Here is a 140694-nt window from a genome sequence, read left to right as displayed (position 1 = left end):
CTATCTATGTATCTATTGAGGCAGTCTCCCTGTGTAGTTCAGGCTGACTCTAAACTTACTATGTAGCTTAGGTTGGCTTTGAACTCACAGTGATCCTCGCCTCAGCCTTCTGGGATGGCTGAGTGCTGGGATTACAGGTGTGTGCCACCATGCCTATAACTTACTTTCATATGGTTTAGTGCTGGCATGGTGGCACAGCCCTCCAATCCCAACACTCCAGGAAGCTGAGGCAGGAAGATCACAGTGAGTTCAATCCCAGCTTGGGCTCCATAGTATGCCATATCTCAAAACAAAACCCCAGAAAAATCAAATGATAAAAAAAAAGTAGGGGCAGGGGGATTGACTAGAGACAAAACCAGAATTCTTTGTGGTAGTGTTTGTACAAGTCTGAAATTACTTCAAAAGAAATTGTTACAATAATCAAGGATAAAAAAAAATAAGGATTTGTGCTCAGCAAAGGACGCTGGAGAAGGTTTATAGCTGGCACCGTAAGAGAAGGTATTTCCACACACATTCTTTTCCCACTGTACGTCTCTGTGTGATTCCAGGTAGGGTTTGCAAGGTTGCATATGAGACTGGCAGCAGGGGAAGGGACTAGCATAGAGGAAAGGAACAATAGCCTGCTCGCTTTTTTTCCTTTTGTGACAGGGTCTTGCTATGTAGTCCAGGATGGCCTGGTCTTGAGCTCACTATGTAGTACAGGCTGGTGATCCTCCTGCCTCAGCCTCCCCAGTGCTGGTATTCCCGGGGAGTGCCACCATGCCTGCCACATAAGCTTTCTTTGTTGCGCTGTCTTCTCTTGTTACACTACTTTGTATTTTGAAAATGGAAACAATGGTAAACATCCTGAAACACTGGGACACAGAACAAACTTCTTTCTTGGGAGCCACTTACAGCTAAGTGGGCAGTCTGCCTCTTATCACCCCAGTGACCCCAGCATGACTGCAACAAAAAGGGTGTCATCCATGTTACCACCACACCAGTGAGGACAGCGACAATGAAGCATCTTTATTGCCAATCCCAAGCCCTCCAGTTTTTCTTAGTACTTCAATAAAGCCCTTTATTTTATTTAGTTTGTGACAACCAGGGTTGACCCCAGGGCCTTTGCACTGACCTACACTCCCAGACACTTTTATTTTTTATTTCTGAAATAGGGTCTCCGTGAATTTCTCAGCCTTGGATCAAACTTATGACCCTCCTGTCTCAGCCTCCAGAGTAGCTGAGACTACAAGTGTGTACCAGTGTGCCTGACTCAATAATGTTTTATAAACTAAAAAAAAAAATGCTGGGTATGGTGGTGCAAGCCTGTAATCGAAGTACTAGGAAGGTTAAGGTAGGAGAATTTAAAGCCAACCTGGGCTATATAGTGAGACCATTTAAAAACAAAATAACAATGACAAGGAACCAACAAACACATAATTTGATAACCTATATCCGTATCTCCAGTACAGATTACATTGTGCCTTTTCTGGGGTCAGGGAGCAGCTCAGTGATACAGCACCTAGACAGCATGTGAAAAGCCCTGTATTCAATCCCCAGAACTGGCAAAAGCAACAACAACAACAACAACAACAACAACAAAAAACCCAAACAATAAATTGTTCTATCTCTTTAATCGATTTTTCCGCTGGGAACAGTTAATCAGTCTTTTCTTGACTTTTGTGACCTTTTTTCTCTCTTTTTTATTTTATTTATTTTTTGAAATAGGGTTACACTATGTAGTCCAGGCTGGCCTCAAACTGGTGGTGACCTTCCTGCCTCAGCCTCCCCAGTGCTGGGATTATAGATGTGCACCATCTCACCCGGTACAACCTTGACTTTTAGAGAGAGCACAGGATGTTTATTTTGTGGGCTGCCCCTCAGCTGGGCTTGTCTTGTCTGATTTTTCGCCACGATTAGAGCCTGGGTCTGCATCTTTGGCAGGAATACTGCAGACAGGGTGCTGTATTCTGAGCGGCTGCATCGGGTAGACAAGATGTCCCTGCATTCCATTTCTGGCGATGTCCTTGCTGATTAAGGTGGTGTCTGCCAGGCCCCTGCACTTTGCCTGTTCCCTCTTTGAGATCAGTATCTGGGGTGAAGGGCTTTCAAACTTGAATGCATTCCCACAGCGTGGAGGCGTGTGGCTTATTACAGCCAAGGGTTGTCAACCTTGTCCCCCACGGATGCTCAGGCTGGCCCTGACCTGCGGAGTGGAAGCACTTCCAGCCAACCTCCCTGTCTTTCCTGTCTCCATCATCCTGTCCTTCAGTACCTCTGTGCTTTCTCTTGCTCATTGGTTTCTTCTGTGGTTCTGAGGATTGAACCCAGGGCTTTTTGCTGAGCTACAGCCCCAACCATTTATTTTTGGTGGAGCTGGGGATCGAACCTAGGGCCTTGTGTATGCAAGGCAAGGGCTCTACCACTGAGCCACATTCCCAGCACAGAGCCCCAGCCTTTTAAAATGTATTGTATTTGTTTTTCTTTTGAGGCAGGATTGTACTAAGTGGTTAAGTTGCCCAGGCTGGGTTTAAACTTGCAATTGCCCTGCCTCAGCCTCCCAGAGTGCTGGGATTACAGGTGTGCACCACTGCACTCAGCTATCTTTTTTTTTTTTTTTTTGTCTTTTTTGTTTTTATCAGTACCAGGGATCGAACTCATGATGGCTTGCTTGCAAGGCAGGTACTTATGCCGCTGAGCTAAAACCCCAGCCCCACTCAGCTATTTTTTTTTGTTATCTACTAGAAGATTCTGGGTCCAGGGCTGAGGATATAGCTCAGCAGTACAGCATCTGCCTGGCAAGCACAAGGTTTGGAATTTGATTCCTGGTACTAGAAAAAAAAATTCTGAGTCCATCTTGCAATTTCTTTCCACCAGCTTTAGAACCAGCCCTTCCACACAGCACCCTGAACCTTAGACAACAGTTTTGAAATTGAGATTTGGGGACTGGCTTATCACTCTTGGGGGGGTCACTTCTTCAGGCCTGAGACAGAGCTGTATTTGCTCTTAAATTTGTAATTCTATATTTGTCTCTTTACAGCTTTTTGAGATAGAGTCTTGCTTTGTAGTCCAGGCTGGACTTGAACTTGTGGCGATCCTCCTGCCTCAGCCTCCTGAGTGGGGATTCAGGTGTGGCCACCACAGCCCACAATTCCTGTATCATCTGTTTATACTGAAAGCCAAGATTCACATCAGCATCCCAGATTTTCATCTGGCACCATGGACATCTAGCTTTCTCCCTTTCTGTTTTTGTTTCTTCCCTTCTTCAACTGTGAGTCCTGGCTATCATTCTTCTGTCACCGCCACCCTCTTCCACACTCACAGCAGGAAAGGCCTTACTTTCTCCTGATACTTCCTGTCCCTGCTGGGGCTATCTTTGTCCTCAGGGGCCATGCCTTTCCCATTCCCCTGCTGCAGGCTCACCCTGTGGTCCAGGGTCCTGCACCAGGCCACACATGACTTGCAGTCCTCCTGTCTCAGCCTCGGAGAGTGCTGAGATTGCAGGCTGTGATCACCATTTGTTTTGTATCTACTGTATATGGAGCTTTTACCAATGTCTTATGTACATTGTCTCACTTAATCATTGTCAGTCTCAATCGAAAACTCAAGAGTCAGTAAATAACTCACAAAAGGTTGTGGAATGTTTTGACTCTAGTTGAAGATTTATCTCTGGACAACATTATGTGATGGGGGCCAGGGATTAGCTCAGTGGGGCAGTGCCTGCCTGGCGAGTGTGAGGTCCCGCAGTCCAGCCCCAGTACCAAACCAAACCAAAAAACAAAGACATTACATGATAGTATCAGAAAAGACAGGGAACAGGGGACTGGCAAACCCATTTTATAGAGGGAAAGCTAAGCTTCAAGATGGACATGTAGAAGATGTCAAATCAAACCAGCTGTGGGAAGCTGAAGCAGGAGGGTCCCATGGTTTTGAGGCTAGCCTGGGCTCCACAGTGAGATCAGGGCCAGCCTGAACTACATAGCAAGACCCTGTCTCAAGAAATCAAAACCAATATGTCAAGTCAGATGGAATGCTGCTCTTTCCACAGACACCCAGCTGTCCTGGACCAAACCTTCTTGCTGTTACCCCTCATGAGTGCCCCCACAGAGGAGCAGCGTCCTCACCTTCTGGGCTCCACAGTTCTGGACAAGGTGGCTGCTGTTAGGAGCAGCAGCCCTCTCACGTTTCCAGAGGGACATGGGGTTCCAAAGGGTGCTGTCCCTGTCCCTGTGCCTGCAGCCCCCTCTACAGCCCTGTGGTGTCACCAGGTTGGCTTGAACTCCTGGTGAGTCCCTACCTAAGTGTTTCAATTCCCAGGCCTGGATCCACCTGCAGTTTTCACAGGAAGATGCCAGGTGAGCCAATGAGGCAGGTGGTAGAAAGGCGGAGACCCGGTTCTTGAAGCCTTCTGAGCATGGGGTCTCCCTGTGCTTTAGGGGTGCTTCCTGCCGCTGGCAGTGACCACAGGACCGACCCCAGCTCAGTCTTAGGATCCGGGGGACTGGGGCAAGTGTTTAGCTTCTCTGGGCCTCCACTTACAAGCTGGCTGCCACAGATCTTGATCTGCTCACTGATTCCTGTAAATGCTAAGGAGGCCAACTTCGGAGGACCCAAGAATTATTAACCACTGCTCAGACCTAGGTGAAACTCAGAATAAACTGCTGTACTGACCAATGTCGGTTAATTAACTCAGCATTAGAAATGCAGCTGAGGGGCTGGGGATTTAGCTCAGTGGCATAAGTGCCTGCCTTGCAAGCAGGCAGTCTCGAGTTCGATCCCCGATACCGATAAAAAGGAGAAAGACAAAAAAAAAAAAAAAAAAAAAAAAAAAGAAATGCAGCTGACCTGAAAATCTGTCCTGGCTGGTGCATCCTCTCAGGCCAAGAAAGGCCACCTAAGGAGCCAGGCCTACGTAGTAGTCCTCTCCCAGTACTCAGGAGGCTGAGGCAGGAGGATCACAATGAGTTCTGGACTCCAGAGTGAGACCTTGTCTCAGAAAAATAAAAAATAAAAACCCACTTCTTAAGGAAGCAAGAGGCATTATGGTTAACCATTGTTGATAACCTTGTACTCTGTTTTTACACCATGTGCTATGTCTATCCTTGGTTTTGACTGACAGCTTTTTTTTATCATGTTTGATTTTATTCTCTTATAAAAAAGTGATAAGATCTATGGGAGCAATAAAACCCAAAATGTATAAATTTTGTTGTAATAAAGAGAGGGGAAAAAAAAGGTGTCCTAAAGGATGCAACAGCAAGCGTGTTTAGGTGTGTTAAATAGATGACCATATTAATATTTTTGTTTGGATCATTGAACACAACTATTTGCAGTCTCACGGTTTGAATGGTCACTTTGTATGCTTTGGTCCTGGACCTGAATAACCGTTTCAAAAATGATAGTGTGTAATCTATTAAGTGGTGATATCTTACTGTTTTTTTTTTTTTTTTTTTTTTTGTATTCTGTATTACTTGTACCCTTACACTGTTTTGTTTCTGTTTTTTTCTTTTTCCTTTTAAATAAAAACCCAGGCATGGGTTGACAAGCATTCGTTCTGATTTAGGGTTTCAAAGGCCTATGTACAGCAAAGCAAAACATACATCACTTCCACTGATCTAACATAAAGAAGCCAGCAGCTAGAATTACTTACAGCACGTGGCCTATGTGGGTGATTAGAAGGGGTGTGCACCGCAGGCTTCCTGCTGCACCCCACACACCTCACTTCTCAGGATGGTCAGCATGCCTGTGCTTGCTGGGGGCTCACTGATGTGGTGGTGGTGTTGAAGTGGCCCCGGGGGCAGGGCGACCACTGGAAGTGCCTTGGGGGTGTCTGCATCAGGCTGCTGCAACCCACTGGATCCCTGAATCCTTGAGGCTCACAATGCTTTGTCATTTTGCACACAACCTTGTCTAATGAATCCTTCCAACTACCCAAAGAAACAGACAAGACAACCCTGTGTGAGCCGGGCATGGTAACACACACCTGTGATCCCAGCACTTGGGAGGCTAAGGCAGGAGAATCACCACGAATTTGAGGCTAGCCTGGGATTCAGTGAGATGCTTTCTCAAAAAACAAAAGACAAAAAAGTGTTTCATGGACGCAGACAGTTTACTGAGGAGAGGCAGACGTGCCAAGGCCCATCGGCAAGGATAACCCTAGAGAGGCTCTCACTAGACTGGGAATTCTGCACTATTTATTCACAGGCACCTGGCAAGTATCAGCTGCTGTTCTCCCAGCTGCCCTCCCCTGGTGAGCTGTCCCAAGTCCCTGCCTGTGCAGCTCGTAATGAGGTTGAAGAGGTTCACAAGCTAAGGCTACTCAGCACAGCACTGTCACATGGAACACCGTAGCCTGCTGTGGTGACAGAGGGATACTCCAGAGCTACACCAGGGGCCTTCAGTCCCAGTCTGCCACATCAAATGCCAGCGTTCCTCTTCTATATACAATGGGGATCGGCCAGGCACGGGTGTCGCAGGCCTGGGATCCCAAGGCTCAGGAGGCTGAAAGCCAGCCTGACACACGTGGTCAGTTTAGCGGCAGCTTGAACTGCAGAGTGCCATCTTGAAAAAGCCAAACCACAAGGAACAACACAAACAAAACAAACTGGCTCCCCGTTTGGCAGCTCCACAGGTGGCTAGGGCAGGCCTTCAGGAAGCTGGCACGGATGACCTAGAGCAGCTACAGGTGACACCAGGGTCCCGGGGACGAGACTGGCAGGACAGGGCGGTCCTGCGGGCCGGGGGCCGGGAGTAGCCTGGCACCAAGGGGACGACGGGGATCCCGGCGGCTGCGGGCGCGGCTGTGAAGCAGTGGTCACGCAGCTGCTCCCCGCGCCGCAAGGTCAATCGGGAGCTGCCCGCAGCTAGGATGCACCCCCCCCCCCGCGGCTTCCGGAAGCCCCGGCCGCCCCCTGCCGGCCCGCGCAGCTTGCAGGCCGGTTCCGGGCAGGCGGCAGCCGAGCCGCTGAGCCCTGTGTCGCCATTGCCGGTTGGGAAGTCGGTGACCACACGTGCTCCTCGGCCCCCGGGTGCACTGCGAGTCCTGCTGGCCGCAAGGCGCCCTGCCTGACCCTGAGGCTCCCGGACCGCCAGGGCGGCTTGGAGGAGAGGGCGGGGCGAGGTGCAAGCTGCCGGACTTTCACAGCCTGACCCAAGCTTTCCTGTGCCTCCTCCTCTCGGTCCCACCCCTCCAGCTCAGCTTCCATTCCACTTTTTATTCCTTTATAAAGTGCAGAGCACCTGAGATTACAGCTCCGGCCAGGCACACACCTGTAATCTCAGCTCCTCAGGAAGCTGAAGCAGGAGGATCTCAAGTTGGAGGCCAGCCTGAGAAATTGAGATCCTGTTTTTTTTTTTTTTTTGAAATGCTGGCCATGTAGCTCAGCAGTAGAGCACTTGCCTAGCATGGGTCTAATCCTCACCACTCCAGGAACAAAACTTGACTGCACTTCTGCTTTGCTGCGTGACGCTGTAAGTCAGACTCGCATGCCTGTCTGTCCATCTTCGTTTTGTCGAGGTGAAGTCTCCAGGAGTCCCTCTGGGACAGCCTGCAGATTAGCACCCAGGGCAGGAAATGGCTGAACGCCAGGCCAGGGTAGGCCAGAGAGGCCCCTGGAGCCCCCCTGGTGGAGCTGGGCCAGCCCTACAGTCCTAAGGCTAGGGTCTGGTACCTGCTCTTTGCCTCCAATGTCACTCTACCATTTTTCAAATTAGGCTTCTAGAGCCAGGCCTGTCGCACACAGCTAGAACCCCAGGACCCCAAAAGGCTGAGGCAGGCCACACCGGGCCAGAAGCCCATCAGATGCTGCCTTGTATCCCCGAGTGCACTTGAGCAGGAGGAAGCTGGCTCTCCAAGCACTCAGGAAAGGCTGCTCTTCTCATTCACAGCCGCAGCTGTCTCATGCAGGAGTCACTTCCTCAATGCTTAGCGTACTATGCTCTGCCAGAAAATCCTCACAACAGTCCCAGAAAGAGACCGAGAAGTGGGATGGGGTGGTGGTGATGCAGTTTTAACCTCAGCTCTTGGGAGACTGAGGCAGGAGGATCACTGGGGATTTGAGGCCAAATTCACATAGTACAACCCACTCAGCACAAAACAAAAACAGGAATGGGGATGTAGGTCTGCCATAACAAAAACCTGAGGTGTTCCACAAGGGTCCACGATGTGCTATGGTCACCCCCACTGTGTTGGTGGCTCCTCCTTTAATCAAGAAAAGCTTAGTTTCCTTTATGCCCAGCTCCAGCACTCTTTTTTTTTGTCTTTTTCTTTTTTATCGGTACCAGGGATCGAACTCACGACTGCCTGCTTGCAAGGCAGGTGCTTATGCCACTGAGCTAAATCCCCAGCCCCAACTCCAGCACTCTTGATACACGAAGCCAGATTGGGAAAACTGCAGGGGTCCAGGAGCAGAGACAGGCACAGGGCCTACAGTAGAGAGGGAGCAGGCTGAGCACCCTCAGGACTGTGGAGGAGAGACAAGACAGCCACAGCAGCACCTCCTCTAGGCTGGGCAGGAGGCTAACGGGCAGGTGCATCAGCAGACCACTAGACCTGCACTGTGGCCAACGGGGCCCCCATCTTTACTGCCACCCCTACCAGGCTTCTCCTCATCAGCTCAGTGAGCCTCTTCAGTTGAGCTTTGTGACCACAGTCTCCAAGTGGCTGGCAAGTTGCTTCTGCTGACTTTGATTCCTCTACTGTTAGTGAGAGGAAGGTTTCCGTTGTAGTCATTTTCTATGTACTACATTCGGCAACTAAATCCTTGACAGGTAACACTTATAAATCAAATTTTTTTTTTTTTTTTTTTTTTTTTTTTGCGACAGGGTCTCACTGTTGCCCAGGCTGGCCCCAAATTCCTGCACTCAAGCAACCACTCTGCTTCAGCCTCCCAAGCAACTAGGACTACATATCTGTGCCACTGCTCCTGGCTTCCCTTCTTTAAGGTTGCTTAACCTAAAACAGTGTCCTATTTCTTCCCTTTACACTGCTCTTGATTCCCTACCTCTCTTGACTTATAAGCTTAAAGGAAACGTAAATAGGAAACTGTTCAAGCAAAACAGAAAAAGATGATTTTTCTTGAGCCCTGAGGGTCCAGAGAAAAGCAAGGAGTCTGGGCTGGAGACCCCTAGAGAAAATGGGGAGCTGTGTACAAGGCCAGATCCCAAAATCAGTTCAAACTCAGAAGCAGCAGGGCCCATCCCAGGGCAGTGGTGGCAAATCTCCGGCACACAGTTTGTATCGCTAAAAACTCCATGGATAAAGCATCACATGACGTTGCCCCTTCCCCTGCCAGCTCTGCCCCTCACAGCTGCAGCCTCGCAAGGAGGTGCAGAGTGTAGCAGGGAGCAGTGGGAGAGCTGGGCTGGGAGAAGTTTAATTTACATAGCAGCCAGGCGGGGTCCAGCAGGCTGGGCAGGGTATGGGACCCCAGAGGGTCCCTCAGCCCCTTCCCCTACACAGTCCTCACACGCCCTTGGGTGGGGCCCCACAATTGTGCACAGGATGCTCCAGTCAGGAGAGATTTGGGCAGAGGCTGTCCCCACGTGGGGCCTGTAAGGCAGTCCAGTCCTGGGCGCCTCCTCTGGTGGTAGCAAGGCCCTAGAGAAAGCCCTCCCGGCGGAACTGCTCCTGCAGGAGGGCACGGTACTGGTCAAAGCCGCCCTCCACGCGGGTGACGCCACCTGCTTCACACACCCACAGCTCTCGGCACACCAGGCGGATGAAGCGCTCGTCGTGGGACACCAAGATCACGCCGCCCTGCAGGGAAAGCAGGGGCTATGCTGCCAGCTGGGGCGCCTCGGCAGGAGAAGGGCAGGCATCGTATGTGCATGCACACTCACCCTGAAACTGTTGAGTGCGCGGCCCAGCGCCTCAATGGTCTCCATGTCCAGGTGGTTTGTGGGCTCATCCAGAATGTAGAAGTTGGGGCTGGAAGGCAGCAGGGTGTGGGCATGGAAGGGAGGTGGCGGAGAGGAACATAGGCTTCTGGTACTAAGACAACCCAGAGGGGGGTGGGGTCAGGGCTTTAGAAGATGGGGACTCACCAGGGCATAGTCATCTGAGCAAAGGCCACCCGACTCTTCTGGCCACCAGACAAGCTGGCGACAGGGCGCATGGCCAGCTCCCCGGATACACCGTAGCGGCCCAGCTGATGACGATATTCCTCCTCCGGCCGCCCTGTGAAGGCCCAATGTCAGTGCACCCCACCCTGGCCGGGCTGCTCCCCCTGCCCCTACCCACCCCGAGCGGCCCTGCCTAGGCTGCAGTGTCCACACCTGGGAACTTGCGTGCCAGCAGCTCCACAGCACTGACATTCAGGTCCAACTGCTCCACATGGTGCTGGCTGAAGTAGCCAATCTTGAGATTCCTGCAGAGGGGAAAGGGGGCGAAGGGAGGCTGTGCAGGAGGCCGGGGTGCGGGAAGGTGTGGTGGTAGCCTGCGGGGCAGCTTACCTGTGGGCGTGCCTGATGCCACGGACTGGTGCCAGGTCTCCCAAGAGCAGCTTCAGCATGGTAGACTTCCCGGCCCCATTCTCCCCAACCTGCAAGTGGCCACAGTGGTGAGGGTGCAGGGTGCAGAGGGAACACAGTCCTGGGCAACTGTGTGCACAGGCGTACCAGACACACCCTGGGGACCCCACCCAGCACTATGACTGACATCTGCCCCTGGGAGAGATGGTTGCTTCCTCCTTTAAGGGAGAGCAAAGTGCTTGGTAACCCAGCCGGCCGATGGTACAGCCCAGACCTGAAATGTCACCCTGAAACCCAGGCTCCAGCCCCAACCTAGCTGAGATAACTCGGAACCAAGCTTGGCAAGGTGAAGTGCTGCTCTAGGACCTGTGAGGTACCCACACCAGCGTTCCCATCCTGAGAGTGGTGCTGTGGGCCTAGGACAGGTGGGGATGGACCCTACACATGCGGTCCCGGGGGCCTGTCCCCTGTGGCTCCAGCAGCAACCCTAACCATCGCCAGGACACAGCAACCATACCACGCATATGCGTGATTCCAGGTCAGCAGAAACTGACAGGCGACTGAAGATGATGTGCTGGGGTTCGTAGTAGAAGTCCACCTCATCCAGCTGCAGGACCGGCGGGGAGAACTTCTCAAACCCATCTGGGAACCTGAGAAGGTGTGGGTGAGGAGTGGGGCAGGCACCAGCTGGGTAAGAGCTCGCCCGCCTGGCCCAGCACTTACTTCATCACCACCTCCAGCTCCTTGTCCACCGGCTTCAGCTCTGGTCTGAGGGGAGAGACCGGCGGACTAGATTAGGGCTTCAGAAAAACATGGCAACTGGGTGACGGCTCCGTGGTGGAGCCCTTGTCTAGCATATATGAGGCCCTGGATTCCGCCCCCAGCTCCCCAAAAAATAGTAAGAACCTTAAAATGCTGTTATGCCAGTAATATATGCTCAAAGAGCAAGGCTGTTTCCTGTTATCATCATCCTGAGAGTCCACAGTTTGAGTTTTTTTTTTTTTCTTTTTCTCTTTCTCATTGGCACCGGAGATCGAACTCATGACCTCCTGCTTGCAAGGCAGGTGCATATGCCGCTGAGCTAAATCCCCAGCCCCGAGAGTCCACAGTTTGAGTTCACTAACTGCTGAAAAAAGTCACCTTTCTTGTAACTTTTAAAGAACTTTTATTCATTTCTGTGGGCAGTGCTGGGGATGAAGCCCAGGTCCGCAGGCATGACAGGCAGATACGGTCCTACTGAGTGGCACCCTGGCTCTCTGTGAGCTTTTCACCTTTAGCTAATGAATACACTGCAATGTCCCCATCACTAGCCATAGGGAATGCTAATTAAAGCCAGAGAACCTCCCTGTAAGCCGGACATGCTGGCACATGCCTGTCATTCCAGTACTTGGGAGGCTGAGGCAGGAGAACTGACAAGCATTTGAGACCAGCCTGGGCTCCATAAGGAGCTCAAGACATAGAAAATCTCAAAAAAAAAAAAAAAAAAGATCTCACAATGACCACTTCACACCCAAACAGGACAGCTAAAACTTTAGATAAAGCGTTAACACTTAGTGTTGGCAAAGATGTGGAAAAATCGCAACTCTCTATAACACTCCAAGGAATATAAAAATAGTGTCTTTACTTTGGGGATTGAACTCATAACCTCGCACTTGTCAAGCAGGTACTTATGCCACTGAGCTAAATCCTCAGCCCTAGAATCTATTCTTATACACACACCTAGGTAAAATGAAAACATATGGCCACCCTAAAACTTGTACACAAGTAATGTGTGTGTGTGTGTGTGTGTGTGTGACCATGAATTGTAAGCACTTGTGCTGCTGAGCTACATCCCCAGCACACAAGTAGCTTTTCTTTTTTTTTTTTTTTTTGGCTTTTTTCGACAGTCTCACTATGCAGTTCAGGCTGGCCTTGAACTCACTTTGTAGCCCAGGGTGGTGTCAAACTTGCACTGATCCTCCTGTCTCAGCCTCTGAGTGCTGGGATCACAGAAGTGCGTCACCACGCCCGGCAAGAGCATTTTTTGGATAAAAATGAGGACAACAGTTGATGAATCAATAAACTAAATGTCGTACAGCCACACATCCAAGTACTCATGCATGCCACAAGGACGATTCTGGAGAACACCCGGTGAAAAAAGCCAGACAGGGCCAGGTATTTAGTTCAGCAGCATAGCGCCTGCCTGACAAGTGCAACATTGTGAGTTTGATTCCTGATACCAAAAAACCCCAGTCAGATACCAAAGATCAGACTGCAGGGTTAACCCTCCAGGAACAGTGCAGAACACTGCTTTCCAAGGAAGGGGAGGGCATCAATCAAAGTAGGCTCTGGCCAAGTGAGGGCCTGGAATGGGGGCAGGGGTAAGAAGTAGCCTGCAAAATCAAAGAAGAAATGGCTGGTGTGGTAGTGCACACCTATAATCCCAGCACTCTGGGAGGCAGAGGCAGGAGGATCACAAGTTTGAGCCCAGTCTGGGCAAGTTAGTGAGATCCTCTCCTATAAAAAAAGGGCTGGGGATATAGTTCAGTGCAAAGACCCTGGGTTCAGTCCCCAGTACTGCCAATAAAAAACCCTACCAAAACAAAAACAAACAAAGAGGAAGAAATGAAGGGCCAGGAGGGGTCAGAGCCTGGCCATGCACTGTACTCACAGCTTCTCCAGCATCTTGAGTTTACTCTGCACCTGAGAGGCCCTGTTGGCATTATAGCGGAAGCGGTCAATGAAAACCTGTGGGAGGAGGGTGACGCTGCTCAGGCTACCACCCTACCTGCTCCATCACCCATGGACGCCCCCAGCCCGGCCTGCCCCGCACCTGGATGTGCTGGCGATACTGCTGCTGCGCCTCGTACTCGCGCTGCTGATTGAGCAGTCGCTCCTGCTTGCTCTTGATGAAGGTCTCAAAGTCTCCCCGGTAGCCATCCAGCCGCTGGCTGTGCAGGTGGATGATGTCTGTAGCGATGGCATTCAGGAAGTTCCGGTTGTGAGAGACGACTAGGATTGTGGAGGGCCATGTCTGAAGGTTATAGGATGGCAGTCAGCTCCCAGGCCCCCAAGGATCCTGGAAGCTGACTTTCCTCCAACCCACTCCAGAACCTTTCCTTAAACTCACCTGCAGGTAATTCTCCAGCCACAGGATGGCCCTGACATCCAGCATGTTGGTGGGTTCTGAAGGAAGTAGGGGAACACACATTTGGGATTGAAGAGCTGGAGAATCAGAAATGAAGGTGCTCTCAACCCTCCCCACCTCAGAGCCAAGGCACCCCATTTCACACTCACCATCCAACAGCAGAAGGTCTGGCCTACAAAAGGGAACATACAACATGGGTTTTAGGCCAGTGGCTCACTGTCACATTCTAAGGCCTACCCTCTACAGGGCTCCCAACATGGCCCAGGAAACTCACCTAGCAAACAAGGCTCGGGCCAAGGCCAATCTCATCCTCCAGCCACCTGAGAACTCCCTGCAGACAGACAGACAGACTACATTAGGGGTGGGTGTTCACTGGGGCAAGCAACAGCAGAGTAACAATGTTCAGAGCTGAGATTCCCAAAGGTCACTCACCGGGTGGGCTGCTGCTGCATTTTAGGGGTAAAGCCAAGCCCAGCGAGAATGACCGATGCCCTAGGTGGGAAGAATTGAAAGATCTGGTTGGGACAGTTTATAGGATGGAAAAGGGGAAATAGGACAAAGATGGGGTAATCTGAAATACCTGGCAGGTGCCTTGTCTGCCTCAATCTCCTCCAACTTGGCATAGATTTCAGCCAGCTGTGCAGCTTCTGAACCCTCTGCCCTGAGGAAGAGAAATAGTAACCAGGTTAAGTTGGAGCTATCTAAGAGAATGTCCTGTGCCCTGCACCAATGGAAAGCAGTCCACTGGCTGCTCATTGCCAGAACAGGAATAGAACACAGGAAGGACTTGCCAAAAGGAGCCAGGAGGAGCTGATTACTAGGATGACCACGTGAATTGAGGCTGTACCAGCATGGTGGCCACTCTGTAAAGGATACTACTAGATATTCCCACCCGGGAACCCTGAGCCCGGAGCCCACACCTGCCCGCAGCTATCTGGGCACTGAGCTCCCGCTCCCGCCGCAGTAGGTCCTCTCGCACACTGTCACTCTCCAGGACGCTCTGCAAGGCCAGAGTGTCATCCCCAGCAACTTCCTGCTCCACGTGCAGCAGGGAGATGTGGGCTGGAACCCGCAGGCTCCGGGTGGCCAGCATCTTCAGCAGTGTCGTCTTCCCCAGCCCGTTCCGTCCCACCAGCCCATAGCGGCGGCCCCACGCCAGGTTCACATCTGCTCCAGCCAGCAGCACCCTGCAAAGGTGGCAGAAAGGAGTCCACTGGCATCACGGCAAGCTTAGCAGAAGTTTCCTGACATTGGCTTCAGCCCATTTTATGTTCCAGATTCTCCCTTAATTGGAAAAAGCACCCCCTCAGAGTATACCCTCACCTATCACCAAAAGAAACATCAAAGTTCTCAATTCGCACGTCATAGGACTTGTTCTTGCCAGATGACTCCAACCGACTCTCCTTTCTGCTACCTGCCTGGCTGGCTGATGCCTCTTCCAGGATGCTTAAAAGGACAAAGGGACACTTTAGGTGCTCCCATGCCCTTCTCTTCTGGCAGTGAGTGCTCTGCTGTCTTCTGAGTGCTTTTCCCTGAACTTACAGAGGGTTGCTGGTCTTCAGTGTGTCTTTCTCTGAGCGCTTCTCCTGTTTGGCTTTCAGTCGAGCTTCGGCCTTCTCTAGCTTCTTGGCATTCACTGTCTAAATTAATTCCAACACAACTGTTTTATTCTAGGATGCAGGCTCAGAAAAAACACCACAAGTAAATTCTCACCACTTACCCATGCTGATAGGTGCAAAAGTCCAGGGAAAGACAAAAGACAAAACTAGCAATCCCCTCCTCCCCAAAGATACTCTAACAGTCAGGCGCCCCACAGATAACATGCTCTTCTCTCTCTCCCTTCTCCTCACCGAGGACTGTTCCCTCTTTAGTGGTCCTGGCAGTTTCATGTCACAGTCTGCAAGTGATTTAAAAAAAAAGTCACCTTTTACCTGAGGAAAAGGAAACAAACATTTGGACTAACAAGGAACAGGCACACAAAGAGGACTCTAAAGAAACTGTTGGAGCAGGGGGTTTAGCTCAGGGGCTGGGGGTTTAGCTCAGCGGCATAAGTGCCTGCCTTGCAAGTGTGCAGTCCTGAGTTCGATCCCTGGTACCAATAAAAACGAAAAACATTTAAAAAAACAAAAAAACCTGTTACAATCCTGAGGATTATAACAAAAACAAAAAAAATTCCCTTCACTTATAAAGCTACAGAAGTTGAGGCACATAACTAACTCTTGAAAGTTGCAAAATCGGGGACTGGGGAGTCAAACCAAGTTTGGCCAACACAGAGCCCAAATGCTTCCTCCTCCCATAAAACCTTCCACCTCCTTCCCCTCATCATAGGCTTTTCGGCTCGCATAAACACCTCAACTGACTTTCACAACCTCTGTCCTGCGTTGCAGGGGCAGGGGACGAGGGTTGGAGGCTGAGGCAAGGCCAGAGTGCAGCTCGTTCGACCTCTGCTCACCCTTACCATAGTTCTCTGCTATCTTTGACAACTGGATGGGCGCGTCCAGAAGCACCTGGTTGTGTCCCTGGCTCTGTGGCTCAGCCCTACGTGGGTAGGGACAGAAGGCGCAGTTAGGACCCGAGGGAAATTCTCCTTGTGTATCATCCTATCTTTCCCAGTCCGGCTCTAAACCCTTTGCCCCCATCGGTCCCCACTCCCGGCACGTACAGGCGCAGGGTGTTGTACATGCGCTGACACACGGCCCTGATGCCCGCGTCATCTTTGCTGTCCCCGGACACCTCCTGCAACAGTTCCCCCACGGCTTCCACCAGGTCATCCACAGACTCGAAGTCCGCGCTGCCGCTGTGCAAGACGCCTAGGCCGGGTGTGGCAGGGCGAGGGAGATACCGGGAAGGGCGGACAAACAGCCACTCTCAGCGCCCAAATCGCGGCCCCTGATCTGGCACCAGACGCAACGGCCCCTCAGAACGAACGGTCACGCAGAAGAGAGGCCCGGCCGCGGTCCCCAGCACCGCCCCCTCCTGAATCTTCCACCCGACCTCCACTTCAGCCTCCGTAGCCTATTGGTTCGGTTTGGCTCACCGGTCACGTAGTCGAAGACTTGTCCGTCAATTTCGGGGAACTCGCTCCGCAAGATTTCAGCGCAAGTCGCCATGTTCCAGTCAGGACCCTGTCCGCGCAGTCGCCGTGAAACGACGGCCGAGACCCGCCCCCTACTCCGCTCCTCGAAGCTCGCCCTTCCTTCCAAAGCGCATGCGTATCGGTGACGTAAGAAAAGCCCGGAACCCGCTGGGCGGGGCGAACGAGGTCGGCCGAGCTATGCGCAAGCGCCCATCAGTCTAACCCGAGCCGCCTTTTCTGCGCCTGCGCGACCCCACTGCCCAGGAAAAACGAGCTGCGGGCGCGGTTCTCAGGGCCTCCTCGGAGGCGGAGATCCCGAGGCGAAGGGTGGGGAGTGGAGTGGGCACGCGAGGTTTATCAGGGCGGGGAGCCTTAGTGGTCCCGCGGATGGGGCCAACCCGGTGACCGGCGACTGATAAAGCACATTGGCTTTGCTAGGTTTTAAAAGTTGCCTCGAGGCGCGTCTGCTGCAGTACGTCCAGCCAGGCCCATTGTGCAGCCCGCGGAGGGCTGTGCTGACTCACTGCAGCCCCGGCTCACAGCTGGAGCACCCAGGGCTCAGCCCTGTGCTTCCGCGGGTTTCCTTCAGACCTCACCCACCCCCCCTCCCCGCGCGCCAAGTGGGCGGTCCTTTCCCACTTAGTGACAGCCAGCCAGAGCCATGCAGGCCATTCAGTTCTTCCACCCCCGCAGGTTACAGGCTCTCCCACTGCCGAAGGCCACAAACCCAGACAGATAGACGTCTCGGCCTGTGTGTACTCTCTCTGCCCCTAAAGCTGCATCCCGATTTCAGTAAAAGGCCTTTCCCCCAAGGAATGACGCTACTGTGTTATGTATTACACAAAGATCCTAACAGTTGGCATCTAAAATTACATCATTATCCACACATCCTTTTGGATTAAGCATTAGCACAGCAAAGACCAGTCCTGGATTTATAATTGATTGACTGCTTTTTTTGATACAGGGTCTTGCTGTTTTAGTTCCTGGTGGCCTGGAATTGTGATCCTGCTGCCCCACCTCCCCAGTGCTGGGAGTACAAGTATGCACCAGCGCACCCAGCTGCTAATGTTTAAAGTTTAAAAACCTATTGACTTTCTACATCTAATAACCATTTTACAGGAAATACAGGTACGGAGGATGGTGTTACGTGGACCTCAGAGGGAAGCGACAGGCAAATTCTGATAGGGAAACTGCAACTCTAGGAACAAAAAGTATCGGTTCTGAGGTGAGAAGAAAAGTACTTTTTAGTATATTTTAACAAATATACTAACTACTCGCAAAAGATCCTATTTGGACACAGGTCAGGGAGAACTTCGAATGATTCCTGAATTAAGGGAATACACATTGGATGTGATGTTAAGGAACTGGTCCTAAGGTGGAACTGCTAAAGGTGGAGGACAGGACTGGGGGTTCATTATATTATTCTACTTCTGTTTATGTTTGAAATTTTCTCCTCCTAGATCTGTCTTAAAGAGCTGAAACCAAGCAAGGGGAAACTGGAGAGGGCAAATCTGCTCTTTTATCTGTTCCAACACATTCCCCTCAGGGACTAGCTCCCTACCATATTTTTCTTGGGAGAGGCATATCTGTGGGAGGTTTTCTAACATGGGGAAAATAAAATCCCCCTCTTGCCAAGACTAGAGGAAGGCTGGCTAAGTGGGGAAATAAACAGATGAAAAGCCTAAAGCAGACTTTGATTTATGCTCATTAAAAAGTACATCCAAAGAGCAGGAAGGAGAAAGAATCTGCCCGCAGGAACCTGGGCTGGGGCTGCTTGCCCCTCGGGCTGTTTTCTTGTTGGAGCCAGGAGACCTGGGTCAACACTTCTGAGAAGGGTCTGGATGGCTCAAGACAAGGGAAGAACTTGGACAGCATTAGTGGTGGAGAATTCCACTCAAAGCAGGCCCCTAGAGAAAGTTCTGGAAAGCCATCCCATTAGTTCCTTGCCCCTGTGGCTCCCATATGGACACTTAGCCAACAATTCAGCTCTACAGAGTTTATTGGGTTTATAACTGGACGAAATCACACGTGTACAAAATGAAGCTCACACTATCCCAAAGCAGAGTAGGGATTGAAGACTGGGGATCTGTTACTGGCCTTAGGGGGGCTCTGAGGTGAGGGGCAGCCAACCCTCCCACGCCAGAGGTGTGGCCACAGGATTGGGGAGGACAGGGGGCCCATCTGGCTTTGGTCACAGAACTCAGAGCCTGGCACTGGGCCAGGACAGACGGATGGACGGAAGAGCAGGAGCCCCAGAAACCGCCCTGCCAGGGGAGCCCAGGGACGGCTCTGCCAGTCCCGCTTGCGATGTGGGTGGTCCAGACCTAGACTCAGGGGCTGGTGCAAAGGGAAGGCAGCAAAGCGGGAGGGAAGAGACATGGATGCGTTGTGACCCAGGGCACCCAGACCCGTGGAAGAGGCTGGGTGGAAGGTGGGCTAGCTGTCACTAGGCAGCTAGCAGCGTGTTTCGTAAATGCCACTACGGCCAATGTAGCGCACCCATTTGATGACATCGTGGTCGCTGTAGTTCAGCTTCGGTTCAAACACCTTCAAGTAGCGTACCTTGAGGCCAGAGGGCGCAAATGGCACCTGGGCAGGGGACAGCTCCGGTTAGGGATGTGACTTTCCTCTCACAGCTGCTTTCTTCTGGCCTACCTCAATCTACTGCATGGGTTTGATTATCTAGGGTCCTGAACGAAGCTAGGGAAGCTGGCCGGGATGGCAGGGAGCTCTCTAAAAGGATACTAGAAAAATAAGCATACCCAAGAGTAACTAGCAATCATCTGGGGTTTGAAGTCAGGCCTGCCTTTGGATAATTTGAATCAATTCCTTTAATCAGCAGGATGCCTTAGAACATACTTATTCTGCTCAATATTATGGACTTGAAAAGTAAGGTAGAGAAAATTATATGTCTAAATGCACAAGGCAAAGTCAGCTTACTGTCCTGTCTGAAACTTGCTATTTTACCTGGCATTCAATCTAAATTTTTCCAAAGAACTGTTTTGTGACAAGTCAAGAGAAGTCAAAGTGTTTCTCAGGGTGTTCAGTAATTTCTCGTAAGACTTAAAGGGAAAAGAAAGGGCCTATGAATTAGTCACAGTCCTACTGTAGGCCTCAGTTTCCTTTTCTCTAAGGTGCACAGCTGATCTGAGTGCTCACTCAGACCTTTCCTAGCATACCCTGTGCTAGTGCTAAGCCCCTCTTCTGCCATACCTCAAAGTTCATGGAAATGGGGGGTCGAGCCCATTTCTTCTTGTCGTTAGTGGGCAGAAGCTCAATCTCTGCGCTGATCTGCGATTCCTTCATGCCTGCCATGCGCTTGATCCTGGAAAGACAGGCAATGGGCAGCAAGTTCCTGTGAAAGCTTGGAGGAATTTCTGTGGGGTAGTGGACGGGTCCCCATTTCAAGCAAGGAGAGAGCCAAGGCACTTAAGGGAGGTGCTAGCATGAGGAAAATTGGTCAGGACCCTGAAAACCAGCTGCTGTGAGGCTGTAGGTCTGTCCCTTGCCCCTTTGGCACCTGAGGGCTGCAGTTTCTGGTTAGACAGATGCATAAGCTACCTCTTGCACTTTGTCTGTTTTGCAGATTGCCAATGATGCATGTGTGAGCCTCATTGCAGGTATGTGTACACACGTGCACATACATGTGAAGGCTGACACAAGCAGGGGCACACTCCTGCCTACCAACCCACACTAGGGGACAGCAGGTGAATGTGGTACACTATGAGCCTGGCCACGGCCCCACAGGAAAACTCACTTCCACACGATGGCGTTCTCGCTGGCCTTGTACTTGGCCTTCCCCTTCATGCAGATCACCTGCACGCCACTTGTGTTCAGAGGGGTTGGGATCCTCACCTAGGAGTGACACAAGCCGCCTTAATTCCTGGAGACAAATTCTCCCTCCTCCCCAATCCCCTTAACCTCACCTCAATCTTCTGGGCCAGCAGTGAAGGCTTGAAGTTGGACTTGATCACGACCTTGACCTCCAGTTTGGTGCGTCCTACTTCCCGCACAAGTGGGATCACCCGGAAAGGGAGGATGATGTCCTTGGTGGTGCGATACCTTTGGGAATGGAAAGCATAGTTAGCAACACATAGCAGGTCCCACTTCCTGCCCCTGTAGCACCCCTACATCCACACAGCATCCTGGCACCTCATTAGCTCAAATTCTCCATCTGGTGGGATGAAGCTGATGCTGCGTTCCGAGTCGAACTTGCTGAGTCGCACACACTGGTGGAAGGTGCAATCATCAATGGCGATTGATTGCTTCCCGCTGTGGGCAGAAGCAGCATTAGATCAATCTTGGTCAACATGGGAATGGCAAGGGTCAAGCTGGGGGTCTGCCCCGCACCAAGCTAGCACTGTGGGCTATGGAAAAATGCCAGAATGCAGCTATCTAACTTGGAGATCGCTGCCCCAGAGTTCAAGGTGAGGAAGCTTTACAAGGCTCATCATTTCTTGAGATTCAGCCTGCACAGGACTCAGAGGTTTCAGGCTCAGGAGGTAAAAGGTCATCAGGATGCTCTCTGAGAATAAGCTAATGACAGTCCCTTCATCTCTCTCGTCACTGATTTCAAATGTAACCAGCCAAGCACACAGTTAGAAAAAGAATCTGCAGTTACAGTGGAAATCCAGAAGGCACCTGCAAGTCACCAGCCCCAGTGAACACTCCAAGGCCTACCCACTCTTGCAGCTCCCCTGTGTCAGGTACCTCTTGCTTGTTTCATCAGCTGTGCCTTTGCCCTGCTTTTCAATGACAATCTTGTCATTCATCCCGAACTTGCACTCGGGCATGCCACTTAGGTAGCTCTTCATTACCACCCGGCCTGAAACATGGGCGCTCAGCACCTGCCCTGGTGACAGAAGAGATGAACAGGGAGCAGCTGGGTTAAGCATGCAGGCTGGGGTCCCCGTCCCCTCTTCGGCTTCACCAGAGGGCCCTCACCCTGTGGGGACATGAGCAGGTTCACACTCTCCAGCACGTCCAAGAAGAGCTCATTCCGGCGATACTTGATGCCCTCCCGCCGCCAGCCAATCTGCCCGGTCACCTGGCTGGTGATCTGGGACTGCTCCTCTTTTGTCTACATGGCAGATGGAACAAATGGCAAATGGTTTCACTCTTCTGCCTTCAATCATCCCATCTCTCCCACTCCACCCTTCTCCCCTCTCCCTTCTAGTCCTCACTAGTGGCCCCTCTTTCCCCTCCGGCCCCAGGGGGCAGGGCCTATAGAAAACGCAATGCTGCAAGGCTCGAAGCAAAGAGAACAACTTACCTGATGCTGTAGAGCAAAGGACCAGTGAGGTTCCCACAGCAAACAGCAGGGAGGCAAAAAACAAGAAGGCTGTGAGGCTTGGATTACAAAGGGGAGCCCAAGTACTCTTCTCCTGAGACACAGGCAGGGCAATCCACAATCCCTGCCCCCAGGGAGAGGAAACTGCCTAAGCTACATTCCCAGTAAGAGATGCTGAATCGGCTGCTCCTGGGATGGGAGGGCCGCAGGAGGGGAACGGGCCTGCTATCATGGCAGGAGGCTGGCAGGAGGCGCAAGCCAGCACTTCCTGTCAAGGGAGGGCCCATGAGTCAGCCTGGGTAAGGCTGGGGGCCAGCTGGGATGAAGGGAGGTCAGGCTGCAGCCTGCACACAGCCTGTAAAATCCAGGTACCTGGCTCTTGATGCCTTGTTGGGTGATGAAGGTTTTCAGTGCACCTGTCTCTGAATTCTGGGGGTAGCCAAAGTCCAGGATCTCTGCAAAAGACAGAGAATCATCAGCCCCTGAACCAACTGAAAGCTCTCCCATCCTAATCCTCCCTGGCCTGCTTGTGTCTCGCCACACAGCTCCTGAAGGCTGTGGATCTGTACCCAGGGCCTTCTATCCAGCTTTGCAGCATTTTCTCCATGATTTATACTCCAGAGGGAAAATTTTTCTCTCTCAAATAGAGAAATCACAACTACATGGAAAGTGAGTGAGGTCAAGAGTTCCTGGGTCCTTTCACTAGAAAACAGATGTTTGGCCTGTGGAAGGATTCACACATTATAGAACAGTAAGAAAACTGCACCAAAGGGCTTGGAAGCCACTTCCCCCAGGCTCTGAAGTAGCTGCTAAGATGGAAAGCCAGAGTACAGCAAATGCATCATAGCCCAAAGCACAAGAGTGTGAGAATGAGTACTAGAGGTTCAGTCACTAACCTGCAAGAGGCAGGTTCCCCGGGAAAGGCAAAAGCATCTCCACCCCCGTTGGCTGGCCTATTTACACTCTGCTCCACTTCAGAGCAGCTCTGAGCCCTGGATGAGAACAGGGCTTCTCAGGAGCATAAGTTCCTTGCCCAAAGACAGGAACAAAGCTCAGGGCACACTGGAGCCACCTTGGCTAAGTTCATCCCACCCACTCCAGTCCCACTACTCCACCGGCCTCACCATCCAGCAGCTCATATATGAGCACGAAATTGTTCTTGATGTTTTCTTCACTGATCTTGCCAAAGTAGGCAGCCATTACGTCACACATCTTGTAGAGGAATTCGAAGACCATCGCAGCATTGACATTCTGCTTGGTGACAGCTGCCAGCCAGATGTTGGACCGCTTAACATGGAAGAAGCTGGTGCGAGCAATGTTGGTGACAGGGCTGCGCACCTGCTGCCGCGCGTGGATAACATTGACCCGAAATGCGTCCACTGCATTCCTCCTGGGGGAAGAGAGTGCAGAGGTCACTCGGCATCCGTGCAAACCTTACCCCTAGGATGAGTCACAGATGCTGACAGCCCTACCCTCCACACTGCTGACATCTGACCTAAGCTCTAAAGCCAAGGCCTAAACCGCTAGGGTGGGTCTCTTCTTCTGGTTCCACTAGGGGCATAGGAGGGCCTGAGCCATGGGAAATAGGGAAGTCAAGTGGCAGTGACGGGTAGCAAATAAAACCTCAATAAAGTGAAACTCATCAGGTTTGGAGAGGCCTCACCCGGATTTCCCAGCTACCACCACCCTGCCTTCCCAGTAAACTCCAGGCCAGGGAGGGAGGAAGGGTAAGACTGAGAGACAGGGGAACAGGGAGAGAGCAGAAAGAGAGTGTGAGCGAGCTAGCTTGCTTCTTCTCCAGTCCTCCCACTAGTGAGCCCACTTGTTAGGGAAGGCTGACTAAAAGCACTCATCTACCAGGTAAAAAGTGCCAAGGGTCCTGGAGCTGAGCCACCTATTCTTCTCAAGGCTCCAACTCTCCAAGGTAAGTTCAAGGCAGGAAGAAGGATGAAGGAAAACGCCAACTAGGAGGGCAGGGCCCCCCACCCGCCTGTACCTGGTCAGCAGCTTGATAGGCCGCTTACCTATTGCTACGGCAGCCAATGAGATGGGATGAGAGAAATGACGCCAGCAAGAAGAGGAGAGTGACAGCAAGGAGAAAGAGGGTTAGACACACAACACACCAGGAAGGGCAGCCACACACTGTGAGGTGGAAGCAGACAAGCAGGGCAAGGGGTGACGAGCTTATTAGCAACACACGCCAAGTGGTGGGTCCCTGCACTGGCTCAATCAGGCCCACCTAGGGGACAGGAACCCTGGAGGATGTAGCCAGCAAGCCAAACAGGCCAAGACCTGCCACAAGTTTAGCTCAGCCATGGACCAAGCCTGCCCATCAGGCAGAGAGCCACAAAGCCAGGGGCACTATAATAGACCCACACTATTTATCTTAAGCGCTTCCAGGAAGAAAAACAGAGCAGCAGAGCCTGTGGAGCATAATCTCATTAGAGCTGCTGAGGCAAGGATGGGTCTCTCCGTCAGCAAAGAAAGCAGGCATGCACAGTGGGGCAGAATGAGAAGGCTATGTGGCCCCTTATCAAAATCCAAGGGACCCAGGACATGCAGTTGTCTGGATCTACTCAGAGGGCTGCACAGTGTCCCTGCCTTTCCATCTGTGGCCTAGAGAGCGCCTCAAGCTTGCATACAACCTCTCCTCCAAGAGTGACCCAGAGGAACTGAAAAAAGCTGAGTTAAGAGCCTGCCTCCTGAGAAGTGGGCGAGGGTCTGGCAGCATGGGTAGGCTTTCCAGAGAACCCAGCAAAGCCCCAATATGAAAGGGCTCTGAGAACAGGACGCAGACAGATGAGTGCCTCCAGCCTGGCACCAACTCTGTCCAGAGACAGATCTTTCTCCTGAAAGGAGTACTCAACCTGTCTGGCAAAAGTGGTCATCTCCAGCAGCCATGCCTACACCTAAGGGACACAAGAGACAGGAAGGACAGGAGTTCCTAAAGCTATGGGGGCCCTGCCATTCCAGAGGTCCTGTAAGCAGCCAGCACCTGACTGCCAGGCCAATGCTGCCAAACCTAAAAGGAACCAGGCTATATACTAGCTGAATTTCCAAGATGCAGCAAGGGGTGTAGCCCAAGTCAAGTCCCTGATGAAATAAAACCTGGTCCTGCATGCTGAGGCCGGGATGATGGGCACAGCTGGCTCGGCCAAGGGACTTACCCGATGTCATCTCGGTAGACCCGGGAGATGAGCACCTCTCCCTTGTGATTATAGATGAATAAGCCTCCGATCATGGCGGCAGCTCAGTCTCCACGGCCCATTGCTCTGAGAAGAGACCTAAGACAGTCGGAGGGAAGGAAAGACTTCACAGGTCCTGCCAGTGTCCCCCGTAGGGCAGTGCAGGTCACTGGCTCTTTCTTCCCAGACCCAACCCTTTAGCAAGTGACCCTACAAGCCTCTGGGGAAAGCCCCTCCCCTCAGTGGCTCCAGTTCCTGTTTATCCCACACTAGATGGGCGCAAAGAAACAGGACTTGGGCCCAGAATCCTAAGGCACTTTGACCCTCCTCCCTTTTCCGGGACTGAGCCAGAGACTAACTCCCCTCCCACCCTCCTCTGCACAGCGCTGAGCTAAGCAAGGATTCTTTTCAGCCCCCTCCTGTGCAGACTCTGGGCTCCAGCCTGTGAGTCACTGACAAGGCCCGCCTGAGGCTGCAGGAATGGCGGTAGGAATTACTCCAGCTGGCTCAGGCCTGGGGCCCCTGGGCACAACCTTCAGACCATCCAGTCTCCCTCTCCAGCTGCACTTCCCTTCTCCGAAGGCAAGCAGGGCCTGAATCTCCAGAAGTCTACACATTCCAAGAATGGGTGTGCAGCTTTCAGGACTGGAGGAAAAGAACAGAGGCTTTGGGTCCAGACAGACCCAGGACCTTAGCAGGTATCTATCTTCCAGGCAAGGAAGATAGCAGAGGAGAAAGGTCCCAGTGCAGATAAATTACATGTTAGTGACCCAAACTGCTTCCTATGGTTATTTCCCAGCACTCCCTTTCAAAAAGCTTTGGCATGTAATAAAATAAGGAAGGGTGTGTGTGGAGGTCTGAAAAGTTACTAGATCCTTCTGGATGAAATTCTGATTCCAGACCCATCAAATAACTCACTTCTGGTCTGAGTACCTACAAGCAAGGGGTAGGAGTATCTGATGGCCTTAAATACCCCAATTATTTGGGTTAAACTAAGACTATTTGAGAAAAGGGGGTTAATTTGATTCTAGATTTCCTGGATTAGCCCTAGTATTAATTTCACAGAGGGCAATTCAGTGGACTCCTAAATTTAAAAGATTAAGCCTTTCCCTATGGCTGTTACTATCACCTAAACCAGCATAAGGTCCCTCCAGAGATGGAAACATTCTCATTCTCTATTCCCAAAGAAACTGGGAGAGAACATGTAAAATGGAGGTAAGAGTCCTGGGCAAAGAACCAAGTCCATGGGTATCAAGTGGTGGTGGCTCAGGGCCCCAAGCGAACCAGAAGTGGAGCCCTTGTCAGGAATGGAGCATTTTGCTAAGGGAAAAGACAAGAGGTCACTACCAGCAAGCAGCACCCTCAGTGAGCCCACAGCAACGAACAGAGTTGGCACAAAACCCTAAGGAAAGAGGTTCCGGTGTAGCAGAGGTCAGGGTTTGGACAAGGGGAAACGGGAGAGACTGGGGGGGGGGTGTAAATAAGAGAAAGCGAGGGCGGTGGGGCCTGCTTTAGGGTTCAGGTGCACAGGCTTGACGTGGGGGAGGTCTCCTTGCCTGGGGGAGAAGATAGTGTCACAAGGTACCGAGGCTGTCACAGGTCACAGGAGAGCCGCGGGGGGTCGCTGAGCTGGGGGAAGGGGGTGCCGCAAGGAGAGGCCTGTCACCGTCCAAGGAGGTGGCACGGGGGCTGTCGCCGTCTCGGGGGATGGGGGATTGTCTCTGCGCTGAGGAGGACGCGCGCCGATGGCTGGGGGTTGTCACGATCCCAGGGAGGGGGCGCTAGGGGGGGGGGCGCCGCGCGGGGCCAGGGTTCCGAGAGGATCCTGCCGGTCTCGCCCTCATAGGAGGAGCTCGGCAGGTCAGGCGGAGGGCACCGCTCCCAGCCCGTCCCGCGACCGCGCCCCGGGTGCCCCCACCCCGCCGGCAGCTCTCTCCAGTCTGGAGGCTGAGGCCACTCCCGGGTGTGGGCAGCTTTTCGCCCAGCAGCGCAGAGCGAAGGACTGAGCGGCGGGGCCGACAACCCTACGCATTCTCCCCTACCCGGTGAGGTCGACTCCCCAGCTCACCTGGTGCCCGCGTCCGCGGCCCCCTACTCAGACGGCCAGGCCACTCTCCAGATCCCAAGATGTCCGCCCGCCCCCAGCTCGCCGGCCCGCTGTCTCGGCTTTGACTGCAGTGCCGCGGCCCCGCCCCGGCCCCGGCTGCGCTTGCGCACCCGCCTCTCGAGCCTGACTACAATTCCCGTCAGGCCCTGCGGCCCTTTCGCTGACAATTGAGGGCGCCAGGCTTATAAAACTACAACTACAAAAAAAAAAAAAAAAAACTACAACTGCGAATGGCCCTAGAGAGACTGCCCCCAACTTCCGGAGATAGGGAACTTCCGCGCCTCGCCAGAAATCCCTGCACCCGTCGCTGGACACCTTCCGTTTCGTCAAGCAGCATCCCGGGAATTGTAGTCTTTTTGCTTTTGTTGAAGCCCTTCTGTTAACTTTGCATCGCTGTAGGCCTTTCCTGTCCCGTCTGGAAAGTGGCTTCTTCACCCTTCACCTTCTCTCTTTCATTCTCGGTCCATTTCTGTCTCTCTGTCTCTCTGTCTCTGTCTCTCTCTCTCTCTCTCTCTCACACACACACACACACACACACACACACATGCATGCATGCATAACAGGGTATGATTCTCGAGTTTTTCTTATATTTCTTTCAATACAAGCTTTTTCCATAGGATCAAGGCCCAAGGAGGGGGCCGGAAGAAAGGAACTACTTTTTTTTTTTTTTTTTTTCGTTTTTATCGGTACTGGGGATCGAACTCATGACCGCACACTTGCAAGGCAGGTGCTTATGCCACTGAACTAAATCCCCAGCCCGTTTTGTTTTTTTGAGACAATCTCTTTATGCAGTTTAGACTGACCTTGAACTGTGTAGCCCAGGGTGGCCTTAAACTCATGGTGATCCTCCTACCTCAGCCTCCTGAGTGCTGGAAGTACAGGCGTGAGACACCACACTCAGTGGGGATACATTCTTGGAAGAAACTAGCTAAAACCTTTCACGACTCAAGTGTTCTCAGCAATACCAGTGACCGTGTGTATCTTCTACAGGAACATATTTCTTAGAAAATAGTGAGTTTGGGTCGGGTGTGGTGGCTCACTCCTGTAATTCCAGCACTCTGGAGGCTTAGGCAGGAGGATTGTTGCAAGATGGAGTCCTGCGTGGGCTACTAAGTGAGCTCAAGGCCAGCTTGAACTGCCTAGCGAGACTCTGTCTGAAAAAGACAAAAAAAAAAAAAGGCCAAGTTGAATTTTGTTGGATATGAGATTCAAAATCCTTTCTCTGATAAACAGAATTAATCTTTACTTTGGCATCTAAGAAGAGGCATATTAAACCCATGAACATGAAGGACAACCTGGTTCTTGAAGGATCTGAATATGTTGGCTTTTCTCTTTCTGCATGCAGCTGCCTTCTGTATAATCCTGCTGCTTTCACTCAATAGGCTTAATTAAGACTGTCATGCCAGGAAGGGAAAATCTGTTCACGAACCTATGGTACTTAGCAGGCTCCTATCAGAAGCCAGGATGCAGCAGGAAGACAATCTGGCCTTCTTCAATCGGTTATCATCCTGATACCATAGTGACTGAAAATATGCACTTCTAAACCTTGAACCAGCATTTGAGGACTCAACACTATCTTTGTAAGAAGTTTTATCTTCTAGATAGATACCTTAAATGACTATGACTTAGAATAAATAGTAATAATTATTAGAATAAATAGTAATAATGGCTACCATTTATTGAGCACCTACTCTATTGTGCCAGGCACTGTGCTAGGCACTTTTCGTACAATATCTAATTTAAATCCTCACAACAACCCTGTGAGGTAGGTATTATTATCATCATTTTACATACAAGAGGACTGAGGCTCAGAGAGGTTAAATAACTCTCCTATCACGCAAACAAAAAGTAGTACAGCTGGAATTCAAACCCAGACCAACCTGACCCCAGATCTCATGCTCTGGCACATTAAAGGCAAAGAGGATAGAAGGGCCAAATTTAAGAAAGGCTCTTGGAGTGGAAAGGATAAAATATGCCAGTAAGATATAGAAACAAAGGATTTAAGTCCTAAGTGTCTCTAGCTGGTGAGCCTACATAGATTGTGTTGAAGGTCACCAGGACAGGGATTCAGGAGGAATGCTGGTCAGGGGCCCGAGTGGTGTCCACACCAGTGAGTAATACAAGTCCAGATGTAAAGACTGGAGGATGTTGGGACTGGAGCTGTATATGGCAATCAGCAGCTTATCAGCAGTAATTGAGGACATCAGGATGGGTGACAATTTTTTAGGAGCAGAGAGGAAAGAGAAGTGGATCAAAGATGCAACAACGGAAATACAAACCCCCAAGGTGTGAATGCAGTGGAGGAATTCTCAAGATCAGACAAGGCAGAGTCAGAAAAGTACAGGAGGTGGCCCAGGAGTGGAGGCTGGAAGAAACCATGGCCTGGGCTGGCAGGCAGGACTGAGTCATGCTTCCAACACAGCCCCTTGTTCACTAAAACCTCAGGAAATATTTGTTGAATGAATGAATGCTGAAACGCTCCTACTTCAGTTTGCCCCAAAACCTGGGCTAAGGACTTCATGTTACTCTCAGTATCTTAACCCTGAAAATACGGGTGTTTAGAGTGGAGGCTTAGAGAGAATATCATGATTTGTTTAAAGTGGAGAATGAAGTTAAAAAAGAAAAAACAAAAACAAAAAACAAAAAACAGACTAGAATTCGGGAAATCCCAGAAGTCCTTTTGCCTGACTGCAACTGGCCCGTGGCTCCTGTCCTTCCTCTGGGCAGGGTGAGAAAGACCTGCAGCTGCCTGCTGCGTTCTCTGCTGAGCAGCCTGAGATCCAGCTCCCGGGCTTAACCAGGTGGGGGAGGCGCAAGGGCTCTAAAGAAAGGGCCAGGGTAGTAGGGGGACCAGCCCCATTGTCTGGAGAGGGCCCAGCCCTCAGCAGGGACCAGCCCTGAGGCTTAAGTGAACTTGCATAGGCACATGCGTGTGCATGTGTGCACACGTGTGTGTATGAGTGATTTTTTTCTGGGAAGAAACACGGTCTCTTGTGCCTGGGTGAAGCTGGAGCTCCCGCCCCCCAACTTAGTGACGCTGAGGTGTGGGTATGGGTGTGGGTGTGGGGCTGCACATCCTTGGGAAGCCCCGAGGACTGCTGAAGCAGGGTTCTTGGTCTCCGGAGGCTGAGCCTCCCATTGCTGGGGACTCACAGAAAGTCAAACAGCCCGAAATTCTTGGCTGCTCCAGGCCCAGGGAAAATTGAGGGAGGAAAAAAAGAAAGAGAAGAAACGTTTCAGGCTCAAGGTAAGATGAGCCTGCTGGTTAGTAGGGTTAGGCTCTGATGGAACCAACACACAGGCAGGCACAGGGGCAGGGGGTTGAGCAGAGCTGCTCCCTGAAAGGCAGGAGCCGCCCAAGCACCCAAGGGGGCTGAGACCGACAGCACAGATGGCCACAGGAGGGGTTTCCGGCCCTGGGGTGCAGGACCGAGGCAGCAGGCAGGACATGGGGAGGGGGGATGCAGGGACTTATTCTGGCATCAGTACTGTAGGGGCAACAAAGAGGTTTGCACTCATGCATGGGGTGGGATTAATGTAGGGATGACGCAGCAGAATGAAGAGCGGAAACGGTCCTGAGGGGCGAGCACCCCAAGGCCAGGCCCTGCGGTGTGTGAGGACGGGCAAATGGACAGAGTAAGCACCAGCCCGACCCGGTGAGCCCTGCGCAGCGTTAGTGGGCCGGGGGAAGCTGGGCCAGAGGCGGTTAGGGGCTGCAGGGCCCGTCAGGAGGTGCCTGGCTCCCTCGCTGTTTATTTCCCTTTCAGGTACCAAAGTGAAAAAGGCAGACGGACGGACGGCGCGGCTGGTCGGGGTGGGCGGCAGTCGGGGGAGGGGGCCCTGCTCACATCACATCCACAAAGAACTCACTGGGGTTTCCCATGGCCATGCGGAAGGACTGTCTGCTGGCGGTCAGTTCCGGGGGCACGGAAGCCAGGTCACGGCCCGGCGGGGCTCCCGGGGGCCCCATGGCCGCGGGCGGCGGTGGCATCATCAGCACTGGGGGGCCGTAGAGTGGGGGCACGCCGGGCGGGCCGTAGCTGGGGTGCGTGTGGTGGCTGCGCAGGCTGCCGGCCAGCGAGTGCTGGCTGCGGTGGCTGTGCTCACTGGCGGCCGGGCCCGAGCGCTCGCTGGGGGCGCGCTCCCGAGGCCCCCGAAGGCTGCTGCGAGTAGTGTGGTCAGACTCGCTGCCGCTGCCACCCGACTTTGAGTCTCCCGCCTTCGGGTCCTTTTCCTTGCGCCGGTCGCTGCCGCTGCGGTTGGAGCCGCTGCTCCGACTGCCTGCGGGGGATACGCAGGACCCAAGTGGGGTGCTTAACCAGGCAGGAAGCCAAGGTTGGCCCGGAGCTCCCTCTGGGCTGGGCCCTCCTTACCTTCACTGTGCTGACTGCTGGCACTGCCCCCGCCGTAGCTGTAGCCCAGCTCCGGGAAGCCAGGGTGCGGGTTGTAGGGGTGCGGGGGCGGTGGGTATTGGTAAGGGAAAGCCATGGGCCAAGGAGCGGCCCCCGGGTGAGGCAGAGGGGCCAACGTGTCCTGGTCAGAAGCACCACTGGAGCCGTCGTGGTCGTGCAGGGACAGGTTGGCCATGTCTGCGGAGGAGTGCTGGGTGAGTCGGGCTGCCACCCCTCACCCTAACCCTAAGCCTAGAGAGGGCATCCAGTGTGGGTCGGGGGGTGTGCAATTGGGGTAGTTTACAGCCAAAAGGGGAGGAGGCATAGCACCCATCTGCCACAGAGCTCAGCACTTCTGCAGAGCCCCTCAGACACCACCAGAGATGGGAGACCTGGGGAGCCCCTCCAGGAAGGTGGAGCACCATTTCAGACTCTCAGCCAATCTCCACACCCAGCGCCCAGGCCCCCAGGCTTCGGTGGGCTGGAGGAAGGGGCAAAGCTCCTACTGTGCCGCCATCTCTAGCCCTCCCAGAGGGTGCCAGGCCAGCAAGTGGGGAAGGCTCAGCTGAAGGCCAGGGGGCCTCCAGGCATTGCACACTGGGACTCAGGAAGTCACTACAGAGTACCTGGGCTGCTGCAGAAGTGCCCCAATCCTCTCACTTTCCCAAGTGAGGAAAGTCCAGTCTGGAGGGCTTAAGTGAGCAGCCTGAAGTCAATGTAAAGTGCTAGCAGAATAGCAGCTGAGCGCTGCTTTCTCTCCTCATCTTTCCAGATAGTCATTAGACACAGGCAGAAGTCTGAAGAAATTTAGGTGAAATTTTGTCCTCCCCCCTCCTCTGGGACTGAAAAGCGTATCCAAGAGAAGGCCAGCACGAGCACACATCTTTCAGGACCTACTTAGAGAAGGTCCTGTCCTGATCACATCTCCTGGTGCTGCTGGGGAGGGTGAGGCTGAGACAGGAAGAGCTGGGGAATGAACAGTGCCTCCTCTGTGCCCTGCACCCATTCTAAGCAGCCCTGGCACCGACTCAGTCTGTCAATGTTACTTACTTCATGACTGTGACGTCCCCAGAAATTCTAACTCTTTAAGAGCAAGGCTGCTGGGCTGGGGATTTAGCTCAGCGGCATAAAGCGCATGCCTTGCAAGCAGGCAGTCGTGAGTTTGATCCTTGGTACCGATAAAAAGGAAAAAGACAAAAAAAAAAAAAAAAAAAAAGAGCAAGGCTGCCCCTGCATTGGCTTGGGACCACCTGGCAGGGACTATAAGAGGCCACCGGGTCTCTGTACCTGCCTGGGGTGGCCCCTGTATACACATCACCTGTACCAGGCCCCAGGGCTCTGAGAGCTGCAACTACCCCAGAGTGGAGGGAGAGAGGCGGCAGCCTGCCTGGCTCAGGCCTGAACAGCTGGTGCTGACTTTGGCCTGCAGGCTGTGGCCCTTCTTCCATGTGAACCTGCCACACACCCAGCTGAGGACTGGCCAATGAGAAGGATGAGATCACTCTGATCTGGGTCTTGGGTGGCCTGGGGTCATGGTCCAAGACCCAGGTGGACCCACGGAAGAAACAATATTTTTTGAACAAAGATCATAGCCGCCTTGGAAGCTTTAGGTGTCCCTGGCAGTCAGGGACCAGGGCTGACTTGTGCTAATGATGACATTCATACACCCTGCATTGAGTCTGAGAAGCTACTGACTGTAACGTGTACCCAATTTCACCAAGATTGAAATGTGAAAAAAGTGAGTATCTCATTAATACACGAACAGGCAGTTTTTATAGAGCACTCACTTACTATGGCTCATGTACTGTCCTAAGCATTCTGTATCCTTAAAACAGCCTTGTGAGGTAGGTTCTGCTCTGACCTCTATCTCACAGACCAAGAAGTAGAGCACCAAGAGGCCACATCACTCACTGGTCTTTGCTCAGTAAGGGCAGAGCTAGGATTTGAACTTGGAACTATCAACCTTCACAGTCCTATGCACGTATCATGCAGAGTTTGCCAAGGGCCAGGACCTGCCTTCACCCAGGGACTGTGACCTGCGGAATCAGCCATTCTAGGCCCTGTAACCCAGGCTGGGGCACTTTAGGAGCCCCTCAGCAGAGACCAGACAGCAGGACCACACTGGGAGAAGTCTCCCTCAGGCTGTGGCTTGGATAGACACCTGCCGTTACACTATGACTTCACATCCCGTGGTTGTTCTCAGGCTCAGGAAGAGCAGGGAGGTTCCCTGAAGACCTCTCGTGCTTAACCACCCTCACTGGCACTTCCCAGACTCGCTGACATAGCCCACAGAGTCTTCTCTCAGTCTTCTGTGCCCTGACCCTGGCAGCTTCCCTGGCTTCATCCTGTGACATGGATAGCCCACCTTCAGGGGTCTGAGGAGGACCTGGAGTAGCTGGCCAGTCCCAGGTGCTGCCCTGGAGGGGCCTGCTTGGTTTAAGGACCAAAGCAGGTGCTCTGTCTGGCTTTGCCAAGAGGTGGGTTCTGTAGCACCATGTATCCAGGGCAGCCCCAGGCACTGAAAAGAGCAAGAGCTCTGGAGCCAGAGCTGGATCCAAGGCACGACTCCTCTGCTTCCTGAAGAGACCTGGGCAGACTGTCTCATACCTATCCATCTGCCTCCTCATCTCAGAACCCAGAGAGCCCTACCCCCTGGGGGGATCTGAGGATCAAGTAAGGTGATCACGTGGGGCACAGCGGGCACGCCGAGAGAACGTCAGGCTCAAAGGGGAGACGTGGGCAGGAGGAGTCTAGGCTGGACTCTGTTTCCACCATGGAACTCAAGGCTAAGCCAGGCCCAGCTCCGCTGTGCCTCACCTGGCCACGTCCCCAGGCATCTCCCCACACCCCATCAGCAGACCGGGTGAGAAGATGGAGGAGACACGTACTGCCACAGAGGTCACCAAAGATGTAGTAGCACTGCTCAGAGAAGGTGATCTTGTTGACAGTGTGGCGGATGAAGCCGGCTTTCAGCAGGTTGCTGGCATACTTGCGGGCCTCCCGCCGGTCGGTGAAGCCTTCTACGTTGTGGTAGAGCCAGTCCACCACGTCCGAGCCTGGGGAGAAGGCTGCCAGGTGACTGGGAGGCCCACCTGCTCTGGGTTCTTCACAGAAGCTCACAAGACTGGTCCAAGGGAGTTCCTGGGGCCCCCAGGCCAGCAAGCTGTCCCCTCACTCCCCACTCCGTCCTTCCTCCCACCATGGGGCTGTCTCACCGATGAAAGCGTTGGGAATGGTAATCTTGAGCCACATGCGGTCTCGGACCTCCAACCCCGATTCAGGGGAGGCCATGGCTTTCACAATGGCGGCCATGTCACTGTGGATGGATAGGTGGAAGTCGTCTAGGCCTGCGGGTGGGAGGCAGAATGGTGAGACCCGAAGGGGCTTTAGAGTTTGGTACACAAGAGTTTACATTCCAGCTCTACCGCCCCATAGTGACAGACCCAATGTGGACAAATCACTGACTTCTTGGACACTCAGTTTTCCTCTCTGTAAAAATGGGCATTTTAATATCTACAAGGGTATTTGAAGAAAGAACTAGTAACATAAATGAAAGTGCCCGGCACAGTGTATGTGTGCAGGTTATGAGTATAAAAATGGCAGCCATTTACTGAGTGCTTACTGGGTGCCACACACTGATGTGTGCCACTGGCACCCTCTTACTGAGCCCGCCAGAACCTGGTAAAGTATGTATTGACAGTCCCATTTTACAAGAGGAAACTGAGGCTCCCTGGATGCTCGATACCATGTGAGCAGCAAATGATGCACAGTGGGGACCAAGTGTGCGCTGGGGGGAGTGCAGTGTGAGGTGGCTGCAATGAGAGCAGTTCCCTCTCCGGCCCTCCTGTGGGCTTAAGACCCCAGCCTAGCCCTGTCTGCTGGGCCCGGGGACCAGGGTTGGTCACTCACGCTCTGTGTCAGGGATGGAGCTGGTGATGGAGGAGCTGGTGGAGGTGATGGTGCTCAGGGAGGGGCTCATGCCGTAGGCAGGGAAGGTGCCCGTCATGGCTGCAGTGTGGGAGACCCAGGCCGCGGGGTCAATGGGCCGGATGGGCTCGCCTACAGGGAGGATGCAGAGTCAGGGGCTGCCCACACCAATAGGTATGAGGTGTGAGGGCTCAAGGGGACAGGAGAGGAAGGAGGCCCAGGGCTCACATATGCAAGCACCCACTTCAGGAATAAATGCCCCACCCACTTACTCCTAGGCAACGTGAAGCAGCCACGTGGACTTGGGTCCCAGCACTTGGCTACGGTCAGGGTGATGGGCCTAAGAACAAGGTTGTTGTGGTGAGGAAAGGATGGGGCCAAACGTGGCCCCTTGCCTGACAGCTAGTACACCTGCCCCAGCCTCCGCCAGGTCCTGTGCCCGCCATACCCCGGTTTGTGCACAATCTCCCGCAGGACCCGGACGGCATCGTCATTACTCATGTTCTCAAAGTTGATCTCGTTTACCTGAGAGAGGATTGGGTGTGGGGTAACAGGCTGTGCAGTGCAGAGGGGCATGGAAGCCAGGCTAGGGGCCAAGAAGCCCCCAGAGGGCAGGGATCCCTCCCCGCTGCCCAGCTGTGCCACAGCTGGGCAGGTGATGCTACCTGCAAGAGCATGTCCCCAGGCTCGATGCGCCCATCTGCAGCCACAGCCCCGCCCTTCATGATTGAGCCGATGTAGATCCCTCCGTCGCCACGCTCGTTGCTCTGGCCCACGATGGAGATGCCCAAGAAGTTATACTTTTCTGCAGGGAGTAATTTAACACCCTGAGTGGGCCGAGTCCCTACCGAGATTCCCATCCCCTTATTAGAAAAGGGTGGAGAGGGAAAAGAGCTGACATTTACTGAACGCAAGCCGGGTACTGTGCACTTTGCTTTCCTGTCTCCCTATTGGCTGTGAGGTAGTGACACTTGGTCCCATTTTAGACTGACAACAGGCAAGTGCAGGTGAGTGATTCGTCTTTTTCTTTTGGTTTTTTTGAGACAAGGTCTCACCATATGGTTTAGACTGATTTTTTTTGTCTTTTTCCTTTTTATCGGTACCGGGGATCGAACTCACCACTGCCTGCTTGCAAGGCAGGCGCTTATGCCGCTGAGCTAAATCCCCAGCCCTGGTTTAGACTAATTTTGAACTGAATATTTAGCCCAGGTGACCTTGAACTCATAGTGATCCTCCTGCCTCGTCCTGCTGAGTGCTACCGTGCCCGGCTTTGAAGTTTAGTGAATTTAAATGATTCTTCAGGCCAGTAAGAGGCAGAGCCAGGATTCAAAATCAGATTTAATTTCCCAAATTGGGTTCTTCTTACCAACATCCATCTGTCTCCTAAAAAGAGCCCCTAGGGCAGTAGTGGTGAACCTATGGCACATGTGTTTTTCTTTTTTTAAGAGGAAAAAATGTTAATTGAGTTGGACTCATGTTTAACTGCAATGTTGGCGCTTTGCCGGAAATACGTGGGTTCTGGATTGCAGTTTGGGCACTGGTTTCTGAAAGGTTCGCCATCCCTGGGGAGGGGGTCCCCCAGAATCCGAGTGCAAGGACGCAAGGGCTGAAGAAGGTGATGGGCGGAGCGCCCAAAACCTTCCTCCAGGAAGCCTGCCTTGCTGCACCTTCGGCTTCCACAGCACCCAGGACTTGAGTGTCACAGCCCTGACCATGAGTTTGTCAGTTGTTTATTCAACAAGCCCTTTGAAGGCAGGAAACACACTGCAGTTTGGCCTCTTGGGACCCCACTTGCCTGCCGGTGGCATCGCCTAGGTGCCCACTTACCCATGTTGAGAGTGACAGTGATGATGTTGAGCGACATAGTGGAGTCCGTGATGCTGCTGAAGGACGAGGACTGGAAGAGATGGTGCCCTGAGCAGCGGGGACTCACTGCTGCCAAGTGGCATCTCCCCAGCACCCTGCCCTTACCCGCTGCTACGGTTCTAGATGCCAACCAGAAGAACTGGCTCTGTGCAGAGACAGGCTGCGGTGGCCCATGGGGGAGGGGAGCTCCTGATCCATCCCCCCATGCCCGGGCAGGCGGCCCCTTACCCGCTCTATCCGTGACACCTTCTGCTTCCGCCGCCGCCGCTTGTGCCGTCTCATCAGGCGCGAGGCGCTGCTCTGCTCTGTGGAGCTGCTGAACCTGTGGGGCCCACAGTCGGTCCCCACCAGGCTGCCCCCCCCTCCCAGAGGTACTGCAAGGCCCCAGTCACCAACCCCAGCCCACATCCTTCTCCGAATCATTCCTTGGCTGTCCCACAGGACCAGGGAGGCAGAAGCCCCACCTGCTGGTGGAATCGTCCTCGTCGGAGTCAAAGAAGCTGGTGGTCTCCAGCTCACTGCTCATGAGGGTGGAGGAGCTGTCGTAGCCTCCAGGCTCTCGCCGCCGCTCCGCCTTTGTGGTTCCATTTAACCGGGTTGCTGTGGCAGACAGAGGCAGCTGGGGTCACGCTGTGTCCAGTGCGAGGACAAGGGAGAAGAGAGGGCCAGGGACATCCAGAGCTCAGGAATTGGGGATGCAGGGAACTGGCTGGAGGCATTGGAGCAGGCAAGACACACCATGCTCTGGGGCGTCCCTCCGTCGTGGCCGCTCCCGCTGGGTGGACACCAAGGAGTCCGTCTCTGTGTCATTGTCCAGGTTCTCCTGGCTGCCCCCGCTGGCATGAGGGCTGTGAGGAAGAGAGGACTTGGCAGGGGAGGGGGCAGGCTGGGGGCTCCCTCCCCCAGCCTTGGGCTGAGAGGACGCCACCCTCCCCCGCAGGCCTCCTGACCCTCAGGTCACACTCACTGAAAGGATGGGGGTCGTGAGTCCCCAATGCCCCCCGTGCGTTCCATAGGTGGTGGCAGTTCTGAGGGGTTGTCAGCGCAGAAGGGGGCCGGCTCTGGATGCGAGCCTTCTGCTGACACCAGCTGGAGGGGAGAAAATGAGTGGCCGCTGTCATCACCCAGGTGTGGGAACTGGGAGGCATGATTCCCTGAAACAGGTGGGGTCAGTAGCCCTACACAAAAGTCACCAGGTGACAGCAGGTGTCTAGATGAGGTGGGGAGGGTTTGTCTCTATTGTATGTTTCAGTCGCTCTCTTCCCACTATGATGTTACTTTTCATTAAAGATTTAAAAATCTGGAGTAAGAAATAGTGCAGTCAGAAAACTAAAGGAAGATCCAGACAGTGAAAGCTCAAAGCCCAGGTCACAATCTCAGCAATGCCTTTCTGGCTTCGGCAGCAGAGCACAGGCGAATGGGGCCCGAGGGCTCCTTACCCAGGACACCACGCGGCCATTGAAGCAGGGTAGCTTGGCATTGTCGTCAGAGATCTCCTCCTTCACCACTCTGCAGGAAAGGGGGTGTCAGAGAACTTTCTGGTGTGGATCTGGAGGGGCCTCAGAGCCCCCATTGTCCTCCACCCTCAACGGGGGACCAAGTAACCATCAGGAGAACATTCAAATGGTATCAGAGGAGTAGGGACGCCAGGACAGCCCTGACCACCAGCCCTGCACATGAGCCAGGCAACTACCTGGGGTCCTCCCCATCATCAGGTGATGGAAAATTCCAAGGGGCAGGTCCCTGCCCCTAGCGCCCCCTAGGCCTTCCAGAGTGTTTTACCCAGCTCCAACATGGCTTTCCCAGGCTGGACTCTCTCCTTTCCTCAGAACACCAAGTTGGGAAAAAGTGCATAAATATTAATCTTCCTTGCTTGCAGGAAATTAGGAAAGACTACATTTACTGAACATCTTCCCGATGCCGGAAGATAGCAGTGACAACTGCTTTTATTTATTGAACAAGCATAATGGGTCGAGTGCTATGCTGCCCTGTCTGTGGTATCATTTCATTTCGTGGTCCCAACAGGGCTACAAGGTAGAGATGGACGGGGAAAACAGGCTTAACAGGTTCAGTAATTCATCCAAGCTCATACCACTAGCAAGGGAAGAGCCAGCATCTGAACCCTGGAGAGCCTGACACCATCACAGTGTGCATTCTTACCTATTACACCACCCCGCTGGTTTGCACATACACTCTTCACACTAGCCTCCTGGAGTGGATAAATGAGGCTACATTTCCCGAATGAGGAAACTGACAAGCATTTAGTAACCTGTCCTGGGTCACGAAGTTCGGAGATGGCAGAGCTAGAATTCAACTCCAGGCTTGTCTGACTCCAAACCCCATACCCTTTCCACTGTACATCACATTCTTTCCTGTGTGCTGACAGAGGGATACCGCGCAGGCCAGGAGCTGGGGGGACAGGGATGTGGGGCAAGAAGGGTGTGGAGTGTGGTTACGGCACGTAGTTTGGTCGTTGGGGGAATGCAGTAAGGCAAGAAGCCTGACAGGGACTATGGTTTTGGGGCCAGGGAAGGGCATGGAAAAGTTTGAGGCCTGTCAGGCTGTCAGATACCCCAGGAGCTTGGCGCTGGGAAGACAGAAGGAAAAGAATGACACAAGTCAAGTCGAGAGCTCTGATCAGAGGGCGACAGCAAGGGGGCAGGCTGGGAAGCCCAGGCGGCCTTATTCTGACAGCAGCTTCTGCCCAGAGTCAAGAACGTGCTTGGCTCCTTGTGATGCTCACATTTTTGGACGCGCAGCCAACTCTGCAGGCCGAGCCTGCCCTCCTCCTCCCCATCCAGCTCCCAACCCCACAGTGACCCTGAGAACATAGCCCAAGTCATCTTCCCTGGGCTTGTGATGGCACATGGCCTGGAGGCAGATTCAAGAGAAGTGGCTCAGACGCACCAGCCGGTCTGTCAGTAGGGTACCCTGGGCCTGCAGCCCTGCACGGGAGCTGGGGTTCAGAGGCAAAAAGACGCGTGGGCCACCTGGCATAGACTACATGCTCTGGTTTGGACAGTGTGTCTCTGTGGTGGGAAACTGCTGCCGGGTCCCCTCCCCACCCCTAGCAGGCCCCACCACTCTATTCCACACTACAGATGTTTCCTCTCTTTCTGTGGGTCACCAACAGGTCACCCAGATTCTGCTAACTCACAACGATCCGCTGATCTTCAGCAGTCCTGGAGGACCTCAGCCAGGCCATCCCCCCCACCCGCCCCTCCCCTGCCTCCGTGGTAAAGCTGAATGGCTCAGGGTTCCACAGCATGCTCCCCTGCCCTCCTCTCTCTCTCTCTTCCTCCTCCCCTCTGGCCCTCTCTCTCCTGTCTCACAGAAGCCTTGTAACTTCTCCAAGCCTTTGTCACATTCTGGTAAATGAATTCTTAAAAGCTTGCCATAGTCTAGGCATACTCCACCAACTTTTGCTGAACCTATGCTTTTCTTTGTTTTTATTTTTTTATTTTTACTTTTTGAGACATAGACTCACTATGCAGTTCAAGCTGGACTTGAGCTCACTTTGTAGATTAGGCTTGTCTCAAACTTGCAACCATTACAGGCGTGTACCACCACACCCGGCTCTTCTTTGTCATTGTTTTTGTCTTTTGAGACAGGGTTTCACTATGAAGTCCACCATGGCCTTGAACCCATTTTGTAGCCTAGACTGGCCTCAAACTCCTACTTCAGCTTCCCGAGTTCTGGACCATGCTCTTCTTTTAACTAGGGTCTACCTTTCTAAGATCCGGACCAAGCATACTTGCTCATTACTCATCATTTGTCCCACTTAAAAGCTTTTTTCATAGCCCAGTGGGTCTGGGTTTTGAGCTTGCCATGGCATAGACTCACAAAGCGTCAGGCCTAGAACCTGCTGCGCATGCTGAGAGAACATGTCAGTGTGCTGCAGGCGGGGAGGGACTCAAGCCACAAGAGCCATGGCTATGGAGAGGCATCTGCTGCGTGTACTAAGGTGTCAGAGTCTCCTTAGCACTACTTCAGGATGTGACGACAGAGGGATAAAACGCATGGGGATTCTCACAGCAAAGTTTGAGCTGGAGAAGAGGAAACTTTGGACCTGGAGGAGACAAGAAGAAGCCTGCTCCAAGTAGGAGGCCCAGGGATAGGACAGTATATGACATGGAGAGGGAACAGCAGTGACCTAACTTGTCACACTGCACTCTTGGTTAGCTCAAGGCTTTCCCTTCTCAGTTTTACCCTTTCCTAATGCTGACAGTGTTTACCCTTTCTGTTACCCAAAGCTTACCACAGGAGAACAACCCACACACTCTGCAGCACCCTTGGGTCGCAGCAAGTGAGGCTGAGAGACTGGAGACAGCAGCCTCCTCCCACCAGCTGTCATCCCTGCCACCTCCCCAGTTTGCCAAGAGTTACTATCTCCCTGGACAGGAGCTCTGTAAGAGGCTGGTAACAATCACACCTCTGACTGTGTGATTAAGGATTTAGGCTTTGCAGCCAGATTCCTGAAGTGGAACCAAGCTCCATCACTTACTAGCTAGGTGATTTGGGGCAAGTAATTCAAGCTTTCTGCATCCCAGTTCTCTCACTTGGAAAGTGGGGATAGTACCACCTGTTTCATGGGGCTGTTATGAGGATTCAGTGAGTAAAGATTTGCAAGGCATTTAGATCACAGTCTAGCATACAACAAGCACCAAAGCATTTGTAAAGTAAGTGAAACATACTGTGCATATGCTCCCTGGCTATTAGTGCTCATTTAGTCATTTTGGGATAAAATCAGTCAGTCAATCAATCAATCTCTGCCACTCCATTTTTAGCATTGTTCTTAACCTTGCCATCTCTGATTATTTTGCTACGGGTGCTTCAAGTATTGTTGGTGTGTGCAAGACGGCTTTAGTGGCACATGATAAATGCTGCTCAGTTCGACATTTATTTGTAACATGTACACAAGGGCTCTACCATTGAGCGATATGCCCAGATTCTTTTTTATTTTGTGACAGGGTTTCACTAAGCTGGCTTCAAATTTTGCGGGAGGATCACTGTGAGTTCGAGGCCAGCTTTAACTACATAGTAAGTTCATGGGGCCAGTCTGCGCTACAAAGTGAGACCCTGTCTCAAAAAAAAAAAAAAAGAAGATTCTTCTGTCTCAACCTCTGGAGTAGCTGAGATTACAGATGTGTACCACAGTGTCTGGCACTATAACATATTTTAGAAAGAAATGTAAAAAGGAAATCAGACCTGATTTCATATTATTAGTTCATATTATTAGTTAAGCTAAGAAAAAAAACAAGTATACTGATACTAGAGTTAAAAAATATGAAGTAAACAGTAAGTGGATATAAATGGTGACTTTCTTATAAAATTGTAGTTAGGCCTGACTCAACAGCCACCCTGGGAGACTGGGAGGTGGCCCTGGAAAGTCTGCTAGGAGGCAGAGCAAGGTGAGGGATTGAAACACAGAGACAGACAGACAGACACTTGCCCCTCAAGATATGGGCAGCCTAGACTCTGGCTGATTTCCCTGCAGCCATACCCTGAGGCAGTATCTTGGTGGCCTCCCACCCTATTTTCTCTGGCAGAGCTGAAGCACCCACTCCCAACCCCCTTCCAGATGGATGCTCCTGAGAAGCTGCCAATCAGGCACAGGCACTGACACCAGACAATCATCACCCCGCTGGGAGTCTGCACTCCAGGGTAGGAACAACAACAGAATCAAGAGTGCGGAAGAGCTACATAAGGTACTCCCTACCACCGTACAAAGCACTTACACACACACACACACACACACACAATTTCATGGGCTCAATGATGTTGAGTTCTAGGACAGAAGGTGACAGCAAACAAGCTAGGTGGCAGACAGAAGGTGCTTGCCTCCTGGGGCCAGGAGGGCTGGGGTCTTGGTGGAGGAGCCAGACCAATGAACACTGGGAAGAAAAGGTCTCCCCTCCCTGCTCTGGGGCCTCAGCTGCAAAGAACACTGCAGGCCTCAGGCTAGGACTGGAGTGGCTGCCTGCAGGCCTGGCAGACCCCGCAACGCCTTTCCCCACCACGGCCTCCAGGCCCAGGGCCCAGTGAGTGTGGGGGCCTCCCCCTCTCCCAGTCCCCGGGGAGTTGGGGGTGTGTGTGGGGGGATCAGCCAGGCTCCCCCCTCCCAGGCCAGCTGCTACAGAACCTTCTGGCTCCAGCATTCCAACCCCTCTTAAAGGGACAGTGGCCGCTTCCAAACTGTCCCAAGCTTTACAGCTGGGTGGATGAGAAGACCCTGCTAGAGACGGGAAAATGGAGAACACTGAGAGACTCATCCTGGTTCTCCCATCCAGGCTGGAAGGTTCATTCCAACGTCCCTCTCTGGGCCACCATATGGAAGGGAAAGCTCCCAATTCAGAGCGGAAATCAGCACCTAGGTTAGCTGGGGGGACTCCTCTCACGGTCAGATGCTCCACTCTCTACTCTGACAACACCATGAACAGCCCCCAGGGAAAAGGTGGTACAGCGAAATAAACATCAGGTCTGCAGGCTCTGGCTCCCAGTGAAACACCCCAACGTCCCTCATTCTGTTCAAAGTCCCATAGCATAGCCCTCGAATGCAGGATCCTCCAAATATGGCTCTGAGTTACGGAGCTGCCCCGTGCAGAAATCCCTAGTCTACACTGAAAAGGTGGCTCCTCAGAGGGAGGAGGGTTGAGGACTGTGGCTTTGGGATAGGGTGGAGGGGGTGTGTCTACGTGGGCCACCGCTCCTGGGAGGGAGAAAAGAGGGGGCTCGCCTGGAAGGAACTCTAATTGCCTTGGGGGAACCCCCCCAACCTTGTTAAACAGGGGGGCGGCGAGAAGTGAATGGAGAGAGTCCCCCGAGGGGCTGGGACTCCCGCTCCCGAGCACGCCCGGGGGAGGGGACCCGGAGCTGGGCGGCCCTGCGCCGAGCGGAGACGCCAGCACAGCGAGAGAGGTGTTGGGAGCCTGCCGGGGCTCCCGGGGGTGGGGTGGGGTGGGGCGGGGCGGGGGCCACCCTCACCCGAAGTCGTCGTCCATAGACTTGAAGAAGAACTTGTAGCTGGGTCGCTGCAGCACACCCTTAAAGTCCGCCAGGGTGACGCGCTCGGCGGGCAGGGGCAGCTTCACCAGGTACGGCGTCTCCTGCCCGTCCAGGTGGTAGATGATCTTGGTTTCGCCCATGGCTCCGGCCTCGGGCCCGGCGGCCCTCGCGCGGCCTGCTCGGGCGGCCGGGCCGGGCCTCTCGGACGCCGGCTGACGGCGGTGGAGGTGGCGGTGACGGTGGCGCTCGCTCGGCTGCGCGGCCCAGCGACTCAGTCCGGCTCGGCGCCCGGACGCGGCGCCAGCTCCCTTGTTCTCCGGCCGCCTCCGGGTCCCAGCGCCGCCCGCCGCTGCCGCCGCTTCCGCTGCCCACTCTCCCGGCTGGGCTGGCGACCGCGACTCTTCCGGTGGCCGCGGCCCTCCCGGCTCCAGGCTGCGGCTCGCCGCTCCCCTCTCCCGCCCCGCCCAGAGGCTCCACCCCGTCCTTAAAGGCTCCACCCCGTCCTAGAGGCACCGCCCCCCCCACGGCCCGCCCAGTCCCCGCCCCGCGGCCCGCGGCCCGCCCCCTTCCAGCCGCGCTGGCCTCCCGGGCAGATGGCCCGCCCAGGCCCCTGGGAGGAGGAAGCCAAGGGCTCACCTCAGCGTTCCCCTTCTCCTACCCTTCTGGCTCCTGACTCTGGGCCCACGGGGGTCGGTGGTGGACCCCCTTGCAGCCTGGGAGGGGAACGGTGGTGAATGCCGAAATGCCCAGAGATGGATTGGGCCAGGCGGGTGGATCTGAAGCTCTGACTGTGGATCCCTGCAAAGTGGTCTCCACATGGCCCTTTGGGGTCTGCTGAGAAGTCACTAAATAGGTCCTTGAGGGCAGAACAGGCTCGCGTTCTGGTTTTTCTTGCTAACCTCAGCGTCCAGGTGCATAGAGGTTTCCTACACTGACTGAGTGAAGATTGAGTGGATGTTTGCGCGATTGGACGTAAACCAAGTGCCTTAAACCAGGACTAGGCATGCTCATTTCCTAACAGACCTCCGGGTCCTCAGCGTTTAATTCCTTTTTATTTATTTCCTTTAATAAATATTCAGCGCCTACTATGTACAAGGCATTGTGCACGAGATAGCAGCAGCAGGACCGACTAGAAGCGTTCGCACAGGCTTGCAACCAGGTACCCTCAGAATGCACCCTACAGAGAAATAAAATGTAGCGAGGTGACAGGGGCAGGAGAAAGTTCTGGGTGGGCAGGAAAGACCTCTTCTGGGAGAGAGTATTCCAGGCTGAAGTCACAGCCGAATGGATGGGCTCAGGGCTGAAATAAACTTGCCATACTTGAGGAGCAGAAAATATGTTGTGATGGGAGGAAGATATAAGCGAGCTTAGAAGGGCTTAGGAGGGCCAGATAACTTAGGTCTTGTAGGTGACAGTAACAAATGTGGGCCCCACCCTATGTGGCCACTGCCACCTCACAGTTCCCAGATGCCTTCCAAATATCCTGAGCCTAGTGTTCAAAGCCCTTCGGAATCTAACCTTAACCTACCTATCCAGTCTTTGTCTCATTACACCCTGGCCAGATTTTTGATTCTTGGCAAATGAATCCACTTGTTAGCTGCTGTACACACCTTATGTATTTTCATTTTCTATCCTTGCCTTCTTTCCCTTTAGTTTTTCTTATTTTTTTCAATACTTAAACTCATAGCCTTCACACTGAACTACATCTCCAGGCATTTGATTTTTTTTTTTGTACTGAGAATCGAACTCATAGCCTCATGCTTGCTAGGCAGGTGCTGTGCTGCTGAGCTATATCCCTGGTTGCTGTTTTGAAATTTTGAGACAGGATCTAAATTACTAGATTGCCCAGGCTGAATTCATACTGTTGATCCTCCTGCCTTAGCTTCACAGAGTACTGGAATTACAGACATGTGCCACTATGTTCAGCTAAATTTTTTTTATCAAAGTAATACATATGCATAACCAAGTAATATTAAAACTTTTTTGGGGGTCTTTTTCCTTTTTATTGGTACCGGGGATCAAACTCACGACTGCCTGCTTGCAAGGCAGGTGCTTGTGCTGCTGAGCTAAATCCCCACCCCCAATATTAAAACTTTTTAACAAAAAACAGGGATCCTTTCCATTTTCCTTTCATTCATATTACTATTCTTTGATTTGTGGATTCTAAACATTGCCTATTGATTTCCGGTTTTGATTGATACTGATCTGTCTTCTACCTTGTACTCACTTAAAATACTGAAATCGGCTTTCAGATTCACTCTTTGGTAGAACCACCGCCAAGATGCAAATTTTTGTAAAAACCCTTACCTTACAGGGAAAACCATTACCCTCAAGGTTGAACCCTCGGACACTATAGAAAATGTAAAGGCCAAGATAGAGGGTAAGGGGCCAGGAATTTAGCTCAGTGGCATAAGCACTTACCTTGCAAGTGCATGGTCATGAGTTTGATCCCCAGTACAAAAAAAAAAAAAAAAAAGATAGAAGGAATTCCTCCTGATAAGCAAAGGCTCATCTTTGCTGGTAAACAACTGAGAGATGGACGTACTTTGTTTGATTACAACATTTAAAAGGAGTCCACTCCGCATCTTATGTTGAGATTCTGTAGTGGTGCTAAGAAAGGAAGAAGCGGGGTAGGGATATAGCTCAGCAGCATAAACGTGTGAGGTCGTGAGTTCAATCCATGGTTCCCCTGTCCACCTAAAAAAATAAGCTTATGCGACTTCCAAAAAGAATAAGCATAAGAGAAAGAAAGTTGGCTGTTGTAAAATACCATAAGGTTATAGCCGGGCTTGGTGGCTCATGCCTGTAATCCCAGCACTTGAGAGGCTGAGGTGGGAGGATCGCTGCAAGTTCGAGACCAGCCTAGGCTACAAAGTGAGCTCAAGGCCAGCCTGAACTGCATAGCGAGACCCTGTCTCAAAAAAAACCCCCATAAAAACCCTAAGGTTGATGAAAATGGCTAAATTAGTCCTTTTTGTTGAGAGCGCCCTTCAGATGGGGAGCTGGAATTTTCCTGGCTGCCACTTTATTGTGGCAAGTGTTGGCTGACTTACTGCTTCCATAAACCAGAAGACAAGTAACTATGAGTTAATAAGACTTCAGCTAACAACAACAACAACAACAAAAAAAAAAACCCCAAAACTGAAATCACACCTTGTGGTTAAATGTAATTTCAATTGCCATTATTTTTTTATACTTGCTTTTTTTGTTGAGACAAGGTCTCACTGTCTAGTCCAGGCTGACCTTGAACTCATGGTGATCCTCCTGTCTCAGTCTCCCAAGTGCTGGGATTACAGGTATGCACACCATGCCCAGGTGCCATTATTTCTGCTATGAGTACAGTTAAACGTACTTATTATTAGAAACAATCTTTTGGGGTCAGGGATAGCTCAGTGGCACAGTATCCACCTGGCAAGTGCAAGGTCTTGAGATTCATTCCTGGTTTTTTAAAAAAATCTTTTTGTTTTAAAATGTGTAGCCCTAGGAGCTGGGGATTTAGCTCAGTGACATAAGCACCTGCCTTGCAAGTAGGGAGTCATGTGTTCGATCCCTGGTACCGATAAAAAGGAAAAAGACACACACACAAAAAAATGTATAGCCTAGGTTGGTCTCAAACTTAAAGTGATCCTCCTGTCTCAGCCTCCCAAGTGCTGGGATTACAGGCATGTACCATCATGCCTGGCACCTTTACAATTTTTTGTTTTTCTTGGCATTAATCTTTAATTCGGTCTTTTATTTGCTTTCTCAAAATGTATTATACCTATCATTAATTCTTCCCACATAAACTGTTTCTCAATATACATTTTATTCACTTGATTGCCTCTGTTAGGTAATTCATCAGTTCTATTTTCTCCTGAAATATCCTTTTGAAGTTCTGAGGATTGGCTGCAGGGCCTTCACACTGAACTACAACCCCCATGCCCATTTTCAAACACGATTCTTGAATAATATCGTATTATTATTCCTAGTGTCTTTCTGCAACTTATTTGATGTTAGACTAATGATTAATTTTTTCCTTTTTTTTTTAAATTGGTACCAGGGATCGAACTCATGACTGCCTGCTTGCAAGGCAGGCGCTTATGCCGCTGAGCTAAATCCCCTGCCCCAATGATTAAATTTTCAGACAAGGTTTCACAGTGTAGTTCAGGCTGGCCTCAGCTCAAAGCAATCCTGCCTCAGTGCCTCCATGCTGGGATTTAAGAATGCACCACCATGCCTGGCTCTGGTTCATGTTAGACTTTAGATTTTTCTTTTCTCCTCCACCTTTTTTTTTTTTTTGAGAGTCTGTTTTCAAACTGCCTCACCTCAAACTTGGACATGGGATCCTCCTGCCTCAGCCTTGGAGTGCTGCGACTCTAAGCTGGTCCTTGACTCTCTTATCCTTTTCTCCATTATCATCCATTTCCTTTTCCTTTTTAATAATCTCATCATCTGCAAAGCTCATTATCTACAAGTTTTCTAACCATTTACCCATCAAAATACTTAAAAGCATGTAGATACTTGATAGGTAAAATACCCATGATTTAAAGTATAACGACCTTGTAGACAGAACTGCAATCAAATAGAACTATCTCCTGCATTTGGTTCTCTAGTCCTCCAGTTCCCAGGGTACAAATCTACAGTTGTGTCCCAGCCTCCTGCTTAGCTAGAATTACAGGTATGTCATAACTGGCTAGCTTGTAAGAACTCTGTGTTCTCCAATTCTTCCTTTTCATAGCATTTTCTTCAAAGTTATCCTGAGTCTTGAGGATAACTGTACCTTTACCCTTTTTTTTTGTCTTTTTCCTTTTTATTGGTACCAGGGATCGAACTGTACCTTTACCCTTACACACACACACACACACACACACACACACACACACGTAGTTTGCCATCATTTTTATGGTTTGTTTTCTCTTTGTTTGGGCCTCTGCCTTTCCTGTTTGAGGGACCTTCACTCCGATTCACACCTAAGAGATGCTGAAAAGCTGACCAGGAAGCTCTAGGTACAAGGCTTAGTAACAGGTTTCACTATCATGTAGTAAAGTGAAGGGAAGACGCCTCTGAGGGAAACAAGAAAGTTTTCACATGCCCTTTTTTCCCGTAGTTGTTCAGTTCATTCATATCATATACCATTTTTTTTCCCCTTTAGTTCTGGGGGTTGAACCCAGAACCCTGACACGGAGCTACCTCCCCTGTCCCTTAGTTTTGAGAGTTTTTCACCAAGTCGCTCCATTACCCAGGGTGGGTTCACTGAAATCCTCTCGCCCTGGCTCTGGGATTACTGGCATGCACCACAACCCTGTTTACTTCACTCATCTTCAGCCTAACAGGCACCCCACTGTGCCTGCAGTGATAGCGTACCCCAGGACACCTCTCAGTTTGCAGACTTCTTATTCATTGTATGGGGCATTCGGCTGACCTTAAGAATCAACCATTCCTCAAGACACTGATTAGCTGGATCTGAGGGATGAGGTGAGGGACAATTTTTTCTTCTATGAATCTTTGTGCATCTTCCCTTTACCCCAACCCTAATCCTTGAACTGCTGTGTGGTTCTGAGCCTTTTTTGGTTCTGGCGGGCACACTGACTTCTCAGTAACCACTCTAACATGTAAGAACTTAACTCCAAGTCATCTTCCATGCCCCCACTATCCAAAACGTGTTTCCCAGTTACTTCATTGTCCTCGAGTCATGTGCCTTTTAGAATCTCTTGACTGGTATTTTAATAGGGGTTTTGCAAGGAGTGGAGGAAAAAAATCCTGAACTTTCCTACTTAATTGTAAATCTTGTGCTGTGTGTGTACTAAGAATTGAACACAGAACTCCCACATGATAAGTGATCAACCAGAGCTATATCCCCCAGTCTCCTTTGAGATGGAGACAAAATTGCCCAGGTGGGCCTTGAACTCGTGCTCCTCCAAACTTGGCCTTGCAGGCATGTGGGACCACAGGCGTCCACCCCTGTGCCCAGCCTGGCTTTGAATGTGCCCTTCTACACATTTTTTTCAGGCCATCTCAGCATCACTAGTCGGTAAAGCTTTCCCTAGTGAGCCCTACAGGAAGGAATCTTTTTCCTAGCAAGTCCTACAGGCCATTTCTGAGAAGTCACCAATTTGCTACAGATCAAAGATGCTACGTTGTTACTTTAGCTGCCCATTAGGTCATCACTACCTTCGCAAGCTCCTTAGGCACTAGATTCTCTACCTGGTTTATTGAAATGAAGCCCAGTCCTGGGGGGGCCTGTTCTTCTTCTGTAGAAATGCCCAGAATGCCTTTGTGCCTGCAAATAGAGCTCGGGATCTTCTCCCTTGGCTTATTCTTTTCACTCAGCTGAAATGAAGGCACCCATCTTACCTGCTGTGTCCGAGGATAGGGTGCCACTTGTTACAACAATATTTGCGTAATGATGTTTTGTGTCAATGGAGGGAACACATCACCAACTTGTTTTACATGAAGGCAACCGAGAGCTCACAGGGGAGACACAGGGCATGTCTCAGGGTTGGGGTTACAGGACACAAGGCAGCCAGGTGACACACTGTGGTGTGAGGCTTAGTGTCAAATTCAGGGTCTCCCAGTGACAAGCTGTGTGACCTTTTGGAGGGGTGGTGACTCATCTGAAAATGACAAGACCTACCACATGGGCTGCTTTGAGGGTTAAAATAGAGAACACCCAAGTACCACTTAGCAGAAAGGCGGTTGTGCTACCCTGGGTGGTAAGGGAAAGCGCACTTTCAGCACCTTTCTGCCTTCTTACGGGCATTAGGCTTCACTTGCTTCCAGGGGCGACTTCCCCTTCACTGACACAGCACAAGGAAGCACAGAGCTCCACGCAGAGGTTTGAGTCTTTAGCTTTAGTTTTGAGTGCACTGCTTTATCTTCAGGATGGAGTCGGCCCTGCTTCCCCGACAGGACTGGCTCTGGGTCCACTGGGAAAGGCCTGGGAATGGGGCACACAGATCCCTGAAACATTGCCCTGTGGCACCACCCCAGGAGACTGGTTCACAGGGGCTGCCAAGCAGCGGGCCCTCTACTGCCTGCCAGCCAGGATGTATTCACCAGGAAAGTGCCACAGCACCATCTGGTGGCCACCATGTACCCCCCCCCCCCGTGTGGGTTTGGGTGGGGGGAATGGTTCTGTCAGAGGTCCCCAAACCAGTGGTCTCGCACACCAAACAGACCTCTGTCTCTGTTTAATATTAACAAACGCAAGCAGCAGAGAGGGCCAGCTGCCCTCTGCTTTCCCTGAGGGAACCCCGAGCACGAAGCTGGGTCTCCGGCCCTCCTCGGCTGCAGGGCCAGCTTCGCCTTCCCTGGGCAGGAGCGTCCTTCAGCACCACTCCCCTGTCCTGACTCCCTGGACAGGAGGAGTACGCAGGTCGCAGGCATGGAGAGAATACTGTGGTTCCACCCATGTGCCTTGAGACCCAGCCTGAACAGCATTTGTGCTCTTCCCGCAGCTCCTGCTTCAGTCCCGGGAGCCAGGCAGGCAGCTGCCCTCAGGCAGGAGCAGAAGTCCAGTCTCAGTCCTCCTCGGACGACTCCTCCTCTGCCTCTTTCAGCCACTGGATGAACCTCTGCAGCTGAAGGAAGCACACGGCAGAGCTGCTAGGGCGTGGTACGTACCTCTTCTTTCCCTCAGCTCCCAGCACCAGAGCCCCGCCTCATTTGGGGCCTGGGGTCCTGGTGGGGCCGTGGCCTCATGGGAGGACAGTGACTCACCTGCTGATTCTTGCGCAGCTGCTGGCCTCTGTCAGTTATGCCCCTGCTGCTGAACCAGCTCAGGATGGTTTCCTCGGCCAGGATCTCCAGCTGGTAGAAAGCCATCAGCACCTGCAGACGGCCGCAAAGAGGGACTCAGGGCTCTGCCGAGTGCGGGAGGAACAATGGCTAATGGGGAGAGGTGGCAGGACCCTGGTACCACACTGGGCCCTCAGCACATCTCATGCATGGAGCAGCCGTGTCCTCCAGGTACACACGGGTCAGGGAGAACTGTGGCCACTACTGCTGGGGAGCGCACCACACATCACCAGGCCAGTGCCCAAAGAGCCGGCCTGCTCCTACCATCTTGGGTCCTATTCAATAAGCGCAATAGGGCAGATGAGGCTGTGAGCCCAGCATGGAGCTTGGCTGGGGTTATGGGGTCCTTGCTTTCGAGTCTCCCTGGAGGTCACCTAGGCCGGTTTGAAAGCAAATGCAGGAGCATGAGGTCTGATGTGGTTTTCACCTTGGCCATGCAAGTTCCGAGCGCTTCATGCCCCAGGAAGAAGTCTTCAATGGCCGCCAGTGCTTCCAAATGGTCAGCTGCACGCTTTACATAGTTCCTAAAAACGGGGCTCCAGCTTTTGAGCAGCTACGGAAGAAAAGAGAAACGAACTGCGATGCACTGTGAGGTACACTTACACCTATGAGCACAGCTGGTATTGGTAAACTGGGTCTTTTTCATGACATGGGAAGATGGAGGAGACAACACAGGCCCCACAGAATTACAGAGGGAGGAGGGAGGTGTTGGCAGCATGGCTGGGGAAGAGCTTTCCCAGGGAAGGCAAAATAGATGCTGTAGGCTGCCTTGAATACTCATCCACGGCCTTGAGGCTGAACTTGTTCTGAGTCAAATCACTTTAAGTTCTAAGTCTATTCTTTTTTGTTTTGAGACAGGGTCTTCCTATGTAGTTTAGGCTGGCCTTGAACTCACTATGTGGCCCAGACCAGCCTTGAACTTGCAGTGATCTTCCTGCCTCAGCCTCCCAAGTGCTGGGATTACAGGCATGTACCACCACGCTTGATTCCAAATCGATTCTTTGTTGCTGAGTTTTTGTTTGTTGGTCTGAAATGGGAGTCTCACTGTTGTTGCCCAGGCTGGCCTTGAGCTCCTGAATTCAAGCAATCCTCCCTCTTTAGCTTTTCCTATGGAACTGGACTATCAGTGCAAGCCACCAGGCCAGGAGTCCAGATCTATTTCTGAGGATCCTTTTGGGACCCTGGTGCTATCCGAATTACTCAAGGTTGAACTCAACCTTATCCCTCGGCACCAGCCAAAGCTACTTTGGAATCTAATCAGCTTCCAGAGGGAAGCAGAAAGGAACCAGAAATAACATAACAACCCATGATTACTCTTGATTTCTTTTCAAGTCAAGCACAGCACCAATGGGTGTCTTCCTCCACCAAACCCCTGCAGCCAGCCCCAGGTTTTGCTCACAGGAAGCAGCAGGGCACAATAGCGAGCTGGGTTGGGTGGCGAATCCATCTGCTGCAGCGGGAGCTCCAGGACCACGTGGCTCAGCACCTGCATCACTTCCTTTAGGCTGATGTTGTAAGCGTACCTGTGGGAGACAGGTGATGCCAGAGCTGTGACCCCCTCTAGCAAGGAGGTCAATAAGAAGGGTGTGGAAGGGGAATCTATGTTAAGGTAGAATCTGATGCCCTCCCTGCTCCAAATACTTGTGGCCTTTCCCCTTTGGGTCACTGGTGGAAGAGGCTTATCTCTGGGTAAAGAAACATTTGGGAGAGAATCTAAATACCTAGAATTACCCAGAGGAGGGCAGAACAGGCAGGGGCTTCTCTTACTTGAGAGAGTTGATCTCCAGGACTAGATTGTCACAGGAAATGTTCTCCTCTTTGCCTCGCTGCAGTGTTCCCAGGACCTCATTCTGGAACACTGAAGAGGAAGAAGAAATTCATAGGCCATCATCATCCCACAACACTTTGCTTGCTGTGCATCCTGACGTTATGCCACAGCCTTTCTTCCAAGAACTTGAGTCTCTGGCCAGGTGATGCAGGTGAAATAGGTTGTGCCTGTGCCAGCCCGTGCTGCCCAAGCTACTCACCTTTGATGTCATCGAGCTGAGGGGAACCTGCCCTACTGTCCAGCTCCTCTGAGTCCATACTTCTCTCACTTTCAGTGTCACTCTCCTCTTCCATGTTGATCGTGAGTCCTGAGAATCCAAGAAAGATGAGGAAAAGAATGCCAAGGAAAAGAGTGAGTGCTGGAGAGCACTGCACCTGCCCATTGGCCGGTGCAGAGGAACCAACTCCAAAGGACTCGCTGCTCTTTCGATTACTTGGCTTGGGCCAGCCGGAGGCTTGGCTTACCCCAGAGACTCTGCCGTAGCTCCTCCTCCTCCTCTACGTTTGTGCCTGCAGCTCTCCAGAGGTAGCCCTGGCCCTCAGCGCCCACTTCTGCTGGGTTGTAACCTGGGAAAGGAACCGAGCTTTAGAAAGGCCCCAGTGGAAGCGGGATCCCCTGGGAGGAAACTGGGTTTCCTCGGGGGGCAGAGACGCACCGACACCCACGCCTGTGAAGCCTCGCACCTTTCAGCTTCGTTTTCTCCTTCTCTTGATTGGCCCCAGAATCGTCACTGAACTGGCCATCATCTTCCTCTTCCTCTGTGTCGGGAGGATGCAAGGAGATCACTGAGCCCTCTGGCATCGTGATATCTGGACCAACCACTACCTGGGAAGACAGAGAGGACGAGACCCGTGAGCTCAGTGTGCTGAGGAAAAGTGCGTCCTGATGGGAGGGAGAGCGAGTTGTTTTTAGTGAACAAAACAGAAGTAAATGAAACCAGTGGTCTGGGACTCTCGATTCAGGCTGGAGCGCTGGGGAATAAGGTCACTGCGCAGGAGCGCAGCATGCAAAGCACGTCTCACCTGAGAAGTGAGGACACAGCGTGGCTTCAGGGTCACCCGTTCCTTGACCTCGGCATGGTCACAGAGCAGAGACTGATGGATCTGGGCTCCCGTTGCCACTCGCACACCTTGCCACAGGTAGGCCCGGTCCAGGACCACATTGTCACCTGGCTCAAGATGAGGAGGATTCCCGGTCAGTCACTGCTCAATCACCAGCCCACAGCCCTCCATGCAGGACAAGGCTGCTGGGACACCCACTGGCCCTGAGACGCCAGACCCCAAGGCATGGAAAGATCCCTTGCACTCTAGGTGTAACCCTGGTAACGGAACACCACTCAGCTGACTCTCCCCTGTAAGCTTAGGGCCATTACAGACTGCCCATGGGGCTTCAGAGTCTGAGAACCGTTAAGATTTCTGGGGATGAACTTAAGGACCTTATCGGAATCAAATTACAGTCTATGAGTAGAGCTGTGACCTCATCAGTAGAATCAGCCAATGCCATTTCTTCTGGGACATTTTACAATCTGAATTTCTTTTTTTTAGCAGATCACAGTCTCGTATTTTTTTGTTTTTTTTTTTTAGAATCTGAATTTCAACTGTTGTTCTTTTAAAGAGACAGTACCATTAGAGGCAGCACATTCCCACAGTCAAAGTGAGTCACCAAGAAGCCAGCCAGGCAATTATGGATGAGTAAACAGAATCCTGGTACACCAGAATACGCAGAATTCAAGTCTCAGCACTGACTCTCCTTCCTCTCCTCCACCAGAATCTTGCCTTGAACTCACTAGGTAGCCCAGGCTGGCCTCAAACTTGTGATAATCCTCGTGCCTCAGCTTCCTGAGTACTGGGATTACAAGCATATGTCACCACACTTGGTGGTACTGGCTCTTTATCAATTGTGATCTTAAGTAAGACAATCTCTTTGAGTAGGTTTGTCAATTAGGGGTAAATGGTACCTTCCTCTCAGGGCTTTTGAGAATGAAATAACTAATGTATGTAAAAGCCCTTTGTGAACAGTGATGCACTGAACAGGTTGTTGTTGCGGTGAATTACCTACTTGGTCCTGAATGTAAATATGGGGTACACTAACATGAAGACTCACTTACCAAGAGACAAACAGGACACAATGAAGGGGTCAGTTGTCAGGTCCTTGTTCCCTCCTTTTTAAAGGTACTTCTACTCTATAGTTTCTCACTGCCAAGGGCTCCCTCATGTGTCCACCCTCACTTCTACACATAACACAGCCCCCAGGCCTGTTCCGAGGGTGACCGCCTCAATGCCCCTCCTGTGCTCACCGATGTGGCAGCTGGGGCCAATGACACTGTTGGTGATGGAGCAGTTGCTGCCAATGACAGTGCCTGAGCCCAGGAGCACGTTCTCCTCCAGGATGCTGCCGTGGCCCAGGCTGACCTCAGCCTCCCGGTAGATGTTATGGCGAGAATGTGTGCAGCTGTGGGTGGCACTGTCAGTGAAGTTGGCTTCCGGGGTGAGGGGGTAGACCCAGCGGCGGACAACGTCGGCACAGATGGCCGAGTACATGTGCAGATTGGACACCCGGGCGCCATATTCTCTAGTCGTTACGTGCATGTGGATCTGGTTCCCCAGGATCTGAATGAGAGGGAAGGGAGGTCACCCGAGACACGGGAAGGTCTTGGGAAGAACATCCCAAGTAGTGCACAATGCATTTCTGAGCCTCTTCAATTCCCTCTGTATTTCATTATTATAGACAAAAAGCAGGAGGCTGCTTGGAGGACTGTTTTCCCCAGCCTCTCAGGCACTTTCTTCCTTCCTAAGGCTCAGTGAAACCCAGAAGGGATGAGATCAAAGGCAGGCCCATCCTAGTCTTCTACAGAGGCTTTTTCTTACCTCCTCGTTCACTAGCAGGCCTCGTACAAAATCATCTCGAGTCTGGTAGTCAAAGTTGTCTGTGAAGAGCTGAGCCACCTGCAGGTGGAAGCGAGTGGCTAAAGTTCTATAGAAACAATGAGCAGCCCCCCTGTCACACCAGGGGCAGGGCAGGGGTTTCAACTCAGTGGTGAGCGCTGGGCTAACAGGCAGGAAGCCCTGAGTGCACTCTCTAGTTGCCTCAAGGCAAACAAAATGAAACAAACCCAGGACAGCTGAATGAGGCCAGGACCCAGAAGAGGTTTCTAATATACCAGGGACAAGATAAGGGCACCTTTCTGTTTTACAACAGGTAAGAAAAAGAGCAAAAGAGGGACACATACTCTGGCTTTCTGAGCAGGCAGCAATGGACCCTCAGAGTCCTACTCTCTGGTCATGTGGCCAGCCCTAAGTGCTCACCTGAGGAGAGCAGATGCTGATGTGACAATCCAGTAAATCGTATCGAATCTCCACGCCATCGCCACTGCCCTGGAACAGACTCTGGGGAGAAACACAGGGACTTCATTAACCTGTCTCCTGTCTGAAGCCAGTTACTTTCCCAACTCAGGCTCCTTGGGTACCCACACACCAGAGGAAACGAGAAACGCCGGAGGCCCTGGGTTTTCTGGAAGTGCAGAATCCGGTTTGTGGCGCTATCTACAGCCACTACCACATTGTCCTCATGGCAACGAGTAGGATGGCTGGGGGATGACTCCTTGAAGACCATCGTCATCACAGATACATTTTTTTCTAGCTTCCGCCTCAACCTATGAAGGATAGGAGGGATACAGCTGCAGGAGAGCGGCCGTGGGGTTCTACTGGTCCTGAACCTGCGTCTCTGCCACACTCCCGTCCTGACCTGTGCTCCTCCAGGGCTCTGGTGATGTTGATGTTTGAGATGACATCTCCATAAACAAGTAGGAAGTCAGAGCGCACCAAGGCCTTGGCGTCCACGTCACGGAGGACATCTCCCAGTGATCGATACAGCTCGGATGTGATTATTCGAACCACATTGAGGGATGTAGGGCGGCACCACTTGGATTTCCTACCAGAAGGACAGGGTAAAGGAAATAAAGATCACGTGGACCTTCTCTGCCCTCCCCCACTCAGCATTCACATTCCTTCTTTATGGCTTTTTTGGGTGCCAGCCAGCGTCCTCAACTTCAAAGAGATTTATGAACTATAATTAATGCTTTCGACATTGTGTCATTAGTTGTTTTATGGGTTAGAGAAATATGGTTATTTCCTCTCTATGCCTTAACCACTGTTGCCAAATCCTGATGGAACCTGGGGTCTAAAAGACCTTTGGGAACATACTTCCTATGTTGTCTTTCCTCTGAGGTCCCCATGTCAAATTCAGGAATGGTCTGACGGTGACCATACTATCAGTTAGTCTTTATTTCCTAAGCTTCCATAAATTCTGAGATTTATTCTTTCCCAAGAGTTTAACAAACATCTGTGAAGGGCTTTTTACCTTGTGACACTACACCAGGCAGAGGGAATATAAAGATGAAAAAGAACTCATTCTTGTCCTTGAGGGGTGGAACAGATAATATTTGGAAACTCAGTGGAAAAACAAAGATGCTATTCTAATAGGTTACCTATTAGAAATGTTCAATAAGAAGCAAAATCCTAAGTAAGATTCAGATAAACCTAAGTGTCTTGGGGGAGAGGAGGCAGATGGCCCCTTGATACATTCCCCAGGCTGGTTTTGAAGTCCTGGGCTTAAAGGATCGCCTGCCTTAGTTTCCTGAGCAGCTGGAACTCCAGGCACTGCTTGGTACAATTGTTAGTCCAATTTTTGTCACAGGAACCTCCAAATGGATAGATACAGAGCAACAGCTGCTCGCAAGTGAAGCAAACACCCTTATACCCTACAGACACGTTATCTTCCTCCTCGCATTTCCCCTTACTCAGTTACATCCATCCTAAAAAAACTACAGTAAGATGGTGAAACATGGAAAGAAACATCACAGGGCCTTACAGTAAATGTTCTTTGATTTGAGCAGCCTTCCAACAGCAAAAGACAAAGGTTTCCTGTACACCTGTGGCTGTCAGGAATTCCAGAGTGTAGTCAATTAATGCCACGTTGGCCAGGGGTAAGAGGACCTGCAGGGCAGGATATGAAAACACTTTTGAGGTCTTGCATCCATGAGGGCTGTCTAGGTACCCAATGCAACAATTCTTACTCATCTTATCAGTGTTTCCAAATACCACAGTTATACTTTTATCTTTCTAAATCAAAGATAGATTTTGCTTTGTTTTGTTTTGTGTTGAGACAGAGTCCTTCCCTGCAGTCCAGACTGCCTTGAACTCACTATGTAGCCCAGGCTGGCCTCAAACTCATATCGATTCTCATGAGGGCTGGGATTACAGGTGGTGTGGCACCGTTCAGGGTGCGGGTAGGGGTTGGTGTTTCTTGCTTTTGATAGTTCTAGTATGTGCTAAGGTTGAGGCCACAGTGTTTCAATTTGGGCACAATAAAGCATGGAATCTGTCTGTCTAGTATCAGACACACAGCTTACAAAGGACAGTACTGAACATTAATCTTCACATATCCAGAGGTCTTAAGTACTGCTAAGGCCTTCTATTCCATGTCATTCCCTCTCCCTCCCTCCTCTTTTTTGTTTTGCACTGGTGATTGAATTCTAGGCCTTCACAATTAAATTACAGCTATCATTTAATATTTTTTTTTTGTTTTCTATTTTTTTAGATAGGGTCTCATTAAGTCACTAAATTGCCCGGACAAGTTATGGTCCTGCCTTAGGTTCTCAGAGTGCAGAAATTATAGGCCTGGGTCATCAGACCTGGCTCCTTTAACCTTTTCTAAGAGTCAAGGGCTAGCCCCTCCTCATCACTTGTCAAAAATAAACAGCCACAAGACCTTGGGGTGGGGGTTGTTAGGGATGATTTTCCTCAATTTTAATAACTTCCCTCTCTTAGATCTTACGAATAGCTCAGTCCAACTTCCTATTGTTTAGGTAATTCGGGAGCTAATAGCAACCAGCCGCCTTCCTTTAGGCAGACGGTAACGGTAATCATTAAAGTTTAGAAGGAGGTTAAAAAAAAAAAGAAAGAAAATACACTGCTTTGAGCTCTAGCCTGCTCTTTTTAGGCATAGTTATCCTTTCAGAGGCAGAGACGCTGTTGCTTGCTAACTGAGCATCTCTTCCGCAGACTCAAAGGCAGTGTAGGCTCCTCGGGGCCACAGAATCCTCGCTGTCAGGGATTCCAGCGGCACTAGTTCTGCATTTAATCCTCTCCAACCCGGAGTAGACAACCCTGAGGGCTTCCACCTGCAAGCCAACTACTTGGTCAAGCAAGCATTCATCAGGCTTTCAACAGCTCCTCTATTTCTCTCCTACCCAGATAAACCCGACTTTGGGCTCCTTAGGTGACACAAATCCTTCCCGGGCGTGCTTCACTAGCCAAACGTCAAGATAACCCATTCTGCGCTACCAACCTCCCGGCCCGCAGGCTGCTCGCACGCTGGCGCTCACCCGAGGCTGGTCCTTGGAGATTGGGAAGAAGCGACGGTTGAAGCTGTCGGCCACCAGAACTGCCTGCAGGGGCGGCGGCGGTTCCTCCTCCGTTGCTCTGGCTCCCCCGCCAACGCCGCCGCCATCTCCAGGGCCTCCGCCACCTCGTTTGTTGGCCCGACTGGCAGCCGCATCAGGTGCTGCCACCATAGTAGCCGCCATCTTCTTCCCCTACGACCACAACTTCCGCAGGGAAGCGGGCACTGCTCGCAGTAGAGGACAAAAAGTACTCAAAACTGGAAACGCGAAGGACTGAGGAAAGAGCTGGAGAGGGAGAAGTGCGCACGCGCCCCTCCTGGGGGGGTGGTGGACGCTCCTCCCCGTGGGCGGTCTGAGCTGTGAGCAGAGTGGCGACTGGCTCCTGTGCTAGAGTACTTAGGTCGGCAGGCTGGGTCAGCGGGATTGCGGGCATTCATTTGTACAAGAAACTGGTTCCTGCGGCGCGATGGGACTTGTGGTTACCTCGATGGAGACAGAGCTGGTGGGATCTGTAATCGTGTGGTAGTTTCCTTGTCCCGAGCATTGCAGTCACCTAATGGTTCCGGCGTCTGGTGGAGGCTAGTGTGAGGGTTGGAGCCAGTCCGACCTCGGCTCGCAGCTCACGGTCTGCTTAAACTTTGTGTGTGTGTGTGTGTGTGTGTGTGTGTGTGTGTGTGTGTTTCCCTGGAGCGTGAACATGGGCCGGTGCGATACTAGCATCAGCTCATTTAATTGGTCACACCTCTCTGTGAGGCTCCTTAGTTCAACAAATCAATTTTCCGCCTTCCCTCCGCTTCTCTTCCCTCTGTCCTCTCCTCCCTTTCCTGTGTTTCTCTACCTTCCCTCTCCCTTCTCCTTTCCTCCTTTCCCTTTCCTTCTTCTTTGGTCCTGGGAGGAAACATTCTTGAACTCTTTTTTTTCTTTCAATTTTTCTTTTATTTATTTATTTACTTTTGTGGTTTTTTTTGAGACAAGGTCTCACTCTGCAATTCAGGCTTGCCTAGAACTCACTTTGTAGTCCAGGTAGTCTCCCAATTCGCAACAATCCCCTGTCTCAACCTCCCAAGTGCTGAGATTACAGGCATGAGCCACCACGCCCACTTCAATTTTTATTTTTTATTAGTACGTGTGTGCAGTAAGTAATGAATACCTTCCTCTGGGAGGTTGGAGCATTGACATGACATCAAGTTTTTTCATCCCCTCTTGGGTTCCTTCCTATTTGCAGATTATTCCCTATTTCCTATTATCTTTTATTTGCTCTTGTCTATATTTTGGGTGTCTTACATGAGAGAGACTGTGCACTATTTAACCTTGTGTGTCTGATTTATTCTTTATGGCAGAGTAGTACTCTGTTTTTGGGTGGTACTGGGAATTGAATTCACAACCGCACACTTGCCAGGCAGACATTGTACCATTGAGCTATACCCCTGGCCCAGTACTCCATTTTTTATAAATGCCACCTTTTCTTTATCTACTCATCCATTCATGGACATGTAGGGTGCTTCCAAGATTTAGCCATCATGAATTGTACTGCTATAATCATGGATATGCATGGATCACTGTAATATGATGCCTCAGACTTAGATGAAGGAAGTACTCTGCCAGTAAGTGGAAGAACTGGTACTGGAACTCAGTTTGCCTGTTTCCTGCCTTAATAATTAGTTCCACAACCTTTCTGCTCAATTATGTGAGGATAACAACTATATTAGCATTCATTCATTCATTCAAAGTGAAGGTGGGGTGGAGGCAACTCAGGAGGAATAGAAGGCTCTGGTCAGCCCCAAAGCGCGCAGCATGTTTGGGGAAAGACTGGTGGCTGTGGAGCTGGAACAGAGCCCTCAGCAGGGGAAGTGGGGCAGCTGGGTCGCCAGGCTGAGGTTTGTTGTTTCCAGCAGTGCAATGATGAGGGTGCCTCTTGATTTTGGAAATTTTAGTCTTGGTCAGCAAAGGGAGAAGGCAGCTCAGTAAAAATTTTCTATTAAATGAAAGTCCTTTGTAGAGGAGAGATGAGGCACTTTGCACCAGTGCATGGACACACGTGTGTGCACACATGTGCACAGATACAGACACACACAGGCTGCATGGAGTTGGGGGATATGGAAAGTCAATAGATTTTTTTTTTAAAAGCCAGCTCTGCTCTCGGCTCATGGTAGAAATTTTTAAATGACTTCCGTTACTTTGGAAAGTGGTGTCTCTGATTCTGAACTATCAGTGAGACTGAAATCCAGGCCTGACAATTGTGTAGACAGGCACCATTTTAATAGGGCTGGAGGAGGCTTTCAATCTGCTAATTTTTTTGTGGTTGATTCACACTTATTTGAAAGGTTGAAAACCACACAAACATGTCCCCATATCTAAAAGTAAAAATCCCTTCCCCTGCTTCTCTCCTCTTACTATTATAGACAGCTAAGTTAGGCAGAAATAGGATAGGCAGTCAGACAAGCTAGGTTCTCAAGGGAGCCAGCACAGAGGAGGAGAACACATTATAGCTGTGGCTGGAGGCTCATCCATTGAAGGCCAGGCCTCAAACCTGGAATGACCAGGCCTGCATGTCTCCCAAAGAGATAAGCAATATGCTGTATTGGATCGTGTGGTCCAGTAAAGCCTCGATAGACATCAGTCACCCAGGTGGGTGACCAGCACCTCCTGACTCATCTCTTCCACAAAAGGGCCTTCGTCTTTCCATGTACACTTGCCACATGACTTGCTTCCTCATTGGATCAACATTACTTAAGTGACTATACTTGTAATCCTATTGGTTGATGATAGTTTTATCCCACATTGTATCCACCTTATAAGTTTGCTCTAAAAAGTGGGATCCAAGGCAATCCACTCAGGGCCCCTCTTGTCTTTCAGGAGCTATTTCTCCCAATAAAGTTTCCTACTGTTGTGTTTTGTTTTGGGACAGGGTCTTACTATGTAGTCCAGGCTAACCTTGAACTCACTAAGTAACTGAGGGTGGCAGTGAAGTCAAGGCAGTCCTTCTGCCTTCTCTTCCTCCTAAGTGCTGTGATCACAGATGTGCACCACCATGCCTGGCAAGTTTTCCTCTTAACCTCGGTTGTTCCTTAAAATTCATTCTTCGGTTTTGGGAAACATGAACTTGGCATATCTGACATCTAACAGTTTGGGAGTTATAATATTTCCCTTATATCATTTAGAGGTTTTATATCATTTGGAGGTCCCACTGAGATCATTGAAAGAGGGTAAGCGTTTGCTTTTGTTTCATGGATTCTTGTAACTTGTTTGGGTAATCCAAAATTGTCATCCTTGTTTGTCAGTTGCTTATGGGTTGAATTTCATGCTTTGTCTTTTTACTTACTGTTTTTGTTAAAATGGAGAACATGAGAAGATAATGTTGTTTCTTTAGTGGGACATTGTAGTTTTGCAGGCAAGGTCTTGTATTCTTTTTTTTTTTTTTGTCTTTTTCATTTTTATCGGTACCAGGGATCGAGCTCACGACTGCCTGCTTGCAAGGCAGGTGCTTATGCCGCTGAGCTAAATCCCAGTGTTTGTATTGTTGTTTTGTGTATGCCACATTTGGACTTACTAGTTGCAGAATTTGTTGGTGTTCTTTACTTGACCTGTTTGACTTGTTAGATAACAGTGCTAGAGAAAAGCAACATTAGCGCATCCCCTACTGGGGTTTGATATAAAATGCTGTAAAATGGGTCTTTTAGGGGTTGGGGATTTAGCTCAGCAGCATAAGTGCCTTCCTTGCAAGTGTACAGTCGTGAGTTCAATCCCTGGTACCGATAGAAACGAAAAAGACAAAAACAAAATGGGTCTTTTAATGAAATCCAGTTTATATTTAGAAAATATATTCCTATGGGCTGAGGATATAGCTCAGTGGCATAAGTGCCTGCCTGGCAATTGCAAGGTCCTGAGTTTGATTCCCAGTACCAAAAAAAAAAAAAAAAAAAAAGATAAAATATATGCCTATCAGTAAATCATAGGACTCTACCCACCGGTAAGACAGTATCTCACTGGGACAGACTGACCCAATCCCCATCCCTACTCTAGGGAGAATATCAAGACTTTTCTGCCTTAGTTTCCTTTCTGGTCTGATCATCCATTGGTGAGGAGGCAGTCTTAACTCTTTTTTTTTTGTTGTTCTGGGGCTTGAACTCACAACCATGCATAAGTGCCAGGTAGGCACTTATGCTGCTGAGCTAAATCCCTAGCCCCGTCTTAACTCTTGAGATTCCCCAATTTCACTTTTCCAGGCTGCGAATGACAACTCGTGGACCAGTTGTCTCAATAACTTCCCATGAGTGTGAGAAGAAAAGATCTCCTTTTGCTGATCTTATTTCTGATCTTTCCCTGTCACTTTGTACTTACCTTGTTGGAGGTATGAAAGATTAGAGAAGGAGGAGCCCTGAACTGGCTCAGCCTTTGTCTCCTATCCAATTAGAAAGCCTTAAATTGAGCCTTGTAGAAAATGAGCATTAGCTAATGCAGAAGACAGGGAAATCGTCTTAGATGAAGGACATATAAACCCTTCTCTGGGTCTGATGACACATTAGAATTTTGTTCATCTAGGAGAACAAACATGAAAGGCATGTCCTGGCTTTTGTGTTTGGGTAACAGTTTCCCTCAGCAGACTGAACCTGAGACTCTGTGGAAAGAACCAATTTTGGGGAGAGACCAGAAATAGCTGTTTCCTAAACATGATATCCAAGAGGCCAAAACACATTTAGTATAAGGGAGAATCTCCTACCCCTCTCCCCTCCTAGGCCTGGTTCTCATCACTGATGTGTGCGGGAGAGGGGAGCACTTGTGCTAATGTGCAAATCATGGCTGCTGCAGTGGGTACAAGTTTTAACCTGCGAGTTTCATTAAGTGTGTTGCAGATACAGAGATGTAAAAATTTTAGAGAAGATTTTGCATAAAATTTAGCCTTGTCTTTCTGCTAAGGAAGATTGCCTAGCTGATTAGGTAGACAACACATATGTCTTAGAGAGTTCTTTGCCCGAGGGCCCAAGGCAAGATTTCTCCATGTCATTACTTGACTCTATCTATCTCTAGAAGTGATATCTTTTTTTTCTTTTTCTTATTCTTTTTTTTTTTTTTTTTGAGACAGGATTTTGCTGTGTAGTTCAGATTGGCCGTTAACACATTATGCAGCCCAGGGTCTCAAATGCATGGTGATCCTCCTGCCTCAGCTTCCCAAGTACTGGGATTACAGGTGTGTACCACCATGCCAGGTTAGAATTGATCTCTTTTACAGACTGGGAAGTACTCAGACTACTTCCAACTTGCCCTTTGATTTCACTCTCTTTCAAATAATTGTAATCTCTTCATTATTGGTTTTGTTAGCAATGTTTTTTTAAAAAAATGGCTGTTATAGCTGGAATCAATTGTATCCTGTGATTTTTTAAACACCTGCTACACTCGGGAGGCTGAAGCAGGAGGGTTGCTGCAAGTTTGAGGCCAGCCTGGGCTACATAATGAGTTCAAGAGAAGCTTGAACTGCATATCAAGACCCTATCTAAAAAAAGAAAAAAGAAAAAGAAACACCTGTTAGAGTCAGGAGTGTGACTTTCTGGAAAAGGAAGGGGTGTGAGGGTACAGGTCAGAAAGGGTGGCTGGTCTGACCCATCCTATCTTCTGGTCATTGTCCAGATGGCAGCCATCTGTTCTAGAATAGGTCACTTTAGGGGACACCTTGAGAGAATGCAGAAACCAAGTAGAGATTAAAAGGGTCCCCTACTTTTTTCCTCTTATGTTATACTTTGGAAACTCAATGTTGAACTCCCTTTGTTTGGTATTGGGGATTGAACTCATGACCTTGAGCTTGCCAGTCAGGCACTGTGCTGATGAGCTGTATCCCTGGCTGCAATGTATTTTTTTTTTTTTGTCTTTTTCATTTTTATTGGTACCGGGGATTGAACTCACGACTGCCTGCTTGCAAGGCAGGTGCTTATGCCGCTGGAATGTATTCTTAAGCCCTGGAAATCATTCAATTCACATGGTGAGAAAAAGTAGTTTAATATTTTTCTACACCCATGCATGGCCTGCGTACCCCTAGAGGTAAAATGGACCACAGAGGTAAATATTAATTAATACCACTTAACAACTAATATACCATAAGAGAGAGGGAAACATGGTCAAAATTACCTTATGTTCAGACTTCCTTTGCTTTAAAAGATAATCCTTACTTGTGCTCAAAATATAAACAAAGCCACAGGACACCTGACACCTCCAGCCCCTCAGGCACGGTGGTCAGATGTATCCACTCTCACTGTGCCCAAGGCTCCCCTGCCTTGCCCTGTGGGTCCTGAGGTTGAGGTTTCCATGGCAACCTTCATCAAAGCCTCATCTACCAGTACTGTGCCCCTGGCTCCGCCAAGTTGGCCTTTGAATCCTAAGGGTGAGGCTCCTAAGCCAGCCATAAGTGAAGTCTCCACTGGGCAATATCCACCCTTTGCTGATTTTGTTTAAGCCCCTCAAGGACAGTGCTCCTTACAGGAAGTGGCAGGCTTGGCACTATCTGGGTTCATGTGCCCTTTTCTCTCAGGGACTTCAGACAGATCAAACAAGATCTGAGAAATTTTTTAGAGGACCCTGAAAAGCACATTGAGGTCTTTAGGAGATTCACTCAGACCTGTGAACTAGCCTAAAAACATGTAAGTTTTCTCGTAAATCAAACATTGACTTCTAATGAGAGACAACCAGCATTACAAGCTGGCTTGGAGATGAACCTCATATTATTAATTTTAGGAGGCCAGAAAACAGTCAAGGGAACAGTGGCCAGGAGAACAGCCAGTTCCTACTGGAGCCCAAGCAGGCCCTATCCAAGACCCTACTGGCCTAATAACCAGATGGGAAATTGGAATAGGAGACACCTTCAGAAGTATATTCCCTCCCCGCCTTTTTAAAAAAATCTTTTTGAGGGGCTGGGGATTTAGCTCAGCGGCGTAAGTACCTGCCTTGCAAGCAGGCGGTTGTGAGTTCCTTGTGAGTTCGATCCCCGGTATCGATAAAAAGGAAAAAAAAGACAAAAAAAAAAATCTTTTTGAGACAGGGTCTCGCTATATAGTTCACGCTGGCCTTGAGCTTATTGTGGTCAGGCTGGTCTCAAACTTGAAACAATACTCCTGCCTCAGTCTCTTGAGTGGTGGGGTTACAATTGTGCACCACCATGCCTGGCTCAGACATATATTTTTGAAGGTCTAAGGAGGACAAGAACTAAGCCCTTCAATTATTTTAGGTTGCCAACTATTCATCAGGAAAGAGATAAAAACCTTTTGCCATCTTAGAGTGTTTATAAGAGGCATTGATAAGACACACATCCCTGGCTCCTGATTCAGTAGGACAGATTATTATTATTATTATTATTATTATTATTATTTTTGTCTCTTTGAGACAGGGTCTCGCTGTGCAGTTCAGGCTGGCCTTGAGCTCACTTTGTAGCCTAGACTGGTCTCGAACTCGCAATGATCCTCTTGCCTCAGCCTCCTGAGTGCTGGGATTACAGGCATGAGCCACCACGCCTGGCTTGGGGCAGATTATTTTTAAAGACAAGTTTATTACCCAGTCAACCTCAGATATTAAAAGCTATCAAACATGGCTCTGGCTCCAGATAGCTCACTTGATAATTTTGCGAGAATCACCTACTCAGTAGTTTATAATTGAGACCAGGAGGAGACCAAGAGGAAAAAACGAGATCAAGGAAAAAAAAAAAAGGCTGCCTTGGTTGTGGCCTTAAAAAATAATAGGCCCTAAGTCTAATTCTTGGATCTTCAAGAAGAGCTTGATGACTAAACTCACCTTCTACTGCTGCAGAAAACCAGGCCACCTTAGGAGAGCCGGGGATGAGACCTGTCCCAAGAAGGCCCCTGACCCATGCCCTGATTGCAAAGGTGAGCACTGGAATCAGACCATCTTACCAGCTGGTCCAGCAAGACTGAAGGGACGCGGGGCATCTCTGCCTTCTGCTGGGTGGACTGTCATCTCCATGGAGGAGCTGTGGGTGGTCATGACTGTAGCAGGAAAAGAAATCAGCGTATTGCTGTATCCTACTGCATCATACCTCAGTGAAAGGAGTCACAGGGCTGGAGCTATAGCTCAGTGGTACAGCACATGCCTAGCAAGTACAAGGTCCTGAGTCCGATTCCTGGTGTGTGCGTGCGTGCACACACACACACACACACACACACACACACGAAGTCACAAGAGAGGAGATAACGTGCTATTCTTTACAATCCTTCGGCTGTAAGTGGGATAACTTTCTTTTCATTCATTTCATTTGTTACCTTTTAATTATGACTGAAAATCCAGTTCCCTCTTAGGGATAGATATCTTGTTTGAAAACTGTAATATACTTGCACTCAGGTGGGTACACTGCCTCCCCCTTGTAGAGGCAGAAATAAGTCCTAATGTATGGGCAACTGAAGGTAAATAGGAAGAGTGATAAGAGCAGCCTCAGTGCAAATATCTCTCAAAGATCATACTGTTTTTCCTCACCAGAAACAATACCTTCTCAGGCCTAAAGTCAAAAGAACATTATTGCCTTTAATCAGTAACTTAAGGCCGTAAGCCCTTGCAACACTCATCTTGAGAGCTGGAAAACCCAGTGGGGAACAGAAGTTGGTACAAGACTTAGGCTGGCAAAGGAGATAGCAGTGCTAATCCACTTGGTGGTTCCTAATCCATAGGCTTCCCCTTCTCACACTCCAGAAGGTGCTGGCTGATTTTCGGTATTAGATTTTTTTTTTTTTTTTTTTTTTTTTTTTTTTTTGGTGCAGGGGATCGAACTCATGACCTCATGCTTGCCAGGCAGGCACTTAAGCCACTGAGCTAAATCCCCAGCCCCCTTCAGTGTTAGATTTATAAGATGTCTTCTTTTGTATGCCAGTACATAGAGTGCATCAGGACATCCTTGGTGGGTGTCCCCACCTCAAAGGGATGATTGGGATAAATTACCAGACTACACTGATGAATCACGAAATAGTCCAGTGGTTCATTGTTTAACCCACAGTTATGAGGTAACTGAGTAGCCCATAAACTCCACCCTTCATGATTCTGAACATAATCAATTTTTTCCCTAGGAATGCTGCTGAAACCTCTCTACAGATTCTAGTAAAACCCCTGTTATATAAGAACAAAGATCCTATCAGGAGAGCCAAAAATCATAGACATAAAGATGGCTACTTTCAGATATGGGATAATTATATGCAGTTGACTCCAACTATTGTTCTTGATAAAAGGGCCCCTTATATTGAGGATAACAGCAACAAAAAATCACTGCTTTGACCTAACTCTACTAAATACTTGAGATAGATTTCCCTCCCTCAGAAAATGTATGCACACCTAACTTTACCAGCTAAAGACTGGCTTGCAAAGGCCAGCTAAATTGTCCTAGAATTAGATGAGAAGCTCCCAAAGGCACTCTTGAGTCCTGTGGCCTGATTTGTGGCCCTGGCTGCCCCCTGGATGGATAGGAAGATATGTTCTGCAACTTGTGTTGTTAGAAGGCAGGAGTGGCAAAAATGTCAATAAACTTACATCGATGGTCTAGAAATCTCTTTTTCTGGTGTGATCATTTGGCTTCTATCTTTCCATTCCCTGAGATTAGAGGATGTCATACAACCCCTGGAGGCCTTGACTAACTGTACTCAATGGGCAATAAATGACACCTAGACTGGTCTCTTTGTCCTAAATAAAAAAGTAAAATTAATGAGACAAGTTGTCCTCCAAAATCAGATGGCATTAGACATTCTAACAGCAACACCTGGGGATACTTGTGCAATAGTAAAACTTAGATGTTGTGTGTATATTCCTAATCCTCTAATATCTAATGACCGTGGAAGATATTAAATGACGGATTGTCATGTCATATTGGAAAATTCCCTGAATCTTCTCCTTATGCTCTTTGAGGGAGGCTATTGCTAGCTCTTTTTGGTGGAAATTTTCATTGGCTATATTCATAATAGACTTGTTGGTCTTAGTTGTCCATGCCTACTGAACTATTTTTTGACCTTGTCTCCTCCAGACTTAACCTCTACCCAGAGTGAGAACGCCTGGCATCTACTGGGAGACTTTAGATAGACCCTGTGGACCGTAACTACGGCCCCCTTTAGCCAGAAATAACTACAAGAGTCATCACCCCTTGCCTCCTCATGGCAGTTGGGGTACCTCTTCAGAGGGGGAAATGTAGACCACTGAGTTGGGTAGAAATATTATAGGCAGTAAGACAGGGCTGGGCCCTTGAGCATGTCAGTGTAGAGGATGAACATTCGTTATAACTGCTGGAGGTGCAAGGCCAGGCCCGCGTGCCTCCCCAAAGGATAAGCAGCATAGTATAATTGGATCACCTGGCCCAACAAAGTCTAGAGAGACATCAGTTACGCAGGTCGGTGACTGGGACCTCCTGATTCATGTCTTCCAAAAGAAGTCCTTGTTTTTTCCCTGTGCTCTTGTTGTATGACTTGCTTCCCCATGGGATCAATAATTACCGAAGTTATACTTGTGATTGTTAGGGAAACCAAGGTGCAACTGAGACTACTGAGGCAGGCAAAGTTGAAGCAACTGATAAGGATTTTATTGCAGAGCTGGTGTGGTCAGGTCAAGGGCAAAAAGACTGTTGGCCCTGAGCAAGGGGCGAGGGTGTGTTTTTATAGGGGGGTTTAGGTAGGGGAGAGGGTATTGCCAAAGAGCATGCAAAATTTTGGGTCTCTGAGTAGGGATCTAGGGCTAGGTGATAAATAGGGTGATGCTGGGTACAAGGGGTGTTGGGAGACACAGCGTGTCTCTTGTGGTTTTTTGTGTCTGCAGGCTGAGCTGTGTGGGGGCAGCTGTAAGCTGGTTGAGCTGCATGGGGAAGCTGCTGGCTTCCTATTGAACACTGCGCTGCCCTATGTATGAATATGAGATCTGCTTGGGGAGTTTTTTCTCTCTTAGTTGGATGGGGGTCGAGTTCAGAGACCTGACAGTAATCTTACTGGTTGATCATAGTTTTGTCCCACTTTGTACCCAGATTATGATTTAGCACACACTGCGAGATTTTGTCCTATAAAACTTGCTCTAAAAAGTGGGCCCCTTCCTGCTTCTCAGGAGCTGTCTTTCCCAATAAAGTTTTCCTATTCTTAACTTCTGTTGCTCCTTAGAATGCATTCTTCAATTTTGGGGAACACAAACTCAGCATATTTGACATCTAGCAGGATGGGATTTATATTTACCTTATGTCATTTAGAGGTCCTATATCACTGCCATCCTCAGGAATTATGGCCATAACAGAGGAGCCCCACTTAAGATTTGACTTAGGGTCAAGCATGGTGCACACTTATAATCCCAACACTTGGGAGGCTGAGGCAGGAGGATCACCAGGAGTTTGAGCCAGCCAAAAACAAAAGCAACAAAACAAAGACTTCACTTACCATTTTTTTGGTTTTTGATATGAGATCTTGCTTTGTAATTCAGATTGGCTTTGAACTCATGTAGCCCAGGCTGGGCTTCAGTTTGCAGTGATCTTCCTGCCTCAGCATCCGGAGTGCTTGGATGACAGGCATGTGCAACCATGCCCAGTTTGACTTACCCATTTTTTGTGTGTGTGTGTCTTTTTCCTTTTTATCGGTACCGGGGATCGAACTCACGACTGCCTGCTTGCAAGGCAGGTGCTTATGCCGCTGAGCTAAATCCCCAGCCCCGACTTATCCATTTTTGATTTGACAGTTGTGTAAAAGTGTGTGCACTCAGTAGAGCCAGGGCTTCAAATTTTGAATTTTGATCTTTCTCAGGATATGCAGTGCCTGCCTCTTCCAGGAGGGTGAACGACTGCTACTTTCTGTATACCTAGATCTGGAGATATTCGGCCACACCTTTACACTCAAATGGTCACATATGTTCACACTTAGATTTGTGTATGGGACAGAGCTCCATATGATTGTTTGCTAAACCAGATGACCTGGATTCCATTCTGGGTCTGCCCATTTCCTAGTTGGTGACTCTCTCTGTGCCTTCATTTTTGAAGTGCAACAATAATAATATTTACCAAATAAGGTCCTAAGCATTAAATGAGGTAATATGAGGTGTCTTGTTTATTTTTCTATCATTGCTGAGACAAAATATTTGACACCCAAATGAAGAAAGGAAAGATTTATTTAGTTTACAGTTTTTGGAGGTTTCAGTCCATATTCAGCTGACTCCAAAGCAAGGTAGTGTGGCTGGGGGCAGTTGTTTATAGCAAGGAGAAGCAACAAGAAGGAAAGGGCAAAAGAGGAAAGCATGCCTCCTTCCCTCTCTTATAATGTATGCCAGCTCCGCCCCTGGGCAGGTGCAGCACTCACACTGCCAATCCCAGTGCTAGACAGTGAACCAATCACCAATGCTAGATTCGATGCCTTCATGAGGGCATGAAGCTTTGGGGGACTTCCAGATACAAATCATAACAATGTGAAAAGCACTTGGAACAGCACTGGACACATGTAATATAATTTATTAATGTGATGCATTGTGTCTGCTAATTGATTATAATATATGTGCTTGCCAGGCAGGCACTGGGCTGTATCCCTGGGCCAAGTGGGGACCATCTGCATTTAGATTTCCAAGAAGTCTCGAATGTCAGTCAGTCCTGAATGTAAGTTCTTTTTGTGTCCCAGGCGTTCTGAGGAGTAACTGGGATGCTGCGAATACTCAGGTGAATCTTTGTTACAGGAATGAATGACAGTTGCTAGTCAGCGACTCAAAGTCCAATCAACTTCAGATAAACAAAAGTAATTTTGGGCTCTCCCAAGGCTGAAGCTCATTTTCTTTTTAAATTGCGGTTATGACACAGGTAACATAAATGTTGCCACCTTAACCACCTTTGAGTGTATAGTTCAAGTCTTTCACCATCGTGCACACCTGCAATCCCTGCACTCAGGAGGCTGTGGGACGGCTGTTGTTGAGGATTCGAGGCCAATCTGGGCTACATAGTGAGTTCAAGGCCAGCCTGAACTGCATAGCGAGTCCCTGTCTGAACAAAACTAAACTTTTCCCACAGTTCATTTGAAGCAGGTTGGAAATTTTTAGAAGAAATTAAATTTAAAAATGTAATGAAATAAAAAAAAGGAAACCTAAGTCATGCAGCCCCTCCTGTGGCTGGCTAGGGATGAAATCCCGGATGGTGGTGCGTAATTTTAGGCAACAGTGCCCCCTAGGGGTCATTGCTGTACTGTGTGCCAGCCTTTTCAATAATCATGGAGGACATCCCATGGCACTATAGAGCGAGCATACTGGCTTGGGCTCCCTTTTCTTCCTTCTCCTCCTTCTCCTTGTTTGTAGTACAGCCGCTTATGATTTTTTTTGCATGTAATCCCAGCACTCAGGAGGCTGAGGCAGGAGTATCGCCATGAGTTCAAGGCCACCCTTATTACATAGTGAGTTTAAGGCCAACCTACACTACATAGCAAGACATGGTCTCAAAAAAAAATTTTTTTTTTTTTAAATTTTGAGACCAAGTCTCACTAAGTTGCCCAAGTTGGGCTTGAGCTTATGATTCATTTAAATTTTTTACTTTTTATTTATTAAAAACGTTTTTTTGGAGACAGAATGTTGCTATGCAGGGTTCAGGCTGGCCTTGAACTCACTATGGAGACTAGTGACCTCAAACTCACTGAGTCTCCTGTTTCAGCCTCCCAAATACTAGGAGGTGTATACCCGCATGCCTGGTGTGTTTTTTATTTTGAGACAGGGTAACAGGGTAAATTGTTAAATTGCCCAGGTTAGACTTGAACTTGTGATTCTTCTGTCCCAGCTTCCCCAAGTACTGGCGTTACAGGTGTGGGTTACCATGCCCAGCTCTCTTTCTCTTCTTACAAAGCCACTCCTGCCACCAGCCCTGGAGACCTCATCTAACCTTAATGACCTCCCACCTTTAAATTCCATGACACAGTTCATGTGAATTCTGAGGGCAGAGGCCGCATTCTCACCACAGTGCCACAGACAGCACGTGATAACAGGTTGTAGCATTGGTGTTCACATGTAAGATAAACCCTTTGCTGAAAGTGTACATGGACAGCAGCAGTGGATAGTCTGTTAGAGATGCAGAAGCCCAGGCCATGCTGCAGGCCACCTGCCAAGAGTTAATAAACTGTAGCTCTGGCAACAGGAGAGTTTAATCTAGCCAAGTGTGGTGGGGGTAGGGAAACCAGGTGTGGTGGGGTGGGCGGGGTGGAGGCACCTGCAGCCCAGCTGCTGGCCTGACCTGAGAGATGGGAGGGTTACTTGAGCCTAGGAGTTTAAGACTTGCCTGGGCAACTTTGAGTGATGGTGTCTCAAAAACAAAACCAAATAAGAATTAAATCTTTAGCATAAATGGAAAATGACTAAAAAAGAATCTTTGGGGCTGGGATTTAGCTAAGTGGCATAAGTGCCTGCCTTGCAAGTGCAGAGTTGTGAGTTCGATCCCCGAAGCAAAGAAGAAAAAAAATTGTTAGAAGAATCCTTGAAGAGGGAGAGTTGTACTATAAGAAAAATTAATAGCCTGATAACATTTTTATTTTTTATTTTACCTTTTTTGTTTTTGATCTTTTTGAAGCAGGGTTTCATTGTATGGTTCAGGCTGGCCTTGAACTCACTTTGTAGCCCAGACTGGCCTTGAACTTGCAGTGATCCTCCTGCCTCAGCTTCTCGAGTGCTGGGATTACAGGCATGTGCCACCATGCACAGCTATTCTAACATTTCTTTGGTAGGGGGGTACCAGAAATGGGATTCACGACCTTGTGCTTTCCAGGCAGGCACTTAACCTGCTGGGCTAAATCCCTGGCCCTATACTAACGTTTAAAAACTGTATTTGTAAAAAGTTTTTTTTGAGACAAGGTCTTGCTATGTGCTCACTATTTAGCCCATGCTGACCTTGACCTTGTGGCTATCCTCCTGCCCAGCCTCCCAACTACTGATGTTATAGGAGTGTGCTGCCTTGTCTAACTAGAAATTATTATTATTGCATGTAAATTCTAAGTGTTGGTAATAGGAAATATGAGAATGAGAAAGTACATTCTTCAAATTTTTTTAAAAAAAGGTTTCACATTTTGGAGTTGGGAAGAATTGGCAAATAAAATATCCCAGTGAAAGAGCAAAATTATAATTTAGTTCTGATATATTAATGAAAAATTAAGCAGTAGTTGTAATTATGTCTGTTGGGAAGATAATCATGAGCAGAATTTTTTCTAATTTTTTAATTCTTATTTTTTGGTACCAGACTCATGACTATGCACTTGCAAGGCAGGCACTTATGCCGCTGAGCTAAATCCCCAGCCCCCATGAGTACAATTTAAAAGGCATTTTACAACTTTAACTGTGTAGGAGGAAAAAACCAAACAGCAGCTGGAAAAAACCAGGAATTAGAAAACAGAGAAATCTGCACTGAGGAACATAAATGGCAAACAAATGGTGAGCATAAACATGGAAGGAATAAAGTCATGTGTGTAAATTTGTTTTCTAAATATAAATGGGCTGAATTAATTTGTCAATCAAAAGGAAGTAGTCAAATTAAACAATCTGGACTTAAATTGGGTGTGGTAGCCCATAATTGTAGACCCTGCTATCAGGAGAAGGAAGCAGAAGAATCACAATTTGAGCGCAGCTTGAGCAACTTAGTGGACTTTGCGAGACCCTGGCTCCAAATTAAAAATTAAAAAACAAAAATTAAAAATAAAGCTGGGTGTGGTGGTGCACGCCTGTAATCTCAGCTCTCAGGAGGCTGAGGCAGGAGGGATTCTGATGAGTTTGAGGCCAGCCTGAACTACATAGTGAGTTGTGGGCTTATATTATTTACCAAAAAAGCACCCAAAACAACCGGCAAGGCAGCAGACAATAAAGTAACATGAAAGACACTTGAGAAAATGCTAACAGTGATTGCTTCTTAGAAGGGAAGCTGAGGGCTGGGAACAAAGCTAGAAGGGAAGCTGAGGGCTGGGAACAAAGCTAGAAGGGAGACTTGTGACTTCTGATGTTTGTACTTTGTATTTTAAAATTGTATTTATTTGTTTACTTATTATTTTTGTAGTGCCAGGGATCAAACCCAAGGCCTCATGCATGCTAAGGCAAGTGTTCTATCACTGAATTACACCTCCAAACCCTGACCCGAGATGGGAGGGTTGTATTTACTTTGTATTTGTTTTACTCTTCAAAATTAATCAAGCATTAATAAAAGAGATTTGCAAACGTATGCCAGCAAAAAACAAGATGTGCAATAATATTATCATATAAATGGAAATCATGTTCAAAACACATTGAACAGAACAAATGGTGATATCAGGATGGGGTCAGTTTAAGACAATGTAACGACTTAAGAAAATATAGAAACTGAACACTTTCATGTATCACTATAGCAATCAGATACAAGAAGGCACAACTACCCAGGGAACTTGACTAAAATACCTCTAAGCTTTAACAGATCGAGTACACAAAATTAAGCCTTAAGGGGATTTGAATAATCAGTCAGGAATCTCAGCTTACTGGATAGACATTAACTAGACAGCATAAACTGTTAGAAAATCAATTCTGTATGCACCCAGAAAGAAAGCTTTATGAAGAAAAAATTTAAATGTAAAGACTGCAGTGGCTGATCATAACTCCCAAACCCTGAAAGTTAACCATGAAAAGCTAACAATAATAAAAATATTTCTTCATGGATACTAAGAAACACTTGCCTAGCTTTTAGATCAAGGAGGAAATAAAAATTGAAAGTAGGAATTGGCTACAAAGTAATGAAGGGGGAGAACTTTATTCTAAGTCCTCTGGGACACAGCTAAGCTATCCTTGTAGCAGAATTGCAGAAAGACTAAGAATGCTTCCATTGAGAATTCAACCTAGAAAATAAGAAAAATAAGAAAGTGTAGGAAAGCATTTTAGGCAAGCAGTAAAATAAAATCAGTGTAAGGATGAATGAAAAGGATCTACCAGCAAGAAAACATACCTTTGAGCATAAATGAAACAAATTAGCATATATCTTTTTTTTTTTTTTGTCTTTTTCCTTTTTATCGTACCAGGGATTGAACTCACAACTCCCTGCTTGCAAGGCAGGCACTTATGCCACTGAGTTAAATCCCCAGCCCCATTAACATATATCTTGAAATATTTTTGAAGTAGTGGAATAGATAATTTGGGAAATTATTTGAACTTCTCCCTACTTATCCATCTGCTCTTTCTCTCTCTTTTTCCCTCCCTCCCTCTTCCTCCCTCTCAGCTATACTTAAGATTGTGTGTCTGACTTACTTCAATGAAAATTATGTTCTCAAGTTGCATCCATTGACCCCTGAATGCCTCGAGTTTATCTTTATGGCAGAGTAGTACTCCATTGTGTATAAATACGTTATCCTCATCTGTTTATCAGTTGATGAACATATATGCTGTTTCCAAGACATAGCTATTATAAACGACACTGCTATCCCTATTTCATTTATATTACTAGTTTTCCTTTGCTGACTGAAAAGAAACTTGTGGCCTTTTATTTGTTTGTTCCTTCTTTGGGAACATCTTGTGTTCTCAGGAACATTTTGGCTATTGTTTTAAGGTCATGATACACTGTGTTTTAATTTATTCTCTAATGATTTCATTATGAAATTCTGTTTCATCTTTTCATGGAGTGCTTTTTATATATTCTTTATTAATCTCTGAAAACAGCTGAGGGAATGACGTCTTCTCCAACAGGGCAGCTGCCACACTGGACTTCAGGTGCCAGGATTGTCCTTACTGACACTGAAAATTCATCTCAGGTAGAGGGGCGCGCGCGGGGGGGGGGGTACATTCAGAGACCCCCAGTCCTACATAATTAAACTGCAACGTGCCACAGAGCTGGGGATCGCTGCAGAACGATTTATTGGGGCCTGTCGTGGGGCAGAGGAGGCGACCCAGGCACACGTGGGTAGGTGGCGGGTGCTCCGGAAACGCAGGGCCAAGGGACCCACGGAGAGGAGGGGATGGCACCGCGCAGGGGCCGGGACTGGGGCAGGCGGAGGGCGGCAGGGACTTGGCCACCTGCGCGCATGTGGCAGCGCACGTGGCAGCCCGGTGGCCCAAGGCGGCGCGGCCAGCACGCCTAGGTGCTCCCGAGGACCACGGCGGCCAGGACCGAGGAGGCCAGGAGGAGCAGGTGGAGGCGGAGGAGCAGGGCGTCCGCCAGGGGGCCGCAGCGCACCCACAGCTCCGCAAGGCGCCCGCAGGACCTGGACAGCCGCTCGGCTCTGTCCCTGGGGGCCCGGGGGCCTTCACAGCCGCCGAGTCTCCCGGCTCCTCCGGGGCTGTGGAGAGGACGGAGGCTCAGCGCGGGGCGCGGGGCGCAGGGCGGGGCCCTCACCTGGCCCAGGCGTGCAGGGGACACCCGAGCTCTGGCACCCGCTGCGGAGCTCCGGGGAGCTGCGGCTCCCGGGCCAGGCGCAGCAGCAGGCGCAGCAGCCGCAGCCGCCGCAGCCGCAGCGACAGTAGCAGGGAAGGAGCGTGCGGGGGGGGGGGGGGGCGCTGCGCCGGGACAGCGTGCAGCAGGTGGGCAGTGCAGATGGTCTCCAGCAGGCTGGCCACCATCCGGGACAGGAACAGGCACTTGTGGGCAATGCAGCTCGGCGTCTGCACCTGGCTCACCTAGCTTTCCCTGCTTCAGGGGACAGCAGGGCCTGCACCTCCCAGCCCCCTCCTTCGCTCCCCGCTGCCTTGGCTTCCCTGCACCGTGGAAGGGGCCCTACTGATGAGGGAGCTGCCGCTGCCGAAGGGGAGCAGGTCCTTCATGGTGAGCAGGAAGACATGGAAGGCCTGCAGCAGGGCCGTCTTGAAGGGGGCGCTGTTTACGTTCTTTGCCAGCAGGAGGAAGCTGAGGGTGTCTTTGGCCACCAGGAAGCTGCTGGGCACCAGGAGGTGCAGGACATAGAGCCGAGGCCTGCGTCTGATGGCCACCTGGTGGGGAGGGAAGGAGGGCAATAGATGTGGGCTGTGGAGGAAATCCCAAATCCAGCAGTAACAATTTGCTGGCTGAACTTGCAGGGACTGGGTCTGACTGTCTTTTTCCGGGGTCAGCTGTCCATCCTGGGCTCTGGAGTGGTGGGGAGTGCAGCACCCTAACCTGGTATGTGACCTGGGTGAGGAGGACAGAGACAGAGGCAAAGGCAAAGAGAGAGAGTTAGCACCCCATGAGCCTTACAGAGGAGGGGGTTCTGGCCTTGGCTGAAGGGATAAGGCAGAGAGACCGAGACACCCCGAAAGTCAGGGAGAATTCTAGGCAAGAGTAGAAGCAAAGAAGAGGGCGAAATGCAAAGACCTCAGAGCTCACACAGAACACAATCTGGTCGTACAGGTTGGTGCCCAGGGCGGTCTCTGGAGCAGCCTGGGTGATGCTCATCAGCTCCCACTCCCGGTGCAGACCTGGACCATGTCCCTGGATGTGGCTTCTATTTTCCCGCACTTCTTTCTCCAGGCCCAGCAGCAAGTATCTGCTGAAAGGGAGAACCACCCAGATCATCTTCCAAGGATACTACCTGGAAAACTGGGGAGGCTTAACTGCATTCCGTCATTCACAGATATTTGGGGGGTATCTACTGTACTCCAAGGATTCTCTAGGAGTCAGGAATGGCAACGAGATATTATGGCTTAACTCTAACCAGTGTGCCTCCATCTTGTTCTGTATGCGCCGTCTTGATAGGGTTAAATTTCTAATCCTTCCACATGTTATTGCTAGCGAGCTGTTCCGAGATAATTAACTCCCCTACCCCCTTTCCGCATGTTATTGCAGGTGTGCTATTCCGAGATAATGTTTAACCACAGAATGGGAGTAGCAGAATGCACCAAGAGCTCCAGATGTTATCAGAACTAAGTCAACTAAGTCGACAGCTTTACAGCTTTGCAGTTTATAGCTTTAAATATCTCTCCCTTAGTCTGTTAGGCACACAGTCTCTGGGTTGATCCTAAGGGGGCTGCGTCGCCAGGCCTGGAATAAAGCCTTTGCTCCCAATTTCTTGCTTCCTCGAATTTTATTCTAGGGTCTGTGTTATCTCATTTGGGGGCCCGTCTGGGATGGAAGCAGGACTCCTGACTCAATTCTCTACACCTAAAAGTAAGTACTCTGGAGGGTTTGTTTGGACCACAGTCAATTTGTACTTTTGGAGGGGACGCCCTCAATTTGGGGAGCAAGGACCTCTCAAGGGCAGAGTCAATTGGTTTTTGGGATGAGCCTCGTCCGTTTGTGACTCTTTCCCGGGTGGGAGCTGCTCCGTTGGCTAATTTGATAATTCCTCCAGATCCCAAAATTTGACCTATTTTTGAGCAAAGGCCATTTTTGCTGCAACTTGTCTTGTCTTGTGTATCTGTCTGTATGTCTATTTGGTCTAACTGTTCTCCTTTTGATTACCCAAATCTAACAGAACATTTTCTCCTAGGAAGCCCTTCTATGAGCCCAAAATGGACAAAAGGGATTTTGACCATTATTTTCGTCTCATTGTTGTTCTGTCTCTTCCTCCTAATCTTATCTCTGTCTCTTAGATTCTCCCACAGGAGAGAAGAACTGACATCTTTGCCGGCCATGGGCAAACTGAATCTAAATCCAGCATGCCCCTTAGCTTTGTGCTTGATCACTTCAAAGAATTCAAGTGGAGAGCTAAGGGATATGGGGAAAAGGTTTATAAAACCACATTAACAACTTTTGTCACACAGGAATGGCCATTAAGGACCCAGGGGGTCTGGCCCCCCTCCGGGTCTTTTTAACATGGAGACAGCATAAGCCGCTTGCCAGTATGTTTTTGGGCTCCCTGTTCACCCTGATCAAATTGTCTATATTCAGATCTGTATAGACATAATTTATGCTGCCCTTTTCTGGATTAAGCCCTCTTGTGTTGGAGTCATTGCAGCCCTCAAACCGAAAATAAAACTCAAAAAGCCGCTTTCTGAACCTACCGCGCCTCTGGTCCTGCCCTCCGAAGAAGACCCCCTTGACCTGCTGGAGGCACTCCCGCTGTTTCCCCCGTACTCCACCTCTGACCCTCAACCTGATTCCACTGCTCCGTCCCTGCCACCTAGTACCGTTTGCACCCGCTGACACCTGTGACCTGAGGCGTTTTCAGAGCAGAGCTCTGAAGCGGCTCCATTTGTCCATTACGGGAGGTCCCCACTCCAAGTGGGGGTTCAATGTTTATATATTCTCCTTTCTCATTTTCAGACCTTTATAATTGGAAAACCCAGAGCCCTCCTTTTTCAAAGGATCCTGAAACTCTGATTAACCTTTTAGAATCTGTATTCTCTACTCATCGCCCCACCTGGGACAATTGTCAACAGATCCTGCTCATCCTCTTCATGGCTGAAGAGAGACTGCGCATTTGCACTCTTGGGCAAAAAGCTTGAGGGATTTGAGGAATGCTCCTCAGCCAGTTAATAGAGATAGCACAGAAGGTTTTTGAAAATAGAGAAAATTATGGGGCTGGGGATTTAGCTCAGTGGCATAAGTGCCTGCTCTGCAAGCACATGGTCGTGAGTTCAATCCCTGGTACTGATATAAAAAAAAAAAAAGAAAGAAAATAGAGAAAATTTACAAGAAGCCACCAACAAGAAAATGACCAAAGTGTGAGAATTACTCAGTGAAAGAGAAACTAAAAAGCTGGCCAATACCAATAAAAAGGAAGCCCAGGGACAATGGCCTCCTTTAGATAAGGAACAATGTGTGTATTGCAAAGAGATGGGACATTGGCGAAAGGATTGCCCAAAGTTAAAGGCTAAACTTGAGAAGCAAAGGCTTTGTTGTCTCAGCAATGAGGTCAGGGCTCCTTGCCACCCCCCCCCTCAGTCCCTGATAACTCTTCAGGTGGGGGGGGGTTACCAGGTGGACTTCCTGCTAGACACAGGAGCCACCTATTCTGTACTAATCAAACTGACCAAAGACTCAGTTAATGTAATAGGAGCCACAGGGGGACGAAGATCATACCCAAAGGTAAGCGCCAGTTTAGCTCGACCGGGCCACAAGTTGGTCCAGCATGATTTTCTATGGGTACTGGAGTGTCCAGACCCCCTCCTAGGATGAGACCTCCTTCATAAATTGCAAGTGCAAATTGATTTCTTGACAAATGAACCAAGACTAAGATTGGGAACAGGTTCAACCCAAGGTCCTGAAAAGAGTGTTAGAGTTTTAGCCCTTGTCCCAGAAGGATAAAATTACCGTCTGCTGGAAAATTTGTCTGATTCACCTAGGCGCCACCTACGGACTTAGAACTAGAATTATTAAACAAATGGAGACAAGAAATCCCAGAGGTCTTGGCTGAAACTAACCCCCCAGGACTGGCGGTCAACCAAGTGCCCCTTGTAGTAGAACTCCTACCCCAAGCGCTTCCTATTTGTTTGTGTCAATATCCAATAAGTCTCCAAGCCCAAAAGGGAATTAAAGTTCACATACGGAGAGTAAGAGACAATGGTATCCTCATTCCTTGTGTCTCCCTTTGGAACACGCCTCTGTTTCCAGTCCAGAAACCAGGGACAACTATTGCCCTGTGCAAGACCTCTGGGAGGTCAACAGGTGTGTATTAACTTTACATCCAACTGTGCCTAACCCCTACACTTTACTCAGAGTGCACCTAGTACTCTGTATTGGACCTCAAGGATGCCTTCTTCACTCTACCTCTTGCCCCAGTGAGTCAACCCATTTTTGCCTTTGAATGGACTGACTCAGATTCTGGGGTCATGGAACAACTGACCTGGACTCAGTTGCCACAGGGTTTTTATAAACTCACCCACTCTTTTTGATGAGGCCCTGGCCAGAGATCTCTTGGGGTTTCGCAAGGAACACCCAGAGGTGACACTTTTACAATATGTAGACGATCTGCTGATAGCCTCCCCCACTTTGGAGTCCTGTCGATAGGCCACAGGGGAGCTATTAAGAAGGTTGGGACAATTAGGCTACAAGGTTTCAGCCAAAAAGGCCCAATTGTGTCGCCAAACTGTGACTTATTTGGGCTACAAATTACAGAAAGGAAAGAGAACTCTATCTAAGGAAAAGGTCCAGGCCATATTATAGATTCCTATCCCAGAAACTAAAAACCAAGTACGAGAGTTTCTGGGGGCTGTAGGATACTGTAGGGTGTGGATTCTAAATTTTACTGAGATAGCGTGCCCCCTGTATGACTCCCTTAAGGGAGAAACTCAAAAATCTTTGGACTGGACAGATAAATGTGAACAGGCCTTACAGGAGCTCAAACGAGCCCTAACAGAGGCCCCAGCCCTGGGACTCCCTGATGTTACCAAGCCATTCACCTTGTTTATAGATGAACTCAGGGGCATTGCCAAAGGAGTCCTAACCCATGACATTGGCCCCTGGAAGAGACCTGTAGCCTACCTCTCTAGGCTACAGAGAGGTCCCCCTGCCTAAGAATACTAGCTGCTGTGGTGATGTTACTTAAGGAGGCTAAGAAACTCACTTTTGGACAAAAGATTTCTGTGGTGACCTCCCACAGTTTAGAAACTCTTATCAAGACCCCTCCTGAGAAGTGGCTCTCGAATGCTAGAATTCTGCATTATCAGGCTCTACTCCTAGACCCAGAGTTGGTGGTTTTTAAGATTTCCTCAGCCTTAATTCTATTAGAGATAGCGGGAGGCATTATGGTAACCATTGTTGATCACCTTGTATTATGCTTTTACATTATCTATTATGTCCACCCTTTTGATTTGATTGACTCTGTTCTGTTATGTCACATTTGGTTCCACTCCCTTCCAAAAAAGTAATAAGAACTGTGGGAGCAACAAAACCCAAAATGGGTAATTGTCATTGTACAAAAGAGAGGAAAAGAAAGTGCTCTAAACGATATAACTGCATGTATATATTAAGTGTATAAGATAGATAATGATATCACTGAGTTTTGTTGGATCGTTGAACAGAACTGTTTGCAGTTTCACTGTTGGAATGTCCACTTTATAAGCTTTAATTTTGTGACTTGAACAATTATTTCTAAGATGATAATATGTAATCCATTAACTAGTGATTTCCTACTGTTTATTTTTTTCTGTAAATCTGTATAACTTGTACCCTTTCTCTGCTTTTTTTTTTCTCCTTAAAAAAAAAAAAAAAGACTTCTTCAGCCTTAAACCCAGCCACCCTTCTGCCTGATGATGACCTTGGAACTCAAAATCTGCCTCTTCATGAGTGTGTGGACTTCCTTGGAACGCAGCAGAATCTACGGGCTGATCTTACCGACCAGCCCTTGGAGAATGCTGGTAACTACTTCACCGACAGGAGTAGTTTCATCCAGGATGGCAAACGAGTGGCTGGAGCAGCAGTGACCACCGAAAAGGAGGTACTCTGGGTTGAGTGGTTAGAGCCTGGCACGTCAGCCCAAAAGGCTGAGTTCATTGCTTTGACCGAAGCATTAAAGTTAGCCACCAGGAAGAGGGTAAATATCTATATCGGCAGTAGATATGCTTTTGCTACTGTACATGTACATGGAGCCATCTATCAAGAGTGAGTTCTCTTAACCTGACCTGGGACTAAGATAAAACATGCTCCACAGATTCTAGACTTGTTGGCAGCTGTCTGGCTACCTCAGCGGGTTGCTATTATTTGCTGCAAGGCTCATCAGACAGGAGAAGACCCCATCATCCAAGGAAATAATTTAGCAGGCCAAACCCCTTGAAAAATAGCAATCACATCAGAGGGGCCTACCAGAAGTAGCTGCCTAATGTTGGTTCCTCCCACATTATCAGAACCAGTTTATACAAAGAAAGACTCACAATTAGCATCTCAGCTTGGAGCAAAGCTCCTCACTCCAGGGGTTGGTACCAATTACCAGATAAGTGAGTGCTGTTGCCAGAGGCACTAGGATGTGAGCTGCTACACCAGGCTCACCAAACCACCCATTTAGGGGGAACCAAATTTGCTGAATTGTTCAGAACTCGGTTTTTTCATTCCAAAACTCTCCAAACTGACCACCTCTTTGTGCTCCACATGTCCACAGTGTCTGTTGGTAAACCTGACCAGGAGTTCACCAGTGAAAACTACCCGACATTGAGGAATGGCCCTAGGAGAACACTGGGAAGTAGACTTTACAGATATGGTAAAGTCTGGTTTACAGGGACACCGCTATCTCTTGTTATTAATAGATACTTTTACTGGCTGGGTAGAGGCTTTTCCTACTAAGCCCGAGTCAGCCTTAATGGTAACTAGAAAACTATTGCAAGAGATCATACCTCGATTTGGCCTTCCACTATCCATGGGGTCCGATAATGGCCGTCACTCTGACAGTAATAGGAAATTCAAAGTATGCCCAAGCTTCATGTAATGGCACAATTGGTAAACCAGTGTGCTGGAGTAAGGTAGCCCCAATACATGTCTCTGATGGAGGCGGTCCACAGGATAAGACCAGAGAACTCATGGTTGAAGAACGGGTTAAGCAGATTATAGAGATAACATTTCCCAAGGTGCATTACCACCCCTTGATGCTGCCTAAATCACGGGGAATTGATTTGGATGCTCAGACTTCTGATATTCTAGGAGCCACTTATAGGGCCTTGAATGCTTCCAACCCAACTTTAGCTAAAGATTGTTGGCTATGCATGGCACAAGGCTCTCCCATGCCTCTTGCGATCCCCTTCAATGCCCCCCTGACCACACTGGAAGAACCAGATCACTTAAGTTGTAGTGCTGATCTCCCCTTAAGAGTACAATCAGGAGGGTTTAAAGACTCTCCCTGTCTCCAAGGAAGTTTTTATAACGGTACTTCTGACATTGACATGGGGTTCGTTGCTTTTGCTAACTGTAGTTCTATAATTAACCAGACTACCTCTCTTTGTCCTGCCAAAGGATAAGTGTTCATCTGTGGAGGCAAACTGGCCCATACTTTCCTCCCAACCAACTGGTCAGGAATATGTGTTACAGCTGTCCTGTTGCCTGACATAAAGGTTTTACCTGGGGATGATCCTGTCCTCATTCCTAGCCTGGATTACATTACAGGCCACTCAAAGAGGGCAATTCAATTTATCCCTTTATTGGTGGTCTGGGAATATCAGGAGCCCTGAGTATGGGGGCAGCAGGAGTGGGGATCTCTGTTCATCCAACCAGGTCATCAATGATGTGCAGGCATTATCTAGTACTGTTCAGGACATTCAAGATCAAATAGATTCATTAGCTGAAGTAGTTCTTCAAAATAGAAGAGGGCTAGACCTCCTGACAGCAGAATAAGGAGGGATCTGTGTGGCATTGCAAGAACAATGCTGTTTTTATGTAAACAAGTCTGGCATTGTTCGAGATAAGATCAGGAGATTGCAGGAAGATCTGGTAAAAAGAAGAAGAGAGCTATTTGAAAACCCCCTTTGGAGTGTCTGGAATGGAATCCTGCCTTATTTTCTACCCTGGCTTGGACCATCGCTAGGGTTGCTACTCTTGATTTCAGTAGATCCTTGTATAATCAATAAACTAACTGCATATATTAGACAACAAATGCAGAACATAAAGCTGATGATGATCCGTCAGCAAGCCTATGAACTTATTCCCCACGATACATAACATTAGGCCAAAGATTTGGCTTCAGTCACAACATCAGAGGGGAATGTTATGGCTTAACTCTAACCAATGCACCTCCATCTTGTTCTGTATGTGCTGTCTTGATAGGGTTAAGTTTCTAATCCTTGTAAAAGCTTAAGTTTCAGCTTCTTGTAACTCCCTACCCCTTTTTGAATGTTATTACTAGCGAGCTGTTCTGAGATAATTAACCCCTACCCTCTTTCCACATGTTATTGCACGTGTGCTATTCCGAGGTAATGTTTAACTACAGGATGGGAATAGCAGAATGCACCAAGAGCTCCAGATGTTATCAGAATTAAGTCAACTAAGTCAACAGCTTTACAGATTTGCAGCTTTTAGCTTTAAATATCTCTCCCTTAGTCTGTTAGGCACACAGTCTCTGGGTTGATCCTAAGGGGGCTGCGTTGCCAGGCCTGGAATAAAGCCTTTGCTCCCAATTTATTGCTTCCTCGAATTTTATTCCAGGGTCAGTGCTATCTCAGAGCAAGACAGAGTCAGCTCCTTATGGAAAATAGCTAAGCATCCATAGAGCCTGAGTGCTGCACCCACGCTTCTCGGTCCCTTGTTACTCAGGGTTTTTTCTGTTTTCTGTTGCTTCATGAGTTGCTCTCCTTAGAGTCTTCTACTCCTTGGTGGGGCACCAGGCACCCCATGGCTGCACCTCACCTGTGTGGAGGTGTGAGTGGAAGGTGAGCATGCAGTTTTGCTGGTCAAAGGGGAAGTAGAAGATGTCCAGGCTGCAGAGACTGACCACCTTGATGGGTTTCTTGTATCAGACTTGACCTTCACTACTCAGGAATGTGGTGAGCCCCCTGGGGGCCCTCTCCACCTCTGTGCTATAGGACAGAAGAGGCAGGAGGCGGGGCTGTGGTTTTTGTTACCATTTGGGTCAGTTCTTTGCCATCTAAGAAGCGTCTACAGCCTTCCACCCTAAATGTGCCACTCTAGCAGTCCCCATGGTCCATGGGGAGCTCTATGGGAATGAGGAGATGGGTTTTCCTCTGGCTTTCCATGGCCCCTAATATGCACAACTCGATGACCACAGTGTCAGGGAGCCACAGGTTTCAGGCCACCAGGCTCATTTGGTGACACCCTCACACTCCTCCAGGTGCCAGCAGAGCAGGAGATTATCCCAGACCTAGACAGAGCCCAGGGGGAGGACAGGATCTTGAGACACATCAGAGTTATCTTCTCCTGCCCTTTGATTTCTTTTTTTTTTAAATTTTATTTAAGGAGAAAAGAAAAAAAAACAGTGAAAGGGTACAAGTTATACAGATTTACAGAAAAAAAAATGAACAGTAAGAAATCACTAGTTAATGGATTACATATTGCCATCTTAGAAATAATTGTTCAAGTCACAAAATTAATGGACATTCCAACAATGATACTGCAAACAGTTCTGTTCAATGATCCAATAAAACTCTGTGATATCATTTTCTATCTTATACACTTAAATATACATGCAGTTATATAGTTTAGAGCACTTTCTTTTCCTCTCTTTTGTACAATGACTATTACACATTTTGGGTTTCATTGCTCCCACGGTTCTTATTGCTTTTTTGGAAGAGAGTAAAACCAAATGTGACATAACAGAACAGAATCGGTCAAGTCAAAAGGGTGGACATAATAGATAATGTAAAAACATAATACAAGGTGATCAACAATGGTTACCATAATGCCTCCCGCTATCTCTAATAGGATTGCCTATATCCTTAGTTACAATACAATTGAACAAAACAGTAAAGAACAAAACCAACTAAACCAAACCATTGGAGACATTGTAGGTCTTCAAAAGTAGATAAAAGTCAATGAGAATGGGCGTTATAATGAATCTCATTATCTTCACAGCTGATGCCTAAACTTTCAAACCTGATACTATCCAGCAAAACAGAATAGGGGAACATCAGTCAAAAACAAGATGGTGAGAGTAATACAGGGCTTCAAATCGAGATAATAGAAAGTCAAAGTGGGTTACTATAATATATCCTGCTATTTTTCCCTTTAATTAAATGGATAAAAATAAAAAAGTAAATAATGGAGTGGAGATTGGGATAAAAGAGGGCATAACAGCGAAACAGCGCAGATCAAAACATAACCATTTAAGCAGAATAGGGTTTCACCACCAGATAATTCCGACCCAAAAGAAGTTACCATATTGACTCTTTCCTTGAAGTCCTTGAGTACAACTTCATATACTGTAGCATTAAGTATATCAAAACAATGTAAAACCATTTAAGAGAATGACAGCATTACAGAGTATTTAGAATCAACTAACAGAAAATATGGTTTCTGTATAATCTCCTTGTCTTTAAAAGGTTTTTGCTTATACTATTGTACATAATAAAATCCAATAAGATACAACCTATTTAGACCATTGGAGACAGAAGAACAAAAGCTAGATGAGACTTCAAAACAAGATGATACTAAATCAGTATTACCTATTAAGATGTCATTTTCTCCAAAATAGCTGTTCCTATCATCCAATCTTCTCTGTCTCATTTCTGTTGAGCTCTTTTTCTGTCAGTAGCTGTCAGTTTGTCTTCTTCATTTTGTTCTCTGCTCCATTCGTTGTGGCCTCCCCGCCACTATTTCTGGGTTCTTTGTATTTTTCTTTTTTTAGAATATCCTGCAATACTTTCTGTAGAGTTGAATTGGTGGTTGCAAATTCCCCCAGTTCCTCTTTATCCTGGAAGCACCTCGTTTTTCCATCAATTTCCAGGGACAGTTGTGCAGGATATCTCAATCTTGGCTGGAGATTATTATCTTTCAAAGTTTGAATTATTTCCCCCCATGCTCTTCGTGATTTGATGGTTTGTGCAGAGAAATCTGCTGTAATTCTGATGGGTGTTCCCTTGTAAGTGGTCTGTTTCTTGTCTTTGACAGCTTTTAATATTCTGTTCTTGTATTGAATTTCTGGAATTTTTATTATTATATGCCTGGGTGTTGCTCTGTTTGGGTTGTAGGTAGCTGGGGTCCTGTATGCCTCATACATCTGAGTATCTTTACCTTTTGCTAAATTAGGAAAGTTCTCCTGGATTATTTCTGTGAGTAGCTTTTGTAGTTCACTTGTTTGTGTCCCTACTTCTTCTTTTATGTTCTTAATCCTTAAGTTATGGCTCCTCTTATCATCTTCTTGTCTTTGTATTATTGCTGTTTGTTTCTTTGTTATTTTTAAGAAGTTTTTCATTTCATTCTCCCATATTACAAGTCTGCCCTCCAGTTCAGATAGTCTGTCCTTAGTTTCTTTCAAGCTGTTATGCCAGTCTTGGATAGACTTCTTAGTTTCTTGATAGTCCCTTTGAACCTGCTTCATGTACTCTATGCTTTCTCTGTTTTCTCCATCAAACAATTCTCCCCTCTTTTTCTGTTCTTCCATTCCACCATCTGTTTTTTCCTGGGTGGTGCTTAGCATTTCTCTAACTATTCTGCATACTTCTAGCTTCAGGTCGTTGATAACTTCATTCCTGAATTGGTCTATGAGGCTCTCTATATGGCGCTGTATGTCTATTGGTGTGGTGTCCGCTATTGCCTGTTTCTCAGAATTGGGGGCCGAGGAGCCTTTCTTGTTGCTGCCTTTTCCCATATTCTCTGTTCCTTATATATGCAAGCTTACATAGGAGGCCCAGCTTCCCTCCCTGTCAGCCACAGCCTGATCGAATTGTGCTGGCTAGGTGTTCCCGCCCACCGCAGCGCACCAAGGAGTTACGGACTAGGCAGCCTACGCGGGAGTCACCCCTCCGGGCCACCGTCAGGCTCTGGGATCTGGGTTGGGCCAGCCTACCGGTCTGCCAGCAGCGTCACGCAGGCCAGGCCCTTTTCACCAATTCCGTCTGAGAGGGGAATGTGTGGCTGGAGTCGCCACCGCGCCCTGCTCCCGCAGGACTGCCCGAGCCCAGAAAGTCCTCCGCTGGAGTCAAACTGTGGTAGAGTGTCAGTTTCTCTCACTCACCTCACCACAAGTCAGTGTACGCCTCCCTGTCCGTCCTGTTTTCGACTCCGTTCGCAGACTCCCGTTCTCAGAGCTTCCGCGTGTCTCTCTCCTTGCTGAGCCAATGTAGAGGCAGCCAGCCGCGGCGCGGCAGGAAACCCAAATCGCGGCTTCCAATGGCGCGGGGTCTTGCCTCCACACCGAGGCTTTTCTGTTCCTGTTTTAGCACCAGGACTGCATTCCAAGTTGGTTTCTCTCAGCCCAGTTTGTTCCTGAGTGAGCAGAACATATCTCTACCAGCTTATGTCTCCTTAGTCTGCACCATTCCTGACTTCTGAACCAAGCCTTTCAGAGAGCCTCCGTAGTATCTGCTATCTGTCCGCCATGTTCTCCCGGAAGTCCCCTTTGATTTCTTTATCTTATGAGTTTTAAATTTTTTTCTTTTTTTTGAAAAGGGTATCATCTACTTTATTTTACTTTACTATGTCAATGTATTAAAAGTGCTTTTGAAGGAAATATTTTTTTATTTAAAGAAAGAAAAGAAAATTTAAAAAACATAGAAAAAAAGAGAAAAAGGTAGAATACAGAATTGAAAAAAATTAACATCATAAAATTGCTAGTTGATACATCATATATTGTAATCTTAACAATAGTTGTTAAAGTTACAATATCAAGGCATAAAAAGTGGCTAGACACTCAAACATTGACAGTGCATTTTTTTATTTAAAAATCATGAATATTGTATTTCAGGAAAATAAAAAAATAACATAAATGTAATAACATAATAAACATTTGTGAATCTACCACCCGAACTGCAGAGTCTCCATATTTTGCTATATTTTACTTTTTCTTCTAAGAAATCAGAATGATAACTATCTGGCTTTTGTTTGTTTGTTTGTTTGTTTTACACCAGGAATTGAACTCAGGACCTTATGTTGCCAGGCAGGCACTGTGCTGCTGAGCTATATCCCTGGCCCCAGAATAATAACTAAAGTTCAACCTCTCTGGATGTATTTCTTTATAAAATATGGTCTTTGCTAGGGCTGTGGAGGGGCTCAGCAGTAGGCATTTGCACGGGATTCCCCAGGCCACGGGTCTGCAGTCTTTGGCACCACAAAACAAAACAAACTCATGAACTCTGGTCCCTTGGCTTTCATGCTTCAATGGGAAATGGCTGCTGACCAGTGAAAGGATTTTGCCCCAGTTGGGACACTGTAGCGGGTGAAGCTGGGAGGCGGAACCAAGAGGCTCTATCTTGAGGTCATCTTCCCCACCCCTAGGCACTGTCTTGCAAAATGAATACCAATGGGCTACCTGTGTATCACTAATGCCCCTTAGGCACCACCCCAAACCTAAGCTAGATGTCTGCCCCCACACCACTTGTCTGCCAGAGAGAATGCCAGCCCCTGGAGACAATGCCAGATCCTGGAGGGTCAGGTGGTCTCTCCCCACATTCTTAAAATAAAGGTCATTTATGTTTCATACTTCTTATATTTTCAGCCGTGCCAAAAGTCTATCAACCTGGAACCTCTCCTTTTTGCAGTATTAATGAGAGCCCAAGCTGAACAGTCTGTCACTCAGCCTCCTTGAGCTAGAAGTTCCTTCGTGTGAAGTAAGTGGGCATCACATGGACTAGGATGCAAGGAAGGATTTTGCAAACTGTAATGTTTGGGGATCTAGTGAGGTCTTGGAAGCCAACAATCCTAGCTCTCCTTTATGTGGCTGGGAACCCTCTCTGAAAAGTGTTTTCAAGGACTGTCCACCCAGGGTGGGTTGTCTGGTCTCAGGGCACTTTCAGTGTCAGCAGCTGCAGTTTGTGGAGCCAGACAGAATGGGGCTCTGTGCATATTAAGTAATGGTTTGTATGAGGTCAGTGTTTTCAAACATCTCTGTGCATACAAAACACCTGGTGGTCACAATGAACTGCGACTCCAGTTCAGTAGGCAGCATGACTAACCACTCCTGGTTTGCTAGGCACTTGCTTGGCTTAACGTTGTATATCCATGTCCTGTGAACTCTACCGTAGGGGCAGGCTGGGACAGCTGGTCATCCTAGGTGGAGCCTGAGATCCAGTACATTCTAGGGGCTTGAACTCAGGGTTTACTTTTTTATTTTGTTTGTTTTTTGAGACAGGGTCTTACCCTGCAATTCAGGCTGGCCTTATCTAACTGTGTAGCCCAGGCTGGCCTCAAACTCATGGTGATCCTCCTGCCTCAGCCACCTAAGTGCTGGGATTACAGGTGTGCGCCATCATCATCCCTGGCTCTCCAGAGCATCTCTGATAAGCTTCCAGATGGTGCAATGAGCCTGTGCTATGGGTCTAGGAACTTGAAAGGCAAAGTTCAGGATTGTCACTGTCTCTCCCCAGCTCCTTCCTTCCCTCCCATCAGGCTTTCAAATTGGAAATTTAATTTGTTTAGCTTCATTTCCCACACGCCCACTTTGTTTTCTAATCCATTCACTTTTGTTGGGGAGGGATACCAGGAACTGAACTTGGGATTCTGCACTTGCCAGGCAGTTGCTTATGCCACTGAACTATATCCCTGGCCCCATCCCATAGATTTTCACATGCTGTGCTCTTTATTTCTAAATAGTTCATAACTTCTATTGAGTCATTTTGTTTTTTCCTTAGTTCAAAATACTTGGAAGTTTAATTTTAAATTCCTAAGAAACAAGGTTTTCTTGGTAGGAAGGCTATCCCTTTGTAGTTAGCTTCCATGGTCTTATGGTCAGAGAATGTGATCTAGATAATTTCTTTTTCAGTTTTTTCTTGGTTTCTTGTGGCATTTTTTTTTTTTTTTGCTCTGCTTTGTGAGACAAGGATTTCACTATGTAGCCCAAGGTGACCTTAAACTCACGATCCTCCTGCCTCAGCCTCCTGAGTAGCTGGGATCACATGCTTGTACCACTGTGCCCTGCTCTCTTTGATTTTTAAAAGCAACATAGGGAAACCTCTCAGCATTATTACAGATTTTTCAGTTTCTCCTTCCTGTATTCTGAGATGACATGTCAGGTACATAAAAGGTCCCAGTTACTGTGTCTTTGTTTAAAATCTTTCCCAAGTTCGATAAAGAGAGAAAATAAAGAGCTGACCGTACCATTTCTAACCACAGGAATGAGGTCCTGAGCTGCAGCTGTTCGTCCTGCCAAAGGTCCTGTTTCCAGCAAGCCACCCCGTCAGATGCCTGCCCACTCCCCCACCCCACCCTGCTCCTTATTTTTGTTTATTAACTCCCTAGAATATAAAAGTGATGCCGTGATCAAGGCCACTATTACAGGTCAAGGACAAAAGCTTGGTCAATATAGATTCATCAGGCTGTGGGCAAGAAAGGACCCCACAGACTACAGTAGGAAAAATACAGTGTTTTCCATGTGCTGTTGTGTCTCACCCAGAGGAGGGGCAAAGAGTTTTTGCTATTTTTTTCTTTTTCCTTTTTTTTTTTTTTAAGACAGGGTCTTATTGTGCAGTTCAGGCTGGCCTTGGGCTCACTTGGTAGCCAGGCTGGTCTTGAACTTGCAGCAATCTTCCTGCCTCAGCCACTCGAGTGCTGGGATTACAGGCATGCAAGTTTTGTTGTTTTGCTTTGAGATTCTCTGTGCAGGGGTTTCGAAAGGGCGTAATAGTGTGTGAAAGCTTGGGGTTTGGCTTACCTGAGGCTGGGGAAACACTAGGGGTAGCCAGGGGACTGAGGGGTCTCTACTCACCACATCTAGGATGGCAGTTATGGTGAAGGAGAGGTTGACCGGATGGGGACAGCAAAGCTGATGACTGGAGGGAAGGGCTTGCTACCAAACCTGGAATCCAGTTGATGGTGAAACAGTGACCTGGTCCTGTCGTGGACAGCAAGAGTGTGAAGTTGTTCAGCATGCAGCTAAGTGAGACCACAGTCTGAAGTCGGTGGTGGCCAGGGCCCTCGAGGAAGTCAATGCTGACAAAATAGACATCTGAATGGTGGCTGGAGGTGCACTTGAAAAGGCCTGGCCTCAAGATGTAGAAGCCACGACCAGGCCTGTCCGCCCCTCTAACACATAAACAAGAACCTGAGATCATTCTGTGATGAACACCACATCCTTTTTCTCATTGAATCCCCACAACCTTGCAGGATGGAGAAACTGGAGCTCAGGGAAGTTAAGGAGTCTTTAAGATTGTGCACTCGGCAAAGGGAAGAACCAAAATTCCAACCCATCCCATGTTCTTTCTGCGATACAGTGTTACCCTACACCTTCACCCTGGTGTCTGCTTACCCCAGAAGAATCTGGATCTGGCGGGTTCACGGGGCAGTTCTGGGATTATAGGGATGCATCACCATGTCTAGCTGAAACAATTTCTTACCAGTGCACAGAGTGGGTATTTCCACCAAGATGTCCAGTGGGCTCACCTGTAAGCCAAATAAAATCTTATCAGATTCCTGGCCATCTTAAGTCTGGGCGGTTCTTTGCTTGACTACCAACAGAGAACTCTGTCAATGTTGCTCTTCTGAATTTAATTTTGCTCTCTACTTGATTTTTGCCATTGCTGTTCTGGTGCTTTTGGTACTGAACTGGACCAAAGCTTTGCACATACTGGGTCAGTGCTGTACCCTGCACTATATCCCCAGCCCTTTTAATTGTTATTTTGATGCACAATCTCACTAAGTTATGCAGGCTCACTCTAAACTTGTGATTGTCCTGCTTCGGCCTCCTGAATAGATGGGTTACAGATATGCTCCACTGCACCCAACTTTTTTTGGTTTGATTATAGCTTAAAAATGACTCCACTGGGGCTGGGAATTTAGCTCAGCTGCATAAGCGCCTGCCTTGCAAGCAGGCAGTCATGAGTTCAATCCCTGGTACCGATAAAAAGAAAAAAAAAAAAAAAAAAAGAAAGAAAAAGACAAAAAAAATGACTCCACTTTGGAAATTTGATTTTATGATGTGACAGTTTGGTGATAGCTGAAAATGAATTGATGGTTTACATATATCTTATCCAGGCGAGTGCAAGATGACAGATTCTGGTTTATTAGTCTTTGCTGTTTGTTTACCCATTGTTTCTTTCAAGCTCAAATCAGTCAGTACCCACTGTAGAGAGCAGCTCTGTGGTATGGAGCACTGAGTTTGATAACCCTGTGTTTACTCTTGACCTGTGGCTGAGATCCTACGCTGCAAGCTGTGAGTGCTCTGTTTGGTTGTGTGATTTTGGTAATTCAGAGCTGCTTTACCTCTTGTATAAAAATGTTGTTTTCTGTGGTGTCTGTAACATGTATTGTTAAGAAGATCTGTTCTACTGGACTTACAAATAAGGACTTATAAAAACTAAATATTTTGGGGGCTGGGGATTTAGCTCAGCGGCATAAGCACCTGCCTTGTAAGCAGGCGGTCGTGAGTTTGATCCCCAGTACCGATAAAAAAAAACTAAATATTTCTCAAAATTCAAAAAAAAAAAAAAAAACAAAATTGTGAAAGAATTTTGGTCTAGACAGGACACTAGCCGGTAAAGCCTCAATCGGAACCAAGGAGCTCCATCTTCCCCACCCCTAGGAATTTACCTGTGACTGTATCTTCCCTACCCCTAGGAATTTACCTCTGGCACCAAACAAGTGCCAAAGGGCTACCTGTGCATCACTAATGCCCCTTAGGTTCTACCCCAAACCTAGGCTGCTTATATGCCTCTACTCCATGTGTTCCACGGAGAGATCGCCGACCCTGGGGGAAGATGCCGCACCCCAGGGTGTCTGGGGGGTCCTCTCCCTGCATTCTCAAAATAAAGGTCATTTATATTTCATACTTCTTATCTTTTCAGCTGCACTGCTGGTGCCCCACAGTTCTATCAAATTGAACTTTCTATACTTTCAATGTGCAAGATTTAAAAAGCATTCTGACAAAAACTTTGCAGAGCACTGTAGCGGATGCCTGTAATCTCAGCACATGGGGGTTGAGGCAGGAGGATCACTGAGAATTTGAGGCTAGCAGGAGCTGTATAGTGAGTTCAAGGCCAGCCTGAAGTACACAGTGAGATCTTGTCTCAAAAAACAAAAGAAAAACAAAAGAAAACAAAACTGACTCAAATCCCAACCCCCCCCATACAACAATAACTATAAGAACAAAAGAGACAAAACCCCCCCAAACTTATAGTTATTTTAAGAATCAAAGTTTACATGATTTAGGCAAATTTTTGGCAAATAAAACTTGTTCAATAAATTTGATTTAATAAAAAACTTTATTTTACCTGACTTGTCCGTGTGATAGAGGCTTACTTTTTCTTACTTTATTTGATTTTTTTTTTTTTTCGTGGCACTGAGAACCAAACTCAGGAACTCATGTTTGCCAATCAGATACCATTCTATGAGCTAGGTCCCTGGTTGCACATGTTCTTAAATTTGTAAATTTACTCATTAAATGAGCGAGCATTACTCCTTAATAGTTTACGTTTATGAAAATACAAATTTATGTTTAACTGAATTGATTATTATGACAATAATAATTTTGTTTATTTACTAAAATGACATTTCAGCAATAATTTTGTGTTGTAGGGTGTCAGCTTGAAGGTATTTTTTAGTAGTGCTATACACTAGCAAAAAGAGTTTCATTATGTTTGTGTTATGCCTAAGTTATATGACCAAAGTATCTGTAACGCTGCCATACTGTTCTGTATGGTTTTTTTTTCTGGGTGACCTAATTGATATGTTAATTAATGCTCCCCTCTGTAAAGAATTGTAAATCCCTGGGAACCTGGCCAAATTGATATATTAACCATTGCTGCCCTCTACAAATAACAGATGTTGTGCTAAAATAAGTTGACAAAGGGTTGTTAATTCCTGCTAGACTTCTCTGTCCTCTGCAAAGGGAAACAAAAGTCCTCCTCATTCCTTAGGAGATTTCCTGATCTGTGCCGATAACCCCTTACTTTGTAAACTGTGCTTTCTACAAAAAGTCTGGAAAGTTTTGAGGGAGACACACAGCTTTTGCAAACTCCAACTGTACTGTGTCTCTGGGCCCAGGATAAAATAAATCAGTGCTGCTTTTTAAAAAAAACATGTCTTGCCCCATTTTTTGACTCGAGCCTGGGGGTTCTGGGGGGCTTGTTTGTGGATTACAAGAGTAGTCCTGGCAATTGAACACTGAACTACATCCCCAGTCTTTTTTTTTTTTTTTTTTTTTTTTTTTCATTTTGATACAGAGCCTCGCTAAGTTGGTGAGTTATCCAGACTGGAGTTGTCCAAGCAAGGTTTGAACTTGTGATCTGTCTGCCTCAGCCTCCTGAGCACTGGGGTCACAGGTGTTCACTACCAAGCTCAGCTTGAAGATGATTTCTAAGATCATTGGGCAACTTGAAAGTATGGACAGACACTAAAGCTGAGTTAATGGTTCACTGGATATTTAGATCATGTCTAAACTGAAAACATTGATTGCTAAACATGATTTTAAGTTCATAAAGTTTTGCTTCTTGTATGTTTTAGAGCAGCTGTATTTTTAGGTGTGTTCACAAACCTGTCAATTTTTACCACTTGCAGAAATGACATGGGAAGGTTGTAGGTGGCCACAGAATGCTGTGCTGAAATCTGTCAAAATGTCAATGTGTCACAGTGTACAGTGTTCACCTCCTAGTTTCCCTTGGGAAATTAAAATTATATCAGTCAAAAGTTATAGGCCAGGCATGGTGGCCTGTAATCTTAGCACTTAGGAGGCTGAGGCAGAAGGATCTCTCGAGTTCAATGCCAGCCTGGGCTACTCTGGCTCAAAACAAACCCCCTCACCTCCCCTAAAAAATCACCAAAAGTTATAATGTGCATGCATGAATGGGGCTCTACCAGGAACAACAGAGCAGAAAGGTCCTTCGCAGGCAATGTAGAGATGTGTTCCCATTTATCAAGGGGGAGGGGGAATAGTAGTGTTAGATTGGTCTAGAATAAGCAATAGTGAAGGACTGAACCTGGATAGACATCTATGTTGTAGGGAGTTTGCAAATGAGAATTTTATTTACCCTGGACTACAGTATGTGGAAGTAACAAGTCTGAAATGGTGTGAAATGTGTTAAAATTGTAGTCCAGTTTGTTCTACTCTGTTGACTTACTTCTTTGATTTAGAGTTTGTGGTACTCAGCCATGCACACAGGGGCTGCTTGCTGTCTACGTGAGTCTGCCGAGGTGGCAAGGGCTCTGGGTACTACCAGGGTAACTTCCTGTGGCTCATGTCGACTTTATTTTATGTCACTATTAAAGAAGGCAGCATTTGCTCATTTAGGAAAAAGCAAAGGGTTTTGGAATCGTGTTATCTTTTTTCTCAGTGACTTTCTTGTCTCTGGGATGCAATGCAAGGCCTGACTCCTGTAACATAAGGGAGGAGAGGCTGATTCTGGCTCACAGTTTGTGGAGGTTTCAAGTTGGCTGGCTCCAAGGCAGGGCAGCACATGGGGCTGGGGATTTAGCTCAGCGGCACAAGCGCCTGCCTTGCAAGCAGGCAGTCGTGAGTTCAATCCCTGGTAACGATAAAAAAAAAAAAAAGGCAGGATAGCACCATAAAGGAGAAAGTGCTGATGGCATGGCAGAGAGGAAGGGGAGAGAGAGAGAGAGGAGGGAGAGAAATGGACTCTTCTGGGCCACACCCCTAGTGATCTGCTTCCCCGGAACAGGCCTTACCTGCTAAAACCACATTTAGCTATGAACTCATCAGAGACTTTGAGGGGAGGGCTAGATATAAACTCTCCTAATTTCCTCCTTTGGTTCAAAAGCTTCAGTTCTCAATACTGTGAGACAGGTGTGATGAGCTCAGTACAAAGGGCAACAACATGATTGGTCGCACTGGGTTTGTAATCCCCGTATCTGTGGCTAGACACAGTTTGCTAATGTTAAGGATTTTTACACTTCTATCCACAAGAATACTGTTGTGCAGTGCTACTTTTGTCTGCTTTTGGTGTTGGGGTAACCCTGGTCCCGTCTAAGGGCTGGGAAGTGGTTTGGAAGAATTTATTAAGGGTTGATGTATTAAGGGTTCTTTATACATTAGGTGAAATCTGCCACTGATGGCTTCTGGGCTTCTTAGTTTTGATTTGCAGGAGTCACCAAAGCAGTGAAATAGTCTGATCAGTTACGACTCTTGGCACTACGATTCTTGTAATGGACTCTTGTCATTTTTGATAATTATCAATAGGAAGTTGTAAGCTGACCACAGCCATGTTAAGTTCAACCTTTTTCAGCTGCAGGTCATAATGCTTTGTCACCAACAAAGGACTTATTTTGGAGTCCTGTGGAAAAGAACTTTAGATGCAGGTTCCTGATGGCCTGGTGATCCGTCCCACGGATCAGTCCGTGGGCCTTGCCTGGAAAAGGGATGGGGATGAAGGGCTGGGCAAGAGAAAAGAGAGAGGGAGACAAGGCAGGATTCCATTCAAGTCTCCTTTATTCTTAAAATGGCTACAACTTATATAGGGTGGAGGCGGGCCAGTGGGGCAGGAAGAGGGCAGAGAGTGTTATCTGATAGGTCATCATCACATCTGGATATATGACGTAAGCAGGAGAGGATTATGGGAGATGTAGGCTGAAACAGGAAGTTGCTCACGTCATGCGCACTGTAGGCAAGGGGAGGATCATGGGAAATGTAGGCTGACACACAAAATGCCCTCAGGTGGGAGGGGCAGGGCAGCAGCAGCCATTCTGAGCCACTCCCTACAGCCTGGCTTAAACAACTCTGAGACCATGCAAACAGTTGGAGTCAAGAAGCTGGTGAGCTCAGAAGCCACCAGAACCCAGCAGAGCAAAACCTGCTAACCTGAAACCCAGCAGAACAAGAATTAGTTTGGCCTGAATGCAGGCATGACACATTATCACAGTTTTCCTCTGGAACACTATCTTAGTTGGTTTTTACTCATTGTTGAGACAAAATACCTGACACTCAAAGTTAGGGAAGGAAAGGTTTATTTCTTACAGTTCTGGAGATTTCAGTGCATACTCAGTTGGCTCCAAGACAGGGTGGCATGGCTGGGCTGCAGTTCATGGCAGCTGCAAATCACAAGGCGGAAACCAGCAAGAGAGAGAGAGAGAGATATACCTTTCCCCCACCATTACATCATATCCCAGCCCTACCCCTAGGTGGGTATAGCACTCATGTCATCAATCCCAGCACTAGACAATGAACCAATCACAAATGTTAGATTTGATTCAATTCATGATGAGGTTTGGGGGCCAATGACTTAAAACATGGCAAACATTGCTGATGTAATGTTCTAATTTTCAAATGGAAGAGAAAGTCCTCCCCCTTCCACCTAACAATTTATCCAAGTCTTCTTTTTGAAACTGAAATGCAATGTTAGTAAATGGTATCTTAGCATCCCTGCCTGATATTTCCAGGATTCAGAAACTCTTAAGTAACAGTCTTTTTTTTTTTTTTTGTCTTTTTCCTTTTTATTGGTACCTGGGATCGAACTCACACCTGCCTGCTTGCAAGACAGGTGCTTATGCCGCTGAGCTAAATCCCCAGCCCCTTGAGGAACAGTCTTATTTTCACGACAATGGTGTGATTGGCACAGGTTCAAGGAGAATCTGTTCTCCTTTTTCCCAGGACACATTTGGAAGCCTGGTTGTACAGCCAAGGTCTTGTCTGCAATGTTGTCACTGAGGACTGTGTTAATGTAATCAAGCACTGTCAGGTACTATTAAGGAATGAAAGTTAATTCTATGGAGTCAATGCTTGTGATGCCCTGCTGGGAAAATTGACTCTAATTTATAGGATTCCCAGTTTTATAAAGGATTAAAGAAAGGCATTCCTTGGCAGACCAAAAACTCAGGCTATTTCAGCCAAACTTAGGAGTCCTGCAAGTGAAGACTGGTAGAAAGTTTTTGGTGTGGCTTCTTAGTGTCACAAGACTTTAAAATATTTAACCTGAGATCCTTTACAAAAACCTCCCCAAAACTTCCATTACACACCTGTGATGCTATCACTTAGGAGGCTGAAGTAGGAGGATCTCCATGAGTTTGAGGCCAGCCTGGGGTACTTAATGAGTTCTAGGCCAGCCTGAATCATATAGCAAGATATTGTATCAAAACCAAATCAAACCAAACCTGGTAAGCATTGAGTTTGATTCCTGAAATCAAAATAAATATATAAAAGCATAAAAACCAGACCAAATATAATGAAACCAATCTTATTTTGTTCAAAAATAATTTTTCTTTGAGATTGTTTTTGATCAAAAGAAGAGGGATTGCAAAAATACTTGTGTTTCAGTGAAAAGCTATGTGTCAGGTATGGCATACCCCCTCAGGGATGTCCTTGCGTTAATTTGAGACTTGTGTTAATTTGACTTGTAGAAGTTGTGTTATAGTTACTGGGACAAAATACCCAATGCACTCCATTTAGAGGCTGAGAGGTTTCTTTGGGCTCACCTACCAGGATAGTAGGCGGAAAAGCCTGGCAGAAGAGAACTGCTCTCTATCTGCTGGGCAGGAAGCAGAGGGAGTCCAAGGACGAGCGTGGGCCGGAGCTAGACCCTGACAGGCCACGCCCCTCCATGCAGGCTCCGCCTCCCAGCTGTACATTGAGCTCTGAAGTCAGTGGGATTTGTCCACCAATGGGTATACGCCTCCTATATTCTAATCACCTCCCAAAACCTCCACCTATGCGCCCAGGAGGTTTGGTGGTTCATCTTGATATAAGGCACAACATCTTCTGAAAGTTGTAGATAACTGATAGACACAGAATTTCCTTCCTGTCTGGTTCTTCTATTTGCAAATTGCCTCACCATTTCTTTATTCCATGTAAAGTTTAACTGCTCAGCTTCCCTTTGAATTGGTTATAACTCTGCCTGATTGTCCCATAGCAAATTAGTAAAATCTGTGACATGATCATTTTTAAATCTGTGAGAAAGTCATAATTTTGCCTTTTTTTTTCAAAATTCTCTCTCTCTGGTAATACTGGAGATTGAACTCATGACATTTACACTGAACTACATTCCCAGCCGTCTTTTAAAAAATTTGTGTTTTAAAATTTGAGGCAAGATCTTATTAGGTTGCTCGGGTTCAGCTTGAATTTATGATCCTCCTGTCTCACCTCCCTGATGCTGCAAATACCAGCATCTGCCACCATGTCTGTCTTGAAAATCGCATTTAACATAGTTATTGATGTTATTTTCCTGGGTCAATCTCAGGTTTTGCTTTTCTAACTTTTCTACCTTTGCTCCATAACCACACCTGTTAGTCACCTGTTAGACTTGGCATGATGGAAAAATGTATTTCCCCCTCGGTATTTAAATATGTCACAATTCCAAAAAATACCACACCAAGAAAAAAAAATCTGTTTTAAAGCCAGAAAATAATGATTATATACAGCATAGATTCTCTGTTGTGTGAGAACCAGATGCTGGCCACAGAGTGGATTAGAAGAGACAGTATTCAGGTAGCAAGAGTTGTGAAGATTTTCCTCTTTAATTTGGGAGTACTGAGCAGGCCTCCAGCCCCTGCCCACTGGCTCCTACCTCTGACAGCTGAGTGCTGGTGGGGTGGGGTATCTACATCTATCTAGGGCTCATAAATACAGTCCCAGGCTCTGAGAGTGAGACATAACCCATCTCCCACCTCCCTCCTGGCTCCTCTGTCTGTAGCCACAAGCCATTCTCTTCCAGAGATCACCTGGGACTTGGATTTCACAGGTGGTTGAAAGCCTTTGAAAATTCAAACTCAGCTGGGCCTGATGGTTTCACATCTGTAATCCCAGGACTTGAGAGGCTGAGGCAGGAGGATCACCATAAACTCAAGGCCAGGCTGGGCTACATAGGGAGACTCTGTCTCAAAAACCCAAGGCAGGGTTGGGGATTTAGTTCAGGAGCATAAGCACCTGCCTGGCAAGTGCAAGGTTGTGAGTTTGATCCTTAGCACCAAAAACCAAAACAAAACATAAAAACCCAAGGCAGGGAAGAGAAAACTCAAATTCAGTGTTTCCCATCCTGGAAATTTATTTTTAAGCATTTCTCTTGTCATCTCAATTGGAATGATTATTCACTATTCTTATTCACTTTTCTTAGTTTCTTATATCTTTAATCTCTACTATGAAAACAGATTTTTTCTTGGAAGATGGCAGAGTCCTATGCAGTAGAAAAAGAGCCTTTCTGACAGTTGGGGACCCGATATTGGAAAACAGCAACAGGAGGAAGACAAGAAGGAGGGAAGTGGGTTCCCTGGATGCAGGAAGGAACTGAAGTGAGAATTGAAGTCCTTGGAGAGAGAAAAGAGAGAAACTGCAATGAAGAAGGAGGAGGTAGCCGGTGGAGCCTTCTCCTTGAGTTGGGACTCACTATGTGGGAGGAGCAGTGCAAACCTGTGGGCATATAGTAGCTGCTGGAGACCCCAGAGGCCTCCACAGAGAGACACAACAGTGGAGGGGAGCAGTGGACGTGAAGGATGGCACAGCTGAGACTGAGACTCCCTGGGGTTCACAGAAAATACTGTGGGCCAGTGCCAAAGAACCAGGGGCTGGGACAAGCAGGCAGCAACTTCTCATCCCCAACAAACTGAGGAGGGAGGATCTTGCAACAGACTCAAAGCCCCAACTCCAGCTACACTGGGAAGGCATCTTGGAGGAGCAGTTTACAAGCATCAATCCAGAAATTAAACTAAAAACAAACAAATAAAACAAAATAAGATGAGAAGTCACTTGAATAAGATGCAACCCCAGGTATCTAGTTCACCAAAGGCAAACCCAGGGGGCAGTGAGGTGGGACAATCCAAAAGCCACCCACCTGGCTTCTCTGAAGTGGTCACAGCAAAGTAAATGAATGAGAAAAAAAATCAAATCAGAAATAACTTCCCAGATAACTACAGAGATGGTGCCCACAAGGAAAAGCACACTTGGTGAGTCTAGAGCAGATGCAGAGAGTGGGGGAAAAAAGAGGAGCTTAAGAAAAGGGTGGAAGCCAGGAACACCCAACATAGGAAAGAAATGGAATCTATGAAACAGGTTCAAGCAGATATCCAGGAGACTAAATGTTCCATTTAAGCATCTGCAGCAGAGTGAGCCAATGTGAGGACAGAATCTCAGATAGAGAAGACAGACTTGTGGTTAGCAATCATGAAAAAGAAAAGAAAAGATCATTTTTAAGAAAGGATTTCTTGGGCCAGGAATGTAGCTCAGCAGCACAGCACCTGCCTGGCAAGTGTGAGGCCCTACGTTCAATTGCCAGTATCTCCCCCTAAAAGTTTCTTAAAAATAGCAAGAGACCATGAGAAATCAATCCAGCAGCTGCTCGATGATGCAAAGAAGCATAACAAGATTGATTGGAGTAAATGAGAAAACAGGAGATAGCATGAGCAATATGAAAACACATTTTTTCTTAAAGTTTGGAAATCTACTTTCCCAAAGTACATTGCCCACATTTGATTCTTCCCCGATTTTGAAAGCTACATGATAAGGTTATATCCAAAAGATGAGAAGTATAAAACAAAAGAGGCCTTTATTCTGAGAACGTGGAGAGAGAAAAACACCCCCCCCCCCTGCTGGAGTCTGGCTTTCTGTCTGGCAGACACGTGGTGGGGGGTATGTAAGTAGCCAGTTTGGGGTGGAACCTAAGGGGGCATTAGGGATGCACAGGTAGCCCATTGGTCTTTGTTTGGTGCCATAGGTAAATTCCTAGGGGCAGGGAAGATGGAGTCACAGGTAAATTCCTAGGGGTGGGGGAGATAGGAGCTCCTTGGTTCCACCTCTAAGGCTTCACTGGCTACAGTGTCTTGTTTGGGCCAAAACTCTTTTACTAACTGTGAGGAAGAAATGAAAACTTGTGTTTCAAAACTACTCCAGATACAGAGTGGGGAAACAAACAACTTATGTAACAGTGGACACAGTTCTGAGTCTGAGCACAGTTAGCACAGCTGACAAGAACATAGTGCCCTGCAATCCTGATACAGCAATGATACAGGAGAAATATTGGAACTCCTAGCCTGCTAGGTATCAGGTATGCTGAATTCATGGTCCCCAAAATCAAAGAGTGAATCAGGAACAAGAAAGGTTAAGAGTAGGAAATTTTATTGAGAAAGTGACAGCTTCCGTGAGACAAAGGGGAGCCAAAGGCGTTGCCAGTGAGCCTCAAGGGCTTTGCACACTGAAATGCAAGACAGCCAGAGGATGTGGACCACTGGTATTTATTAGCATCTTCCCCAGCTAACATCCCTGGCCTTCTTTCAATCCCTAAAAAAAGACCTGCTTCTCTTGGATGGCCTTTTTGCCCTGTCTGCCTGCACACACCCAGGAATCAAATTGTAGGCCTTGTCGCTCCACAAAAGCCCGTGGAGTGGTCTCTGCCGATCGTGCCTCATGTTCCTTACAATAGGATTACAAGTACAGCCACTTAGGTGATATGAGGAAGTAGGTCACCTAGCATGTGTTCATGTAAAGGATACAAAAGGTTTCCTGGAAGGGATGGGTCTGAGGGTTTTGGTCACCCACTGAGTGACTGATGTCTATCTAGACTTTATTGGACTAGCTGTTACCACTTATCTTATCCTTTGGGGAAGCACATATGCCTGGTCATTCTGTCTTTATCATGAGGCCTGGCCTCCAGTGGACGCATCTCTGGCCACACTTGTGATGTGTCTTTATCTTCTGTGTTGAGTCTGTTAGGGCTTATGTCTGTCCGACTGCCTATAGATTTCTACCTAATTTAGCTGTCTGTAATAATCTCAGCTACTCAGGAGGCTGAGGCAGGAAATTCAAGGACAATCTAGGCAATTTAGCAAGTGAAAGAATGTTGCCCTACACAGGACACTGTAGCTGGTGAAAAGCCTTGGAAGTGAAACCAAGGGGCTCTGTCTTCCCCCGCCCCTAGGAATTTACCTGTGGTGTGAAATGAATACCAATGGGCTACCTGTGCGTCACTAATGCCCCTCAGGTACCACCCCAAATCTAAGCTACATGTATGCCCCCACTTCACATGTCTGGCGGAGAGATTGCCAGAGATTGCCAGACCCCGGAGAGAATGCCAGACCCTGGTGGGTCAGGGGTCTCTCCCCGCATTCTTAAAATAAAGGTCATTTATATTTCATACTTCTTATCTTTTCAGCTGCACCACAATTCTATCAGCAAGCCCTTGTCTCAAAGTAAAAAATAAAAAGTTCTGGGTGTTTAGTTCTGTGGCAGAGCACAGCTGGGTCCCATTTGCTGAGCTGGCAAAACAAAACAAAATCCCAGCCCTCTCAAAACCAGACCAAACCTAAAAAACCAAAACAACAAAAACTGAAGTGTAAACCTCTGTGCAAAAGAGGATGGATTCCCCGAACCCACACTGAACTACATGAATGAATGGAGAAGAGAAAACTCTGTATCAGAGTGCTAATGAATAAGAAGATAAAAAGTGATGGAATTAGAGAATCACAATTTTGTAATAACCACATGATAATTTATTCATTCCAGAATCGTCATGATGAGAAATGAGATCACTCATCTTCAAAAGTATCTCTCCACAAAAAATACTTATTAATTATAAAGTATGCCACACTGACTACCTCTATACTGGAGAGCTCTGGCAGAAATCTCTTTTACTAACTGAGTTACCTAACAGAATCCATAAAGCGACACATTGATATTGTATAGTTTTTGTGATGTACTGAGAACCCCATACTACTCCTGGGAAGTTCCCAACAAACATGCACACATGGTGAGAAAATTTAGACCCATCCAAGTTGAGGGATGAAATAACTACACAATAACTGGCTTGTATTCCTGAAAAGTTCCCAGTAGGGCAGATAGGAACAGACTGAGGAGCTGTTCAGGCTGAAAAGAGCAGAGAGAGCACAGAGATCACACAGCATTGTATTCTTGGCTTGGGTGCCTGACCTATAAAAGGCCTTTGGGAGAAAGGGCAAAATTTGAACAGGGTATAGAGGCTAGACAGGCTGTGGGATGGATACGAGTTTCTGATTTTGATGGCTATTGATAGGATTATTTCCAAAAGATGAAAAATAGTTCCAAAAGATGAGAAGTATAAAACAAAAAGAGGCCTTTATTCTGAGAACATGGAGAGAGATGACTGGCACCCCCACTGCTGGCTTCCGGCAATCTCTCTGGACACGTGGCATGGGGGGGTATGTAAGTAGCCTCGGTTTGGGGTGGAACCTAAGGAGGGCATTAGGGATGCACAGGTAGCTCATTGGTCCTAGGTTTGGTGCCATAGGTAAATTTCCAGGGGCGGGAAGATGGCATCACAGGTAAATTCCTAGGGGTGGGGGAGATAGGGGCTTCCTGCTTCTGGTTGAGGCTTTCCTGGCTACAGTGTCCTGTCTGGGCCAAACCCCTTTCATATCCTGTCTTATGATTATTATGAAAAGGGGCGAAGATTTCTCTCTTTAACTACTTCCTGCTGGCAGAGGGCACTGTACTGGAGCCTAGGGGAGTTGACGGGATGAAGGTTGATGCCCAAGTAGACGCTGGTGCCAGGTGTTTTACCAGGACAACTTCACTGGTGAATGTATATATGTTAGATTGGAAAAACAAAGAGACAAGATGTTATGAGGAGACATGGCACTGTCATATTTAAGGACCCAGGTGAGGTAGAGGGAAAGGTGACTTTGATTTAGACATGTTCCACAGTAAGGCAGAATTCTGAAAATTAAGTGTGAGGTTAGGAGGAGTGAAGTTATGAGAGGTGATTACTCCCCCATCTGAAAGCATAAAAGTTAGGAGGTAGGTCGGTAAAGCTTGTCTCTGGTATGCATGATGTTGGAGTCTGTAGGCAATACTATTAAAGAATCCTGCTGTAAAAATGAACATTAATAGAATGTAAGGAGTTAGGAACCAAAGTGGATAACAAAACATGATTTAGCCTGTTAACTGTGGCTGCGAGGCCTTTGTGAGACAGAGATGGGTGGGTGACAGAAGATGAGATGACCACTCAGAATGATCAGATTTAAGGTTGGGAGGGCACCTCTTAGCCTGAGTGATGTGGAACCAGGATGGCAGTCTAGCAACTTTGATTTAGGCATGGGTCGCTGTAACCTGGTTGTATCAGCAGTTTACCTGGTTGTGGGAAAGGCTTTTATGTATCCTGAAAAAGTATAAACAAAATGAGAAGACAAAATGTATCTGTCAGTCTTGACCAGGGTTGCCTGAGAAATTGGTGAATAAGAAAGGAAGGGGGTGATCTTATATCACTGAGGAGAGGTCCACCAGTGACAACAGGTGGAAGCTGCCAAGGCCTCAGTGTGTCTAAGTGAGCCTGCATAAACACAAGGGAGTGAAAGCATTTTAAGATTTAGGACTGGGACCTGCACGAAATAGGCCCTGTTTATAAATGGCATAGGTTGACCATCAATACCCCATCATAGAGATTGAGGACTTAATATAGCAGCCTGAAAACTCAGGAAGAACTCTGTATATATGGCCTCTATGTCTACAAATATAGAGAATTGTCTTACCTGAGACTTTAGTCAACTTGGACTCTGAGATGGGACACCTTAAAGAGGGCTGTTGTTGCCCTGAACCCCCTCAGTCTTTGGCAGCAATTTTTTTCCAGCGATGAATCTGGCAGGGCTGACATTTCCTGTGAGGGCTAGAAGTTAGGATGGCTTACCCACACTCTGGTGGCTAGGACAGTCCAGTAGCCCTGGAGTAAGGTCTCAAAGAACGCCAGAATGGGGCACTTTCTTGCCCAATGTCTTCTGCTGCATTTGAGCATGGTCCATGGGGGGGTGGGCAGGCAGCTCCACCTTGTGTAGGTTTACCTGCCTCAGAACTCCAAGTGTCAAAAGTGTTAAAAATATGAAAAACCATATTAAGATCTCTCTAAGGTTTGAAGGTCAAGTTTTACCTTTTGTTTGGGATTTGAACTACAGTAGAATTAAGTAAGTATGCAGGAATTTAATATTGGCATTTTAGATCAGAGAGCAGGCTTTATCTGGATGGCATAACACTTTTAGGGTGTGGCATGGAATTATATATTTAACCAAAAAAGGCTTTAGTCTGTCCTCCCCCTTTTGGAGTATAATCTCATTTTTTTTTGTCTTTTTCATTTTTATTGGTACTGGGGATCGAACTCACGACCGCCTGCTTGCAAGGCAGGTGCTTATGCTGCTGAGCTAAACCCCCAGCCCCGTATAATCTCATTTTAATGGAAACATTTTGCAGTAAAGATTTACCAATCTTATGAATAAATCTATGAAAACTGATCTAATACTGTCAAATTTTGAACACGTTTACTTTTTAAAAATCTGTTATTTGCAGTAATATGAACCAAGAAAAATAAAATAAAACTTTGAAGAAAACCCTTGTTTTGGAATAGAGCTAGTGGTTTCTAGCAAAAAGGAATTTATAACCTTAGTTATTAAACAGGAGATCGGCAACAACACAGAATAGTAAAGGCAATAAGTTTAACATATAACATTACTGGTGGTCCACAGCAAAAGGAATTCATAAATATCTCTTAATTTTAGTCGTTAAAACAGGAAATTAGTCAAGGCTTTGATTGATAAACAAGGTTCGTAAAATTATCAGGTGGCCAGTAACCTTGATTAAATGGTTTGAGAATTGTAATAAAAAATAGCATCTTTTGAGCGGAGCTGAATTGTAAAAAAAGCATGTCTGAGTGGAGCTGCTGAGCTGCTGTTTTGCGGCACGCCAGCAGAGCACGCCCACGGTGGGGGTGGGGCAAGCATTGGGACGTAGTGCGCAGGCGCAGGCTGGGACTGTCCCCAGAAACGTGTAAGGCCGTGGCGATGATGGTGCACGGGGGAAGGAGGGGCTGGGAGGTGGCCCGACGCAGTGCGCGAAGCTGGAACTGCTCGTAGGGTGTGAGGATTAGAAAGCCAATTTAGGAACACAGCTGGGTTTTTATTAGCCTCCTGGACCTGTTTTAAAAGTTTGTTATAGTTAGTACTGCTCTGGCACAGCTATAGGCCCAGGGTCATTATCAGTGGTGTTTACCTTATATCTGTGATCAGCTTTTTCTTGAGCTGCTTGCCACAGCTGATTTTGCTCTTGTGAGCTGAGAGTGGTATTTAGAATCACATAAACATCCTTAAAATGTAAATCATAACAATTAGTGATAAATTTAAATTGCCTGATATAATTCTGCGGGTCAACAGAGAAGCTACCTAATTTATGGGTAATCTGAGATAGATCAGAAAGGGAAAAAGGCATGTGGATGTTAACAAGTCCCTTGGGGCCAGCTTGCTCCCAAAGTGGTAGCAGAGCCTGAGGAGAAGATTCCAGAGTAGAGGGCCATTGGGCAGCCATCTGTCTGGTAAGACGCATGTGAGCAATCATCTGTAGAGCGGCTACAGAGCTGCTGCTGGTTTCCCTGGGAAACACAGGCAGATGGCATTTCACTGTGTGCCTTGCAGCAAGAGGATTGCTGTTGGCAGCACAATGAAGCAACATGTGCACTGCAACAGGGCAGCTGTTGCAGTTCACAAGAGGAGCCACAAAGGGGCACCTGTTGACAGTGAGGCCCATGTGAACATGGCAGCGCCCGGCCATGTGGCGGAGAGTTGTAACATGGTGACCATTCCCGGCATAAGCTGGAACAATCACATGGCCTGCTGGTAGGACATAGCGACTGAGACCTAGTATGGTGGGCGGGCGGTGAGAATGCTACAGAGGGATAGAGAATTCTCAGGAGAATAAGTCGAAGACTGTGAGGAAGCACTAACAGAGGGATTAGAGCCCCTGGGAGAGTTATGGGTCCTGGGAGACAGAGGGGAAGAGGATCGCACAGCGGGAGATAACTGCGACACAGAGGGACCAGGACTGCTGAGAGAATCAGGCATAGGGGGAGGGGAGAGTGGTCCAACGGGAGGTAATGGCAGGGAACGAGTTTGGGGGTAGACAGGCAGTGGCCAGGAAAACACCGGAGGGCAGGATGGAAAAGTTTGCAGTGCAGTAGAGTTAGCTAAAAGTATCTGAGCGGGAGCACAAGACTTAATGAGAGATGGGTGTGTTCTCAGAATAAGAAAGGCCTGAATATAAGGGAGTTCTAATAACTTGTCGCCGGCCTGACAGAAATCATACAAATTCCTGAGAATGCAGGGGTCAAATGTTCCTTCCTTGGACCAACGACTGCCGCTAAGTGGGTAGGTTGGCCAGACCTCCTGGCAGTAAAAAGTTAATTGTTTAGTTTTTATGGTACTTTTAATTTTTAGAGTACATAAATTGGAAATTAGGCATTGTAAAGGCATCTTTTGGGAGTTAGAAAATACGTTTTCCATGACTGATTCAGGCAAGAAATAAGCCGTGGTCCAGAACAAGCCATCACTCATTTGTGGCACCACACAGCAGCTAAGGTTCCAAAAACTCATATATTCCAGTTGTCACTGAGAGATTTACGAGTGGAGTTCATGTGGGGTCAGTAACAGTTTTGCCCGTGAAAGCATGAGGCTTTAAGGCAAGTGAGTGTCTTTCAGTGTGGGCGGTCCAAAAATCTCTGCTTTGGGCCATCCGAACCCAAAGAACGTGAGAGATTTTATAGAGTGTGGACACAGTTTAGCCCAGAAAGAACCCCACCGTGGGCTGTCCTAAGGACATGAAAATGCGCAGACCCACGAAAATGGGGAGAGCAGTCGACTGGGGCTGCCCAGTGCCAAGAGTCCCCTGGAGAGTGCTCACCTGAAATCAACCTGGCCGATGGTGAGTGCAGGCAGCTGGTGACAAGGATGTCTTGGTAGAGGAAAAAGCGCAGAATTAATCTAGGATGTTATCTGGTTTGTGAATCGGCTGGGGACTCATCTGGCTGTGTCCCAGGAGTCAATCACCTGCCAATCCGAGTCATGGCACCAAATGATAGGATTATTTCCAAAAGATGAAAAATATTTCCAAAAGATGAGAAGTATAAAATAAAGTGACCTTTATTCTGAGAACACGGAGAGAGATGACTGGCACCCCCCTACCCCCGCTGGCATCCGGCGATCTCTCTGGCGGACACGTGGTGTGGGGGGTATGTAAATAGCCTCAGTTTGGGGTGGAACCTAAGGAGGGCATTAGGGATGCACAGGTAGCCCATTGGTCCTAGGTTTGGCGCCATATGTAAATTTCCAGGGGTGGGAAGATGGCGTCACAGGTAAATTCCTAGGGGCGGGGGGATAGGGGCTTCCTGCTTCTGGTTGAGGCTTTCCTGGCTACAGAGTCCTGTCTGGGCCAAAACCCTTTCAGCTATACTATGGCATACATGATGAGTGTCCTAGTTCTTTGGGACTGCGCACTACGTATTTAGAGTTAATGAGTCATCTGTCCTGTGATGACTTCCTCTTCTTCCTCCTCTCCTCCTGTTTCTCTCTCCCCTTCCTTCCCTTTCCCTGCCCTTTCCTTCCCTTCCCCTTTGCTGCCCTTCCTCTTCCCTTCTCTTCCCTCCTGCTCTCTTCTTTGTCCTCTTCCCCCTCCCCTTCTGTTGGACCAGGCTGTACAGTTGCTGAACACCCAGTCCTCTGGCTGTGTTGGCCATGAGCATACGTGTTGGGCTTTGTGACTAGATCCTCAATTCCCCAATCAGTGCGCAGTGAAGGCTCCAAGGAATGAGACACAGTGCATGGTCTTTAGGGCTGCAGGAGGAATGAAATCCTCGGCAGAGCTCCTACCCTGGTAGCTGGCCGGCCAACTGACACTGGGCAGCCTGTTATCAGAGCAAGCAAGGAGCTGAATGGACAATGGAGGAAACCTGAGCAGGATCTTGGGAGGGGTTCGAGGACCCCTTAGAGTAACAGACATTGCTGATTAAGGAAAACTGTCCAGAAAGTCTCCAGGTGGCCTCAGCTGTAGCCTGTCTTGCCCCCTGAGGTATCTCCTCGTTCTGTTTAGTCATGCCCAGGCCACACCATAGCCCTGCGCGTGTATTCAGTTTCAACGGCTCCAACACATATTCATCATGTTCTGAAGTCAAGATAATCACAGCTGAGGCAACCAAGCACACAGGCCATGGACACCCCTATTCCGAGCAATAAAATAGTCAATCTTAGAGATCACACAGTTCTCTTAACTGGCACAGTTTACTACGTGGAGAAGTCTTCGAACTAACCCCTAAGGTCCTGCTCAGTTCCTTTGTTTGAAAACCAAACACAGGCTGTCCATTGGCACTCTTTGAATTTACTCCAGAGAGAGAGAGGGAGAGATCTGATCCTCGTGGTTGCTCCAAAAGTCATACTACTGGTATTTTATATTTAAACCATTTGCTGTCCACTCATTTAGGAGATTGGGGCTAGTCCAAGATCCCATACCTTTCCACTGTTTCCTCTTCCTCCTGCCCCCCTTCCCTCCTTCTGTTATAGACAGGTAAGTTAGGTGGAAATATTCTAGGCAGTGAGACGGGTAGGCAGTGAGACAGGCCCATGAGAAGCCAGTGCAGAAGGTACTTTACAACTGGGTAGCTCATTCACTGAAAGCCAGGACTCAAGACGCTGGAAGGACTAGGCCTGCATTTTCTCCTAGGGATGGACAATAATGATCTTTGTTCTAAATAGGCATCAATCACCTGGGTGTGGGGCCAAAACCCTGACCCGTCCCTTCCAGGAAAAGTCCCTGTTTTTTCCATACACACTGGCTGTGTGTCCTGCTTCTCCATTGGCTCACTATTACCTAAGTGACTTCACTTGTCCTCTTATTGGTTGATCATAGTTTGGTCCCACCTTATACCCACTTCGTGATTTTGTGCTCACCATGTGATTTTGCTTTCTAAGACCTCCCCACCGTAGGTGGAGTTTGTGGCAACCTAATTTCTGGGTCCCCTCTTGTCTCTCCCTCAGTGAAATTCCCTACTCATAACCTCTACTGTTTCCTAGAATTCATTCTTTCAATTTGGGGAACACACACTTGGTGTTTGGACATCTAGAGGGTGGGAATTGTAATATTTCACTTGTATCATTTGGAAGTTTCTGATATTATTCCTAGGATACTTCCTTCTGATAAGATTATATCCAAAAGATGAGAAGTACAAAACAAAAGAGGCCTTTATTCTGAGAACGGAGAGAAAAAACCAAAACAGCCCCTGACTGCTGGAGTCCAGCTTTCTCTCTGGCGGACACATGGTGTGGGAGGTAGGTAAGTAGCCTTGGTTTGGGGTGGAACCTAAGGGGGCATTAGGGATGCACTGGTAGCCCATTCTTTTTGTTTGGCACCATAGGTAAATTCCTAGGGGCGGGGAAGATGGAGTCACAGGTAAATTGTTAGGGGTGGGGAAGATGGAGTCACAGGTAAATTGTTAGGGGTGGGGAAGATGGAGCACAGGTAAATTCCTAGGGGTGGGGGAGATAGAGCTCCTTGGTTCGGCTTCTAAGGCTTCACCGGCTACAGTGTCCTGTCTGGGCCAAAACTCTTTCACCTCCTCCTCCTCATTCTCCTTCTAACAGGTACTGTAAACATCCCTGTGATTTTAGCAAGAGAAAGCAACCAAGAAGTAATCAACATAAGAAATAAGTCATTGGGGCTGGGGATTTAGCTCAGTGGCATAAGCGCCTGCCTTGCAAGCAGGCAGTCATGAGTTCAATCCCTGGTACCGATAAAAAAGAAAAAGACAAAAAAAAAAAAAAAAAAAAAAAAAAAAGAAAAGAAAAGAAATAAGTCATCAACTAGCTTTGCTTGGTTTAGCAGCTAAGTACTGCAGAAAGGAAGTTAAGCAGGAAGGCGGCAGCAGGAGCGCTGGTTCTGGTGAAAGGGGAAATACTAAACAGAGTGCACCACCCAGGAATCCCACGAAGACAGAGCATCCACCAGGCGAGGAGGCGACCTGCCAGGTCCTCCTGGGCCCTTCCTGCGTCTCCAAGTTTCTTGTCACCTTTATTGATTGCAGTGTGAGACAGACAGTTAAATGTGCCCTAGGATCCAGTTTATTCTGATTGATTTAGAAATATTCCAAATTGGGAAATCTGGGTAAAGGACTAAAGTGTACAGAGGAACTTTAAAGTTTTGCAATTTTTGTATATATTTTAAATCACTGTAAAAAAAAAAAAGTAAAGGGAAGGGAAGAAATGAGGAAGGGAGGAAGAAAGGAAAGAGGAAGGGCGGGAGGAAGTCTAGAGGTTCTTTAAGCTCCCTCTTCCTTTGAGCCAGAGCCACCCTGGCCTCCAGGAGAGGGCAGCAGATCTCTGCCCTTGTATTTGTGTTTGGAGCCTTTGGCCCTAATTTTAGTTTTTTTTTGTTGTTGTTGTTGTTTGTTTTTTTTTTGTTGTTGTTTTTTTGAGACAGGATCTTGCTACGCAGTTTAGGCTGGCTTTGGGCTCGCTTTGCAGCCCAAGCTGGTCTCAAACTTGCAATGATCCTCCCGCCTCAGCCACTTGAGTGCTGGGATTACAGGTGTTAGTTATTTTGTTTTAATGTCTTATTTTTACTTACTTGAATTTAGTATCTTTTTAGGCCAATAGTTTTCTCCTGGGGATTCCAATTGCTATGTGCATATTGTTATTAATATACAGATATTTAGAATTCAGGACTCATTGAATCTCCTTACTTGATATGATCTTACTATAACCTTGATTTATTTATAATATATAAATCAGGATGATTGAATACTTCAGGTTCTTTTCTCTGTAAAGTTTATGTTTATTGTTTTTTTTTCTTTTTTTGGACAGAGTCTCCCTACATGGTTCAGGCTGTCCTTGAGTTCACTATGTAGCTCAGGCTGGCTTCAAACTTGTGATCCTCCTGCCTCAGCCTCCCAAGTGCTGAGATTACAGGCATGCACCACCACACCCGGCTATCCTGTCTTATGAATTAGATGTAATAGTCACAATATTCACTCTTCTTTCAAAGTAGGGTTACCTGCTGTGTCTTATTTTGTCTAAACCCTTTTTCAGGTTGAGGTTATTGTTTTCAATATCACAGAAACAAAGTTCCTTGCAAGCCTCCTTTTGACGAACTCTTCTTGCTTCTTTCACTCTCGAAGAGCAAGCCTAAGAAGTGTAAGGCAAGCACGTCTTTTAAATCTTTTGTCATCAATGGAGTTTTTTTTTGGTCTGGTTTCCTTTTTTTTTTGTCTTTTTGAGACAGGCTCTCACTATGCAGGTCAGGCTGGCCTTGAGCTCACTTTGTAGCCCAGGCTGGTCTCGAATTCACAACGATCCTCCTGCCTCAGCCTCCTGAGTGCTGGGATTACAGGCATGAGCCACTATGCCCGGCAGTTTGTTTTTCGTCTTGCTCTGATGTTTCCCCAAAGCTGAACAATTGGCTATGGGTTGGAACACTCTGTCTTCAACAGTGATTGTCAGGGAGCCCGGGGAAAATGGCCGAGGTAGATACTTCGGCCACATTGATTAAACATCTTTAAGGCTATCCAGTGTGGGGAGCCAGGAGTCTAGAACTGTCCTAAGATACCAACGGGCTGTGGATCTGCCAGCCCAAGGTCTAGGCCCACAGCCGTGGCGAAGCTTGTAGAACTTTTGACGACCTCTGTGGCATGTGGGCCATAGGTTCGCCACCACGGCCTAGTGGGACAGAAGTCCATTACGCAGGACCAAATGAACTGAGGAAAAGTGATCCCATTTTTTGCCTGACAATTCAGTAATTATAACTCTGATTCATTTTTAAGATTCTGGTTTTGTAAACTGAAATGAAATATTTGTAAATAATATACCATTCTCACTGCTTGACTTCTACAGGACTTGGAAATTCTTGAAATATTCTTTGTTGTTGTTTTGTTTTTGGGGTTTTTTTTTTTGTTTTTTTTGTTTTTTTTTTTGAGACAAGTTCTTGCTGTGTAGCCCAGGTTGGCCTTGAACTCACAGGGATCCTCCTGCCTCAGCCTCTCCAGTGCTGGGATAATAGGTGTGCACCATCATGCCTGGCTTCTTCAATATTCTTAATCTCTTGACAATATAACTATTGTGGTTTTATGACAACATAGTTATTGGCATAGTTTCAGTGAGAACCTGTCCTCCTTTTTCCTGGGATGTATTTGGAAATATTGGCTGTGTGACTAATGCTTTGCCTGCAGTGTCATACTTGAGAGTGATAATCAAGTGAATGTAGTTGGACATTTCTAAGTAATTAAGGTTGCTGTGACTGGACTGACGTCATGAAACTCTTCTGGTATCTCTGCTTCAGGGCTTTGACCCCTCCCTCCTGCCTGCACCCGGTAGGATAACTCTTGTGCCTCGTGATCTCCAGTGGTCTCTGACTCTCGCCATTCATTACCTGAACAGTGAAGCCAAATGTCATGAGACACATTTTATTTTGTGATACAAGTCTTATTTTGAGATGAAAGAAGATTTTAGAGACAGAAAATGCTACTGTACTTTGGTGACAAGTTATGTCTCCACTACAGCCATGGCTATCTGAGTGTCACCTAGAAGTAATCTCTTTTCAGACTGTGGGTAACTGACGAATACTGTCAAAGGCAAACCCTAACCAATGAAGAAGATTGATCTTGTTCAGGCTATGATGATGGGGGCAAGCGTGGGTCCTGGTGTCAGAGCGGAGTGCATCACCCTGGGACTCTTACAGGAAGGAGCAGACACATCGTAGGTGTGAGAAGCACCAGTCAGTTGGACAGGAAATGTTGACCTCTGTGTCTGGGCAGTTTGGGGGACAGGTTTTTTTTTTTTTGTGCTTGTTTGCAGTGTATATGTTTTCATTCCTGGTGTGGGGCTGATATCTTGATATCTATATAACACATAGATATATTTTTTCTCTCTCACCAGGAATTGAATTCAGGATCTTGTGCTTGCCAGGCAGGTGCTGTGTCATGGAGCTATATCCCTGGTTCCACATAACACAGCTTAATGCCTTTTTCATTTCCTTTTCCTCCGCCTGCCTCCTCCATCCATCCCTTCATCCCCTTCCCATTTGAGAAAGATCTATCTCTCTACTTCCTGTTATCTTTTATTTTGCTCTTTTTAATATTTTGGTTTTCTTATATAAGGGAGAAAGTGCAATATTTAAGCTCGTGAGCCTGATTTAGTTCATTTTCTCTCAAATGACTATGGTTTGTCTTCATGGCAGCTTGTACTCTGCTGTGTGTAAATACCACATTTTTCTGTATCTGTTCACCTGCTGTTGGACTTATAGCCTGCTTCCAAAATTTAGCTATATGAGTTGTACTACTATAAACCTGGGTAATCATCAGGCTGTGCTGGTGCCACCTGTAATCCCAGCACTCAGGAGGCTGAGACAGGAGGATTACAGAGAGCTTGAAGCCAACCTGGACTACATAGTGAGGATATACAAGGCCAGCTTGAACTACATAGGGAGGCTCTGCTCCCCTAAAAACCAAAAAAAAAAAAAAAAAAATCAACCCAAATGAAACAAAACATACAATAGCTTTAGCTGTTGGGAAGGTACCAAGAAGGGGAATTGCTGGGTGAAATGGAATTTTTCTTTTCTTTTGCTTTATTTTATTCTTTTTTTTTTTTTTTTTTTTTTTTTTTTTTTTTTTGAGACAGAGTCTCACAATGCAGTTCAAGGTGATCTTGAACTCCCTATGTAGCCTAGGCTGGCCTAGAACTCTTCACAATTCTCCTGTCTCAGCCTTTCTACTGTTGAGATTACAGGTACGTGTGACCACGCCCAATTTTAGTTTTAGATTTTGAGGAATCTCCATGCTGAGGCTCAGGCATCCACTGTTGAAAAGGCCCCTCAGGTGATTCTAATGCACAGCCAGGACCCTGCTATAAGCATGGACCCTGCTAAAAGCATTTTCATAGCAGTTCTTCCCTAATGGTGCTCAAGGAAACCTTTAAAGCTTGCTCTGCATTACACTGAAATTACCTAACATGCCTTCCTCCCTCCTTCTGGGATACAAGCTCTTCTGGAACAGTGTTTGTGTTAGTTGTGGAGTCTGCTGGGGCTTAGCCAAGGGCTTTCCTGCTCACCTGTATCACTTGTGCTCAGGAAATCTGTAGTAAGGTGGACCAGAAGCCTCACCATAAAACAAGTGACCACAGCACTCGCTAAATGACCTCTGGCCAGTCACACAGCTGCTGAGCCTCTCTTAAACCTCTGCCTCCTGGGGTGCTGTGGAAGAATTTTTGGAGGCAGCAGGCAGAAGTTAGGAGCCTGGCTCTAGGCACCCAGACTAGGTCTGTGACTCCTCCCTCCTCCTCCTCTTCTTCCTCCTCCTCCTCTTCTTCCTCCTCCTCCTTTTCCCAGTGGTGGAGATCAAACTCAAGGCCTGAGTATGCTAGGCCAGCAAACGCTCTACCACTAAGCAACACTCCCAGCCTTCCCCGCTCTTTTTTTTTGAGATAGGGTCCTGCTATGTTGCCCAAGATGCCCCTATCTTTTGGGCTCAAGCAATCCTCAGGCCTCAGCCTTCCAGGAGCTGGGAATACAGGCAGGGACCCCCATGCCTGCCACTGAATTTATCTTCCATCAGATGGACACTTTTGCAACTGCTCTCCGGCCCCGCTGCAGGCAGCTGGAGTGTCACCTGAGACTGGGCCTTGGCCTTGGGGTGGCATCAGGAGTAGCTCAACAAACACTCTATTTCAGCTGCACTGCCTGCTCCCTGCAGGGGACACTGTTTCCAAAGCATAATAATAACCTTGGGTGTCGGTGTTTATGTTAGAACTGATTTCACTGGAAAGGGAAGGTATGATAAATGACCTTAAATATTAACCAGAAAGGCAATTTGTGCTACTCATGTAGAGGAGAGAGATTAGACCCTTAAGGAAAAAAAAAAAAACCCTAACATTTTCTTTTTTTTGTCTTTTTTTTTTTTTTTTTTAACCAGGGATGGAACTCACGATCATGCGCTTGCAAGGCAGGCACTTACGCCGCTGAGCTAAATCCCCAGCCCCTCTAACATTTTCTTTTAACAAATATTTATTGAGTATCCGTCAAGTGCGAGGCATGGTTCTGGATCTTGAGGATATACAAATGAACTGAAATGACAAAAACCTCTACTGTCATGGAGCTCATATTGGCAACCACAGTAACAACAACACCCCCAGAATACTACATGCAGACTGCAACACATTCGGGAGTTTTTTTCTTTTTTGATTTAACTTGAAGCTATGAATTAGCTTCACCTCTTTCCTCCAAAACAATAAAATATCTATTTCTTTTGGTTTTTTTTGAGACAGGGTCTTACTGGCCTTGGTTAGACTGGCCTTGAACTCACTGTCCAGCCCATGCTGGCCTCAACCTTGCCTGCCTCAGCCTCCCCAGTGCTAGGATTACACCTGGGCTCTGCCATGCCCTGCTGGAGTTGGGAAGTGCCCCAAAATGTGGCTGCTTCCTGCTCAGTTCCCTCCTTCCTTTTTCGGGCTTTTCAGTTATTGTAAGTTCTGCAGGAATATAAAACTTCAGGCGTTCTGGAGACGTAGAAATAAACAGCAGCCTTCTCCCTGCCTGCCTTACTCTAACTCAGCTGCTGTCACTCTGAGTCACCTGGTGAGTCGTATCTTGCATATCATCCCAGATGAAGACATTAGGACACGGTGCAGTGCTTACTTTTATTTACACAGATAACTGTATATTGTCATTGAGGTGTTTTTTGGGACATTATTTCCTTCTAGATTCTGATCTCTCTTCTGTCTCTGACAGTAACTGTCTCCTTTCTCTAACTAACAAAGTCTTGGCGTTTTCCCACCTAAGGCAAATCTTAAGCTGGATGCTGGTGTATTTGGGCGCTGAAGCTGATTGAGGGATTTCTAACCATACACCAATCTCCCTGTGTCTCCCATCAGTGTCTTTCAAAGTTGATTAGCAGCTCAGAATCCTACTGTCACGGAACCGGCCTTATTCTGGGTGGATTTATCTATTCCCTTAGGCGCCGTTGATTTCAACCTTGTGATTTTTGCCAGCAAAGCCAAGAGGAAAAAAAAAAAAAAAAAAAGAGGTGGTGGGAAAACAGAAAGGTCTGCAGCTTAACCAATCATTAAAAAAAAAAAAATCCCCCACCCCCACCCCACCAAATGACAAGAACCTCGCCCTTCCCATCTCCCAAAACCAGGCAGAATCATGCTGTGAAATCCGGCCATAATCTAACCCTATTGTTGTTTCCTAAGTGGTCCCAAGTGACAGATGAGCTTTTAAATCACAGCTCTCACAAAAGCAAGATAGGTCAGGAAAATGCAAATTACTAGAAAACGTAGGTGAAAGGCCAGTCGCAAGGCCCACTGGGAATGTAATTCTCATAGAAGGATCTCATAAGAGCAGGACTCCGGGACCAAGGCTCTCTGCAGCAACATTGCTGCATTTCCCACCCCAGGGGAGGAGCATCTAACTTATACAATGTCCATTCAGGGCCCTCATGGTTCATCCCTGGACCAGGACAATATGCGGCTTGACAAGGCAAAGAGTCCCTTATCAAGTGATTTCCCCTACTGAAAGCCATTTCTGGAATGGCAGTGAGAGTGAAGACGCCTCAGCAAGTGTGGGGAAGCTGCAGTGAAGGCCCGAATGGAGGCCATCTTTTATCTAGTCATATCCCTTAGGGGTTATGGTCATTATTAAGTTAAGAAACTTGATAGAGAAGTTAAGCTCCCTTTCATTACATGAACTGGATAAGAGATATTTATTCTTTTCAGCTGTATTATAATTCTTCTTCATAGGCATTGAACTAAATTTCCCTCACACGGTTTCCCTTTTCTCTTGCAGGTTTTCCTGAGAGAAATATCTGGAGAAAAGTATACGAGACCGTGATACAAAATTTTAGGAGCCCCGAGGAATGCTGCATTATGGACTAACTACTAGGTGCTGTACTTTTAACTGTTTCAAAGTGGCTTCCTCTGAGACCTGCGGCAGCCATTTTCTTCTTCCCCTTCGTGAAAAGATCTCACTAGTCATCCAGCATGAGGTGGGTAGAATGGTACAATGAGATGGAAAGGCTCTTCTGTCTGCTTCCTTCATCCCCAGGCCCAGACAACCACAGAACAGGTTAACCATTGCCCAATGAGGCCTTTCCATGCCTCTTCCACCATCTTCCCACACCAGTTGATTCCTAAGGTTCATCTCCAAATGAGGAAGAAACAAACCCCAGGGGAAGACATGCCTGTCCTTTCTCTCCACAAGATTTTCCTAAGTGAGACAGACAAAGGAGTTAGGTTGTTGTCACAGGACTCGAGCCACCCTGTTCACATTTACCATGTCTTGGTAGAAAGGAAAAGTTGGACATTCTAGAAGGGTGGAACTGGAAAGGTAGTGACATAGAAGGATAAGGATTTAGTAGATACTCATGCAGGCAAATGAGATAGAGGCTGTTAGTGCTGATCAGTGAAATGGGGTTTTCATCAGCCTGCCAAAGGAACCTGAAACACTGACCCTACAAAGTATTTTAACTCATCTGGTTTGGATGTTCCGCAGTTCTGGAAAACGAGAAGTTTTCTGGGTGCCATCCCGAAGAGCATTCCCATCTTCCTCTGCTCTTGCTCTCTCTTACCTGGAGGTACAAGGCTGATCCTGAGGCTGAGAAGCAACCCGCTCGGCAGGGTTATCTCCATCCCATTCTCCTTTGTTAGGCACTGCTCCGTGGACTCCTCAGGAGACCCCAAACTGTAGAGCTTAAAGGAATTTGGATCACACCTTTGCTCCTGGTTTTCGATCCTCCTAGTGGCAGGTGCCCACTCCCTAGTAAGTGGCTATGGTTGGAGAGGTCACAACCGGAGCAGGCCAGGCCAGGAAGTTGGGACAAGAATAGGGGAGAACCCATTGTTTGGCAGTCTGTCTAGAGAAGGGATTGTAAATCTGTGTTCCTCCTATAAGAGGGGACTGGGGACTTGGGGAAAAGGGTGATAAGGCTGAGGATAAAGTCTTTGTGGCACTCTTGTAGAGCTAACTGTGCCTCAGAGACCACCATGCTCTTTTGATGGCAGGGACACCTGCTAATTTTGGAAAGCAAGAGCATGTTGTTTTGTTGCAGACCTACATGTACATATGTCCTTTATCCAGCTGTGTCCCTCAGGGATTACCGTCATTATTGTCACTGTGGTTTTTTGTGTGTGTGTGCCAGGGGTCAAACTTGTGACCACGTGCTTACAAGGCAGGCGCTTATCCTGCTGAGCTAAATGCCTGGCCCCCATCATCATTATTAAGTTAAGAAACTTGATAAAGAAGTTAAGCTCCCTTTCATTATATGAACTGGACTAACAGATCTCTGACCCTACAGGTAATGCCGCAGCACGCTTCCACATCATTCCTTGTGGAATGTACTGTATCATTGCAATGGCCTGGTGATGGGGTGTCCTGTAGTTTCTCTCCAGATGAATCTTTCATTCTGCCCTTCTTCTCAAACAGATCTGGCCTGTTTACCCCACCTGATCTAATTTCTCTAAAAGCCTTGTGCCCTAGGACCATAATGGGCTATATATAAGCAGAGGATCGTTTGGTCAACAGCCTTTTGAAAGCAGTCGAAGACATTTCCTTTCTCCCCTCCTCAGAGTGGTGTGTGTATGTGCACTTAGAAGCTCCTGGGAAGTTCTGATTCACACTCACTTCACTGAAAATCTTTGGCCTGACTTATAGCACAATATTATGACCCAGTTCTCAACACTGAAAGAACAGCCAAGACCCAGAGCATCCACATCAGAGTCCCTCACGCCACCCTTTTATGGCCACAACTTTTGTCTTTCACCCACCAAACTCTAGTAATCATTCATTTATTTAATCATTTTTTAATTTGAGGAATGTTATGTAAATCAGATTATATAATATGTAATCTTTTGGGATGGGCTTTTTTTAGCTCAGCAAAATTCTCTGGTGATTCATAGGTGATTGCATATAGTAATAGTTCATGACTTTCTATTGTGAAATGTTTCAGGGCATGAAGAGACCCAAGTTTGTTTAATCGTTTACCAGTCATTTTAAGCTATGATATAAAAAGCTCATTAAAATTTGTGTACAGGTTAATGGGTAAACACAAATCTGGGCCAAGTGCTTTTAGTCAGATGTATACTGAGAGTCAGAGGTAAAAGGTGAAGCAGAAAAGATTGAAAAACAAATTTTGGCCCAGAAGGAACATATAAAGTTTAATTGCCACTGAAAAGAAAACAAGTACTCTGTACAAGGATAAGAAGAAAGATGCCTTGAGGGCATCTCAGAAATCAGCATGACACAATCCACCACAGGCTCAAGGGTACAAAATATAAAACTTTCATTTGAGAAGAGAGACCTGGGACCTGTGCTCAAGAAGGGCCTCCTAGGAATCTTATTCTGCTGGATTCATTTCACTCTGCTTAGCCATCCAGATACCCAGAGTCCACTGCAGCAATGGTCCAGAGGGACCTAGATATTACTTCTGCACACTTGGATGTCATCCATGTGATGCTATTTTGACCAGCATGCAGATGCAAGAGTTACGGGGTCAGTGAGGATTCCATTCAGATTTCAAAGGAAGGCCTGGAGGCCAGGCAAAGAGCCCCTGAGAAGGTAGTGCATGAATATGAGACTCCAGGAAGTGGAAGATACTATGAATGTGGAATGTCTTCCAAGAGAATTTATAGGCTGTGAGTGGAGCCAACCCAACAGAGGCCAGGTATGCTGCAACTACCAAGGCCATACGATGGGACTGCCCAAGCCCTTTAGAACTCACCTTTTACCATCATGTGCCATGGATGTCCGATGTAGAACTACAGAACTTAATGTTTGTCTTGGTAGGTTTTAGTTTTGGTTTGGTCCAATATTTTTCTAGCCCCATCCCCCCTTTCTCGCCTTTGGAGTAGGAATGAATATCACATGCTGTGGTGTCTTGGTATTCTATAACTTGTTTTTTATTTGTATGGAGGTTTACAGCTAAAAGTCTCTTTTGAGACTTGAACTTTTGACAAATGCTGGAACTGCTGAGACTTTGGGGAAGGGATTATTGCATTTTCAGTTGTACTCAGGAGAGTTGTATTATGCTGGCAGAATTATGAACTTGCCTCCAGAAACAATGGCTATTATCAAGATGTCAACCATTAACAAATGCTAGCTGGACTGTGGGGGAAAAGGAACACTTCTCCACCACTGGTGGTAGTATAGACTGTACAACCACTGTGGAAATCAGTATGGAGATTCCTCAAACACAGGGACTAGAGGTCCCATTCCACCCAGCTATTCCACTTCCTGAAAGAATTAAAAGCATCATCCCACAGTGATATATGCACACCCATGTTTATATCAGCACAGTTGTAATAGCTAAATCTTGGAAACAGCCCAAATGCCTATCAACTGATGAATGGGTAAAGAAGATGTGGGTATTTAACCACATCTGCTATTAAGAAGGACAAGCTTGAGACATTTCTAGGTTAATGGATGTGCATAGAGGCCATACTCTTAAGTGAAATAAATCAAACACACATATGTAAATACCACAGTATTACTCTGGTTTGAGAAAGTATAAATAAGGACAGAAATGTATAAGAGATATTGGGAAATGGGAAAAAATCTTCAAATCACAAAGGGAACAAGGGAAGAGGGTGGGAAAAAGGAAAGAAGAGCCAAGGGGAAAAAAGAGAATGGAAAGGAAAAATGGAACCAAGGCTGTTATGGTTTGTGTTTGGATGTCCTCCCAAAGCCTCATGCAGTCATGGCGGGGAGCCTTTTGAAGGCTGTTGAGTTAGTGTTTGTGACTGGTTTGTTGTCTTGTGCTGAGATTGGTGGTATGAGTGCTGCACCTGCCCAGGAATGAGTAGCTGGCATACTCTATTTGCTAAGTCAAAAGCAAATACAAAACTGGAAAAAAGTATTCACATACCCTAGCAACAAGCTTCCCATCAAAACAAGCTCTTCCCATAAGTTTAGGTAGGTGTTAGATGAGTAATAACAAAGCAGAAGCTAAAAGACAAGCAGTGAGGTCTTCTCTGCTGCTTGATGCCCCCAGATCACAGACCCATTGAAAGGAATCTTAAGATTTTCTTCCATTACACTCACGTTTGGATGAGGGATAAAGAAGTCTTTTCTCTTTTAAAAGGAAGGCTTTTCTTTTTTAAATAAAGCTCCATTTCAAGCCTGTGCTCAGGTGGGAGGAGGTGAGTGCTGAGGCCTGGTGTTTTCTCGGGGTGTTAGGGTCTTGGGGCAGTTATTTCCAGCTTCTGGGCTAAGCAATGCTCTAGATCCTTATAGTAGGACATGCAAGCCAATGACTGTACAACTCAGCACTCTGGAATTTCCTGACCCCCAGTGTACATCAGATGGCCTAGAAGAGGAGGCTAAATATCTCCACTCACAACACATGCTCCAGTAGAAGTTACTGGCTTCTGCTTCAGGAAGGCAAGTGATGGGAGGGACAGAAGGAGTGGTCATGAGAAGACCCAAGTTACCCCTCAACCTTGTGGCTTAAATTTTAGCAGAAGACCTTGCAAATAATGAGGAAGGCCCTGTTGAAAATTTACATTATTAACATAAATAATCCCTTCAGATAAATACAGATTTAAACATTTTTGATAGTCTAACACACTTAAAAAGTCCTACCATTGTCATAACATTATTTCACTAAAATATTTTAGTATGTTCGACAGTAACATGCCCACTAACATTTGTATGACGTGTACTCTGAAAGTCATGTTTGACACACAAAGAATCATTTATGTTGGACGAAATAGTGGTGCATGCCTGCAACTGTAGAACTCTGAGAGGCTGAGGGAGGAGGACAGCAAATTCAAACCCACCTGGGCAATTTAGCGACTTAGTAGTCTGAGGAGGATTCATGAGAGTGTGTCTTTTATCATAATAAAATCTTAAAATGGAAACACACACAGTGTCTGTTTTGATCTCCTTGTGTATGTGGACTAATAAATACCAAAGACATCTACTCTCAATTTCTAGGGATGATGATATAGTAGGCTAGTGTTCTTAAGTGTCAGATGTAGATGGGAGATATTCAAAAGAACTAGTGAAAAGATTAAGGAGAAATAGCAGAGGAAAGGATTGGTGGAAAGCAAAATACAGAGAGAACAAAGGAGGAAAGACAAAATAGTGTTAGAGCACTGACAGGCCTGGTTTTCAGAGAAAAGAGGGGTGAAAGAGGAGGGTATGAGTGTGAAATATGGTACTCTCTATAGATGTTTCATTTTGTTTCAGATAGAGTCTTATTACATAGTCTGGGCTGGATCTGAGCTCACTGTGTTGCCCACGCTTGCTTCAAACTTGTGATCCTTCTTCCTCAACCTCCCAAGTGCTAGAATTACAGGCATGCACCACCATGCCCCGCCTTTATAGATGTTTTGAGTTTCCAGATGGCAGTAGGGATCAAAGAACGATGGAGAGATGAAACAAAAGCATACAGAAAGAATGGTCAAAAAAAAAAAAAAAAAGGAAATTGTCGATGTCGCTCCTGGCCAGCAGGAAGGACACACGACAAAGCCTGGCAGTGGACAACCTTTTCTTTTATTTTTCTTCTCCGTACAGCCTGCCCTGGGATCGCTCCCAGCCGAAGCCTCCTTTGGTCCGCTCCCCGCGGCTCCTTCTGGGCTTCTACTTCCGGGCTTCTCCTTCCCCCCCAGGGGTGGCACCAGTATATATACGGATACAGTGTCCAATCATGTTAAAGTAAGCAAGGCAAGCTGATTGGCTAACATCATCAGTTGCCAGGCAGACTATATTGTTGAGCGGGTTGCTTACGCGGTAAACAGGAAACTAACGTGCTCGATGGGAGGGGTAATCTACCTCAGGCTTTACTCTTTACTACAGGCCTCACGTCCGCCAAGTGAGGCGACCGGGCTCGGGGCTGTGACTCCCAACATCTCCCCCTTTTTTATTTTTTTTATAAATGTGCGCATCGTAGCCCTTCCTGGACTGGGTGCAGAGGCTTATGCCCTATGCGTAGGCCCACCGTAGGTCCTTGGCTTAGACCCTGGTCGGCCGTCCCATGGTCTGCCAAGGCCCTGAGGCCCTCGTCCTTTTTCTAGGGCCAGGCACAAACTGGACGGAACCTGGATGCACACAAGCTTGCACTCATTTCCTCTCCGTAAAGAAATCCCCTCGGAGAGAAATTTAGACCTGGGCAGCATCTAACAGTCCAGCGGCTTACGTGCAGGATGGGGTAGGGCCTGGCTTAGGTTGAGTCGCACCGGGGGAGTACGCTCTTACCTGTCATTGACTCTCCTACCCAGCTATGTCATAATTTTTTAGAGGAGGAGTGTGGGAAGCTCACCACCCCTAGACTCGGTCGTAGGCTAGGCGAGCGAGCCATGCATATGCCTGAGGATCTTCTTGTCCATTTCGGGCTACCGCTATTTCTATTCATCTTGTTGGTTGGTCTGTGATGGATCTCCGGTAGGGCAGGTCTGATCTTCAGTCGAGGGCTTTGTCGCCCGTGTCAGTCTCTCCGGTACCCACAGTGGTTCTCGTCCCGATTCCTGTGGGAAAACACAAACCGCGCCTCGGTTCCAGCTGACCACTGGATCCGGGCCCATCCATTGTCCTGTCAGGACATCTTTCCACTTCACCCACCCTTTATGGTTGGGGGAAGGGTTGCAGTGCTCCACGGCTGGGGAGCAATTATCATTATTTAAATTTAAAAAATTGTGTGTGAATAGTGCCATGGATAATCGTGCCTTTGGGGCCAGGCCTTGGCCTACTCCCCCTTTTTGTTTTTGTAAAATTTCTTTGAGGCTTCTATGAGCCCTCTCAATGATTCCTTGACCTTGGAGATTGTATGGGATACCATGTTTTAATTGAACCTCCATCATTTTGCAGAACTCATTGAAGGCTTTGCCTATATAGGCTGGTCCATTATCAGTTTTTATTTTTTTTTTTTTTTTTTTTTTTTTGTCTTTTTCCTTTTTATCGGTACCAGGGATCGAACCCACGACTGCCTGCTTGCAAGGCAGGCGCTTATGCCGCTGAGCTAAATCCCCAGCCCCTCATTATCAGTTTTTAATATTTTTGGTTTGCCCCATGCGGCCCAAGCTGCCAGGCAATGATTGATCACATTAGACACTTTTTCACCTGTTTCTGCTGTTGCGAATATGACGTGAGAACAGGTGTCTGTGGAAACATGAACATATTTAAGAGTCCCAAACTCCTGTATATGTGTGACGTCCATCTGCCAAACATCACCAGGGATCAAACCTCGAGGGTTTACTCCCATCGGTATGGCAGGTTTGTATGTGGCACAGGAGTCACATAGTCGCACGATATCTCGTGCATCTGCTCTGGAAACATGGAAATGGTTTGCTAGTGTCCTGGCATTGACATGAAACTTATCATGGAAGGCACAGGCTCGCTCGATTGGTGTTAGTAAGGTAAAAATCCATAACGGGCGAGTGGCAGTATCAGCAGCCGCATTCCCCTGTGCCATGGGCCCCGGCAGGGATGTATGTGCTCTTATGTGGGTGGTGAAGACCTTATGGTGTCTGTTCTGAAGCAATGTCTGGATAGACAGGAACAGCCCAGCCACTGTGGAAGTGGATCTAATTAAACCGGCAGTCTCAAGCACTTGCATAGCATTGACCACATACCTAGAATCGGAGACAATATTAATGGCTTCTGAGAACCGTTCAAGAATCATTTTAACGATCTGCAGTTCCACCACCTGAGGCTGATCAGGTTCAAATTGTATGGTAACCGGGGGCTTGCCTAGGATCACATAGGCGCCTATCCCCGTCTTGGAGCCATCTGTGTATATTGTAGTTGCTGGGACTAATGGCTCAGAGGCAGTAACCTTTGGAAAAATTATAGGGTGCTGAGTGACAAATGACAAGATAGGGTCTTTAGGGTATTGATTGTTTATATCCCCATGGAAAACACATCTCAGAATGGCCCATGTATCTATGCAGGCAGCCAGGGTCTTGATCTGGCTGGCGGTATAGGGTACTCGGATGGCTTGTGGTCCTGAGCCAAAATGTTGGACAGCTCTATCATGCGCCTCAAGGGCCAATGAAGCGACTGCCTCCGGGTAATGCTCTATGACTTTTGCAGGTGAGACCTTAGGGTGTATCCACAGTAATGGTCCTTTCTGCCAAATCACCGCTGTGGGCTGTAGACTAGTCTGTAGCAAACAGACATCAAAGGGTCGCCCTGGTTCAATTCTGTGTAAGGTAGCCCCACCTAAGGCTTTTTCCACTCTCTGTAAGGCAGCTCTTGCCTCAGGAGTGAGCCTCCTGTGGGAGGCTATATCTGGGTCTCCCTTTAGAAGGTCGAACAGGGGTTTGAGATCTGAATTTGGTATATGTAAATATGGCCTAATCCAATTAATGTCTCCCAATAGCTTTTGCATGTCATTTAGGGTCCTAACGCCATCCGTCCTAATGGTGACCTTCTGTGGAGAGACTAGCATAGGGGAGATTTTCGCGCCTAAGTAGGTCACCATTTCTCCTCCCTGAATCTTGTCGGGGGCAACATGCAGATTAGCTTGTCTCAGGGCCTCGACCAACTGGCCGAGCATATTATTTAGCATGTCTGGGTCCCTGCCGCTGAGCAAAAGGTCGTCCATGTAATGCACACATCTTATCTTGGGAAAGGATTTCCGTAGGGGGGCCAGTAGGGAATCAAGGTAAATCTGACACATAGTGGGACTGTTGGCCATACCTTGGGGCAGCGTTATCCACTCGTATCTGAGATCAGGGCTTTCTTGGTTAATGGTGGGTAAAGGCGAACCTATGAGTGTCCTCTGGATGCAGGGGGATTGAGAAGAAACAGTCTCTAAGATCTATAACATAAACTGGCCAGGACTGAGGGATGGCTGAGAGAGCTGGCAGCCCCCTCTGGACCGCCCCCAGGGACTGCATCTGCGCGTTGACCGCCCTTAGATCATGGAGCAGCCTCCATTTGCCAGACTTTTTCTTAATTATAAAAATGGGGGTGTTCCATGGGGAGGTTGACGGCTTAATGTGTCCTAATCTAAGTTGTGCACTGACTATTTCTGACAAGGCTAATAGCTTCTCCTTAGGCAGGGGCCACTGAGGTACCCAAACCGGATCATTTGACCTCCAGGTGATTTTGATCGAAGTGGGTAGGAGAGCTTCTTCAGCGGCCCCTAAGAAAAACCCAGCCCTTGCCTACCTTTTTTGTTCTCTACTGGTATTGGGGATGTCCGACCCTGTAGGGCATTGCCCAAGCCTTTGCCGGGGGTATATCCCTGGTTCCTGAGTATATCCTTAGCCTGGGGGGAGCAGTTTGACGTAAGCGTGACATCCATCTGAGTGAGGATGTCCCTTCCCCATAGAGACACTGGCAACTGCAACACAAATGGTTGGAAATGGCCCTGATGACCCTCCTCATCACACCAGAGCAGGGTTGAAGCACTAACCTGAGGAGCTGACACCATCCCCAGGCCCTGCAGCGTGTTATCTGCAGTGTTGGTGGGCCAGTTGGAGGGCCAATCCTTTCTAGAGATAATGGAACGGTCAGCTCCTGTGTCTAGGAGCCCTGTTATACTCTTGCCGTTGACCTTAAGTGAGAGCATGGGCCTTTTATCAAGTATTATATGGAGTCCCTCGAAGACTTCCCCTGAGGAACCGAAACCTTGACTTTCTCTAATTTTCTGCTTTGAGGGGAATCTCTTGTGGAGACTGGGGAGCAGCAAGAGCTGCGCTATCTTGTCTCCTTTATTGATTACCATAGTACCCACAAGAGATTGAACCATAATTTTAATGTGTCCTGTGTAGTCTGAGTCTATGACCCCCGGGACTACTATGAGACCCCGAAGGGCCGTGGAGGATCTCCCGATCACCAGACCCACGGAATTTTCGGGTAACAGTCCCTTAAAGGTGGTTTCAACCACTCGAACACCCATATCAGGCACTAATATAAGTCTGGAGGCGACACTGAGGTCCACACCTGCTGACCCAGGGGTGGCCCTTGTTGAAGGCTGCCATCCTGAGCTGTCCTGTCTCTGGGGCGGGGGCCCGCCTGTGAAGGGGGCCCCCTCTGGCCGTTTTTTGGCCCTCTAGCATCTCGTCCACAAATACGGTTGCCCTGAGCATCAAAGACCGACCTACACTCCTCAGCTTTGTGTGATCCCCTCTTGCATCGCCCACAAACATATGGTTCTTTATTCCTAGGGCGAGGCCTAGCATCTGCATTGTTTGGGCAATGACGTTTAATGTGTCCTGGCTCCCCGCAGGCAAAACACCCTTTAGCCTTACATTCCCCTTCTAACCCGTGAGGTCCCCTCTGCTGTACAGCCGCGGCCAGGAGAGCAGCCACTCCCGAGTTGGAGAGCGGCCCCCCTATCTCTCTACATATCCTAATCCAGGCGTTGAGGTCCTTGTTCTTATGAGGAGCTATCGCTGCCTTGCACTCCTTTGTACATTGCTCAAAAATCAGCTGCCTTACCAGCGGTCGAGCCACTCCCGGATCAGAAAATATCTTATCGGCAGCATCTTGCATTCGGGCCACAAAGTCAACAAATGGCTCTGTGGTACCCTGAATTACTGGGAAAGAACCCTGCGACTCCTTATCGAGCGACTTAGGCTCCTGACAGCTGGTCTCTTTGGCCTCCTTGCCATTCAACTTTCCCTCGTCCTCGGAGTCAGACGACTCCGAGGCTAGAGCCCCATCCTTCTCCTTAGCATCTTTGTTCCCCTTGACGGGCCCCTCTCGGGAGCTCCCCGACTGGGCCTGCTCAAATACCCTGCGTACTTTTGTAAGCTCTTGAGAGCTTTCTCCACAACCACCCTCGCTCTTAGTGTTGCTACCTAGCATGTTTCCCATCTTTTAATATGTTACTCACCGCGTGAGGCCCAAGGAATCCGCCACTTACGCGTGAGCCTGAGGGGAGTCTAAAAGCCCTGTAGGTGCGCACCACCCAGAGCCCAGGCTTATCCCCAACTCACCTGTCTCGCAGCTCTGTACTGGAGCGTTGTCCGCTGTCACGTCTCGGGGGTGATCAGTCCCCGTGCGGGCCACCAAATGTCGATGTCGCTCCTGGCCGGCAGGAAGGACACACGACAAAGCCTGGCAGTGGACAACCTTTTCTTTTATTTTTCTTCTCCGTACAGCCTGCCCTGGGATCGCTCCCAGCCGAAGCCTCCTTTGGTCCGCTCCCCGCAGCTCCTTCTGGGCTTCTACTTCCGGGCTTCTCCTTCCCCCTCAGGGGTGGCACCAGTATATATACGGATACAGTGTCCAATCATGTTAAAGTAAGCAAGGCAAGCTGATTGGCTAACATCATCAGTTGCCAGGCAGACTATATTGTTGAGCGGGTTGCTTACGCGGTAAGCAGGAAACTAACGTGCTCGATGGGAGGGGTAATCTACCTCAGGCTTTACTCTTTACTACAGGCCTCACGTCCGCCAAGTGAGGCGACCGGGCTCGGGGCTGCGGCTCCCAACAGGAAATGCCAAAAGAATAAGTAGGGATTCTTCTTGGAGAAAAATCTCAAAATTGTTTAAGTAACAAGAAGATACAGGATGAGAGGTGGCACATCCCTGGCCTGGCTAGTGCAGGGACCGTGAGTTGAAATGACAACTCTCGGAGTTAGAAACGCGATTCAGCATTTGATGAGAGCATTACTTCAAGAAACAATGCGGGGCTGGGGATTTAGCTCAGAGGCCTAAGTGCCTGCCTTGCAAGCAGGCTGTTGTGAGTTCGATCCCAGGTACTGATAAAAAGGAAAAAGACAAAAAAAAAAAAAAGAAAGAAAGAAAGAAAGAAACAATGGGCCAGTCTTAACAAAGCGTTGACAAATCTCCATTCTACCTTCTTGACAGAGGTTTAAAATGGAATGCCAAATGCAAAAAAGGAAATAAAGTTGTGGTCACAAGGGCTGCTTTCTGTATCACAAAACTCACTTAAACCTGTTTATCAACAGGACCTTCTTTTGGGAAGGGCATTGTCCAGTGGTAATCTTGGCTTAGAAAACATAACATCATGTGTAGAGGACAACATGCAAGACAGCACCTAGAGAAATAAAAATGTGGGGCTGGGGGAGGGGTAAAAAGTAATACAAAGGTGATAGGAAATGTGAAGCTCAGTGTGGTGATACGTGTCTGTAATCCTAGCTACTGGGGGGATGAAGCATGAGAAATGTTTTATCCCAGAGGCTCAAGAGCTGTCATGGCAAGATCCGGTGTCTCAAAAAAAAGAAGAAAGGAAAAGAAATCAGAGATTCCTCAAAGACTTGTTAGTCACCATCACTGGCAAAAGCCAACGATGAATTTCTGAATTCTAAGTGAGAAATATTTTCCAAGTAATGGACAGGAGAAGGGAATGAAACTTGGTAGCAGAAATACCTTCATCAGAGTAAAAACATCTCTAAAAACTAGAGCTAGTTAAATTGGCACATGAAGATGGATTGCTAATTTTCCACATGAGACATGGAAAATGAATGGAAATTAAGTTAACCAGAAAAGGGTGAGAGATTGTTACAGTGAGCGTTAATACAATGTGGGTGTGTGGCTGGCCAGCCCGCAGTGAGTCTGTATTAGGCAGCTGGGACGTGTCAGGCATGCTAAACTATGAAAAATGAGTGAGTCCTTGTCCCTGTGGTTCAGGAAGGTGTGTCCTCTTAGAGGAGGCAGAAATGTCTTTACCTGATTAAAATATAATTTGGAGAGTTGTTTCTGGTATTCTTTCCCTTTCCTTTCCATTTCTGTCTCTTCCCAGGAGGGCTCTGAGCCCAGTGAGCTGTTAGAATCCCCCTGGGGTGTCGTGTGCTGATGAAGGTGTGGAACCCTATTAGCAAGGCACATTTCTTAAAAATTGTTGTTTTCCTCTTGATAATAAAAGTAAAATATATTCATTCGAACAAAGCAGATAAACTGGGCATGGTGATGTATGCCTGGAATCCCAGCATTCGGGAGGCTGAGGCAGGAGGAGCGTTGCAAATTTGAGACCAGCCAAGGCTACAGAGTGAGATCAAGCCCAGCCCGAACTGCGTTGGGAGATCCTATCTCAAAAAAACCAAAGGTAAAAAAAAATCAGATAATAAGACAAGGTTTTAAATAAAAATAATAATCACTCGGAATTTTATTCCCCAGGGCAAAGTTTACCAACACTACGTTGTCTTGTTATCCACACATATTTCTCTGCCTATCTACCTATTTATCATCTATCATGTATTTTATAGAAATTCTCTGTAGCACATATCAATTTTATGTAATACATGTATTTTCTGTTTACATGTTGTTTTTTCCACTTACTATCTCAGGGGCCTGTTTCCATGGTATTAACATAGATCTCCATGCTTGTTGGGTTTGGTGGTGCATGCCTGCAATCCCAGCACTCAGAAGGCTGAGGTTGACCATCACGAGTGTGAGGCAGCCTGGCCTACATAATGAATTTGCATCTACCCTGAACCTCATAGAGAGACCCAATGGCTGTTCATTCATCTAGAGCTCTTTAACTGGGGTCCTTCCTGGCCTTTCTCCAAGCATGCATGTTCAGAAGGTTCATTCTGTCTGATGTGAAATCAGAGGAACTTAGCAGAAGTTTTTTAAAAAGATGAAATATGTTATTTATTTCAAAGAGAAATTTCAGGAATGAGAGAGGTAAAGTAAAACAAGAAATGGTTGAGGAAAGGAATGTTAGGCATTTGTAATTATTTTATTTCAAACTACATAATTTCTTGCAAATGAGACTTGACCTTTTTATTCTTCTGACACTCTGATTATATCTGAAATACTTTTTAAAAAGTCAAATTATACCTGTTTGGGGTGAAGTGTCAAAGTTTCAGCAAATACACTGTCTACTTCTGTTCCTAGACCTCTCAGAAGGATGCTGAGGGGCCAGAGCTTCCTAGTAGGCTTTTTTTGGCGGGGGTGGGGGGGTGAGGGTGGGGGGGTGGGGGGGGTGGTGATCAATCAAGGAGAGCCCACTAACCTGGCCTTCTTATGTGTGAGTGTCTGGGTGTGACAAATGTGCAAAAGTGAGAAGAACCCTGACACAGCAGAAGTCAGGAACTGTCTGCAGCTATTCTGCACCTGGTTAGCAGCGCTGGTCTTGGACTGTAGAAGAGGACCTATTAGTCATGGCAGATATGGGGCTGGGGATTTAGCTCAGCGGCATAAGCGCCTGCCTTTCAAGTGTGTGTTCATGAGTTCAATCCCTGGTACTGATAAAAAAGAAAAAGACAAAAAAAAAAAGTCATGGTAGATAAGCAGCTAGGATTAGGAAGTAGCCTGCATCTGGCTGGCCTTCAGCACAGGGAAAGTCCGAGGTGTGATTTGCAGAAACAGGAAGAGACCGGAGCCGGAAGTGGGCACGGAGGAGGCACCTTCACCAGGTGGGCACAAGTGGGTGAGACCTGGGCTCCTTGGGGCCGTGGCTCGCGGGCTGCAGGGAGCTGAGCTTGCAGGGTGCGCAAGAGGGGCTGCACAATGGCCAGGTGCAAGCAGGTGGGTGATGCAGATGGTCTTGGGTAGACCGGCCACCATCAGGGACAGACACAGGACTAAAGAGACGCCGTGGGAAGGTTCATCTCTAAATTTTCCTTCAGCATCTTTCTCAAATGGGTTTTTTCTTCCAAAGCCCTTCCCTCCCTCAGGGGAGCAGCAACTGATTCTCTGGATTCTCCCAGCTCCTTGCTGTCTCTGCTGCTCCAGAAAGTGAGAGGGAACCACACTGAAGAGGGTGCCACCCCCAGAGACTGGGACATTCATCCTGCCTTGCGTTTAGAAACAGCTGGCCCTTGCCGGGCTGCCCCATCCAGCTCTGCTCTTGGGTCTGACTGATTTCTCTGTCCCCCAGCACAGGCAAGGATGCCTATCCTCATGCCATTGCCACAGCCTGGGGGAACAGAGGGGTGTCTGGAATAGAGGGAACCTCACAAGCCCACAGACATAAGGCTGGGTGGAAAAACCGAAATTTGTCAGACTCCAAAACTGCAGGTCCTAGAAGGAAATCACTCATCCAACAATACAGAGAAAAAAATTTTTCCCTGGTTTTGGACTCATTTTCTTCCATTTTTGGGTCTCTTCTTTTTCTTACTCTTTAAATTTTTTTTTCTGTTTTTATTCTCTATATCTTTTCTTTTTCTTTCATCTTCTATTTCTTTTTTTTTTTTCTGTTACCTTTATGTAATTCTGTTAAATACTTTTTTTAAAAAATCTTTTTGAGTCAGGGTTTTGTTATGCAGTTCAGGCCGGTCTCAAACTCAGTGACCTCCTTCCTCAGCCTCCCAAGTGCTGGAACTACAGGTGTGCCACCGTGCCTGGCTACATCTCCCATTATTTAATTTTTTGAAATTTTCTTTTAGTATTCTTCCATTCCCAACTCCTTATATTTTTAATAGTATAATCATTAAGCTTTATCAATCATCAAATAGTTAATTCTGTTACTAATGTTGAACTGTTTTCTATCATTACTGGAGGTATAATTATTGCATTTAGTTGATATTTGCTATCTGCCAATACTTGATTTGTCTTGGAGTTTATGCTGTAATTGTAGATTTTTTTTTAAGGTTAAAGGTGGTACATTATTGATTGTTATGATTTGTCCAATTTGTTTTGGCTGATAATACTGTTGCTGACTTACTTGATATTGCTGGGGTCACATATTTGTTGCTATTAGTGAGTTTTCTCTTTATACCAATTCCCAGATTACCTTTGTGATTAATAATACTAACGGAAGTGATAGATCTTGGGGCTGAGACAAAGGACTGTAGTTAGCCATGCCCTGAGTGCACCACTGAAAAGCAGACCAACTAAAGAGATCTCCATACTAGCAACAAGTCTGCCTGCTCTATGTGAAGCATCCCTAAGTGCAAAACAAAACAAACAACAAACAATAAATATTAAAAATGTAGCGAAGCAACAGAATGGCTCTCCAAACTCCCAGCTTCCCCAAATCTGATCTGCAGGGCATTGAGGGGGAGGAAAGTAAAATCACATACCTGAATGATTTGAAAGGATAAGAGAGGTCAATAAGGTGTGCCCACAGAAGATAATACTAATCAGATAATGGAATTAATAAACAGCCAGGGAGCTTACAAAAGGCACTCATGAAAAGCCAACTGAGTGAAACAAAGTGATATAAAACATAAATGAACAGTGTAGCCCAGAACTAGAATATATCCATGAAAAGATTCTAAACAGAAATCCAGGAGGTCAAAAATTGTCTTGAAAGCATGGGCAGCAGAAGTGACCAATGGATGGCAGAGTATCAGAATGAATGCTTTTCAAGACCAGTTACTCACAGATACCCTAAAAACAAGAGAACATGAAAATTGGATCCAACAGCTGCTAGAAGATGCAAAGAAGTCTAATCTAAGATTAACTGGAGTAAGTGAAAAATCAGAAGACAACACAAAAACATAAAAACCTGTTTACAAAAATAATAGCAGGCCAAATCCAGGTGGCTACGGGCACACACCAAACTCTGGTTCAGGGCAGAGTGCACCAAAGGGCTGCAGTTCCCCTTTGTGCTTCAAAGCCCTGATCCAGCCAGTGCAGGTTCTGGGTGAGTAAGAGTAACTGTGCCTTCATCCTGAAGGTGACTCCTTGGATTTAAGATGATTGACAAAGACTCACTTCCTTAAGAGTTTCAACTGAGTGAAACAAACTTTAAAATTATGGCATGAGTGGCTGGGGATTTAGCTCAGCAGCATAAGCACCTGTCTTGCAAGCGCATGGTCGTGAGTTTGATCCCCAGTATCGATAAAAAAAAAATTACGGCATGAGATGAGTTCCAATTAAGCCAATGACAAAACTGGCTTAGAGGAGTCTGAAGAAAAGCTAAAGCAACAACAACAGGGATCTGCATGCAGGGAAAACATCCTCATAATGCAGCTTCGCAACCAAGGAACAAGAGATGCTAGACTGTGCTGCTCAATCCAGGACCTCAAGCAAGTCCAGCAGGTGAGTGTTGCCTAGCAGAGACCAACAATGATAGATCAGCAATCAAATTGTTTTTCCTAGAAGTGAACTGGGACAGACTAAAAACAAACTGAACAAGCTCAAAATAAACTGAGTGTCCAGAAGTTTATGCTGATAGGAAGACAAGCCATACTCCCCGGTCAAGACTTCCTCTACAGTCCCATTATGAGAAAGCTGTGATATGACCGTCAAGTACTCATTTCCTCACCAAGACTTCTTGAGTCCATGTCCTTTTACTTTCCAGCTTGTAATAGTTAACGTGAAACCTACTAGAGGACCTCATATTTTGGTTGTTTTCTCTTCCCCTTCCCCCTGCTTCAGAGGCCACATATCAGTGGACTATTTCAAAAGAGAGGACAGTTTTGATGAAGTCCCCTTCTAGAATGTGTAGACACTTCAGAAATGTTTCTGCTTGAAGAAAATGGAGACACCAGAGCCTTTTAGTCTGTGGCATACTGTGTCTTCTAAGTGTTTAGAGCATTGAAACCTTTAATTAAAACTGAACATATAAAGTTGTAGTAAAATGTAAAAACAAGACACACATCATTATTAACCTTGACCATAGTGTCATAGAGATGCTGTGTATCAGTTTTGCCAATAGGACTGCCCCTACATGATGTTGAACTTCTGGGTCAAAACTCAAAAGTGGTGAATTTTGCCTTAATTGGGTTTATTTGCTAAGAACCACCTTTAATAGTCTTGAAAGAAATAATAGATGTCAGTACAAGCAGTAAATATATTTAGCTGAAGGGAGCTGCGCGACTGCTGTCTCCCTGCCTCTCCCTTATATGGGCACATATTGCACCTACATCAACCATGATCCTCTCCTGCTCACTTCACGTACACGGACATGACGATGACCCATCAGAGATCACCCCGCAGCCTCTTCCTGTCCCACTGGCCCGCCCTTGCCCTATAAAAGCTGCGACCACTTCCTCAATAAACGAGACTTGATTGGGCTTCCTCAACTTGTCTCAACTTGTTTCCGTCTCTCTTTGTCTCTTGCCCTGTCTGTGTTAATCCCCGTTCCTCCTCCAGGTGGTTACCCCGTGGATTGACCCTCAGGCTGGGTCAAGTGGCGCCCAGCGTGGGGCACCTGGCACAGAGGATCCAATGAGGGAGCCGTCCAGGGACACGCACGTAAAAAGTGAAACTAACAGTTTTGTGACCAACGCTATGCGGGAGCCTGCCGCGCTGCTTGAGTCATAGTAAGTGTATGGCAATCCTTTTCCCTTTTTTCCGGCATGGGTCAAGCATTAAGTGATCACAAACTTTTCGTGGGAAGCCCAACTAAGGGGTTAAAGACAAGAGGGATTAAGGCTAAAGAAAAAGATTTACT

General features: G+C 47.7%; 5 protein-coding genes across 6 annotated transcripts; all 5 read right to left on the bottom strand.

Annotated features, from left to right (window-relative positions):
* Positions 1 to 9022: 9022 nt before the first annotated feature.
* On the bottom strand, positions 9023 to 16789 carry Abcf3 (ATP binding cassette subfamily F member 3). The gene is made up of 21 exons (XM_003477057.5): positions 16611 to 16789; positions 16236 to 16383; positions 16032 to 16111; positions 15424 to 15470; positions 15116 to 15213; positions 14897 to 15019; positions 14494 to 14760; positions 14154 to 14234; positions 14006 to 14065; positions 13848 to 13904; positions 13723 to 13745; positions 13556 to 13611; positions 13259 to 13459; positions 13097 to 13173; positions 11170 to 11214; positions 10964 to 11096; positions 10429 to 10517; positions 10252 to 10343; positions 10021 to 10153; positions 9817 to 9904; positions 9023 to 9733 (listed from the first exon to the last, which is right to left on the bottom strand). The coding sequence occupies exons 1-21, from the start codon at positions 16681 to 16683 to the stop codon at positions 9575 to 9577; spliced, it is 2130 nt and encodes a 709-aa protein (XP_003477105.1). The 5' UTR covers positions 16684 to 16789; the 3' UTR covers positions 9023 to 9574.
* A 1841-nt stretch (positions 16790 to 18630) lies between these two features.
* Positions 18631 to 27348, bottom strand: Ap2m1 (adaptor related protein complex 2 subunit mu 1). Its single transcript, XM_063261136.1, has 12 exons — positions 27193 to 27348; positions 25107 to 25223; positions 23064 to 23329; positions 22312 to 22394; positions 21922 to 21927; positions 21594 to 21729; positions 21360 to 21501; positions 20802 to 20921; positions 20576 to 20711; positions 20407 to 20504; positions 19863 to 19974; positions 18631 to 19238 (listed from the first exon to the last, which is right to left on the bottom strand). The coding sequence occupies exons 2-12, from the start codon at positions 25178 to 25180 to the stop codon at positions 19104 to 19106; spliced, it is 1308 nt and encodes a 435-aa protein (XP_063117206.1). The 5' UTR covers positions 25181 to 25223; positions 27193 to 27348; the 3' UTR covers positions 18631 to 19103.
* A 1540-nt stretch (positions 27349 to 28888) lies between these two features.
* Dvl3 (dishevelled segment polarity protein 3) lies at positions 28889 to 44876 on the bottom strand. Its single transcript, XM_003477054.5, has 16 exons — positions 44400 to 44876; positions 38855 to 38924; positions 38383 to 38504; positions 38154 to 38263; positions 37880 to 38015; positions 37644 to 37737; positions 37377 to 37446; positions 36215 to 36354; positions 35998 to 36074; positions 35822 to 35889; positions 35532 to 35681; positions 34838 to 34969; positions 34511 to 34678; positions 31605 to 31820; positions 31102 to 31512; positions 28889 to 30412 (listed from the first exon to the last, which is right to left on the bottom strand). The coding sequence occupies exons 1-16, from the start codon at positions 44558 to 44560 to the stop codon at positions 30381 to 30383; spliced, it is 2157 nt and encodes a 718-aa protein (XP_003477102.3). The 5' UTR covers positions 44561 to 44876; the 3' UTR covers positions 28889 to 30380.
* Positions 44877 to 51574: 6698 nt separating this feature from the next.
* On the bottom strand, positions 51575 to 61048 carry Eif2b5 (eukaryotic translation initiation factor 2B subunit epsilon). Of its 2 annotated transcripts, XM_003477053.4 has the most exons (16): positions 60410 to 61048; positions 58894 to 59018; positions 57769 to 57954; positions 57499 to 57676; positions 57330 to 57410; positions 56892 to 56969; positions 56321 to 56633; positions 55047 to 55192; positions 54708 to 54849; positions 54489 to 54590; positions 54224 to 54331; positions 53964 to 54054; positions 53596 to 53719; positions 52624 to 52749; positions 52119 to 52229; positions 51575 to 51979 (listed from the first exon to the last, which is right to left on the bottom strand). In XM_003477053.4, the coding sequence occupies exons 1-16, from the start codon at positions 60608 to 60610 to the stop codon at positions 51920 to 51922; spliced, it is 2172 nt and encodes a 723-aa protein (XP_003477101.1). In that variant the 5' UTR covers positions 60611 to 61048; the 3' UTR covers positions 51575 to 51919. The 2 variants fall into 2 exon arrangements, with proteins under 2 accessions (XP_003477101.1, XP_005006915.1); XM_005006858.4 differs by lacking the exon at positions 58894 to 59018 and having other exon boundaries at positions 60410 to 60680.
* Positions 61049 to 78047: 16999 nt separating this feature from the next.
* LOC134478639 (5-hydroxytryptamine receptor 3E-like) lies at positions 78048 to 140207 on the bottom strand. The gene is given in 10 exon segments (XM_063260529.1): positions 78048 to 78871; positions 79030 to 79300; positions 79674 to 79765; positions 87555 to 87724; positions 87918 to 87969; positions 87972 to 88026; positions 93915 to 93959; positions 94522 to 94559; positions 94562 to 94611; positions 140191 to 140207. Coding segments are annotated over 10 exon segments (1209 nt in total). The 3' UTR covers positions 78048 to 78452.
* Positions 140208 to 140694: the final 487 nt, after the last annotated feature.

Source organism: Cavia porcellus, unplaced genomic scaffold, assembly GCF_034190915.1.
Source record: "Cavia porcellus strain 051 isolate PalLab524CR breed Dunkin Hartley unplaced genomic scaffold, mCavPor4.1 scaffold_14, whole genome shotgun sequence".
In the NCBI taxonomy this organism is placed as follows: domain Eukaryota; kingdom Metazoa; phylum Chordata; class Mammalia; order Rodentia; family Caviidae; genus Cavia; species Cavia porcellus.
Note: the sequence above shows the minus strand (reverse complement) of the source record. Positions and strands in the feature narration are given on the sequence as shown.

What these genes read in the sequence shown, in the direction of transcription:
- Abcf3 (XM_003477057.5), bottom strand. Translation starts at nt 16,683, where the DNA reads ATGGCGACTTGCGCTGAAATCTTGCGGAGCGAGTTCCCCGAAATTGAC. An exon ending in CTGAAGACCAGCAACCCTCT is followed by an intron (nt 15,020 to 15,115) that starts GTAAGTTCAGGG and finishes TGTCCTTTTAAG; the next exon opens with CATCCTGGAAGAGGCATCAG. An exon ending in GGCATCAGGCACGCCCACAG is followed by an intron (nt 10,344 to 10,428) that starts GTAAGCTGCCCC and finishes TCCCCTCTGCAG; the next exon opens with GAATCTCAAGATTGGCTACT.
- Ap2m1 (XM_063261136.1), bottom strand. Translation starts at nt 25,180, where the DNA reads ATGATCGGAGGCTTATTCATCTATAATCACAAGGGAGAGGTGCTCATC. An exon ending in CCTGCTCATGTCCCCACAGG is followed by an intron (nt 21,502 to 21,593) that starts GTGAGGGCCCTC and finishes TTCTGTCACCAG; the next exon opens with GGCAGGTGCTGAGCGCCCAT. An exon ending in TGCTGGCCCAGAAGATTGAG is followed by an intron (nt 20,505 to 20,575) that starts GTGAGGTTAAGG and finishes TGTCACTCCTAG; the next exon opens with GTGAGGATCCCAACCCCTCT.
- Dvl3 (XM_003477054.5), bottom strand. Translation starts at nt 44,560, where the DNA reads ATGGGCGAAACCAAGATCATCTACCACCTGGACGGGCAGGAGACGCCG. An exon ending in TCACGACCCCCATCCTTTCA is followed by an intron (nt 38,264 to 38,382) that starts GTGAGTGTGACC and finishes TCTTCCTCACAG; the next exon opens with CCCTCATGCCAGCGGGGGCA. An exon ending in CATTCCCAACGCTTTCATCG is followed by an intron (nt 34,679 to 34,837) that starts GTGAGACAGCCC and finishes CCTTCTCCCCAG; the next exon opens with GCTCGGACGTGGTGGACTGG.
- Eif2b5 (XM_003477053.4), bottom strand. Translation starts at nt 60,610, where the DNA reads ATGGCGGCTACTATGGTGGCAGCACCTGATGCGGCTGCCAGTCGGGCC. An exon ending in TGGCCCCAGCTGCCACATCG is followed by an intron (nt 55,193 to 56,320) that starts GTGAGCACAGGA and finishes ATCTTGAGCCAG; the next exon opens with GTGACAATGTGGTCCTGGAC. An exon ending in GCTGTGTCCTCACTTCTCAG is followed by an intron (nt 54,850 to 55,046) that starts GTGAGACGTGCT and finishes CTGTCTTCCCAG; the next exon opens with GTAGTGGTTGGTCCAGATAT.